The sequence below is a fragment of the Spermophilus citellus genome, assembly GCF_964194105.1.
Source record: "Spermophilus citellus genome assembly, chromosome: 9".
Classification (NCBI taxonomy): domain Eukaryota; kingdom Metazoa; phylum Chordata; class Mammalia; order Rodentia; family Sciuridae; genus Spermophilus; species Spermophilus citellus.
In genome coordinates, this window is record NC_138191.1 from 121,167,667 (window position 1) to 121,295,672 (window position 128,006).

The following is a 128,006-nucleotide window of genomic DNA, read 5'->3' on the forward strand; positions in this document are numbered from 1 at the left end:
CCCACATTCTTAACCCTTATGCTCCTAGCTCCCAATGCACTCAGTTTACTCATACACCAGATATGTACTGAAAGCCTTCTATGTATCAGGAACTGTTCTTCAGTAGTGAAGAAAATGGACACAGCCCTATTCTCTTACATTCAATTCAGGGGCTGGGGTGGAGGAGACACAGAAAATAAATAAATAACTTATTTCCTTGGGATAAGAAAGATGCAATATACAGGGCAATGGGGGGGGGGAACAGGTTGGAAGGTAGAGGAAGATCAGGAGTTCAGCTTTGGACACACTTAGTTTGGAGACAACACGTGAAAATGCAGAATAGGAGTTGATAAGTAAGTCTGAAATCCAGAGCATAAACTTAGGAGGATATATAAATTTGGAAGTCAGAGCATGTAGTAGCACACATATTTAATCCCAGCAACTTGGGAGGCTGAAGTACAAGGATTGCAAGTTCAAGGCCAGCCTGGGCAGCCTAACAAGACCCCATCTCAAAATAAAAGTTTTTAAAAGGACTGGGGATGTAGTTGTGGAAGAGCACATGCCAAGCATGTGTGAGGCTCTGAGTTCCATTCCAACACCACCACACAGAAAGAAAGAAAGAAAGAAAGAAAGAAAGAAAGAAAGAAAGGGAGGGAGGGAGGGAGGGAGAAAGAAAGAAAGAGAGAAGTCAGCACAGATGATATTCAAAACCACAGAACTGGCTGAGGTTCCCCAGGAGAGTAATGAATCCACGTTGAGTTCTGTGGTGCTTAGAGGTAAAGGGGACAGAGGGGACTAACAAGGAATAGCCATTGAAGTAGGAGGGAACCTGGAAGAGTGTGGCATCCTGGCAGTCAGCTGAATATAGTGGTTCAAGGTCAGCTGGGGCAAAGACAATGAGAACTTGAAATTGGCATTGGAGTCAATAAGATAGATCTCATGGGTGATCTTGACACAAGCTGTGTCTGCAGAACTTGGCAAGCCCAAGTGTACAAAGAGAGTTTAAAGAGAAAGGCGGGGAGGAGTCGGAGACAGAGAGCTCTTTTACAACTGACAGCGAAGAAATGGGGGCTCTGAAGGGGAGGAGGAGACGCGGAGGTTGTAAGGTACAGTGAGTTGCAGCGCAGGTGCACGCTGCTGGGAAAGACCTGGTAGACAGGAAACTGGCGCATGACGGGGAAGTGCCACAGGTACACATACTTCTGCCCCTCCTCCTCCTCTCCCTCCACCTCTGCTCTCTTCTCCTCACCCCACTTTCTCATCTTACAATGAGCACCCAGTGGACCTCGCTGTGAGCAGACAGTACACCGACTCCCTGTTTCTGGGAGGACTTACCAGGTTATCTTGATCTTTCTTTGCACAAAAGCAGGGCTCTCTCAGGCCACCAAACAGGATCTTTTCGTTCCCAAATGAGGATGCATTGAACACTGTAGGCCCCAGGGACCGCTCCTTTGCTCCTTTTGCCTATTGTCACCTCCCCCAATATCTTTCACCTTTTCTTTGCTGTGTACCTATGAACCAGCTGAATTGTAAGGGCCTTGAGGACAGGGACTCCACAGGATGCTTCCCTGGGGCCCCTAGGGTACATGATTCATTGCCCTGTAGAGTGTGTCAGGGTCTGTGCTAGGTGTTCCAGATTGACAGTCTCTGCCCTCAGGGAGCTCATGGTCCAGAAAGGAGGTAATCAAATAAGAGCAAATAGATTAAGTGCCATCCTAGGGAAATGTGGGGTGTTCAGAGGCCTGGGAAGGAAGAGGTTAACTCTGATGGGGTGTGGTCAGGGAAGGCTTCAGAGAAGGGTGGCAAGGAGAGGGCACTTGTGAGGTGGCCAGGAGTTCCTAGAGACTAGAGCCAAGAAGGTGTGAAGGGGAGGGGAGCACAAAGCACAGAGGCACACAGTGTGCAGTGACCTGGCCACGGGAGGAGGGCAGGACTTTTCACAGGGTTGTACCTGGTGGGGACACAGCAGGGGCAGTGGGAAAAGACTCTGGGGAGGTGGGCAAGAACTGGCCTGTGGAAGGCCTTGTGTGCCATGCTAAGTTGTCCTTTAACCCCACAGGTGCTGGGTGAAGTGCAAAATCAGGCTCAGAACTTAGGGAGACCCCCGTGGTATGAGTAGAGCCAAGTCTGACTTGCTTTCAGCTCATGATATTAAACAAGTTAATTTATTTAAAAGTCAGGAGATGACATGAAAAGTCCTAAATTCCAGTTTCTGTAGTCATATTGTTGTAGGTCAGCCATTAGCCAGAGCTGAACAGAGCCCTCTGTTATGGACTGACTTGTGTCCCCTAAAAAGTTGTTGAAATCCTAGCCCTCCTGCACCTGTGAGCGTGACCTTATGTGCAAATTAAGTCTTTGCAGATGATCGATCAAAATGAGTTCATGGAGTTGGGCACTAATCCAGTAAGATGGTGTCCTTATAAAAATGGGAAATGTGTGCCCAAAGACAGAGGCACCCAGAGGGAAGACCAGGCCAAGGACTGGTTGGGGCTACCTGAAGCCAAAAGAGAAGCATGGAATAGACCCTCCCTCACAGCTCTCAGGAGCCAGCCTCTGACACCACCATCTCAGACTTGCAGCCCCAGAGCAGTGAGACACTGAATTTGTTCAGGCCACCCAGTTTGTGACAACTTTGCTAATAAAGACCCAGAAAAGTAACTCATCTTCCTCCTCTAGCTTAGATGGGGGCTTTCCTCTACCATTTGCCCCAGTCTCCTCCAGGGCGAAGGCTTCCCCTGGGTCCTCCTGAGGGATTCCAGTTGGCAAGTACCAGGGCTGGGACGGACTGGAGGGAGGGGAGGCCTGAAGACCAATGAGAAGGCTGCTGTGGTCATCCAGTGGAGGGCGGGGACGCTGCCTACTGATGGGTGCAAGGACCCTGTTGCCACAGCTCTTGCTGTCTATTAGCCAGAGAAACCCCGAGCTCCCCAAATAAACCCCGAGTTCCAATGACACATCTGTTTGTTTCCCTCCTGTCTTTCTTCTTGCGGGGCATCCATCCTCCCCCACCTGACATCACAACCACCCCATGTTCCTGGCTTGAATTTCATTCAGTGTAGACTTTCACCCCGCCTGGAAGGGGTGCGATTTCAGCAGCCTCCCCTTAAACTTCCTGTGACAGCTGTAACCTCTCTTCTCACTGAATTGCTAAGATTGTTGATAATGCCAGGCCCTTGGAAGCCTTCCTTGCAAGAGACTGGGAACACGCTTTCCTGCCAGGCCGTGGAAACGTGTGCTGCAGAATGGCCCAGAAATTTAACGAATCTAAAGAAACTGGTAATTCCCCCATTTTTAGGTCCACAAGAGCCCATTCAATAAACAGACTATGAAAATCATCCTCCTAGCTCCATGGAGGAGGAAGAAATGACCCATCTGAAGCCCCAGAAGTCCAGCAGAAGACAATAGCTATACCCCACAGCTGCTTGCATTTTGATTATTTGGAAAAAGCTAGTTGGAGAAGACACTAGGCAGCAATCACCCCAGCTACCTCATTACAAGAAATGTCACCAGCTAAGAAGACAAGATGCTCTGTGCAAGTTGGTATCCTGGGTTAGCTCCTGGAACACAAAAGGACCCCAGGGGGAAAATGAGGGATCCTATTAAAGTCAGCCATTTAGTTAATAGCATGGTACCGATGTTGATGTTGTAGTTTAGATAAACGTACCATGATTATGTAAGGCGTTAATATTAGAGAAAGCTGGCTAAAGGGTGTGTGGGGACTCCATGAACTGTCATGGCAACTCTCTGGAAATGAGATTGAAAATTAAAGCTTAGAACAAATAAAACACATTTCTTTCTTTCTTCTTTTTCTTCTTCTTCTTTTTTTTTTTTTTTAAAGTGGACACAAGGGCTGGGGATGTGGCTCAAGCGGTAGCGCGCTCGCCTGGCATGCGTGCGGCCCGGGTTCGATCCTCAGCACCACATACAAACAAAGATGTTGTGTCCGCCGAGAACTAAAAAATAAATAAATAAATAAATATTAAAATTCTCTCTCTCTCTCTCTCTCTCTCTCCCCCTGTCTCACTCTCTTTAAAAAAAAAATAAAGTGGACACAATACCTTTATTTAACTTAATCATCTCTATGTGGTGCTGAGGAGTGAACCCAGTGCCTCACCAGTGCTAGGTATGCGCTCTACCACAGAGCCACAACCCCAACCCCATAAAACCACATTTTTTTTAAAGAATAAATAGCACTGGAATAGTACTTTTGAATTTGCAAGAGACTGGACTTCAGAATATACACTCAGATGAGCTGTCTCACCTTAAGCCCTAAATGTCATTTTGTGGCCCAAAATGGAACAATTTGACATTTGCTGAGTGTCTGTTCATGGTGTGGTAGGCATACCAAGACCAAGTCATACAGAGTCCTACCCTCAAGGAGCTTACTCTCCAGCGAGGGGGACAGACACCTATAAAGATAACTATAATACCGCTACCACATAATCGTGGGGGTCAGAGAGATTAATCAAGATCTTCAGGGCTGGGGCGGTAGCTCAGAGCACTTGCCTCACATGTGTGAGGCACTGGGTTTGATCCTCAGCACCACATAAAAATAAAATAAAATAAAGGCATTCTGTTCATCTACAACTACCAAAAAAAAAAAAAAAAAAGATCTTGAATTGGAGAGAATTTTTTTTCTTTTTATAGTACTGGAGAATAACTTAGGGGCCCTCTACCACAGAGCTTCATCCCCGCCACCAACACACTTTTTTTTTTTTAATGCAGGGTCTCATTTAATTGCCCAGGCTGGCCTTAAAATTACGATCCTTCTGCCTCAGCTTCCTGAGTCGCTGGGACTACTGACGTGTGCCACCTCACCTGGCAAGGAAAGAATTTCGGTGTAGACAGAAACCCAGGGACTCAAGGCTGAGGGTTGGGTCTATGGCCTGAATGTTGTGTCCCTTCTAAATTCATATGTTGAAGCCTACTCATCTTTAAGGTATATGGTATATGGAGGTAGGGTCTTTGGAAGGTAATGAGGTCATGAGGGTGCAGCTGTAGTTTGTATTTTTTTTTTTTAAAGAGAGAGTGAGAGAGGGGGAGAGAGTGCTGAGGGCCATTGCCAAGTAGGAATGACGCATCGAAATTTCCTTGCCAGCGTACCCCATGTTAAATGGACTTGCCTTGGAATTTCGCTGTTGACATTGCATGTGTGTTTGAGAAAGGTGACCCTGCTCAAGGACGAGGGTGGATCCAGGATTAGGGTGTATCCTGCAGTTTGAGGAAGTATCCCGCTCCTTGGGTTTAGGGCGTTCCCGGTTTAAGACAAATTTAAGGCGTTCCCAGTTTAAGACAATATGGGTTTTAGGGAAGTTGGAGGTTGAAGATTATTGCTGCCGGGATTAGGGTGTTCCTGCTGCTTGTTCCCGTTGAGTTCTCGTGAGATTCAAAGGAGATTGGAAAGAAAGCCTCGTGGAGTAGGTGAATTGGGCGGAGGAGAACTGGGATTGCCCCAGAGCATGTGTGGAGGCCGGTGTGAGTTCGGGAATAAAGAATTCCTGTTTGAATCTACAAGGTGTGTGGTGGCTCGTGATTCTGTGCCAAGCCAAGACATTGGCAAGAGAGAGAGAGAGAGAGAATTTTTAATATTTATTTTTAGTTCTCGGCGGACACAACATCTTTGTTGGTATGTGGTGCTGAGGATCGAACCCGGGCCGCACGCATGCCAGGCGAGCGCGCCACCACTTGAGCCACATCCCCAGCCCCTGTATTTTTTTTTAATCATTAGTAAAAGTGATACATAAAAAAATGAATGGGGTTAATGCACTTATAAAAAATGTAAAAAATGGAGGAGAAGTGGGCGCTCGTTCTCTCTCTCTCTCTCTCTCTCTCTCTCTCTTTCTCCTTTCAGCTGTGAGAGGATAGGAGAAGATGGCCATTTGCAAACCAGGAAGCATGCCCTCACCAGACACTGGGGCTGCTCCTACCTTGATGGACTTCCCAGCCTCCAGGACTGTAAGAAATAATGTTTATTGTTTAAGCCGCCCCATGCCTGTGGTATTCTATTACAGAAGCCTGAACTAAGACAGTTGGTGTCGGCAAAACACTGGGACATATAGGTATGTGGCCTTTGAGGAAGCTGAAACCTCAAGGAGTTTGGGGGTAGCGAGAATGAGGGTAGGGACATAATGGGAAAAATGCAATTTTTTTTTTTTTTTTGGAAAATCTAATCCTCTCCCAGGGCCTCAGGTATACTAGGCAAGTGGTCTGCCACTGAACTACATCCCCAGCTCAGCTGCAGTTTGTTTTTTTGTTTGTTTGTCATTAGTTAAAATAATACATTAAAAAAAAGTAACACATGCTCGTTTTAAGGAGTTGAGAAAATCCAGAATAGTACAAAGGAGAATATCAAATTCAACTGTTCTTTACCCTCCAGAACTAATATTTTGGTGCACTGTCTCCACTATATTTTGTTCCTAGTTGAACTCATAAGTGGACACAGTTGGGTGTCCTTTCTTCGTTTTTTTTTTAGTGCATCACAAACCTTTCTCCATCTTATTTTTTTTTTAAAGAGAGAGAGAATTTTAATATTTATTTTTTAGTTTTCGGCGAACACAACATCTTTGTATGTGGTGCTGAGGATCGAACCCCGGGCCGCACGCATGCCAGGCGAGCGCGCTACCACTTGAGCCACATCCCCAGCCCCAACCTTTCTCCATCTTATTAAAAAAAGAATCCTAGGACCCATGATCTAGCTCAGTGGTAGAGCACTGGCCTAGCATTCACGAGGCCCTGCTCTGGCTTCCATCCCCACCACTGCAAAATACTAATGAATGAAAAAGGCTCGGCACTGGAATGGCAAATACCTGTAGTCTCAGAAGCTCTGGAGGCTGAAGTAGGAGGATCCCAAGTTTGAGCAATTCAGCAAGACACCATCTCAAATGAAAAATAAAAGGGGCAGCTCAGTGGTAAAGCACACCTGGGTTCAATCCCCAGTACCCAACCCCCAGCTTATCCCTATTATCTGCTGCAAAAAGAAAAAGAATGTTAAGGCAGGAAAGGAAGTCAATTCAGCCATCTCCTTTCTAATCCAAGAATCTAGGTCAATGTTTCTGATGGCTCACTGGCAAATTTTTGTCTCAACACCTCTTCTAGCAAGAATCTCATGCATTATGAGATCTACTCTGAGATTCCTCAAAAGACTAGGAATGGAACCACCAGATGACCCAGTTATTCCACTCACTGGTATTTATCCAAAAGAATTAAAATCAGCATACTACAGAGATACAGGCACATCAGTGTTTATAGCAGCATGATTCCCAATGGCCAAGTTATAGATCCAGCCCAGGTGCCCATCAACAGATGAATAGGTAAAGAAAACATAGTATTATATACACAATGGAGTTTTTACTCAGCCATAAAGAAGAACAAAATTATGGCATTTGCTGATAAACGGATGGAAATGGAGGTCATCATGCTAAGGGATGTAGACCAGACGTAGAAAGTTAAGGGTCAAATATTTTCTCTTAATATGCAGAAGCTTGAGCAAAATAAGAGGGTTGGGGAGAAGAAGGGTATCCCATGAATATAGAAGAGAAATCAGTGGAGTAAAGGAATAAGAGAGGGAGGGAAGAGGGCCAGGAAAAGGGAGGAACTACAGGATGAGATTGACCAAGTCATGCTGTGTGTATATATGAATATACCACAGTGAATTTCACCTTTAGGTACATCTATAAAGCACCAATGAAAAAACTATAAATAAACACAAGGAAGACCAATAGAACAGGGAAGGGGAATGGCGGAGGGGGAGGAAAGAAGGAAATACTGGAAACTGAAATGGAGCAAATTATATTCTATGCATGGATAATTATGTAAAAGTGGACCCCAGTATTACATATAACTATAAATGGACTAATAAAAAAAGTAAAAAAACAAAAGAGATCTATTCCGTTGCTAAGTTCAACAATGACAGATTTCATTATTCTGTTCATCTTTTTTTTTTTTTTTGGTAGTACTAGGAATTGAACTTAGGAATTGAATACTAGTGCTTCATCACTGAGTGACACCCCAAGCCCATTTTAATTTTTTAAATTTTGAGATAGGGTCTTGTTAAATTTCCCCGACACCTTGAATTTGCAATTCTCCTGCTTCGGCCTCCCCAATAGCTGGGAATACAGGCATGAGCCATCATGCCTGGCACTTCTGTTCTTTTAGTCCTTCCCTATCACCATCCCTCTTTGAGAAGACAGATCTTCAGATGTATCAAGAATCAAAGCGTTTGGGGCTAGGGATGTAGCACGGTGGTAAGGCATTTGTTAGCATGCACTGGGCCCTGGGTTTGAGCCCCAGTTCTGCAGGGGGAAAAAAAATGAACGAGTTGCCAAGAGCAGGTGGTACCTACCTGTAATCCCAGCAAGCCTGTAATTCCAGTGACTTGGAAGGCTGAGGCAGGAGGATCTGACATGTAGTAGCCCGTAGCCACCGGACCTTGGGCAAATGTCTAAAGTGCTCAAGTCTTCCTCCTGCATCTGCCAAAGAAAACAGAGCACCAATGAAAAAACCATAAATATAATATAAATATAATAAATATAAATAGAGCACAGAGTCGAAACCAGACTGTCAAAGCTGTGCCACTCCCCCACTTGTCCAGCAATCTCATCTCTGCAAGCCAGCCGATGCTAATGTCTGCAGACCTGGGCAGGAGTATATAAGGGAAGCCCTGACACCATCTTACTAAGTGTCAGAGTCACAAACTGTTTTTTTTTTTTTTTTTTTTTTTAATGCATGTTCTCTCCTTCATGATAGCCTAGAACGCCAGGTTTTGAGTAGAGCTGTCTGCTCCCTGGTCTTCCCATTCCTGCTCCCCTGGCACTCACCGGCCCACTGTGAATCACCAGCTCTGGGCACAGGCAGGAAGTTTGCCCTGGGAGGATGCGCCCAGGGAGAGCGCTAGTGCAGATGCCGAAAATAGACTTGGGCCATTTTGGCAAGGGAATTCTGGAGCCCTGGGTACCCAGCAGGTGGTCTGGACAGGGTGCCCAAGTTCCAGTGGGCTCACCTCCTTGGCCCCAGGGAACTCCATATACTTGTGGGGGGCACACTGGAGGAATTCAGGGTGCAGCCTTCTACAGTACAGAGCCTCACGCAAGGACTACATTTGAAATGTGTCAAGAAGGTACAGTCTCTGTGATTCAGTTTCTTTAGGGTGATCAGTTCATTCAGGACTGCCTGAGACTTTAGCACTGAAAGTCCCTCATCCTGGGAAAACCCTTCAGTCTTGGGGGAACAAGGACAGTTGGTCACATTTGCTTCCTTATCTTTACAATCTTCTAAGATTGTCATGAGGATCATATGAATTCATATGCATGGAGTGTTTAGCTGTGTGCTAAACATTCTAGAAGTATGTTAGCTATTATTATTTAAAAGGTTCCGTTCTGCTAGAAAACGCTAAGATTCTACCATCAGAGGCTTCAGATGACAGAGTGGAGACTAGAATCTGCATGAAGGTTTAAGCCTGGAGGGTGACAGTCTAGTGGAGCCATCTAGCTGGGTTGGGAATCCCCGATGTGGGTTGTTGGGAAGATGTTAGTTCACTGAGTATCACAAGGGGTTTGAGGGCCTTACAGGGTGCTCATGAGGAGAAATTCCTTAGGCAGTTGAAAATGTGGTTTTAGCATTCAGCAGAGAGGAGGATCCCAAGAGGAAAATGGAGAATCATCCCATAAAAGGAATCGTTAAAGAAGGCGCAGCCTTGCGTTAGAGGGATGAGGGTTAGAACATGGAGTGTTGGCTCCATGCCACTCACACATTTATAGTGTGCACTTGTCCACAGTTCATTTGATTTGAAAATGCCATTGATTTTAAGTCATACCATTAATTTATGTCCTGCTAAGAAAAGTGCTGTCAATACTTAAGATATGCTATTTACTGATGATGAGGCCAAACTGATTTCAAAAATAGAAAAATGTGGAAAGAAATAAATCTTAGAATTAATTAAGAATTATGCCAGTCAAGTGCAGTTGTTCATGCCTGCAATCCCAATGGCTTGGGAGGCTGAGGCAAGGGGATCACAAGTTCAAAGCCAGCCTAAACCATTTAGTGAGGCCCTAAGCAACTTAGCAAGACCCTGTCTCTAAATAAAAAAATAAAAGGGGCTGGGGATATGGCTCCATGGTTAAGCACTACTGGGTTCAATCCCCATCACACACACACACACACACACACACACACACACACAAAATTATGCCAGGCATTGTGTCAGGCATCAGGGGGCAGGAATGGGATACAGAGAGGGAAAAGACCCTGCCTTCAAAAAGCTTCTTGCCTCCTGGTGGCACACCCACAGATCCCTCCACAGCAATCTCCACAGTACAGGAGCCAGAGCTGTTCTGAAATCAGCTGCTGCTAGTGAAGTATTTATAGGAGTTATTAATACACTCAGAATTGACAGGCACGTCTTTCCTGGGATTTCCGGACCTCCCCCTGCTTTTCCCTAATGCCTGAAATTTCTAGAGACAAAGCCTTTCAAACCATTTTTGAATGAATTGAGATAATGAATTGAAATGCCACATGCTGAGTGTTCAGTTGGTACCACTTCTGTGGAAGGCAATTTGGTACTATCCAAATTACAAATGGGCCTGCCCTTTGACCCTGAAATACCACTTCTAGGAATAAATCTTGCAGATACACTCACTCACGAGGGACATGCCATGTGTATAAGGCCATTCATTATAGCATTGTTTGAAACAGCCAACAGTTGGGAATTAACTAAGAGCGACGGACAGAGCTCTGGCTAACAAGATCATGGAATGTTTCATGTTGTGGACACCAGATCAAGGGCATGAACTGGGGAAAGACAGAGAAAAGACCCCTGACGTGTACCGTTAAGTGAAAACTGCTAAACATGGAACAGTTACAGTAGGCTAGCATTCATTATTTATGGAAGGAGTGGAGGGCAAGAGTACATATCTACACATTAACAAACATGGTGGGGCTGGAGTTGTGGCTCAGTGGTAGAACACTTGCCTGGCATGGGTGAGGTCCTGGGTTCGATCCTCAGCACTGCATATAAATAAATAAAAGATCCATTTAAAAAAAGAAGAAACATGTGGGTACACCAGAAACTGGTAACAATGATTTTGGTGAAAGAGAGATAGGTAAAGAACTTATCAGATAGGGATAGAGAAGGGAAGAGGATTTTTATACTTTACTTTTAAACCATATAAATGGGTTATCTATTCAAAATGTTGAATTGATGGAGTTTTTAAAAATACCACATGGGGGGCTGGAGATGTAGCTCAGTGGTAGTCCGATTTCTTGGCATGTGAGAGGCCCTGGGTTTGATCCTCAGGCCTGCGAAATAATTAACTAGTTCATTGATTGATTAAACTAACTACCCCATAAGGAGGCTGGGGATGTAGCTCAGTGGTAGAACATGCTCTCAGCATGCTCCTGGCCCTAGGTTCAATCCCCAGCACCAAAATATAAAATAGGGTTGGGACTATAGCTCAGAGGTGAAGTCTTGCTTCATGAGGTCCTGGATTCGAGCCTCAGCACTGTGGGGAAAAAAATATGTGTGTGTGTGTGTGTGTGTGTGTGTGTGTGTGTGTAGATGGACACAATACCTTTATTTTATCTATTTTTATGTGTTGTGGAGGATCGAACCTAGTACCTCACACATGCTAGGCAAGCACTCTACCACTGAGCTATAGCCACAGCCCTGTAAAAAAATATTTTTAAAAATAAAACACCTCACGGAAAGAATTACCTAGCAACTACCACTCCTACCAAAGGGTGGAAGTATAATAGTCATTCCTTCATTCAATAATCTCTAGCAGACAAGAAAGTTCTCTATCATTGATGTTTAAGGGTACAGCAGGTACAAGATGCCAGGTGTTATGCTCAGTGCTTTTGTTATCAGAGGAGTTCCCAGAGAGTGCGACCTCGACTCAGGACAAGTCACCAAGGTTCTTGGCCAAAGAGACAGAACAGAATTTCAGTAAGCATCAGTCAGAGACACAGGCAGAAAAGGAAACAGCTTCTCCAGAGGAAGAAACAATAGCCGGTTGGGAGTTAATAACATAGGGACAATGGCGAGGGGCTGGGCTAGAGGAGGAGTCAGGGTGGAATTACACACTTTCACACCAGTTTTTCTAGAGCTGGCACTTTGCCCTCAAGTTTTTATAGGCAAGGGCATAGGTCAAGGGCACAGGTCAAGGGCACAGGTCAAGGTGGGGGGCTTCCAACTAAAGTCATGGGCTGGGTGGCCCAAGGTGCTTGTTTTGCATTTCAAAGATTAATTTCCGGCATTCCAATAGCTCAAGCTTGTGGCCACCTTTCTTTTTCTGTATTCCCAAATTCCTGTCTTAATTTCAGGTACATTAACTCAAACCCTCATTATACACCCCTCACCCCATATTGGAGGGATCTACTATCATGGGAGACAAGCAGAGGATAAGAGGGCTGCGAACATCCAAGTCCCCATCCTGGGCCAGGCCCAGTGCTGGACACCAAGGCAAAGACAGTGTCCCTGCACCCTAGGACCTAATGGTCTAGTGAGGGGCGGGGTGTGTGAAATTGCAGATTCACAGGTTTAGAAAAAAGAAGGCAGGAAGTGAGCATGAGAGCACGGAGCCTGAGGACCAGGGACAAAGGGAAGAAAGAGGCTGAGACAATAAGAAAACCTCTCCCACAACACCCTAGGCCAAGGACAGGCCCCATAAGCAGCAATAGAACTCGGCGCCTATGTGGGAGACCAACCCCGGCAGCCTCAGAACCAACAAAGAACAAAGCCTGCCGTCTCTCTGGGAACAGAGAAGATGTGACAACAGCCCTGCTCGCTTGTTTCATCAGTGTAGACATCCCTTCTGGACTTTGAAGCCTGAAGTGCCCTCCTTTGGCTGTCTACACAGATCAAATAATCTGGATGGCTGCCATATCTCGACTTCACTTTGTGCTAATCCATAGTCACAGCCAGTTTCGTAACAATCCGACCAAACCATCTGAGCAGAAGCAAAAATAGTTCTCATGGGCAAAGACAGACAGTTTCAGGACGGGAATGTTAACTCCTTGCTGCCTCTGCAAGAGGGAGGGGATCTTGAAGTTAGTTTTAGGAAGTCTTCAAAAAGGGAGATTCTGCCCCTCTCCAAAGTGAAGTCTCAACGCTATTTTTTCTCACCTTAGAGTTGAAAGCCCTTTCTATACCAGTGAACGCAGATGAAAATTCATAAAAGCCCACAAAAGAACTACATCCCAGTCCTTTTTATTTTGAGAGAGGATCCCCCTAAATTTCCCAGGCTGGTCTTGAATTTATGATCCTCCTGCCTCAGCCTTCAGAGTAGCTGAGATTATAGGCGTGCACTACCACGCCCTGCTCACAAAGACTTTTCTATTCACCAGATCATTCTAGAGGAATTTTTAACCCATCCCCTTCTGATCCCAAGCAGCAATGAGGATTTCAGGAAATCCTCCTCACAGAGACTGGCAGGACCAGGTATCTAACAACAAACCCAGAAGCCAAGTGGCATTATTTTTTTAGTTTTCGGTGGACACAACATCTTTGTTGGTATGTGGTGCTGAGGATCGAACCCGGGCCGCACGCATGCCAGGCGAGCGCGCCACCGCCCGAGCCACATCCCCAGCCCCAAGTGGCATTATTAATAAGAACAACAACAACAAAAAAGAATTAAAAATCTATATGAGTTCTAACATCTACAGTCCTAGCTGTGGTTTCCATGGAAATAGACATCTGCTCCAGGGAGAAAGAAAAGGTGGGGTGAAATGGTGTAAGTGCTTTAAAATAATCAGTGTTTTGAAAGATTAATTTTTTTCCTGTCACAACATTAGTAGTCAGAAAAGTAAGATTTTCATCTGGCAATTTCTTATATTTTTAAAAATGCATCAAATGGGCGTGACTTTCCTATACAAACTTACAGATCAAGTTTATCTTGAAAGATAAAAGGTTAGTTCAGGGGGTAACAGACCTCTTGGCATTGGAACTCTTGCTCATTTGTGGTGTCTAAGTCATTTTTCAGCAAGGTCTTAGCTTGGCTCCTTTTTTTTTTTTTTTTTTTAAGATTCTGACAGATGGAAGCACCTGGCCGTTCTGAGGCTAAGTTCCTGAAAGAAGCTTTTCTGGGTTCAGAATATGAATCATTCCTGGTCCGAGCTTGCATGCTGGGCAAAAGCCACTTAGACTAGCTGGGGGGAGGCAGACCCCACACAAGGGCGATTGTTGGAGAAAATGCTGCAACCAGCATATTTCAGGCAATAGGGAGTTGCTAATTGTTTGCTTTGTGTGATATTTGCTGCCTGTATGATTCAGTTTTCATTGTCCCCAACACCTATTAATTGTTTTATCTCTGGCACGTCCCTAGTGACTAACTAGTTATGGAGCCTTTTTAAATTAAGACTGTTATTTCCAGAGAGTTGGTCAAATGTGTTTCTTGGTTTGGGAACATTAAGCCCATTAATAAAATGAAGGTGTCCTTTGTTTCATCAGGTCTCAAAGCATATGCCTTGATACACCATCACTAGAGTCTTGGTCAGGGGAGTGGGAGAGGAGATCTGGAACCATGAGCATTTCACTTATTTATTTTTCTCATTTTGTGGGGAAGGGGAGGTCAGTCATTTTAAGATAGTCAGGGTCAAACCAATTTCCTCTGTGCCTCTGCTGTGGTTCTGATCTATCCAGGCCAGAGGAACAGTGACCTTGAGGTTCCTTTTGTTTTCATTCTTAAAAAGAGCACTGCACTGCTCTGACGAGCACGTGCTCCAAGAACAAAAGCAACACTTAGCTGCAGGCTGTGTATCTAGAACTGCTACTGGTCTTCCTTCCCTATCATGGTGAAGGGTTGGCAGAGCAGATGGAGTCTGCATTTGAGCCCAGTGGCTTTGTTAGACCAGAGGAGATCAAATTCCAGAGCCTCACGCTTTCCTGCATGGAGTCCCTGGTCACCAGCTCGAGAGGCTGAGGACACTAGTGAGGACGCACACAGTGAGGGAAGAGCCACGCCCGCGCGTGACCCGTTAGCACTGGGTGGGTTAGAGACTATAATGATGTCATAATACAGGTAGCACGCGGGTATCCAGAAGTAGGACGCTAAAGGGCAGGGGGCTATGCAGGGAAGTGGAGTGACATTGTCCTATCACAAGGACTCAGGCATCTTAGGCGACGGTGCGGGGTGGGGCACCAGAAGGGACGTTGCTCTGTTTAGGTGCTGGCACCGGGAAGAACCAGGGTAAGTGGCTCGAACGAGGAAGAGTCCAGGCAGCCAAGGTTTAAGAGGTAGGGCGGGACCCCCTTACCTCCGCCCCGCCCCACCCTACCCTTTCCCCATAGATGCAAAGCCAGCTCTGACTTTGTCCTGGTCGCCGCGCCAACGCCCTCTTTCGGGGTGAGACCGCGCCCTAGCCGCTGGCTCACACCTGGGGAGACCCCCAAGCACACCCACCTCCGCATTGTCCTCGTGCCCAGTTGGCTTGGACTACACTTCCCGAGGTGCTCCGGGTCCAGAGGGGGCGGAGCCCACTCGGGTAGTGGGGAGGGGTCGGCACGTGCCGCTGCGCTCAGCCAATGCGGAGCCCCGCGGGGAGGTCACGTGCCGCTGTTTGGCGCTTTTGTGCGCGCCCAGGTCTGTTGGTGCTCAGTGTGGCCAGGCGGCTCGGACCGAGCAGGTGGGTGTTGGGTTCTCAATAGGGCCAGTGGTGGCGGGTTGGGGGCAGTTTTGAGAAACGCCGCGGGCGGGAGCGGTCAAGCTGTGGCAGCAACCCGGGGGATGGCGGCGGGCGTGGCCGCGGGCCCCCGAGAGGGGCTGGCGGGCGGGGGTCGCTCCGCTTTGTGTGTGGCTCGGGCGGAGCCCCGGCATTGTCCCCACTCCCTGGGGGCGCGACTGTCGTGGGGAAGGGGCGCGGCCACCTGGGAGAACTCTGGTCGTCAGTCTCGGGGTGCCGTCGAGGAGACAATAGGGGGCGTGGGCCCTCGTCTGCCTCCCCTTTCCCTCGCCTTCTGTATGCGTCTTTTGTGGGGTCCCTATTGTCTGAGGGAGTAGGGCGCGCCCCTGGAGAGCAGCAGCCCTAGGTCCAGGCTGCAGGCGGCTGGGGCCGCGCCCCCTCCCCGCTGTTGCCCTCTCCCATGGTTGGGAGACTCGCCCAGGGTGGCTCGCCAATCCCCGCGGAAGGGGACCGCGAACAGTTCTGGGATACTGCTGTTTGGGTATTGAGGTGACCGGAGGAGATAGGCAGCGGACGGCGGAGCTACCCGGCGGCCAGTTCCCTGTGCCCGCCCCACCCGCCAAGCTGCAGCGGCGGCTTGGCGGTGTTTTTGGCGGGAGTTGAGGGGGGGGCGTCCGCGCGGGGCGAGTTCGGGAGGGGCGGAGTTACCCGGATAGGACCGTTGGCTCCGCCCCTCCCTCCCCTTCCCACGCGCGCGGGCTCCGCAGTGTAGAGAGTTCGCGGAGATTCGAAAAGGCGCGGGGAGGAAGTGGGCGGGGCCAGGGGCCGGAGCTCAGGGCGTGCTTTGATTGGCCGGGGGCAGCCTGCCCTCTCTGCTCGCCCTGGCCAGGGCCACGCCCATCCCGGGTCCGGTGCTGTCTAAAGCTCTGTAGAAACTAGACGTTTTTGCTGTCGCAGATTTCAATTTCTGTGTGTTGGGAATCTGTAATCCTAGGTTTTCAGTACTAGCCCGAGATCTCCAAGAATCGTGATCTTAAAAAAAAAAAAAATCGACAAATGCATGTAGGATTTTTTTTTTTTTTACATAGGCAAGAAATATTAAAACCTAAAGGTTCACAAAACTTAATTTTGCTCACTGTTGGGCAAGAAGCTTAAATCTTAAGAACAATAGGAGTTGAACATAATTGGTTAACGTTAGCTTGGGCGTCATGTTATCCACTATGGCAGACCAGACAAAGCAGGGGTGGGTATTTCATTTGCACAATGAGTTGTAGGCAGTATTAAGATGGCTCCGATCTCACTGTTGAATTGAATCTGGAATATCTTCTCATGGTTTGGGCGAAAAAAATTTAGTTTTTTGGGGGGGGTGGGGAGGGATCCTTCAACCTTGTAACTTACCTTCTTATTTTTATTTTTTTGAATAATCAAGGTCAGCTAACTTAATCTTTTGCAACCAGTGTTTTATTCAGCTTTCCCAATATGTTTCAGTAATTTTCAGAAACCCTGATAATTTTCTTTCTTGGTTAATGATGTACATAATTACACAGTGATTTTTCTGATATCAATTTATGTAGATGTGATTTAAGGTCCCTTTGTATTGATGACATACAGAAATGCAAAGAAATTGATTGCATGCTTTTGAAAATCATTTTCAGGGCTTTCCTTACCAGTGGATTGTGTAGAATACACTGCCAGTCTCTTGTCTTCTATTCATCATGGCTTCTTCTGGTAGGTAATCTATTCAGAAAAGCTGAAATTTTGATGGGTTTATGATTAAAGAATAAGAGGTAGCTTAGGTCTTAAAAGATTTTAATCTGGCACTTGTTTTGGTTTTATTACAAACCCACTTTCTGAATAGGAGAATAATTTAAAAAAATGATTATCACTTGAATGTACTGAGAGCTCATAATTGTTTCATAATTAGAGGATTTGGCTTGGTCCAAAGCAAAATTGTGGAGTTTGCGCAAGTCTTTCTTTTGTTCATTAAAATGATTGTCAAATACTAATTCCTCAAAATGGAGTTTATTAATCCAAAGATGTTGAGCTTTGTTTTTCTGGGAGATGGTATTTAAGTAATTACTTGCCTACAAACACATCTTCGCCAGCCCTAATTCTATTCATTAAATTGGCTTGGTTTTTAGAAATTATGGAACCATTTATTAGAATAGGAGAATCCCTTTTTTCTGAATTATAAATATGATCAACTCCAGATATTCAGGTGAAAGAACTGGAGAAGCGTGCCTCAGGCCAGGCTTTTGAGCTGATTCTCAGCCCTCGGTCAAAAGAATCGGTCCCAGATTTCCCCCTTTCCCCTCCAAAGAAGAAGGATCTTTCCCTGGAGGAAATTCAGAAGAAATTAGAAGCTGCAGAAGAAAGACGCAAGGTAAACATCACAGCTCACAGAAAACAGGATGTTTATTAATGTGAGAGGGGCAAATCAGTTTTGTTTCCATAACGGGAAGAAAACAATTGTAGCTGCACTGTAATTTTAACTGTGAAAATTATATATGTCAATAGTGGAGGAAAATAACAGCCATCATTTATTGGGCTCTTATTATATGCCAGATTCTATGTTTTTCCCCTTTAATACAATGACTCTACAGGGTAGGTATTGTCTCAGATAATGGAGATTAGAAAATAGCCTCAGGAACGCTAAGTCATTTTCTTGAAGTGTTGGGGCCAGAATTCTAGCTTAGTTCTGTTTTATAGGATGCTTATATTACTTGTGCTTCCTCTTTGAAAAATATAACATTTGTTGGCAGATGATTCTTTGTAGTTTTATTTTTTATAGCTATACAGTATAAAAACATTTAAAATTGCTAGTGATGTGGATGTGTTGCTCATCTGGTATTGTGGTAAGCTTTTCTCTTATGTAAGCATATAAAGTAGCCATCTTTTAAAAGAGCTAATCGGAAAAAATCAAATACTAATATAGTTGTAAGAAAAATTAGGAAACAATTTTGGAAATTAAAAGTATTCGTTATGCTATTACTCAGAAGTGACCTCTGTTAATATTTTGGTGTATTCTCATTAGAATTATTCTATTAATTTATTCTAGTTATTTAGTCTTTCCTTTCCCAATAACTAATTGGGGTAAGTAGATTTAATTTTATTAAGGTTGGGGGAATCAAAGGTACAAAAAGGTGAAGGTGACTGGGAATGTGACCCAGTGGTAGAGTATTTGCCTAGCATGTTCAAGACTCTAGCTTCAGTCCCTGGCATTGCAAAGGAAAAAAAGGTGAAGTAGGAATCCACCCTAGCCTAGCTCTGATAGTGTGATACGAAATCAAGCATGCATACACACACATATATGACCCTTTTTAAATAGGTGGAGCCTGTGCCTTGTAACTAACTTTCAGTGCCACATTCTATGTGGATAATGACCCACTATTAGTGCTGGGAATCCGTTCTCCAGGAAGAGTGACAATGTTTACATTGGTGCATCATCTTCTGCCTGCTATTCTATGTAGTTGGAGTTCATGGAGTAGGAGGAAGCTGTGTGACTGGAGGCTGGACCAAGGGAAGATTTTTAAGAATCACCAGACCCTGTGGTCATTAGCTTGTGCTTTATACAATAACCACCTAAATGTAGTGAAACTCCTATCATCATTAGGATATTGCAGAAGCAGATTAACAGAACCAGTGGCATATCTCTGTAGCTATGCCCTGCAAGGCAGTGTTTCCAAACACATCTGAATGTGTATCAGTTAGGGCTAAATGAACTAGTGTTCTTTTGGATAGCCTTTGAAGTTTAATCAAAATCCTTTACAATAAAGTGCCATTCCTAAGGGTATTACTCAAGTCATTTGGATAATATTAAGCAATAAATCTTAATCAGGATTTTCTTACAATGGCGATAGGGTGTGGTGATGCATGCCTATAATCCCAGCAACTCTGGAGGCTGAGGCAGGAGGATAGCTAGTTCAAAGCCAGCCTTGGTAACTTAGTGAGGTCCTGTCTCCAAAAGGTGAGGAGATGCTTGGGATGGGACTCAGTGGCAAAGCACCCCTGAGTTCAGTCCCTAGTTACCAGAAAAGAAACAAGAAATAATTGGACAAGAAATTTCTGAACAAGTATGAGCAATTTTCTAAAACAAATAGAAGTACTAGAAAAAGAAGATGAATGTACAACTATAATGCACCAGTTAAAAAATTACAGGAAAAAATATTTTCACATGATTTTTATGATAAGGATAACATGTCAGAACTTCAGTATTGTTTAAAAAGAGACCCTATTTTCTGCCTCTTCAATCTTATCTGACATAATTTTTATAATTTTAATTAATGCCAAAGACATGTCAGAGAGTCTAGCCTGTTAAACTTTTTTCCAGTCTCATGAAGCTGAGGTCTTGAAGCAGCTTGCTGAGAAACGAGAGCATGAGAAAGAAGTGATTCAGAAAGCAATAGAAGAAAACAACAACTTCAGTAAAATGGCGGAAGAGAAACTGACCCACAAAATGGAAGCTAACAAAGAGAACCGAGAGGCACAAATGGCTGCCAAACTGGAGCGTTTGCGAGAGAAGGTTGGTTTCTTTGTTGAGTGGTTAAGAGCTTGCAGTTTGAGGCACCAAAGAATTGGCATGAATTAATTGTCTTGACTAAAAAATGTTAGGTGTCCTTTGTGTCCTGAATTTGGGAGCATAACATAGTAAATGAGAGAAGTGCTTAGATGGGGCTGGGATATATAATATATTTTATATACACACACACACACAGTGATAGAGGGTTTGTCTAGCACGTGTGAGGGCCCTGGGTTCTATCCCCAGTAATATAAAGAAAAGAATAAAAAGATAAGACATTGAGTAAATTTCCAGCATAATTGGACATTCCTTGGTAGAGCAGTAGAAGGCTTAGCTATTAGGCTTCACACGTGACCCAAGAGATTTAAGATGATGTCCTAGAACCTCGTATTTGTTGAGTTCCACAGGCTGTAATGTTTACTGAGCCTATGGGGTGGGCTGTAGTTTAACTGGACTTTTCATTCAACTGATGATGATTATGCAATTTCTTCACAGGATAAGCACGTTGAAGAAGTGCGGAAGAACAAAGAATCCAAAGACCCTGCTGATGAAACTGAAGCTGACTAATTTGTTCTGAGAACTGACTTTCTCCCCTTCCCCTTCCTAAATATCCAAAGACTGTACTGGCCAGTGTCATTTTATTTTTTCCCTCCTGACAAATATTCTAGAAGCTAATGTAGGACTGTATAGGTAGATCCAGACTGTAAGATGTTGTTTTAGGGGATAAAGGGGAGAAACTGAAAGTGTTTTAATCTTTTTCTAAAGTGTTGGTCTTTTTAATGTAGCTATTTTTATTGTTGCATCTTTTCTACTTCAGTGCACTTGGTGTACTGGGTTAATGGCTAGTACTGTATTGGCTCTGTGAAATGTTTGTGAAGAGTATGTAGTGGCTTCTTTCAAATTGTTAGATGCTGAATATCTGTTCACTTTTCAATCCCAATTCTGTCCCAATCTTACCAGATGCTACTGTACTTGAATGGTTAATAAAACTGCACAGTGCTGTTGGTGGCTGTTGCTTCTTTCTGTTCAGGTAATTATCAAGCTGTAGAGACCCTCCTAGTTTACTGTTCCAGATGGGGTTTTGGGCTGGTGGAAACACCCAGCACGTCTATCACTGCAAGCTCTGCCCTGGGTTTCTTGCTTGGGAGGCAGTTTGCATTGTCTTCTTCTACAATCATCACTTTGTGTTGCTGCCTCAGCCCAGATCAGCTGTGACTATATTCTTTCAGATGTTTATTTGCAAACAAACAGTTTTTTGTTTCTCTATCCCTGTTAAAAAGGCAATTTAAAGGTACAAATGGTGTTTCTAGAGAATAGTTTAGAGGGGATCTTAAGATCTTAGGATATTTGATGGTTGGTTTGCTCAGTATTAGTTGGGGGTGCAATGTAATACTTTCCTTCCATAGAGTGATAAATTGACAGGATACTAATGACACTTTTTGTGCTGCTGGAACAACTCTTGTGAAATGATTAAGGGAACATTAATTATATTCTGGAGTAGTATATGACATGGTTGAGGTTGGAAGATAATTCATCTTCTACTCAGAGGCCATAAATACCATTGTTAGCATACTGCCTCTCAATTCAGGGAAAGCCTCTGGCTGCTGTCTTAGGTTCCTATTTGGGAAATAGCCTTAATTGCAAATGAATATTTGCTTCTTATATCTACAGCAAAAAAATGTTTCCAGGAAGACTACTGAGATGTACTACTCTGTGCTCCTGTAGCTCTGGCTTGATTTTGATTTGGGTTTCACCAAACTTATTTGTGAGAATAATAATGGCCTACCTCCCGTGTTAGAATTGAATGAATGTGGTATGTGTATACAGAAAGAACACACTTAGAACTGTTGAGTATATAGTTAGGCTTATTATAAATAGCAATTACTATTTTCATCCAGAGGCTAATAAATGATCTCAGTTTATACTTTTGAATTGGAAATGATTATGTAATTTTTGTGTGCCTTGACTTTGAGACTAAAATGATAATAGGAAGTTAATATATAGAGAGTTATGGTGGGGCGGGGCTGGGGTTGTGGCTCAGTGGTAGAGGTGTTTGCCTAGCATGCATGAGGTACTGGGTTCAATCCATAGCCCCATATAAAAATAAAAATATTGTATCCACCTAAAGGTAAAACAAAAAGTTTTTAAAAAAGAGGTAGGCCATCTAGAACAGAAACAAGATCAAGTGTATTTTTAATGTGTAACAATAGGTTTTGAGCAGTAATAAGGAAGACAAGGCAAAGGTGAGGCTGGTGTGCAGGGCCTTGGTACTGTTCATCTTTGGATCCTGTCTCTGGCACATAGGATTGATTCTCAAGGTTCACATGGGTGAATCGAGCCTACAGGATCTGCATAAGGCATTAGTTCTGAACAGATGGGAATAGAGTCGAAAGACAGCAGGAATTTGGAATAATAATATCAGGTGTCATACAAATGGCAATAGGATATTCAGGGAAGAGAACATAGAAGAAAGCAAAACCCCATCAAAATGGGCCTGAAGGACAGTCCTTCAGCTAGTTACAGCCAAGCCCATGGTGCCCTGGCTTACTGTCAGAAGGCAGTTCTAAGCTTCAACCTCATGACAGTGATGTCACAGGGAACAGAAAGGGATGTAGCCTACCCCTGGCCTTTTTATTTCACCCCTAACCTTAGTACTTAGTCTTGAGCAGTTTTCCGTTTCCTTTGGGTCAGAAAAGAAGGCTGGGTTAGGTTCCTTATGCTGCACTGTGAGATTCTTCACATTTGACTTAGGGGGAGGCGAGTAATGGCTACCCATGAACTCTGGAGTCTTGTTGTTTTTGTTTTTTCAGGTACTGGGACTCTAACCTGGAGCCTTATATACTATGTGAGTGCTTGTCACTGAGCTGGTGAACTCCCAATGCCCTGGGAATGTCATGTCTTCTCCCAGGCCTGAGTGCCCTTGCTCTCATCCTCAGGAGTCTGCCTGTACGTGGGCACGCCAGCCTTGTGACAGCACTTATCTCAGACTGCCCTTATGAGGCCAGTATAGATTGACTACAACCTCGGCCTGTCACCGTGGAGCAGACTCCATTCCTTTCATCTTGAGCGGAAAACGATGCTTGTCCTTTCCTGATATTTTCGTACTAGGACTATTTTATTCCTCAATCTGGGGATTGAACGCAGGGGCACTATATATTGCTGAGCTAAATCCCTGGCCCTTTTTATTTTTTGAGACACAGCCTCATCAGATTGGTAAGAAGCCTTGAACTTGCAATCCTCCTGCCTCAGCCTCCTGCGTTGCTAAGATTGCAGGTGCATGCCTGTAATAAGGCAGTTCTGAGCAAATGGGAATATAGGATAAAGAGGGCCCAAAGGAGGAATTTGAAGTACTTGAGCTTTGTGATTGCATAGGCTCCATGGAAGAGAGGTTTGAGAGATGTGAAAAAGGTCCTTGAATCAGCATTTAACAAGACCTCAATGCTTTACCTTGGGCCATATGCTAGGGTTGGGAAGATGAGGTGGATTCTGGCATATCTGGTGCTTACAGGTGAAGGTGAGGAAAATTGCAAAACACCTGAGAGTGATGTGGACCATATTCATGGCTTAACCACAAGTGCTCAGTAAAAGCAGTAAGCACAGGGGCCTTGGGCAGTCTGGGAAGCTCAGAAGAAAAGGGGTTTGAGCTAGACCCTTGAAAATTCAAATCCCAAGAAAGCACTTAACATTTTTTTTTTTTTTTAAAAGAGAGAGAGAATTTTTAATTATTTTTTAGTTTTCGGTGGACACAACATCTTTGTTGGTATGTGGTGCTGAGGATCGAACCCGGGCCGCACGCATGCCAGGCGAGCGCGCTACCACTTGAGCCACATCCCCAGCCCTGTACTTAACTCTTAAACACTTAGGAAGCACACCAGTGCAGCATGCATAGAGAGCCAGCACAGTTAATGGCTCATGGCAGGCTCTCTTCCATGCCTTTGTCCTAAGCTGTGGAGGCCCTTTGAAGATTTCAGAACACAGGGGCAATAAGCATTTTAAGGTAGGCAGGTAAATGGATAAGAGCAGATGCTCTCTACGCGGTGGGAAGCTGTTGCAGCACTGCTGAGGCACGAGGGTCTGGGTAGGAAGGCACCTCTGGTCATGCTAGACAAGTACTCTGTCACTGAGCTACATTCCCAATCCTCTGGAGGGACAGATGTGACTGACAGTATATTGAGGAGCTTGGACGTAAGCTGCTGAGCACCAGAATTCAGAGGAGGAGAAATAAGCCACTCACAGCTGACTGGGAAAGACAGTGCCAGCATCAGAGCTACTGTTTATTGAGCAGGTGGTGTTACATAAATGGTCTTCACCGTTCAGAGATGTAAACAGGTTCTGCAGCTTGCCCACCATCCAAAGCTAGTAAGGGAGTCTGAGCCAGCCAGTCTTACTCCAGGCCCTAAACAGGAAGGGGTGCTGATGGAGGGGGAGATCAGGCAGCTTGGCACCCTCTGTATCCCCGAATAATTCCTGACTACCCCAGACCTGCACACCAGACTCAGTCATCAATATAAAGCCCCAAACTGCCAGTACCACCTCCTCAAGAAGGCAGTTGAAGACCATCTCATTATTTTGGCACACCTTGAAGAGAAGTCCTGTCTCCATCCCTAGCACTTTTTATTTTTTTTATATATTTTCATTTTTGGTACTTGAGATTGAACCCAGGGGTTCTCAACCACCGAGCTACATTCCTATCCCTTTTTGTTTTTCATTTTGAGACAGTCTCGCTAAGTTGCTGAGGTTGGCCTCAAACTTGGCATCTTCCTGCCTCAGCCTCTGGAGTATAGGATTATGGGTGTGGCTCCCATGCCCAGCTCTATTATTTTCCAAAGGAGAGTTTTGATTTTCAGCGATGTTTGTTCTTCCCAGGTAAATCTGTCATTTCAGATGAGGGTTTTACCTTACTGCAAATTCAGTTTTTGAATCACTGTTAAATGTGATTCATTTAGAAGTAAGTGATAAAGGACAGGCTTATAGAAGTGATTCCCCCTTTGGGCAGAGGCTAGAGAAGGTACCCTAGAAGTTTCCTTCCAAAATCAAGACTGTGTGGGTTCTCTACCCGGATATTTCGTTATTTTGAGATGGGGTCTCACTTGTTGCCCAGGATAGCCTTGAATTCGTGATTCTCCAATCTCAGCCTCCATAGTGACTTCGATTACAGGCACATGCTACTGCACCCAGCTTCTCTACCTAGTCAGATTGCAGACCCTCTGTGGTAGGGGCCATGTCACATGCTGAGGATTGTGCTGAGCTGAGCCACCAGGGTCCAGAAACATCACTGGTGAGCAAAGTCTCTTGACACCTGCCTCTGCCCAGGTGAAATAGAAGGTCCCAAGAGTCCCTGTGGCTGTCCCTGTCTCTGCCAGTAGAAGTTGGTATTCTTCATTTGAGGGGCACAGGAAAGGTTTTCTGACTGATTTTGTGTATGAAAGCACCTAGATTGTAAAAACGTCTTCATAGGATTTGATGGGTCCAAAACTCAGCAACGGCAGTGGAGAAGCTTTTTTTTTTTTTAATGAGAGAGGAGAGAGAGAGAGAGAGAGAATTTTTAATATTTATTTCTTAGTTCTCGGCGGACACAACATCTTTGTTTGTATGTGGTGCTGAGAGGATCGAACCCGGGCCGCACGCAGGCCAGGCAAGCGCGCTACCACCTGAGCCACATTCCCAGCCCAGTGGAGAAGCTTTTGCTCATAACTGAAAAGACCTAGCCGCCTTCCAGCATGGCCAGGAGTCCTACCTTCCCTGGCCTTGGCCACCAAATCCTACTGAGACAAGTGAGTTGGATCCAAGAGAAGAAGAAACAAACAGGAGCGGCTGGGGCTATGGCTCAGTGGTAGACTGCTTGCCGAGCATGCACGAGGCACTGGGTTCGATCCTCAGCACCACACAAATGTAAAATATATTGTATTCACCTAAAACTTAAGAATAAATATTTAAAAAAAGAAAAAGAAATAAGCAGGAGTGGTCCAACTGTCCTATGACTGCCATCTCAGCAGATAACAAGTGAGAGGAAGACTGGGCCCCTCTATAGGTATAGGGCTTCCAACCTCTGTGGCCCCTGTTTTCCCTCACTGGCAAAAGCCCCAGTACTGACTGAGATAGGGCGTTGGTGAGGACTCTCCATGCTAAGCCTAGCTTCTCTTTTCTGCTGTACAGCTCTGTACTTAAGGGCTGAAGCTCTAATTATTTTCATGATCTAATTGAATTCCCTAAACAACCCACTGAGATTATCATGCCCATTTCACAGGGTGAGAAATGAGGTAACTGGGTCAGATTAGTTGTTTGCTCAAAGTGGTGAATTCAAATCAGACACAGGTTTTTAACCTCCTTGCTATACAGCAGCTGCTTACGTATCACAAATCTGATTCACTAATTATGCAATTAATTGTTTCAGGTGTGTGTCTCCAGCTAGATGCAGGGTCCTCAAGAGCAAGGGATTGCCTGACACATTCATTAAATCTCCCACTCTGAACCTGGCTTATGGGTGAAGGTTATTATATGTGTCAAATAATTGAGTGGTGACTCCCTGGTCCACCTGAGGCCACCTACTTTGTCTTTGTCTTGTGTGGACCCATGGGAGTCAACTCCGTTTTCTAAACAAAGGATGACTCTGCCTTGGTTTGCAGACTGTCCTTGGAGATGCCCAATTCTTAATGGAATCCTAGTTCCAAAGGCACAAGCTGGTGGCCTGCAACCAATTTTGGTCCAAAGGCAAATTGCATTTCTCCCATGCTTTTTCATTTATTAAATCATTTGATGATTTAATGTGAAAATATGACTTCAGGCTTCTCTTGAAAAACCATTACATCTGGCAGCCCTGGGTACAGTCTCACCCAGGTGCCATCAGTGGGCTCTGGGAGGCTGCTGCCCTCTGGAGGCAGGATTTGTGCTCTGCAGTTCTTTCTTCCTCTGGTCCACACACTGCATTTCACTGCCCCTCCCTGCCCCACCTAGTGGGAGGCCTAGGGTTTGCAGATCATCAATCCTCCAGATTTTTTCTTTTCTTTTTTTTAAGTAAAAATCCAATCAGAGTCCACACGGTGGCGCCCGCCTGTAATCCCAGCAGCTGAGGCAGGAGGATCACAAATTTGAGGCCAGCCTAGGCAATTTAGTGAGATCCTATATCAAAAAGTAAAAAGGGGGTGTAACAGCAGTAGAGCATCCCAGGGCTCAATCCACAGTACTAAAAAAAAAGTCCAATCAGTATGAAGATGTACAAGAAAAAGTGACTCTTCCCTCTGAGGTCCCCCAGTTGTCCTCCCTGTATCACCTTCCACAGACACATTGTCAGTCTACAAGCATAGTCACCACTAATTGGCACTTATTGACCAGATCCTAGCTGGGCATCAGGATAACATGGTGTATTTTCAAAATACAGAGACTCAGGACCCTCATCAGGGCTTTGGAGGCAGAATTTCTAAAATTGAAGCCCAGAGTTTTAAAGGCTCAGAGTATTTTCTCTTGCTCAGCAAGGTAGAGACACCTCTATTCATGATATGATGGTCTCAGTTCAGTTGCCACTCTCCAGTTCCCCACAGCCTGGCAGAGATGAATTTGGAGCTCCATGCGCTAATGCCAGGACTCCTGGTGTGCAGATGGTACCCTGAACAGGAGCATCCAGAGGGGAATGCAGGGCCTGAAATTCGGCCAGACCTGAGAGCAGAGGCACATGCCACATCCTCACACCTGCCTCCGACCCCCCAGGAAGAGGCACCACTTTCTAACTTACTAGGTCAACTATCCTACCAAATAGGGGCTGGGGTTGTGGCTCAGCGGTACAGCCGCTCGCCTAGCACGTGCGAGGCCCTGGGTTCGATCCTCAGCACCACAAAAAAATAAATAAAAATATTGTGTCCAACAACAGCTAAAAAATATTAAAAAAAACCTATCCAAACAAATATAGGGAGGCCTGTGCCACAATGGAGGCACAGACAAGGACTTCTTGGCAAGTGCAGGCCCAGGATGACTTCCAGTAGGAAGTAATGTTTGGCCAACTTTATGTGGAATTAGAAACAAAAGAAGGTGCATCTCTACTCCGTGCTTCCCTCTCAGTTCGACTTACCCATTCCCTGCCTCAGGGTTCCCTGTGGTTATCAGGTACCACCCTTCTGGCCACACCAGGGACACTTTTTTTTTTTTTAATTTTTTGGTACTGGGGATTGAACCCAGGGGTGCTGAGCTATATCCCCAGTTCTTGACAGGGTCTACCTTAAGTTGCTGGCCTGGAACTTGCTATCCTCCTGTTTGAGTCTTTCCAGTAGCTGGAATTACAGGCATGCACCACCACACCTGGCCGGAGGACACTTGAAAAGCCATGTACACGAGTGCCTATACAAATATGTAGCAATGAATCCCACCATTATGTACAACTGTAATGCACCAATGAAATATGGAGAAAATTAAATACAAGGAGAAATCACACTGATAAAAAAAAAAAAATCAAGAAGGCCCTGGAGGGCTGGGGATGTGGCTCAAGCGGTAGCGCGCTTGCCTGGCATGCATGTGGCCCGGGTTCGATCCTCAGCACTGCATACAAACAAGGATGTTGTGTCCGCTGAGAACTAAAAAATAAATATTAAAAAACTCTCTCTCTCTCTTTAAAAAAAATTCACTTACTTACTATTGAAACTTTAAAAAAAAAAATGAAGGCCCTGGAGACTGCAGTGGGAGGGGAAGGGTCAGCAATAAGTTAGACCAATATGTCTGGCCTGGGCTTTTGGAGCTGACTGACCAGGTATCCAGAAGTACCCACAGTAGGGAATGGGGGTGTGAGAGCCTCGTGCCTCTGAAAGTCTCCTGAGAGGCTCTGCATAGCTGGAGTCCTTCTCTCAGTGCCCAAGTCAGTGCTGTCCAAGTGCAGTCCAGGATGCCAGTGCAGAATCTGTTATGGGTCCACAATGAGACATTGATAATGAGCATTTAAAAACTTCTGTAGTGGGCTGGGGATGTGGCTCAAGCGGTAGTGCGCTCGCCTGGCATGCGTGTGGCCCGGGTTCCATCCTCAGCACCACATACCAACAAAGATGTTGTGTCCGCCGAGAACTAAAAAATAAATATTAAAAATTCTCTCTCTCTCTCACTCTCTCTTTAAAAAAATAAATAAATAAATAAAATATTGTGTCCAGCTACCACTACAATAATATTTAAAAAAAAAAAAACACATTGTTTTAATTCAGTTTGAAAAACACTTGACCTGGGGTTTTCCAAAACCTCAAATATTTAGGAGACAGCCCTAATTGAAGGGTTTGATTGCATTGCTTGACTTCATTTCCTCAAACTGCTGCATGGAGGTTGTCCCCAGAGAATGGAGTGGGCTGAAGGCCACAGGAGTAGACAGAAGAGCAACACCCTTGGAGGAGACCTGTTAGGCATTGCTCAGTTTGGGGCTGGGGCAGGACTCAGGGGCTCCCCTGTGAGGGCTGTTCTGGGCGCCTGGGCCCAAAGCCTTCATGAGAGGCTTCGAGGGTGTCTGTCCAGAGGCCCGCAGGCCTGTCTGCTGACTCAGCTGGGAGGCCTGTTTGTTTTGAATTTCAAGAAAGTCTGCACCAGCCCATAGGGCTTGGTAGATCCCACCCTTCTATTTAGAGGAGGTACCTGAGGTCAGAGAAGAGATTTGGCCAACATCAGGGTCAGTTAAGTGATGATTTCAATTCCCAGGCAGAAGCAGGGCAGCAGTTTTTGGAATCACAGAGAATGGGATTCAGTCCTGGCTCTCGTGGCTCTGTAGGGGCTGAGGGCATCCTCTGTAACCTGGGGACAATCCCGACAGGCTGGTGCTGGGTGGAATGAAGCACCACCAGGGCCTGGCCCCTCCCTCCCAGTGATCCCTCCCTGGGTTCCATGGGCTTCTCAGCCTGCTATTTCCCCACCTTGGGAGTGGCCGACAGAGGAACATAGGACACAGTCCCTGAGCATCTCTCCTCCCAAGTGGACTTCTCTCCATACTATTCTGCCAGCTCTCTGGCTGTCTTTGTTCTTTCTGGGATGAAAAGTATTTGTAAAATGTCAGGATTGCGCCAGAAGAACTACAAAGTCCCTTTTGGGGAGGAAATGCTGACATTTGGAGGATCTCAATTTCTGTGTCTTTTCTGAGAGGGCCAAACTCCCAGCACGGCTGACCTGGCTGCCCCTGGATGAGGAGGCTGCCTGCTTTGGTGTCACCTCCCTGTGTTTGCTCACACCACATCTATCTTCTCTTTTTCTTTCTTATGACTAAGGATTTTTGAGCTCCACCATTTTCCATATATTATATAAGCATTTTAAATATTTTATTTTGTTGAACCCTTAAATGAATATCTCATTTATAGATGAGGAATCAAGAGAACTAGGTCACATACCCATAGACAGATTGTGGCAGAACCAGTAGTCTGCTCTCTCCAGGCCATTTCCCAGAGGGCCAGATCCTTTTCTGGCCTAAATTCAGGGGGTCAAATATGGCAGGTGCTGGGCTGGGGATGTGGCTCAAGTGGTAGCGCACTCACCTGGCATGCATGCGGCCCGGGTTTGATCCTCAGCACCACATACAAACAAAAACAAAGATGTTGTGTCTGCCAAAAACTAAAAAAAAAAAAAAAAAAAAAAAAAAATTCTCTCTCTCTCTCTCTCTCTCTCTCTCTCTTTTTAAGGAAAAAAAATTTTTAAAAAATATGGCAGGTGCCTGTGTTCACTTCTTCTTTCCTGATTTTTTTTTTTTTTTTTTTTTGTGTGTGTGTGTGTAAGAGAGAGATGCTGTGATTGAACCCAGGGCCTTATGCATGAGAGGCAAGCATTCTACCAACTGAGCTATATCCCCAGCCCATACTGCCTGAGTTTCTAAATGATTAATGACTCAGCCCTCAGAGATGCTCCCACTAGCAGCATCACCTGGGCAGTTAGGGTTTGGAATGATAGCTGGTTCCACCTACTGGTTCTGGTTTTTAATATGCATATCTCTTGCCCCCATTGCCTTTCTCTTTAAATGAGCTAAAAGATATCTTAAGAGACTACCCAAAATAGGTCCCTGCATACAAACATTCATTGAACAAAAACATGGAGCCCTCTTACATGCCAGGCACAGTATTAGGTCCTGGTGATATAGCTGTGGATGAGGCAGGCAAGCCCTCTGCCCTCCTTCATGAGTTTACATTCTGTAGAGAAGATAGATGTGGTGGCCAGGCACGGTGCTACACACCTGTCACACAGTGCTGCACACCTGTCATCCCTGCAACTCGGGAGGTTGAGATAGGAGGACTGTCTTAAAAAATAAAATGGTCTGGATCCCTGGGTTCAGTCTCCAGTAATTTAAAAAAAAAAAAAAAAGACGGTGACTGTTATGGGCAAGAAGAAAAGGAGTGATGTAATAGGTGGTCACTGACAGGGGTGGGACTCTACAGATGAGTGGGCAGGGCCGGTGTGTTCCTGGCAGAGGTGATAACCATTGCAAAGGCCCAAAGGCAGGAGCTGGTAAGTGTGAGGAAAGAGCACACAAAGCCCCTCTGAACGGTGTGTGGTGGTGCACACCTGTAATGCCAGTTACTCAGGAGGCTGAGACAGGAGGATCACGGAACAACTTAAGCCTGTCTCAAAATAAAAATAAGTAAATTAATGAATAAACAGGGCTGGGGATGTAGCTCAGTGGTAGAGTGCCTGCGGGTTTGATTCCCAGTGCCCGCCCCACGTGACTGGGTAGGTGAGCCAGCACATCCCTGCAGGGAGGGGCATGGTCAGGGGCCAGCCCTGCAACCTGTGGGCCAGGGTGAGGGGTTTGTGGTATAGTCTGTGCGTGATGGGGAGCTTTGGGGGCACTTCTAAGACGGAGTGATGTGTGTAAGACATTGAATGAACAGGCACTGGATGAACAGATGAGTGGTTCTGGTTTGCTAACTTGGTGTACGCAGGTAACCCTTTCCCCCATCCTGCAGCCATTGTAGAAGGAAGGGCAGTGTGCTCAGGGGAGCAGGAGTGCAGAAGAGAGATGCTGGCGACCTGGACAGTGGGGTGCCAGTGCGCTAGAGGTGGGCCTCGGGATGGGGATGACTCCTGGGCTTTACCCCTGGGCAGCCAAGTGAGTGGCGGTGCAGTCTAGGCAAATGAACGAGCCAGGAGAAGGAACTAGCGCAGGGGTGAGGCGGAGAGAGGCAATGGTCCATGTGGCCACCATGGCAGCCCTTGCTGTGCCCTCCTGGGATTCATTCTCTCCTGCTTTTTTGTGACAAAATGCCTGAACGTGTTTTCCTGAAGTCCTGACCTGTCTGGCCCTTTCTTAGACCTTTTCCCCTTTCCCATCGTTTCCTTTCTGGAATGGAGAGACCATAGCTAGAAGTCCAGCAGCTACCTTGGGATCTCGAGAGTAAAAATCACATGACAAGATGGCTGGAGCAGGGGACGGACGGAGCCTGGGTCCTTGATGGCATCACTGAGCTCACACACAGCTTGGGGTGCCTACCCCAGCTTCTGTGGCCAGAGGCAGAGTCATCCTTTCACTTGTTTGTGGCTGTGTACGCCTTGCTGATGGATCATGCTCAGCTGGAGATTTTGGAGGTCCAACCTGGGCCTAAGCAAGGGGAGGGGTCACCTGCATACATCAAGTTAACCAAACCAGAACCCAGTTTGTCGGGGGCCGCCCTGGACAGGAGCTCTCTGTACACACCTTGAAGTCCTGAGCAAAGAGGTGCTGGACTGGCCGTGCACCCTGCGGTGCAGGTGGTCTTCACCTCAGCTCCCAAGAAAGCGGCTCTGCAAGTGGGCGTCACCCCATGGAGGTGGATTACCCCACCTGTTTGTTTAATCCTACCCTTTTGCCCTTTTTTGGATAGAATGTTCCATGGATTCGCTCCCCCAGAAAAAAAAGCCGAGCCTCAGGGCTGGGGATGTGGCTCAAGCTGTAGCGTGCACGCATGCCCGGGTTCGATCCTCAGCACCACATACAAAGAAAGATGTTATGTCTGCCAAAAACTAAAAAATAAATATTAAAAAATTCTCTCTCTCTCTCTCTCTCTCTCTCTCTTTCTTTTAAAAAAAGCCAAGCCTCAGAATGTGCCCCCCCTCCACCAGCCTCTTGCTTTTCTCTTGCCCCTTTGTGGGAGCCTGAGGCTGGGAGCTGGGGAAGCTGTCCTGACACCCAGGAAAAGGTATTCCGTATCTGCATGGTCATTTTGCGTCACCTCAAATTCACCCAAGTGACCTCGGTCAGTAGCTCGCACTGGACTTGGGCAACAGACAGTTATTCATTCATTCATTCATGGAATACTCAATTCGGGCTGTAGCTCAGTGGAAGAGCACGTGCTTAGCATGTGTCAGGCCCTGGGTCCAGTCCCCAGCAACAAGAAGAAAATCAAATATTTACAGAGGACCTACTCTGTACCAGACACTATCCTAGAGGCTAAGATTTAGCCCCAAGGAGTTTGTCCTCTGGTGTAATGTAGATGCCAGTCCTTCCTTCTGGGCTTTTGCATTCATTTGGTTTCAAAGGTGGCAGGTTTGAAGTAGGGCAGAGGGAGTGGGTGGGGTGTGGCATGTCCTCATAGAACTTTCTGATCCGCCTTTATGTTAGCAAATCAGAATGGTCAGCATGTTTCTCCAGTGTTTTCCGTGAGCCAAACACGGGCTGCATTCTCTCTGAGGGAGGTGTTGCCCTCATTTCCTGAGAAGCTGAGCCCACAGTCACAGGGCTAATGAGTGGCTGTGCTGGATTTGAACCTAGGGCTTTCTGACCCCACAAACTCTACTGGCAACCCTGACACCTGCACTTCCTGGCTACCTCTTGGCCCTCTTTCCTGAACATCCATTCTTAGTTGACAAACCACTTTCTGATTTCCCCTGTCCCCTGGCTTTGCAGTGGGCCTGTCCCTTGTTTGTCACCATAGTCAGGCACCCTTCATTCATTCATTCATTCATTCATTCATTCAACTCTTTGAGACGTTCTCTCAGTGCTGAGTGGTAGGAACATAGGACAAGTCACTGATCCAGACACACAGCCCAGGAAGGGAACAGGCAGTTAATAGGTGTCACAGTGCTATGGGTGGGGTCATTGGAAGGGCCAATATATGTACAGAAAAGGACACCCAAGTCAGACTGGGACCAGTCAGGGAGGGCTTCCTGGAGGAGTGACACCTGATCTGAGCCCCAAAGGAGAAGCAGGAGTTAGGTTGATTAAAAAGGCAGCAGTGGGGGCTGGGGATGTGGCTCAAGCGGTAGCACGCTCGCCTGGCATGTGTCCAGCCCGGGTTCGATCCTCAGCACCACATACAAACAAAGATGTTGTGTCCGCCGAGAACTAAAAAATAAATATTAAAAATTCTCTCTCTCTCTCTCTCTCTCTCTGTCTCTCACTCTCTCTTTAAAAAAAAAAAAGGCAGCAGTGTTTTGTTGTTGTTGTTTTTTTTAACCTTCATTTTATTTATTTATGGTGCTGAGAACCGAACCCAGTGCCTCGCACAAGCTCTGCCACTGAGCCCTGGCCCAGCCCAGCCCAGCAGTGGGGGTTTTGACATGGGGAGCGACCGGTGGAGGGCTGTGGAGGGCTAGAGGTGAGATGCCTGTGGTGGGAGGCAGCTGGGCTGTGATGGAGCCGGGCAGGGAGACAGGAGCCTGGGAGGTCATGGATGGGGTAGGTCGGCCCTGAGGAGCCACCAATGAAGGGGAGCCGGGTGGCACCTGGGTGGGTTTGTCCCTCGCTCCATGAACCCAGATGGTAAAGCGAATGCCTGAGAGAAGGAAGGAAAACTGCGGGCTCCTCCCACGTCCTGCTGGGCAGGGGGTGGGCGGCTCAGTGATCTCACAGTGGCCAACTCCCCCTACCAGCCGGGCCGCCCCCAGGGCTGGCAAGGTCTTCCCAGCAGTCTCCACCCTAACTCGTGGCTCTGCCCTTGCCTCACACAGTGTGGTCCCCACAGCAGTCAGAGGGACCTTGATGGCCACTTCCTCCGTCACCTTGACTTCAGAGCCCCTGCCTGTGCTGAGCAGAGGTGACGTCCTCCAGGCCTCTGCCCACCCTGCCAGCCTCACGGAGTGCTCCTGGGTGGCACCCCCCACCAGTGCCGCTCACGGGGGTCAGGGCCTGCCCTGCACCAGCCCCTGGACGTGGCTGAGACTTGAGAGACGCCCTCACGCGGACCCTGACACACTTCCACCTTCATTCCCGCAGCGAGGAGCACCTGGCGGTGAGCAGAGCAGGCCTCCGGACACCCCCCAGCCCACCTCCCTGGGCTCCAACCCCTGTGTCCCGTCCTGAAACCATGCCCCACGCTGTCCTGATGTGGGATATTGCCGTCTGCAGGCTGACAGAGCATCGTCAGGGTCCCACCCTGTGCCCTGGAGTTGGCGACAGAAGGCAGGGAGCCACCAGAGCCCAGGCCCCTGTGCGGTGGAGACCAAGGTCGTCTCCAACACCGAGAACGCTGGGTTGGCAGCATCCAGGCCGCTGCTCTCTCCCCTTCAGCGGCAGGGGGAGCCAGAGGAGGGCCGCTCACTGACCCCACAAAGGCCCCTAAGCCATGTGGCTCATAGCCTCTGTGAAATGAGTTTATTCTGAAGCATCAATTTTCCCTAACAAAATATTACAGTCACGGTGGCCTCATGAAATGGGAACAGGCCTTTGGGATGCCTGTAGCTGACATAAAGGTTATTCTCATTGGATTGTAAAATAAATAAGTAAATAAATGAAATGGAAAGCAGATCATGTCCCACTTCCACTAAAAACCCTCCCCTAGGCTCCCCATAGCACCAAAGGAAGTCATCTTAAGATAATTTGAAGAGGGTACTGGGGATTGAACCCAGGGGCACTTAACCACTGAGCCACATCCCCAGCCCTATTTTGTGTCTTATTTAGAGACAGGGTCTCACTGAGTTGCTTAGCAACTCACCTTTGCTGAGGCTGGCTTTGAACCCACAATCCCCCTGCCTTAGCCTCCTGAGCTGCTGGGATTTGGGCTTGAGCCATTGCCTCTGTGCTGGCTTGGAAATCATCCTGACAGTGCCATCAGGCCCCAGGGCCACTGGGCCTCTGTGATCTCTCCACCTTCTACTTTTTCCCTGCCACTCTCAGCTAAGCCTGAGGCCAGGGCCCCACCTCAGGGCCTCTGTCCCTGCTTTTCCACTGATTTTCACATAAATGTTACCTTAGCAGCGGCAGTGCCTTCTCTGAGGACCTTAGCTAAAATAGCCGCCTCCTGCCCCAGCGCCATTTCTTACCCTGCTTGATTTTTCTTGACAGTGTTTATGTGGATTCTTTCCCCCTTGCTAGACAATGTGCTTCAGGGAGAGTGGGGACAGTGTTTATCCTACTAGCAGCTGCATCCCTGGCACTGGGAATAGGGCCCCAGGCACAGGGCGAAGGTGTCAGTGAACACCCATGGAAAGAGATGCCTGGACCCCTGACTGCCCTGTGTGGCTCTAACCAGAGCTGTCCCCCTTCCTCTCCTATTGGCAAGATCTCCGTCTGGGTCAGCTCATTGGTTCTGAATCTCCCACCAGCTCTCAGGGACAGAGTGGAAAATTCCACTTGGAAGCAGGAAGGACAACCACGTTCCCTGGGCTGGGCTAGAGGGACTGAGAGGAAATTTCCACAGCCACAAACTCTGTCTGGCGTCATGAATGGAGTGGCTGAGGAGTCCCGGGAGGGTCAGGGTGCCTCATGGACATCTGTGCCTGCCCCCTCTGCCAGACTTGGAGTGCAGCGTGGTTGCCCATCTGCAGATAGGGTACTCTATCAGAGCTTGGCTCACATTAAGCTTCCCCCTACAGGGGCCTGAGGTGTCCTAGAGCCAAAGGAGGAGGCAGAAGGATCTGTGGCCATCAACAGGTTCCATCTGCTCCTTTTTTCAGATGGAATAACTGAGGCCCCGAGAGGGGAAGCAATTTGACCAAGGTCACACAGGGAATAAACTGGAACTCACGGCACTGCCTGGGTCTGGGGTTCTGGGGCCAGCCCAGCACCCTGAGCTCTATGCCTTAGAACCTCAGCTCCCGAGGCTGCCTTGCCTCCTTTTTTTTTTTTTTTTTTTTTAAAGAGAGAGTGAGAGAGGGGGGGAGAGAGAGAGAGAGAGAGAGAGAGAGAGAGAGAGAGAGAGAGGGGGAGAATTTTTAATATTTATTTTTTAGTTCTCAGCGGACACAACATCTTTGTTGGTATGTGGTGCTGAGGATTGAACCTGGGCCGCACGCATGCCAGGCGAGCGTGCTACCTACCGCTTGAGCCACATCCCCAGCCCTGCCTTGCCTCCTCCTCCTCCTCTGAGCCCTGCAGTTGCCTGCCCTGCCCCCACACTCCTGCTGCTGCCACCAATGTTGCTATACATTAAAACAAACAAAACAAAACAAAACACAAAACAGTGCCCAGGTCACTCCCTATTCCAAATAGATCAGAATGTCCAGGCGTGGCCAGGCAGGGCATTTCCTCAGGATCCTGTGAGGGTTTCATTTGTAGCAGGTTTGGAACCAGCTTTAGCCTTGATGAAGGGTTCTGCCATCTCCTGTCCCTCAGTCCCAGGGCTGCAGGTGACCTGGCGGGGTTTTTCACCCCTAGATTTACTTTCTGGACTCCTGGACTGGAGCCCCAGCACAGACCTTGACTAAGCTCTCCCCTCTCCCTCCTGCTCCTGCCCTTTGCCCAGTCTGGGCCTCGTCCTCTGCATCGATTGCCTCGTCTGACCTGTATCACCATTGCCAGGTAGTTAACAAATATTTACCTCTTTTTTTCCTCTCCTTTTTGAGGTTCTAGGGATTGAACCCAGAGGTGCTTTACCCAGGGTGAACTACATCCCAGTCTTTTTTATTTTATTTTTTTTTGTTTTGTGACAGGGTCTCTCAGCCTTAACAAATATTTACTGTTGATGATGGCAATGACCTATGAACGGTGTGGTCAAGGGAATCCTGGAGGCGGAATAAGAAAAGGGTGGAGTTATATCCCCTGCCCTATTTGTTTGAATTTTTTTATTATTTATCTATTCTAATTTGTTTCACAGGATGGCAGAATGCCATCATATTACACATATAAAGCACAATGTTTCAAGTCACGGATTGCACACAAAGTATTTTCACACCATTCATATCTTCATGCGAGTACTTAGGGTAATGATGTCTAACTCATCCCACCCTCATTCCTACCCCCTTGTCCCCTCCCTTCTCCTCTCTCTGGTTTGTTATTTTAAACTGGTGTCTCACAGAATTCCTGGCCTGGAGCTTGCAATCCTCCTGCCCCACCGAGTGGCTGGGGTCTCAGGCATGTGCCTTGCACCTGGCTCCTTGTCTCACTTCTATTCACAGTATTTAGGTGGGTTCTTCCCCCCTTAGATGTTGTCCTTCAGGAGGGCAGAGTTTGTGTCCATCCTCTTGGCAACAGCATCCCTGACACCTAGAGTGGGGCCTCACGCAGAGCAGGCAGGTGCTCAATAAATACCCTGGAGGAGGATACAGGACCCCGACTCCTGCGAGTGGCCATAACCTCGAGTTGTCGCCATCCGCTCCCCTTGCCCCTTCTCTGTCTCCAGCTCCGTGGTGCTGGTAGCAGAACCTTCTGAAGGAAGGTGGATCCAGAGCCGTCTGAAAAGGGCGCTTCCCGAGGGGGTGCTCCCAGAGCAGGTGAATGGCGGTGCAGAAGCTGAGGCGCGGAAGTCAGGAGAGATCCACCAAGGAGGGCCACTTCCTGTCTGGGAATGCTCCAGGAGGTCCCTGTTGGGAAAGATTCCCAGAAATCCAGAGAAGTGCCCCAGGGGACCACATCAGCCCTTGGAGACCTGCCATATCCCAAGTCAGCAAAGCCTGGATGCAAGCCGGCCAGCCTTTCCCACTGCTTCCCTCTCCCTCAGGCCCTGCTTTCAGCCTGGAGAGAAAAATGGAGGTGGTAATGAAGAAAGTGACCACCGTCCCCCTGCCCCCAGGAATCCCAGAGCAAGCCGGTGAGGCTTTAGACTGACTGGGAGAGGACAACTCTGATGGCAGACTTATTGGCACCGAGAAGATGGGTCTGTGCTTGTGCACCCAAGGGGCGAAAGGGGCCTCCAGAGGAGTTGCAGGGTCCTGGTGAGAAAGATGCTGACGCTGCCAGGGCCCTGCCCAGCGCCATGGTTCAACAACTGCTTCCCAGGTAGTGGCCTAGGAAGCCAGTCTGTGCCGGCATCCGTGGAATTGCTGCCAAATGCCTGTGCAGCCTGCCAAGGTCCTTTATGTCCCAGGCCTGGCTCCTTTAGCTGTGAAATGCTCCTGTGGCAGGCAGCCATGGTGCACGCCTGTAATCCAGTGGCTTGGGAGGCTGAGGCAGGAGGATCGCAAGTTCAAAGCCAGCCTCACAACCTAGCAAGACCCTAAGCAACTCAGCAAGACCTTGTCTCTAAATAAAATATAAAAAGGGCTAGGGATGTGGCTCAGTGGTTAAGCACCCTGGGGTTCAATCCCTGGTACCAAAAAAAAAAAAAAAAAGAAATGTCTCTGTGTAAAGGGCCCTTCCAGACCTTGCCAGTCTGCAGAAAGATCAAGGGACCCTCAGTTCTAAGCTAGAAAATCAAACAGCCCAGCATCTGAAACAAACTCTGGGAGGCCTCAGGAAGCCAGGCTGCAAGACTGAAAAATGATTTTCCATCTTCTCCACGCAATAGGAAAATAAATATTCTAAAACTTGTGATTTAGGGGTGGGTGGGTGTAGCTCAGTGGTAGAGCGCTTGCCTAGCACCCACAAGGAAGGCCCTGAGTACCACTCACACCCAAAAATTGTTGTTTAAGGAAGTTGATTTTAGCAGGGGATGGTGGAGCACACCGGTCACTGCAGCAGCTTGTGAGGCTGAGGCAGGAGGGCTCTCAAGTTCAAGGTCAGCTTCAGCAATTTAGCAAGGCCCTGTCAAATAAAAAAGGGATGAAGGGGGGCTGGGGATGTAGCTCAATGGTAGAGTGCTCCTGGGCTCAACCCATTACTGGAAAAAAAAAATCCCTCAAATTGTTCCCACCCTCAGCTGGAGGCAAGCACTGATTTACTTTCTGTCTTCTAGACTTGCCTTTTCTAAACAGTTCATATAAACAAAGGCGTACAATGTGTGCTCTTTTTGCATCTGGATTATTTTCACTAGGCGTGTTTCTGAGGTTCATTCATGTTGTAGCATGTATCAGTCCTTCGTTCCTTTTTATGACCAAACACCTTTCTATTCTCTGTGCATGCTGTATTTGCTTATTCATTTCTCGGTTGATGGACATTTAGGTTGTTTCTACTTTTGGGCTATTTGGATTAAGGCTCTTATGCAAACTTGTGAACAAGTCTTTGCATGGATATTTGTTTTCAGTACTCTCCAATAGCTTACTGGAAGTGGAATTGTGGGTTGTATGACAACACTGTTTAACTCTTTTTCTTGGGGTGGGGGTACTGGGGATTGAACTCAGGGGCATTTCACCACTGAACCACATCCTCTACCCTTTTTATTTTTTATTTGAGACAGAGTCTTGCTAAATTGCTTAGGGCCTCACTAAGTTGCAGAGGCTGGCCTCAAACTTTCAATCCTCTTGCCACAGACTCCTGAGTCACTTGGAGTGTGCCACTGCTCCCAGCTCTGTTTAACTTTTTTTTTTTAAGTTGTAAATTGACACAATACCTTTGTTTTATCTATCTATCTATCTATCTATCTATCTATCTATCTATCTATCTATCTATTTATGTTGCCAGGATCAAACCCAGTGCCTCGCACATGCTAGGCAAATGCTCTACCACTGAGCTACAACTGCAGCCCCTCTGTTTAACCTTTTGAGAAGCAGAATTGTTTTAGCCATTTGGTTCTTTTGCATTTTGATGTAAATTGTAGAATCAGCTTGTCAAGTTCTATAAAAAAATAAGTCTGTTAGGAGTTTAATAGGGATTGAGTTGAATATATAGATCTATAGGGCTGGGGTCGTGGCTCAGTGGCAGAACGCTTGCACTGGGTTTGATCCTCAGCATCACATACAAGTAAATAGATAAAGGTATTGTGTCTACCTACAACTAAAATATTAAAATATATATATAGATTGATAGATAGATATTCCTTGTAGATTTTGTGTGTAAATCTTGCACTACTTTTGTTAAATGTATTCCTTAGTATTTACTTCTTTTTGATATGATTTTGTACAATCACACCTAATTTTTTTTTTTTTTCAGTACGGGAGATTGAGCGCAGGGGTGCTCTACCACTGAGCCACATCTCCAGCCCTTTTGTAACTTTTATTTTGAGACAGTTTCACTAAGTTGCCCAGGCTGGCCAAACTTTCAATCCCCCTGCCTCAGCCTCCCAAGTACCTGGGATTACAGGCGTGCACCACCACGCCTGGCAATCACACTCATTATTGAAAGAAATAATAGTTATTATGAGTTATAGCATTTAATACTAAACAAAAAAAAGAATAATATCCTGACTCTGCAACATTTGGGAAGAGACTGTGCCAATTAGGGTGTATTCTGATGGGATATTCTGGAGTGATTCAGAGTGACCACTGAGGGGCCTGAGGGGCCTTGTAGCTCAGTGGCCTCTTTCCAGGATGGAGTAGGAGCCTGGCAAGATCGGGAGGCCTGAGTGGCAGCCACCAGGACTAGCTGCCCAGTGTTTGCCCCTCCTCTGTGCACTTCCTTCCAGCTCTTGAAGTCCAGGTGGCCACATGACTGACGTGAACCAATGGCCTGTGAATGGATGTGGTGGACGTTATTGCTCCTGAGCAAAAGCTTTAAGAGCCAGTGGGGGGGCTGGGGATGTGGCTCAAGCGGTAGCACCCTCGCCTGGCATGTGTGCGGCCCGGGTTTGATCCTCAGCACCACATACCAACAAAGATGTTGTGTCCGCCGAGAACTAAAAAATAAATATTAAAAATTCTCTCTCTCTCTCTCCCCCTCCTCTCTCACTCTCTTTAAAAAAAAAAATAAAAAAAAAAAAGAGCCAGTGGGATGGACAACAGAGAAACGAAAAGTTGTGCTGCAACTGTGTACAACAAAACAAATGCATTCTGCTATCATATATACCTAATTAAGATAAATTAATTAATTAAAAAAAAGAGCCAGTGAGAAACTTACATTGTTGGAGCTCAAAGAAGGACACCCACATACATGTCCCCCCCCCCCTTTGCTGAGCAACGTGACCTAAGTGAAGTGAAAAGCTTTTAACGCAAGCTCAGGTCCAGGCCCCTTTATCTGTTCTTACTCCTCTTCCTCAAGGGCAGGGAGAGGACTTCCCTCAAATGCACGTGCATTAGTCTGCGTTCTGTCACTGTGAAAAAACTGCTGAATAAAACAGAGGAAAGATTTACCTTGGCTCACGGTTTTGGAGGTTTTGGTCCATGGGTGGCTGACCCATTGCTCTGGGCCTGAGGTGAGGCAGAGCATCATGGTGGAAGGGTGGGTGGAGGACAGCTGCTCAGGAAGGGGGTGGGTAGCGGGGACAAGAAGTAGTTCCCAAGGACGCACCTCCAAGGACCTCCTCCCTTCAACTAGGTCTCACCTCTTGGTTGCCACCACCTCCCAACAGTCCACTCAGCTCAGCGGTAGAGCACCCCTGGGTTCAATCCCCAGCTGAGGACAGAACACAACAAAAATTGTGATTGAACCCAGGGGCACTTAACCACTGAGCCACACACCCAACTCTTTTTTAATATTTTGTTTAGAGACAGGGTCTCACTGAGTTACTTAGGGCCTTGCTAAATTGCTGAGGCTGCCTTTGAATTTCTGATCCTCCTGCCTCAGCCTCCCAAGCCTGGATTACAGGTGTGCGCCACCAGCTGTTGAGACACTTTCTGCCACCACGGCTGGCTTATGTTGCAACCTTTTAAAATCCCCTTTGACTCAACAGATATGCTAATAGGACTTTATCTTATACATTTTCTGTTCACAAGCAAAATGATGTAGGTGAAAGGTTGTTCACTGCAGTCTTGTTTATAAGCAAAAGACTGGAAACAACTGTCCATAAATAGGAGATTAGTTAAGTAAATTGTGATCTATACATACAGTGGCAGCTATTCAGCGGTAAACAGGAGCTGGGGAACATTTGTATACACGCAAGGGATGATCTCCTACAATGTTAGGAGAAAAAGGAACAAAGGGAGGGAGCAGTACATAGGCTTTGGGAGCTGTACCTCAAACACAGTGGGACTCCAGGTACCAAAGGGAACAGTTGCCTATGGCCCCAGGGCCTGTTGAGACACTCTTTTTTTTTTTTTTTTTTTTTTGGTGGGGGGATTAAACCTAGGGCACTTAGCCACTAAACCACATCCCTAGCTCTTTTTAAAAATGTTTTTTATTTATAGACCCTGTCTCACTAAGTTGTTTAGGGCCTCACTAAGTTGCTGAGGCTGGCTTTGAACTCCTGATCCTTCTGCCTCAGCCTCCTGAGTTGCTATGACAGGTGTATGCCACTGTGCCCAGCTGTTGAGACACTTTCTGTGGCCTGGTTTTCTGGGCCCTAGTCAACAACCACGAGCAGTTTGATTTGATACACTCTCAGATTAGGAAAAACAAAATTCCAATCACTTTGTTATAAAATATTTTATTTCAGTAGTTCGAGAGAGCTACAGTCACGATTTTGGACTATTTAGTCAAATTTCCTCCGGGACTGGGGACGTGGCTCAGTGTTGGAGCACTTGCCTAGCTGGGGCTCTGCTTCCATCCCCAGCATCGCAAGAAAAAAAAAAATTCCTCTCCAGCCTGGGCCTGCTCTAGGCTGGAAGAGAGCTTTCTCCCTCCCTTCTTTCCATCGATCTCCACTGAGCACCTACTGGGTGTCATCAATGTTCTGGTCCTGAGATACAGCAATGACCTAGGTGTGACAATGGCAGAATCCATCCTGGGGTACTGAATGCCCTGACAGGAGAGGAGACTGGGAAAGGCTCTTCAAGGGAGGCTGGTAGAGTGGGGGAGGGGACAAGTGCTTGTTTAGATGGGAGCCAAGGGAAAGCCTCTCTGATAAAGTGACATTTATTTATTTATTAGTATTTATTTTTTAGTTCTCGGCGGACACAACATCTTTGTTGGTATGTGGTGCTGAGGATCGAACCTGGGCTGGACACATGCCAGGCGAGCGCGCTACCCGCTTGAGCCACATCCCCAGCCCATAAAGTGACATTTAAATAGAGATCTGAGGGGAGTAGGAGGCCAGGCATGGAGATGTTTGGAGCCAGGTCTAGCTTCATGGCCGTGTGACTGCTTGGTCGGCTGCACATAGTCCTGTGCTTAGAAGGGTCCCAGGCTTTGCCATGTTGTTACCGCTGTTGACCGGTGACGAGTCCTTGCACGCCGAGGCAAGGTCAGAGTAGAAATTAGAAGTTTATTAAAGGACAGCAGAAAAGACTTCTCCCGGAGGAAGAAGGGGACCCAAGAGGTGGAATCCATGGAAGTGCGGTTGTTTCCCCTTTTTGTAGTTTTGGTGATGGAATGTAGGTGGGAAGGGTTAGGACACAGGTGGGCCAAACCGATTTACCTAACTACACTGACTACCTAACTTTAAATCTGGCTTCATTCCCCCCTCTAATTTGGGAACTCCTTACTGCTGTAAGGAAAGGGGGCGAAGAAGATCTTTCTGGCTTCTTCAGGCTGACAAAAGGGGCGATGTTGGGGCAAGCAGTTTGGAGTCCCCCTTTAAAAATCAGGTCTATCGAGTGGTCCATGATAGAAGTCCAATTGAGAAGTAATAGGCTGGAGGGCCATTTGGGCGATGGGCGGTCTATAAGAGAAACAAGAATTCATTAATATTGGAACCATATTGATGCAGCAATAAATACCACAGCACAGGAATATGCCAATAAGTATGATACCAAAGACAGAGACTAACAATGTTTTCCACCAGGAAGTACCGGAGAACCAGGAGCTAAGATATTGTCTCCATGACAAAGTTGCTGAGGACATGGCTTCTATCTGAGCATGTAAATCTTTAAGGATATTTGTCACATTGCCAGAAATGTCAGGGATGTGAACACAACATTTAACTTTTAGGGTTACAGTTGTCCTTCCCTTAAGATATAGTTTAATTTAATATCATCTGATCTTGCAAAATCCTTTTACTAGTATGACCTGTGTCTAATAGAAATCTTTAATTCTGTTACCTAGGGCTGGATACTCATACTAGTGTAAGGGTCCAGCGAAACGTCGGAGAAGGAGAGACCACACGAGACTAGCTCCATGCAATGGCAAGGGGGATTTATTAGGGATCCGTTCCAGCGCGCTGGGGCTCCGTGCTCACTCAAGAAGGGAGAGCAGCCCAGAGCCCAGAGCAGAGGTCAAGCAGAGCTTAAGTACACTTTTTGGAGAGGGTGGGGGGCTTTGCATACATCAGAACAAATCATCATGAGGCACGGGAAAATTGAACAACAACTCTGATACATGATTAGTCCATTCATTGGCGGGAACAGGCTGGGCAGGGGTGATTGATCACTTCTAAACTGGGTACACATTCAAACTGATTGGTTCGGGCCCTGTGACAAACTGCACAGGGCCCTAGGCTGAATGGCCAGTAGGGCGTTGTCTTAACTATCTCAGGAATCTGGGTGTAACAGAGGAACTTAATAATACCTAATCTTTTACATTTTAATTCAAGTTTTCCAGCTTAGAAACTTTACCCTTTCACTAGCAAACATTAAGCCTACCTGTGTAGGTTAGGAATATCTGTGGGCCTTAAACTAAAAACTACTCTGGCAGTTTCTTTTGATAGTTATCAGGCATTCCTGTCTGAGAATCTCTTTTGTAGCCTCCAGTTTACTTATTTATGGAAGTTTCATTTAACTATTATTATTATTAAAATGTCCAGGAATAGCTGTGTTTTGGCTTTGACTGTCTTTGCTAAGTGTTTAAGATGAAGCAAGTCAAACTGACTTGTTTCAATCTATTGTTAACAGTCAGCTGAGTTATGGGAGTCCTCGGGAACTTCACAGCAGCTTCTCAGTTCTGCTAGTGCCATTTGCACTAGGATGGGTCCAGGCCTTGCTTGACCATGTGGCTTCCCTCGGAAGCATCAGGGATGTCTCCCTTTTCTGATGACCCTCCTCTTCACAGCAAATGCACTGACTGGCTTCCTGTCCTCCACTGGTCTCATTAATCTCCCTGATCAGGAGGTTATGTGGCCTAGAGTTGCAAAGCTCTTTGGAGAAGTCCCCTATTCCCTGATTCAGACTGACTCAGAGGGCAAGAGCCAAATTTTTAATTTTAAAACTTAATCTTAAACATCCAGCAAAATAAGTTAACAGCCTTATATTAAGGGTACTGGGCTTTAATGTCTATCTCTCTATCCTGTAGGTGATAATTTCTTGTCTTAAATTAACCCAGGTTGTGTGTTCTTAAATCAGTACCTCTGCAAAACATTAACAGGCAATCTTTAGACCATCTAAAAGCAAACTACAAAACAAAACTAACTAGGGTAAAAACATATTCAGTTTATGTAATAGCTACCTTGAATTCTGGCAGAGTTATACATTATAATCCCCTGTTTGAGATCCTGGCAATCGTGACAAAAACCAACTTTTGGACACAACTTTAAGTGTACTGAAATCTAGCCTACTTCTTTCATAGTCACTTTCACATGAGATGGGACATAGAGCCTTATCTCAAGTAAGGTGGGGCTCTTCATAAATCTTAAATACTATAGTTCTGAAGCTGATCTTTTGCTTTTTTTAAACATCATTTTACAAAGCCTACATAAATTGTTGCTCAAGTTCACATGAATATTAGCTAACACAACATAATATCACATCTAAAACAAGAATTAAAGAAAGGCTGAAAGCTTTTAACCTTTTGTAGAAAAGTAGCAAAGTACTTTTGTGTTTTGCAATAAAACCTTTACATAGATTAGGCTCTCATTAACTTAAAAATACATTTAAATTGTATCTCAGTGTTAAAAAGTAACATGGAACTTTACATAACTTATTGATAATAAGTACAGTTATAGAACACAAGTGATATAAATAAATTTCCAACATGTTTTTCTTTTAAGCCTAAAATTACCATATAACTTTAGAACACCAGCTTGATATAATGCTCTTTCTAAAGCTTCTACCTTACAGACTTGTACACCTGGAAGATATGAACACCAATTACATTGATGTTTTTATATTAACCAAGTTTAGCTTTTAAAGAAATAACATAGCACAATTCTCTAAAACGACAGCACTTGTTTAACCAGCTGTTTAATGTCTTTAAGATTACTTGCTCAAAAACTTACAGAGACCTTCTTTATATCATTTACTTAAACCCTCTTAATTACTTAATCATATAGACTCTTATCCAGAAATCTAGAACCTTTTAGTTTCTCTTTTTATCTGTTAACCTCCTTCTCTTCACATTTTGGAACAATACTTGTAAATTTTTGAATTTAAGCAGATTTAACATTTTATTAAGGCCTTTTTGAACACCTAGAAAAACTTATAAGCTTAATTTTAAAGACATCTTTACTTTCATCTGTTTACCCAATTTAAATTGAGCCATTTGAATCACGTGAATCAAAGATATTTGGATCCATTTTTAATTTTTCATGAGCGCTCCTCATCTGTCAATTGTCATATCACTGCATGATATATGGACATACACACACACAGACATACCGACATACAACATGCAACACAAGTGTAACACATAACACAAAAGGCCTTGCAGCCTTCTCAGGTGAAATCTCATTGCAATGTTTAAATGCCATACAATTTATTCTTTGGTTTAATCTAGTTTGAGTTCAGGTAAAAGACACCTTTACTTTTTTTTTTCCTTGGGCCTCAGATCTGTCTCCTACTGAGTGCTCCAGGCTTCTTCTATTTGCATATCAATTTAAGTCCTGGCTGAGGTCTGGAAGGAACTGGGAAAACTGGAATTTTGAGCAGAAACTTCATGCCTAAGGCATTTTAACCATAAGTCACAATTTTCAGGTTTGGAAGTTGAAAATATGGTAAAAGTTTAAGATACAATTTACAAAATTTCATCTTTATATCTTCCTACACTAGAAAAACTTGCTCACACAAAACTGAAAATAGGATCTTTCTTGATAATATAAAAGCCACCATCAGAAGAAGTTCCTTCAGGATCATTAAGCTACTTTCTTTGTTCTGAAGTTCCTAAAGTAGTATTAAGTTACATTAAATCACCTGGAAAAAATCCACACACTACCATGTATATCTAAAATTAAGCTTTGAAAATTCCCAAGACTGTTGCTAATTAATGTCATTTCAATAAGCCAGACCAACGTTTTAATTCAACACTTTTTTCCTAAATCTTACACACTGAGAGAAACAGATACCAAATCATAATTTACTATCCTTGCCCAAATCAATGCACTGTAGACCTAGTGAAATCTCCTTAGGCTACCCAGTTCAAAAATTGATGAAAAGATAAAACTGAATGATTGGGAGTTACTTGCCAACTTGGAAGTAGAGTTCTTTTAATTTTCTATCCTAAGTATTTAATTTTCTGGCATGAATTATCTGAAATCAAACTAATCAATTACCTAACCCTAACTTTTAACTGCAAGATTACACAATGCTTCAAACTCATTTAGATACCAGATGTTACAATGAAACATCTTTTAGACACACATTTAGCCTAGATTATCCCCAAGAAACAATCTATAATAACCTTTAAAACAGACCAGATAAGAAAAAAATCTCTCCAGGTTTTGAACTTCCATTTAATTATGACTCCTATCAGTGGCACCTTAGATTTCCCATGAGTGGACCAGATGTTCTCACATAAGGGCAACTATAGGTGTAAAATCAAGGGTCTCAGTGTGACTGACTTTACTGCATTTAGGTGGAGTAATCCTTAAGTGCAGGGAAATTATGAGGAAATTTCCCCAAAGCGAAAATGGCTCTGGCAGCTGCTGGGAATTCCTCAGTTTCCCTTTCACTTGCAAGATTAGCTCCTTTGGATAGATCCAATCCTAGGCAATCTGGCATATCTCCTATCTTTCCAGTAGAGTCAGTTTTTATCTGCCTTAGGTCTTGAAGGGGGAAAGGGGTATGTACTTTGATCGGCCCAAATTTTTCTCTTGATTCTTTTTCCTCAGGGAGTCCAAGATTTTCTCTCTTCATGGCAGATATCATAGCTAAGTCTACTTTACACTGTTGGCATAATTTAGGATTTTCCCTTAGAGCAAAGAAAATCTGAACATATGGCACCTCACACCATTTCCTTTTTTGTCAATTTTATCAAACTGTAAAATTGTATTAAAATTGATATTTCCTCTGGTGGCCAGGTTTGTATTGAGGCCAGGCCAAGAAAATGAGGTGCTTTTTCTTGAGCATCTGAGGTTCAAATTTATCCCAATTTTTCAATACGCAGTCTAGTGGTCCACCTGGCGTATTGGAGAGAGAGAAGCTCCCTTCTGAGTGAGAAGAAAACAGGACTCAGGCGCCCACGCTGCGCCAGAGAAAACTGTTCTCATTAGGGACGTCTCCCTAAGTTTGAGCTTCCTAAACGGTCCAGAAAACCCGTCTCTCACCTTGCTTTTGCCAAGGGGTTTCTGGTCCCCTTTAGCAAAGTGCTAGGGTCTTAGTTTGCCCTGTGCCAGAGACCCTGGGCGGATTCAGACTTAAGGGCCTTACTGCTTATCCTCCCGGCCACTAAAACCCATTGAAAAAGAAAATCGTGCACTTTTTGTTGCCTTTGCTCTGTAGACTAGCAGATTACGGGAGGAGTTGATTCTAAAAATGCTTCTCTTAGCAGCTTAAGGAACACAGCACATTTTAAACATTGGGCGGTAAAACAGACTATTGAAAGTTACCTATGCACCTTAGGGAACCTGGGCAGATCTTGCTAATTATCCCATGCCTTTTTCTCAGTCCTACAGCCTGAATTGCTAACGTTTCTGACCGGCGAAGGAAGGGGAACATCCAGGAGGGATTGGATGCGGGGTTGGGAGTGTTGCATGGCCCATACGGAGGCAAATGTGATTGGGGCTTTCCCTCAGTGCCATTCATCTACTGATCACCCTAGATACCCCTGAGGGCTGTCGGAAGGGGGCTCAAGAGAAAGGAACCTTAAGAATCCTCTGAGAGTAGCCCAGACCGGAATTCCGCAGTTGTTCCAAACTCCTTCCTCCACCTCCACGCATCCGAGGCAGATCGGGATTCGGGACACTGTGTACTCACGCCAATTGCTCTCCGGGCCCAGACAGAAAAGTTGGAAGCGGCTTCCGCAGAACCCAACATGCCTGCTCTGTACCGAACAGGTGATTGAGAGCTGCTTAGGCCGGGAAACCTCTCACCCGAGTCTTGAAGAGTGGCGGCTGCACTAATTGCGTTTAAGTAGCCGTCGGGTGCCCACCTTACCTCCAGAAAGAAAGAGAGAGAAAGATGCACCTCAAACAGACATGGGGTGCGTAGAGAGGCGCTTACCTCGGTGTAGAATCTCGGTATGGGACCTCCAATATGATACCGCTGTTGACCGGTGACGAGTCCTTGCTTCCCGATGTTGAAGAATAACACCAAAGAAGCACGCCGAGGCAAGGTCAGAGTAGAAATTAGAAGTTTATTAAAGGACAGCAGAAACGACTTCTCCCGGAGGAAGAAGGGGACCCAAGAGGTGGAATCCGTGGAAGTGCAGTTGTCTCCCCTTTTTGTAGTTTTGGTGATGGAATGTAGGTGGGAAGGGTTAGGACACAGGTGGGCCAAACGGGCAGGAAGGACTTTTGGGATGGGCTTATCACTTCTCTGGGATGGGCTATCTCCAAATCTGTTGGGGGCTGTTTCTTTGAGGTGGACTTTGGCCTAGGGCCTTTTCAAGGACTTCATTAACATTCCATGAGTTGTCCTGTGTTTTCCCTGAGTCATTCCCAGCATGGCCTCCATTTTAGATTTCACTTGATATTAGACCCGATTTACCTAACTACACTGACTACCTAACTTTAAATCTGGCTTCAATGTTCTGCTATCATTATCTTGAAATTCTTAATTTTTGAACTAGGGTTTGCATTTTTATTGTGTAAAAGAGGTAGTCAGTATTCTCTGGGGCAAAGTGAGTTCTAGGCAGAAGAAAGGTCCTGTGCAAAGGTTCTGAGGTGAGTGGGCAGGTGTTGGCCTCTCTGAGCCTGGACCCAGCCATAGTTGGCTTCTGTTTTTTCCCTTTGCTCTCCCCCTCCTTCTCCTACTGCCCACTGTGGCTCTGGCTTCTCCAGGGCTCACACAGGAAGGAAGGGGTGAGGTTCCAGAGTCAGGGACAGTCTGGATGTGTTCTCCAGAGCTGGATACCAGGAAACCTCACATGCAGACTGGGTGAGTCATTGTCTATCTGTTTGTGTGTGTGTGGTGCTGGGAGTGAACCCAGAGCCTCACACATACTAGCAGGTGCTCTACCACTGAGTTACCACCCCAGCCCGTGATTTATCTTTTAGATAGGAGCCTGGGGCTTGCCAAGAGCCAAGAGTGCTCACGCAGCACTGCCCCAGGGGGTTAACTGCCTTCACTTCTAGTCTGTACCAAGCCAGCAGGGCTAGCTGCTCCGGTCACTTGGAAGAGAGCCCAGAGACAGGAAAGAGGATGATGACTGCAGGCCATCTGGGGTGAGGCTGGAGGCCACCACTGCTGAGGCTAAAATCCAGGGTGGATTCAGGAGGTGTGACCTGGGCACTGTCATGTCTGTCACACTGCAGGGAGTCACCACTAGCCACTTATTTGTGATGACTCCCTGATCCCCGGACATCCTGGGATCCCTCCAGGCAGAGGCCCCAGGGTGCCTGAGGGGACCTTCCTGGGCTACATCTAAGGCCACTCCAGGTTGGCCCAGTCCTGTTAGCCCAGTCCTGGGCTGGGGGAGGCCCACACCCACGGTGCCTGCATGGCCAGGCAGCCACTCCATGCCCAGGCGGCCCCTCCCACCACAGCCCTCTACCCTGTGGCCTCAGGGGGCTACAGAGAGTCCTTCCTCTTTGGGATTCTCAGGCAAGCCTCAGACACAAGCCATGAAGTTCAAAGTTCTTGAAACTCCCCCTCCGACCCCACCCCCTCCAGAGAGAACCTTCTGTCTAAGCCCTGACTCCCGTCCCCACACTGCCCTCAGCACAAAGCCCTACCACTACCTTTAATATCCTCTGCCACCACCAGTGCCTGGGCCTTAGCCCCACAACACATGCTCACGCCTAGACTTACCCGCCTCACACTTCTGCATGGGACATGCTGGGTCCCTTGCTGTGGGCTTGGTGAACTCATCCCAAGACTCATCAGCAGATCTTTTTTTTTTTTTTTTTTTTTTTTAATATTTATTTTTCAGTTCTCGGTGGACACAACATCTTTGTTGGTATGTGGTGCTGAGGCTCGAACCCGGGCCGCACGCATGCCAGGCGAGCGCGCTACCGCTTGAGCCCCAGCCCTCATCAGCAGATCTTAAGGCCATGAAATCCACGTTGGCTGCCCTGTGCCCCTGTCCCTCCAGGCACGGCTGAGAGTTTTGGGCTGGCGCCAGACGCCCTGGGGTTGAACCCTGGCTTTGCGGTGAATACGGGCAAGAATAGTGCTGCCTAACAATGACCTCAGAGTTCTGGGCTACCACCAACTTTCCTTCCTTCGTCCCTTTCTTTATTTTTTTGCTTGTTGCAGAAGTGAGGGGAGTGAGGAATGAAATAATTCTCAGCATTTTTAGGAAGCAGTCGCTGTATGCCAGGCGCTGGGGGCGCTTCACAGGCACCCCCTCCTTTGCTCCTCCTGCCAACCCTAGAATTGGGTTACTGTGACCCTATTATTATTTTTTTGTACCAGGGATTGAGCTCAGGGGCCCTCGACGACTGAGCCACATCCCCAGCCCTATTGTGTATTTTATTTAGAGACGGGGTCTTACTGAGTTGCTTAGCGCCTGGCTGTTGCTGAGGCTGGCTTTGAACTTAGGAATCTCCTGTCTCAGCCTCCCGAGCCACTGGGATTATAGCCATGTGCCATGGTGCCCAGCATGACCCTATGTTTGAATGGAGGAGAGTGATGTTCAGAGAGACAGGTGACTTGCCCGAGGAAGCACAACTGAGCTAAGGTGTGAACCCAGGCAGGACCCCCCACCCCCACCCCACCCAGCCTCACTGCTTTGCTGCCCACAATGAATAGATGAGCTTGTGTTGGGGGAACGAGAAGGTAGTTCTGGGGACAGTTCAGGCACCACACATACACCCCCTCCTACCCTGAGTCTACTGAAGTCCCTCCTGATGGTCCCCACAGCTCAGAGCTGGCTTTTGAGATCTGTTGATTTTGTCAGATACTTGACTTTGGTCCCCAGAAATCCAGGCTGAAGACCTTGCTTCCCCAGAGGCCGAGCCTGGGCCCAGGTGCAGCAGCCAGCTGGGTCCCAGGCTCAAAGGATTTCAGGGGTTGGGGTGTCTAGATTATCAGCTGTAGGTGCCCAGACTGAGCTCAGGAGTGGCCGGGAAGTGAAGGGAGGTGCCTACTGCTGCCCAGGGACCGTTCTCACACTCCCTGGGTTGGAGCAGAGGAGGGCAAAGGAGGACTCCTTGATTCCAGTCCTGAGCAGCAGATAAGAGTGGGCTTGGGTGCAGGCCCCCCACTAGCTAAGGGAGTGGCTTTGAGTGGGCAGCATCCTCCTGAGCCTGTTTCCCCATCCAAGAGTGCAGAGCATCCTTGAAAACCTTCAGGCCGTCTGAGGGCTTTGCATCGGGCCCGGCAGGGAGCAAGTACTCCATAACTCGTTACTGTCCTCACTTTTTTATTTTTTAACTCCTTTTTTTTTTTTTTTTTTTTTTTTGAGACGAGGTCTTGCTGTGTTGCCCAGGCTGGTCTGAACTTCTGGACTCAAGGGATCCTCCTACTGTACCCTCACTTTTATTAATTATTTAACTTTCAAGTAACCACAGCCACATTTCATGGGTAAATGACCTCTCATGCCCGCGCACCTCCTGGCCCACTTCTCAGAGCTCCACTAGCTCTGGAGCTGTGTGACCTGAGATATATGATTTCTCCCCTCTGGGCCTCAGTTTTTCTGTCCATAAAATGGGTGTCATCACTCTTGCCTCAAAGGGATGCATGAGGCTTAAGTTAGTGTAAAAATCACCCTTCTAAGATTCAGTTTCCTAATTTGCAAAATAGGTTAATTATAGTGCTTGCTCATAGGGTTGGCTGGATCAGAAGAGGCACACTGGTGTTTGGAATACTGCTTGTTACATGGCAAGAGCTTCCTAAACTGTTGCTTTAAAAATGAGCCCAGCACAGAGCAGATGTTCTCAAAACGAAAGCTGAGTCCAAGCCATCTTCTGAGACTTTAATTTTTATTCACTAGGATACACTATATTCCATTATATAGAATATTTTCTCCATTATGTCATTATTTTCATATCCTGTACATATCTGTTCTAAATAAGGATTTTCTATGCTACTTGCTGCGCCCCTCCCCTGACTCAGGCAAAGGCAAGGCCCCACTGAGGTGGATGGCACAAGGCGTCCATCCTCTGGAGGAGCGCAGTATGTTTCTGGGAATGGGCTGGTTTGGTTTTGTATTCCTTTAATAAGTATAGTTGCGACTTATTATATGACCATTAAGTATGAAGGAAAAAAACATGACTTTCCCAATTAATGCAACTACTTACTTCTAAAGAATACATCTGTTTGCTCTAAATGCAATGATTCAGCTGTGGAATGTAAATTGTTAATGTTTAATGAAAAACCCCCTGTAGGAAAAACAGTCAAGGAAGTTTTTGAGAAATTAAATTAAATTCTAGAGAAGAATAATTAATGTTAAGAAGACAGAGGGCTGGGGATGTGGCTCAAGCGGTAGCGTGCTCGCCTCGCATGCGTGCGGCCCGGGTTCGATCCTCAGCATCACATACCAACAAAGATGTTGTGTCCACCGAGAACTAAAAAATAAATATTAAAAATTCTCTCTCTCCTCTCTCACTCTCTCTTAAAAAAAAAAAAAAAGAAGACAGATTAGTGCTTAGTACTGGGCAACTTGTTCTTGTTCCTGTGCACAATGGTTTGGTGCTCTTATTCTTGTTTGATTAAAATTAGTAGCCTCTCTTTTCAAGTTAACCACTTGCCATAATCGTGGCGCCGATTCTAGTCAGTAAGTCAAGAAAAAATAGTCAAGGTATAGGCCAATAGTCTGGGACATTTCTAACTATTATTAAAAGCTAACTAAGCAGAAACAGCTCAAAGCAAAACGTGAACCGAAAGTAAAAATGCTTGCTTATGCATAAGCCACGATACATTCTTCTTATCTAATTGTAGCTACGTAATATTTTGTTTCTTTGAATAATGATTCCTGTTTTGTAACCACAAAGTACTGTGAGCCTGCCAAAATGAAAAGTAAATATGATTAACTTCACAAGTAAAGATGGGGATTTAGCACCTTCACTTTTGTGTCTGTGTTGTTTCTCCACCCCCTTTCGCCGACTCCTCATCATCTCCTGAGACACCCTGTTGGAGCTGGACTCACACAGTTACTCTTTCTTTTTCTTTTCTTTTTTTTTTTTTTTTTGGTACTGGGTATTGAACCCAGGGGTGATTTTACCACTTAGCCACATCCCCATCCCTCTTTCATTTTGAGACAGGGTCTCTCCAAGTTGTTCAGGCTGGCCTTGAACTTGCCATCCTCCCACCTCAGCCTCCCAAGTCATTGGATTACAGGCATATTCCACAGGCTTGGCTCTCTATGCTACTTCTTCTATCCACATGGAAAAATGAAGAAAGAGTTAAGTAATTATTTAGGTCTCTCATCTCTCCTCCTTTTTTTCTTTTCTTTTTCAAACAGGTCTTGCTGTTTTGCTGTAACTCCTGAGTGCCAGCAGTCCTCCTACCTCAGCCTCTCAGTATCTGGGGCTGCAGGTGTGTACCATTATCCCTGGCAGATTTAGTTATTGCTTTTTGGTTTGTCTGAACTTGTTGAAGGAGAGATGGGTTTCATGCTATTGCATTATGATTATATAAGTTTTGTTGTAATATAGAGTGAAGTTTACATTCCCCTAGTATTTTGCAGTGGACAAAGAACCTTCATGTCCATTGTATTATTTAATCCTAATGTGCCTGAGTTCGGTGGTTTTGGTTTCAATTGTACAAATTTTAAAACTGAGGCCCAGAGAGAGCAAGACTTGTCTAAGGTACAAGGTGAGCTGGGGTAGTGCCAGCCTGGGGCTGCCATGTACCCGCAAACCACTGCGTCCTCCCAGAGTGGACTCAGAGCTCCTCCAGGGCCGGGCAATGTCTCCTGGAAGGCCTGTCTACCACGCCCCGACCTCGACCTCCAGACAGGGTGAATGAGGGTGTCTCCCCGTTCTGCCTGGCCCAGGTCTTTGCAATCAGTGGCCTTATGATCCAATATTTATTGAAAGTCCACTAGTACAGGGATTCCTCAACCTTCAGGTGCCCGGACTCCTGGTGGGAGATGTGACACTGCGGGTTGTTTTCCTTTGGATTTGTAGCTGGGCATTAAACCCTGGGGTTCATTCCGGGTGGATGTTTTTATACAGGTCCAGACAACAGCACTGCCTGGGCAGATCCAGGAAGCTGCTCAAGGAGAGGGCTCTGGGTGACACCTTGAATGAGAGAGGCGCCCGAGGAGGGGATGCAGCGCCCCCAGCAGAGAAATGAAGGTCACCGCTGGATCCCAGCACCCTAGGAGGGGATGTGTGCTGGGCCAGGGGCTCCAGCGAGGACAATCCAACATTTTCTTGCTACAACTACCCCTGGCCCTCCCCAAGTTGGCCGGGCCCAGGACCTCTGGAGCCACTCTGCCGTACCCAGGAAGTTGACAACGACTTCTGCTCTCGGGATCCGCTTTTGCGCGTTTCTACCACCAGCTCAACAAGTCCCGGGACGTGCTGTGGCGGGTGGGAGCGACCCTTCCGCCTGCGGGGGCGACACGTGCTTGCGCAAGGCCAAGTCCGGCCGCGCGGGCGCGGGGGAGGCGGCCGGCCCCGGTGCCCGCAGCGCCGCCCTCCTGGGCTCCCGGGCCTCCTCCGGGCGGGGCCGCCTCCCGTCGCCCCTTTATCTGCCGCCCTCCGCGGGCCCGCGCCGCCGGCTCCCAGCTCTGCCCGCCGCAGGTGAGGCTGGCCCGCGGGCGCGGCCGAGGGGCTCCGGGCTCTGCGCGGTGGGGCCGACGGGAGGGAGCGGGCGCGGTCGGGGTGCAGGGTGGGGGCGCTCGCTAAAGGAGCCCCCAAGGGAGGGGCGGGAAGGAGGCGCAGAGCCCGGACGCTCCTGCGGGAGGGTGGGAGGCAGCACGGGGAGCCCCTGGGCGGGGAGGGGAGGACGCGCCCGCACGTGACATGTCTCCGAATCCGGGAGCACGCGGGAGGCCTGGGCTGGGAGCTCTTGGGGGGAGAGTGAGGGAGGGACAGCAGAAGGACCGTGAAGCGGTGGCAGGGTCCCGGGAGTGGGCGGGGCTGGCCTGGGAATGAGGAGGACCTGGAAGACCTTAGGCGGGGAGCCGGCCCCACCCTGCAGGGCCTCCCACCGCCCGCCCCCCTCCTGGAGGAGGAATCGACGTGATAATGGGGCAGAAAGGTGTGTGGGTGGTCCCTGTGGGGAACCAGAACTGGGGGGGGGTAGCAGTGCTGGGGCCCAGGAGATGCTCTTGCTCCCAAGGCCCCTGCCCTCCCAGGGATCCGGAGGGCAAGATTTCCCCAAGGTGAAGGAACACGCTCCACCCGCCTCCTCGCAGCAATGACCTCCCACCTGCAGGCTTGAGGAACCCAGAGATTTCCCTGGGGGAGTTCCCCGAGGCCTGTGCAGCTGTTTCAAGCCAAGGCCTGGGAGTTTGATGGATTCTCAGAGCCTGACTGCACTTGCTGGACAGGTAGGACCTCAAGTTGGAGCTCCTATCTGAGTAGGGACCCGGTCTCCCACAGTGGGGCTGGGCTTATATGCCCCTGGGCTCCCTTGGTGAGAGGCTGCTCTTCTGTGGTCCCACTCCTGCTCCCAGAGGGCTCTTGCCGGTCAGCAGTGCAATTCAGGTGCCATTCCTAGGCTCCGTGCTGGCTGGCTGTGGCCAACCTTTCTGGGCTGCCGCCCTGCCCCGGGGTCCCCTCTTCAGAGCAGTGGTGAATATGAATGAATTCCACGAAAGAATTTCTTCAAGAATTACTTATTTCAAGCCAGACGCTATGGCACAGGCATGTAATCCCAGCAAATTGGGAGACTGAGGGAGGAAGATTGCAAGTTCGAAGTCTGCCTGAGCAACTCAGCAACTCAGTGAGACCCTGTCTCAAAATAAAATTTAAAAGGGGCCCGGGACGGAGTGCCCCTGGGCTCAATCCCCAGTACCAGCCCCCCACCCTAATTTGCTTATTTCATTCTGATCATGTTTCTGAGTACAGAGGGAGGCTCAAATCAAAGTATGTTACAAACAAAAGCGGTTTTTGTGCAGGCTTGGAAGCCTTGGCGGGGCTTTTTCTTTAAGCACATTGGACTGAGTTGGGGAATTGGTTTGCAGTGAGGGAGGTGACCCAGTTGCTGAGAAATTTGGAGCACACCGAGAGAGGGGAACATCCAATCTGTGTCCCTCTACTAGGCACCAGGGAGCTGACTATGGTGGAGGAAGGACAAGAGTCCTGGCTTTGAAATATAGGTGCTTGGGCTGGGGATGTGGCTCAAGCTGTAGCGTGCTCGCCTGGCATGCGTGCAGCCCGGGTTCGATCCTCAGCACCACATAACAACAAAGATGTTGTGTCCGCCCAAAACTAAAAAATAAATATTAAAAGTTCTCTCTCTCTCTCTCTCTCTCTCTCTCTCCCCCTCTCACTTTAAAAAAAAAAAAAGAAAGAAAGAAATATAGGTGCTTAACCATCCTGCCTCCTTGACGGTGATGACAGGTTAGCCTCAGGCTCAGAGTTGTGAGAGAGAGGAGGTGTGTGTGGAAGGTCTTGCTAAACCGCAAAGCACTTATAACTTTATTAATGTTAGACCAAATACTAATAGTTCAGGCTCTGTCATAATGTGCCCTCCTCTTTAGGATCCCTGCAGAGGGTTTGCCTCTGAGGGACCCAGTATTAACACTGGCCTGTCCTTCTTATTGTTCTGTTTGTTTATTTATTTACTGGGGAATTAAGCCCAGGGTTGCTTAACCATTGAGCTACATCCCTAGTCCTTTTTATTTTTCATTTTGAGACTGGGTCTCATTAAGTTGCTTAGGGCCTTGCTAAGTTGCTGGCCTTGAACTTGAAATCCTCCTGTCTCAGCATCCCCAATGCTGGGATTACAGGTGTGTGCCACTGTGCCAGCTATTTATCTTTTTTTTTGAGATGGGATTTTGTTGTCTGTGTTGCTCAGGCTGATCTCAAACTCCCAGACTCAAGCAATCATCCCATTTCAGCCTTCCAATAAGTGCCTGGCCTTATTATTATTATTATTATTTAAAAATTTACTTTTTAAATGTTGCCTAAAACAAAAAATTGTGCATATTAGCTGAGTGTTATGAAAAATGTTGATAAATGATTACATGTGTAATGTGTAAAAGCCATAGCCTTAATCCCCCAAAACCAAAGGCCAAATGTTCTTTCTGATATGCAGATGTAACACCCAGTGGTGTGAAAAATTAGAAGTCCACTGGATTAGACAAAGGAGAAAGAAGGGAAGGGAGGGAAGATGAGAATAGGAAAGACGGTGGAATGAATCAGACATAACTTTCCTGTGTTCATTTATTGAATATACGACTAGTGTAACCCCACATCATCATGTACAACCACAAGAATGGGAAGTTACACTCCATGTATGTATATGTCAGAATACATCCTGCTGTCATGTATCACTAAAAAGAACAAATAAAAAAACTAAAAATTTTCAACATGAAAAAAAAATGGCCTTATTATTTTTATCTAATGAGGTTAGACTTTGCCTTCCATGGCAAGATAAAGTTGTCTTTAATAAAAAATGCTGAATAATCAGGGCTCAAAAGCAACAATGAATATTTTGCATGCCAGGAAGGAGGCAAAGAAGTAGAATTATAACCAAATCATACTGATAAGAGATGTTATTTATAAAGTAGGCTTTCACAAGGGCCCAAGGGTTAGCTGATTGTAACTAAGGAAAGAAGCTCAGAAGGAAAGTCACCAGTAAGTTCCAGGCCTGAAATCCCATCTGCACATAAAACCTGAGGATCCTGGTTTCTCCTGAAACTGTCAGAGGTGAGTGGTGGTCGCCCACCCTTGGGGCAGTGGCCCTCTCCAGCTCTCTGGGTCGCCAGCTGAACAGTATCCTGGTAGCAGCAGGGCGGAGGCTGGCATGTAATGAGCATTGAGTGAAATCTGGGAATGGGACTAACTCTGAGCTCTCCTTCTCCAAAGCCTGATTTCTTTTTCTTTGTTTGTTGTTTTTGTACAGGAGATTTATTTATTTACTTATGTATTTATTTATACTAGGGATTTAATCCAGGGGCACCTTAACTACATCCCCAGCTGAACTACATCCCCAGCCCCCCAACTTTAAAAATATTTTTAAAATTTTGAGACAGGGTCTAAGTTGCTGAGGCTGGCTTTGAACTTGAGATCCTCCTGCCTCAGCCTCCCCAGTCCTGGGATTACAGGCATGTGCTAGTGCACTGGGCCCTAAAGCTGGTTTTCTGTAGCACCCCCACAGCCTGTCCTTCCGTTTTGCTCCAGGGCTCTTATGTGAAACTTTGACCTTGGGATGGAGTCCTGGAAGAAATATCTGGGGCAAGTCTTGGCTGAGGAGGGAGGTGAGGAGGGTACCTTGAGCTTAGGAAAGGGCAATGTGAATTGTCTCTCAGACTGACAGAGGATTCCCACTGGGACTCTGGGGATGAGCCCTGAGGTGTATCCAGCCTGGAAGCCTTCCAGATATTCTGCAAGACCTGGCCAGGCCAGGACACGTGCCTCTAGAATTGTCTCCTCAAGCACTTTACCTTGAGTGTCCTGCCCTGGGCTAGGACTGTTGGAACTGCTGAAATTGAGGCCCTTTGCCCTGTGGATGTCACTTCCAAGCCACCTGGAGTGGGCCTGGCAGTGAATGCCAGTTTTTAGGGCTCTGTGGATCCAGTGGGTTACTCTGAATGGTCTTTGCTGAGAACAATTTAATGAGAAAGAAGGTCACTATCTTCACAAGTCTGAACTCCAACCAAATTTTCCTGATCCCTAAATATACCTTCAAGGATAAGGGAGTTGCTTAAGGAGACACAGGGAACTCTCTGACCCCAGATTAGTGGTACAAGCTATTGAAGGCTTAAAGAGGACTGACTTTTTTTTTTTTTTCTTAAGAGAACCTAGAACACATTTCTTAAGTGGGGGATATTTCAAATACTATTACTCTTATTCATAATAATAATATAGCAGTCATATGCTATATTATGCTAAAACTTAGCATATGCTAAAATTTAGTTCTAGTAAATTTAATCTTTGCAGCAATCTATGAAGTAGATAATACTTAAATTTTTTTTTAAATTTTAATTTGTTACATATGACAGCAGAATGCATTACAATTCATATTATACATAAAGAGCACAATTTTTCATATCTCTGGTTGTACATAAAGTAGAGTCACACCATTTGTGTCTTCATACATGTACTTAGGCTAATGATGTCCATCTCATTTCAACATTTTTCTTACCTCCCTTCACCTCCCTCCCCTTTGCCCTATCTAGAGTTCGTCTAATCCTCCCATGCCCCCCGCCCCCGCCCCCACCACATTATGAATCTGCATCCTTAAATCAGAGAAACATTCGGCGTTTGGTTTTTTGGATTGGCTAACTTCTCTCCAACTCCATCCACTTACCTGCAAATGCCATGATTTTATTCTCTTTTAATGCTGAGTAATATTCCATTGTGTATTCGTACCATATTTTCTGTATCCATTCATCTACTGAAGGGCATCTAGGTTGGTTCCACAATTTAGCTATTGTGAATTGTGCTGCTATAAACATTGATGTGGCTGTGTCCCAGTAGTATGCTGTTTTTAAATCCTTTGGGTACAGATCAAGGCATGGGATAGCTGGGTCAAATGGTGGTTCCATTCCAAGTTTTCCAAAGAATCTCCATACTGCTTTCCATATTGGATGCACCAATTTGTAGTCCCACTGGCATTGTATGAGGGCCCTTTTCCCCATATCCTCGTCAACACTTATTGTTTGTATTCTTAATAGCTGCCATTCTGAATGGAGTGAGATGAAATCTTAGAGTAGTTTTGATTTGCATTTCTCTAATTTCTAGAGATGTTGAAGAGGTAGATAATATTGTCATTCCCATGAGAGAGTTAAGGTTCAGGGAAGGTGAGTCACTTGTCTAAGGTCACACAGCTAGAATGCCATAGAATCAGGTGCTAAACCTGGTTGTCCAAATCAGAAGTCTATCTCCTTCCCAAACCTTTAGAATGTTTGCTTTCTCCTTTATTTCTGGTATCCTTCATTTTGATTCCCTCTGAGCAGAGGACAGGAACCAGCCAAGTTTGCCTGGAATCCATCAACCAGGTCCTAGACACCTGGCTCCAACCCAGCTTTGCCCTTCCCTTACTGTGTGGCCTTGGGTTAAGTCACAACTTTTCAGCCCTCGGCTTTTCTGCATCTCACACAGAGGTTAATGGTGAGCTGCCTCCTGCAGCTGACGCCAGGCTAGGTGGTCCCACGCTGCAGCTTGGATTTCACCAGTGTGGGAGCTGTGAAAGGAGGGGAGAGGTGGGGAAGTTGTCCTTAGCCCCACCCTCTGGTGACATCACATAAGACACCTTCAGTCCCTGGAAGCCCCGCCCCAGTGCCCCTTACCTGTGGAAGTGCCCCCTAGTGCTTGGCATCTGGCAACTTTTCCCAGTCCCACAGCCGACGTCATCAGCCACCAGGTTTGAGAGAAACATCTCAGGTACCCAATGCAATTGGAGGGCCTGGCAGGGCATGAGGGGGTGTGCAGGGCTGGGCTGGAGGGCCTGTTCCAGGCAGGGCCTGGCTGCTGAGGGCAGACTGCGCACACGATGCCCTGCTGGTCCCTCCAGACACCTGCTCCCTTCCTCTGGCTCAGGCTTGGCTCCTTCCTCTGCTCCCCCTCTTCCCCCGGATTCAGGGGATGGGAATTAATTCTGAAAACAGATCTGTTGAGATGGGGCAGGGCCTCTGGCTGAGGCCTAAAGAAAATAGGGCAGCAGGAACTTTGTCACCCTAACATGGTGCCTCTGGGTTCTGTCTTTAGGGCATACCACATCTGGGGACATGGGGTTTGTGAGCAAGCGAAATGGGCTTATTAATACCCATCTCACAGGGAGAATTAATTGCAGCAGGGCTGTAGAGGTGAGCATATAGTGAACACGTGACATTTGCGCTGATTTATAATGCAATTACTGGGAAAGGAGTCCTTGGTACATAAGCTGAGAACATGTAGGTTCAACAAGCTAAGTAGACAGATATCTTTGCTGTGGGACTTCTCAGAGCCTTTAATGTGCTGTTATGCCTGGGGAAGTTCCAAGAATGGGATATGGAATTTAGGACTGGACATAGCAGATTATAAGGACCCAGTAACTAGGGCAGTGTCATTCCCTGGTCCTTTCCCCATGGCAGAGTGGAAACCTTGCTGGGATGGTAACTCTGGGAAGGCCCTCCTGTCTCCAGGCTCTGGTTTCCTCGTGTGATGCAAGGAAGCTGCATGAGATGCCTCTGGAGGCCTTTTCTGGCCCCTGAGCTCCTGAGTTAGGAAGCCATGATTGTGGACAAGGGTGCAAGGTGAGGTCAAATGGTTGCAGCTAAAGCCCAGTCTCTTAGGGGAGGAAAAGGTCCTGCACTGGACTCCCAGTTCGCAGGGATGTTCTCATACTCTGGGTGGAAGTGGACCCACGCATTAGCCATCAGCACAACGTGCCCTGTGCCAGGCTCTCTGGGATAGTGCGATAGCTGGCACTGCGGTAGGTAGCTGCCTTAGCTGGCACAACACCAAGAAGACATAGCTTCGATAGCTGGCGCTGTGCGGTGGTGAAGGACTTATTAACTTCTGCCTCCTGCTGGTCTAGGAAAAGCCAGGTGCCAGGGCCAACTCCAGAATCCAGTATGTGTGGGGGAGAGCTTAGGGTTGGGGTCAGGCTGCAGTGGAAGTGAGGGCAGGGCTGGTACACTGCCTCTGGGTAGCTAGCGCCCTGCGTTACCTTGGACTGTGTGAATTACTGGTGGCCTTGGAAGTGATTACCTTGCTGCTAGGGACAGGGAACAAAATGCTTTACCCTGCAGGCACAGTGGCTGGTGCAAAGGTGGTTGCAGTTGAAGTCTGATGAACAATGAGTCCAAAAGAGTCCAAAAAGCTTGTTGGAGGGGATGCAGTTGGTGGCAGGGCATGGTGGGGAATAATTGGGCAGGATTTTTTTTTTTTTTTAATTTTTAATATTTATTTTTAGTTCTCGACGGACACATCTTTGTTTGTATGTGGTGCTGAGAATCGAACCCGGGCCGCACGCATGCCAGGAGATCGCGCTACCGCTTGAGCCACATCCCCAGCCCCCCTTTTTTTTTTTTTTTTTAAATTTTTAATATTTATTTTTAGTTCTCGACGGACACAAGGATTTTCAATAAATAGTTAATAAATGTTGACAAACCTGAATTGAGCAAGGGATACCAGGCAAAACAGTACAGTTGTGAAGTGACTAATGGCACTTGCCACCTCATCTTGCAAAGGCCAGGTTGGCATGGTGGTTAAGGGTCCAGACTGACTTTGACATGTGCCTCTGCACTTCCTGGCTGACTGGGTGGGCAAGGTACTTCATACCTGTGCCTGGATTTCCTGTTCTGGAACATGGGAATAAAGACAGCGTCTCCCCCACAGGGTCAATCATTACTGAATGCTGTCTGGCTCCTGGCTGGTGCTGTGTAAGCATTTGCTTTTGCTATTTTCCTTTCTGTAGCCTCTCCCAGGTCATGGGATTCCCAAGAGCAGGGGTTGGATCCTTTTCCACTGTGCCCTGTCCAGGGTCCATCACCCATCTGAGGCACAGCAGGCTCAGGATCTGATAGGCGAATGAATGAATCGATTGTGTCACCTCTTGTGGGTCAGAGGGAAAGCAGGGAGGGCATTAAGGAGGCCCCAGAGGGGTAACTTGTACTGGCCTTAGAGGATTTCAACTCAGGGAAAGGTAGTCAGTGTGACATTGGGGTTAGGTGGGAAGTGAGGGTTGGAGCAGTTCATAGGGCCTGGAGTGCCAGGATGAAGGGTTAGTTTGATTTATTTGGAATCAGAAATGTGCACAGTGGGAAAACTGGCAGAGGAGCAACTGGAGAGTGGAGGTGGGGCTGAGGGGAAGGGCTGTTTTTATAGGATTGGTTGTTCGCTGGGGACTTTCAGGATAAAAAGTAGCTTTTGGAGTTGGACCTTGAAGGGCATGAAGTGTTATCAGAATGCTACCATGTTGTCCTTTTATTCAGCAAATACTGAGTATCAATCTCTTGCGAAATGCCAGGGGTGCCCAAAATAATCAAACAAACTGTCTGCCTTCATTGAGCGCTGGGCAACAATTTCAGTGTCTGTGAGAAGTGTCGTAACAGCCGCAGGATAGTCTGAAGGACAGAATAAATAGGTTTTGAGGGATGAATAGGAGTTTGCCAAGTAGGCTAGATGGGAAAATGTCTCGGGAATGGCCTGTGCAAAGCTGTAGGCCTGTGAAGCAGCAGCCCTAGGAGAGGCTGTGCCTGGGACTGAAGTGCGCTGTGGTTGAGCAGCAAGGCTGAGAAGGAAGAAGGCACCGGTCAGATAGGGAAATGGAAGATTAGCGGGAGCCCCTGGCAACTCTGAAGGGCTTTAGAGGCAACAGGTCTGTTAACGGGTCACTGTCCCACCAGGTGAACACTGATGGGGGCACAAACTTGGGCTGAGAGCGCCTGCCCCTTCTGGAGTGTTCTGCGTGGTGGGTCTGGACTGGAGGAGGGCAGACACCTGGGCTGCTGTGGGGCTGACATTGACCGTGTGTGCGTCAGAGGCTGTTTCAGGCTCTGGGGGAACAAAGCAGTTCTCTGGCATCTGGAGGTCGGATCTGACTCTCCTCAGGATGGCTCCCTCCTCAAACCCAGCACAGGAACAGGGCTGTGGGAAGAGGGAGGAGAACCTGGGCGTCAGAGTGGGGCTGCTGCTGGCGGGGCGAGCTGCACACCAGGCCCTTGACTCTGCTCTGGCCTCTCTCGCAGCTCCCTGTCCAGGCCCCCAGCCATGGCCATGGCGGTAGCCCAGAAGTTCAGCCACCTCCTGTCCAGCCTGTGGCACATCGGCCAGGAGCCTCTGCAGCCGGAGCCGGTCTTCACGGTAGACCGAGCGGAGGTGCCGCCCCTCTTCTGGAAGCCCTACATCTACGCTGGCTACCGGCCCCTGCACCAGACCTGGCGCTTTTACTTCCGCACGCTGTTCCAGCAGCACAATGAGGCCGTGAACGTGTGGACCCACCTGCTGGCGGCCCTGGCGCTGCTCCTGCGGCTGGCCATCTTTGTGGGGACCGTGGACTTGCTGGGAGACCCGCACGCCCTGCCACTCTTCATCATCGTCCTGGCCTCCTTCACCTACCTGTCCTTCAGCGCCCTGGCCCACCTCCTGCAGGCCAAGTCTGAGTTCTGGCATTACAGCTTCTTCTTCTTGGACTATGTGGGTGTGGCCGTGTACCAGTTTGGCAGTGCCCTGGCGCACTTCTACTATGCCATTGAGCCCGCCTGGCATGCCAAGGTGCAGGCCATCTTCCTGCCTGTGGCTGCCTTTCTGGCCTGGCTCTCCTGCATGGGCTCCTGCTACAACAAGTACATCCAGAAGCCAGGCCTGCTGGGCCGCACTTGCCAGGAGGTGCCCTCGGCCCTGGCCTATGCGTTGGACATCAGCCCGGTGGTGCACCGAATCTTGGTGTCCCCTCACTCTGACACAGACGACCCAGCTCTTCTCTACCACAAGTGCCAGGTGGTGTTTTTTCTGCTGGCTGCCTCTTTCTTTTCTACCTTCGTGCCCGAGCGCTGGTTCCCAGGCAGCTGCCATGTCTTTGGGCAGGGCCACCAGGTTTTCCATGTCTTCTTGGTGTTGTGCACCCTGGCTCAGCTGGAGGCAGTGACGCTGGACTACGAGGCCCGTCGACCCATCTATGAGCCTCTACACACACGCTGTCCCCACAACTTCTCCGCCCTCTTCTTGCTCACTGTGGGCAGCAGTGTCCTCACTGCGTTTCTTCTCAGCCAGCTGGTACGGCGAAAACTCAACGAGAAGACCAAGTGAAGGGAGGGGCAGCCGGTAGGGAGGGGTATGGTGGGGGACAGGGGTTTGGGCTTGGCCCCAGATAGGAACAAGGCCTGGTAAAGTTGTTTGTGTCTGGCCCGCGGTGACTCCCTGCACACACCCCACTGTCAAGGATGGCACTGGCCAACCTTTAGACTTGGGGATTGGCCAGTTGCTGCTGGGTCAATTCTGGATCTGCCCAGTTCCCTGCCTGGGACAGGGCAAAAGATGAAGGTGTGGGCCACCCTGGCTTTCTCTCCACTGCCTCCCACTAGGGGTGAAGGTGGGACTCTGCTGGGGTTGAGACCCTGGATTGGGGCTTGTGGATTGTCTGGGTGGATGGTAAAACTTAGACCAGAGTTACATTTGAGTTGAGAGGCAGGGGAGGCTTCAGTAACCCACCTCTACCCACTTTTTATCAGTAGAGAGGAAAGGGACGGGCTCAAACATGTGCAGGACCTTACTGTCCCTTGAGCCCTAGCCTGGATCAGAGCTCCGGGGAGCCCCAAAAGGTAGAAGACTGTGCCAGGCTCAAGGAGATCCAAGTCACTGCCCCAGACAATGAGCCCCAAGCCTCCTAGCTCTGGCCTGTGTCCCACACAGCAGTTCCCAGATCTCTTATGATTCAGTAATCTATCCAGTGTGTCCTTGGCCTCTTCTCGGAGGCAGGCCACCCACCAAGCCCTGTGGTCAATGCAGGATCACAGAGGATTTAATACCAGAATGAACTGTCAAGGAAGAAGGGAGAAGAGAATAAGTGTTCCCCAGGGTACCCAGGGTCTTGGCTGGGAAGAGCGAATAGGAGTTAGCAGACAGAATAGGGCATTCCAGGCAGAGGGGGAAACCTGAGCAAAGGTCCAGATCTACAGGAGGAGCTCAGTGGGTCTGGAGCCAGGGCTGCTTTGGACTTTTGCTATGTCCTGGATATAAATAAAGTGACTGTGATAACAGCTGCAGCTTTGCTTTTTGTTTCCTATTCTAGGGAGGGAGCTCTGCTCATGATATTTGGGGAGGTTTTCCCTGGTTAAAGTTGGAGCCCCTGAGGGTAGAGGGGAGGAATTCCTGTTTTATCTTTGCCCCGCAGGTTGGGGTCTTATTTTACACAGAGTGGTATATGTAATAGACAGACACACACATGTACATACATATGACTTAATTTGGCAAGGGAGTAGGGAGAGTTTCATTATTAAGTTTGAGGATTACTTAAAAGAATGTGTATAAAATATATATAGTCCCACTTATATATGACCAAGTTTTTAATTTTTGTTTTTTTCCTTCAATCAAGGATTATACGTTAACTTTCATAATACTGCTTTTCTCATAGTACATGAGCAATATGTATATAATCAAGAAAAATTAGAAGAAAACCCCCAAATGAATAAGAAATATACCACTGCTAAAATATTATGGGGGACTATATGTATACGTAAATGTAATATATTGATGAATATTTTGATATATTAAAATATATAATGTTGGGCTGGGGATGTGGCTCAAGCCGTAGAGTGCTCGGCTGGCATGCGTAGGGCCTGGGGTTCCATCCTCAGCACCACATACAAACAAAGATGTTGTGTCTGCCGAAAACTAAAAATAAATATTAAAAATTCTCTCTCTTTAAAAAAAATCTATTTAAAAAAATATATATATAATGTATGAAACATGCATTTTACACACACACACACACACACACTCTGAAGATTATAGTCTGGCATAGGAAGCATTTTGCATTTGTGAAGGGCTTTCAGAATTAAAAAGTACTTTCACAAATGTTACCTCCCTTGTTCCTCTGTAAATTGCTACACACTAAAAGCTTTTTTATTTTCCCCTTTAAGAGGAAGGTCTTGATAAGTTGCCCAGGCTGGCCTCCAACATTTTTTTTTTTTTTTTTTTTTTTGCGGTGCTGGGGATTGAACCCAGGGCCTTGGGCATGCGAGGAAAGCACTCTACCACCTAAGCTATATTCCCAGCCCCTACCCTCCAACTTTTGAGGATCTTCAACCCCCTGAGTAGACGGATTATAGGTGTGCCCAGCTGAAAAGCTGGGGTTTTTTTGTTTTGTTTTTGCTATGTGGGGATTAACCCAGGGTCGCAAGAGTTTACCATTGAGCCACATACGTCACCAGCTCCCCGCAACTAGCTCTTGACTCCAATTTTTTTACTTCACGTTTTCAAAATCCTCTTCTATGGGATTTGGTAGTGATGTTTAGATTTCTGTTTTAATTACGAAAGTCACAAGCTCCTCTGATACTAGCTTTGGAGTCGAGACCTGCTGCTTCCTCAGGGACGAATGACACAGGAAGGCCCCCGAGCCCCGGGGTATTACAGTCACAGTAAAAAGCGCAATTCGGCAACGCCCAAATGCGCGTTCCCGGCCCGCCGTCGCGAACCCATTCACACAGCAGGGCTTCTGGAATACTCCTGAGAAGAGGATCAGAAAGAATCGCCAGCCCAGGCGCCGAACTCGCCCAAGGATGTGCAGCTGATGCCGTTAACGCAGCGGGCGGAGCTTCGGGGGGCGGGGCTTCACGGCGACAGGCTCTTCCGGGGCGGGGCTTGAGTCCAGACGGCCGCGGTGTGGCTCCGCCTCGCGTAGCTCCGCCCCCCGCGTTGGCGCGAGTTCCGAACGTTGGCGGAGGCGGCCTCGGCGGTCTCCAGAGGCGTCCGGCGCGGGTTCCCGGGTTCCAGTTGGCTGGGTCTCCTCAGCTGTCATGAAGCGGAAAGGCCCGGAGGAGAAGGAGGCGTGCGGCGTGTGGCTCGACGCGGCGGCGCTGAAGAGGCGGAAAGTGCAGGTGGGATGAGGGCGTGTTGGGGAGCGGGTAGGCCCTGGAAGCCGTGGAGGTAAAGTCCGGGACCTGGCAAGGAGCAGCTTCGGGGATTCACAGGCCAGAGGGGTTGAGTTCGAAGAAGGCTGAAAATGGGCCCTGGAGAGGGAGGAAGGAAGCAGCTGGCCTTGGAGGGCTTTGAAGACCCCGGGGCTGCGAAGTTTGGAGGAGGGGAGAGGGCGGCGCCAGAGCTTGCGGGGAGGAGTTGGGCTGAGCAGACCCCGCCGGGGCGGTCCTCCTGCGAGACGGTACCTACTAGAGGCTGAAGTACCGGGTGACACCTATGCACATTTGGAAAATGTCAGCTTGACGGTCTGTTTCTACCGAGCTTGCCAGGTCGCAGGACATCCATCTGCCAGGAACCAGTAACTTCGGGGGCGGGGGCGAACAGAAGATTCTGGAGGGGGAACTGGTCTAACCATTTATTGCACACCAGCCGTGCGCCAGATACTGTATTAAGTACTTAATGTGCGTGGTATGTATCATTACTCTCCCTGGGAATGAGGACACAAGCTGTGTAACTAACCCAGGAGAGGCTCAACATCACGCCCAGCCAGATGTCTTTAGTCATTGTAAAGACAACTTGAATTGGATTAGAGGATTCCCAACTAGTGTCTGCTGCAGCAGCATTGCTTGCTAGGTGGGTAGGAGGGGAAAAAAAGAAAGAAAGAAAGAAAAGAAAACAAAACCAAGCATCAGGTGTCAGATATATATTTTTTTCTTCTTTTTAAGAGACAGGGTCTCACTGACTTGCTTAGTGCTTCAAGGTTGCTGAGGCTGGCTTTGAACACAGAATCCTCCTGCCTCAGCCTCCCTACCCACTGGAATTAAGGCTTGTGCTACTTCATCGGACCCTGGCGTCAGTCATGTGTGAGAGTCTTCCCCACTTTTACTCTTCCCCATTTTTACAAGCGCCAGAAAAGAGCACTAAAATGTCCCTTTCACAGAATGTAGAAACCTCTTCTTAGAGTGTCTAAGGCATTTAGGGCAGTAGTTAGTGGACAGTGTTTTGAAAAACCTGCCTCTTCCCACTTGATCCCTGAACAGAACTGTTTGCTATTTTGGGGAAAATAGGGGTGCTTTGTAGTTTGACTAGAAGACTGTAGAGGCCTACATTTGGAGTGAGTTTGCTTCTCTCCTGATCTTACAACTCATAGGCATGACAACATTCACCTTATCACTTAGGCCTTAGTATGAAGGATACTGGATGTTTTTCCTCCTCCTCCCCTCCCCCTCCCTCCTCCCAATACCTTTGTTTTATTTATTTATTTTATAGGGTGCTGAGGATGGAACCCAGTGCCTCACACATGCTAGACAAGAGCTCTACCACTGAGCCATAACCCCAGCTCTTTTCCTTCCTTCCTTCCTTCCTTCCTTCCTTCCTTCCTTCCTTCCTTCCTTCCTTCTAATTAAGAACATAATACAGGGCTGGGGTTGGGGCTCAGCGGTAGAGCACTCGCCTCTCATGTGTGAGACCCTGGGTTCCATCCTCAGCACCACATAAAAATAAATAAGCAAGGGCTGGGGATATGGCTTCAGTGGTAGCGCGCTCGCCTGGCATGCGTGTGGCCCGGGTTCCATCCTAAGCACCACATACAAACAAAGATGTTGTGTCCGCTGAAAAACTAAAAAATAAATATTAAAAAAAAAAATCCTAAGTAAATAAGCAAAATGAAGATATTGTGCCCCCATGTATAACTAAAAAAAAAAAAAGATCATAATACAAGTTTGTAAAGAATAAAAAAATCAAATAGTGTAGAATTGTATTGAATAAAAGGCCTCACTGGTGGTTATTAATGTTTACAATTTAGGGTCTTTTTTTTTCAGGGCCTTTTATGTATTTATATAAGTACACTAGTCCCCTCTTTACTATGGTGGATACATTCCAAGATCCCCGTGGTTGCCTGAAACCTTGGATAGTATTAACTCTTATATATGTTATGTTTTTTTCATATATATATATATATATATATATATATATATATACACACACACACACACACACACACATATATATAAAATAAAGTATATACATATATATAAAGTCTTAGTTTGTAAATTAAGCACAGTAAGAGTTTAACAACAATAATTAATAATAAAATAGAACAATTATAAAAACAGTTGTAATGAAGCATGGGAATGTTTTTCAGAGGCCATAGGGAGGGTAGTATATGCAACATGAATGTGCTGGACAACGAAATGACTCACATTCTGCTAAAGCAGGATGGTGTAGAATTTCATCATCCCACTCAATGACAATTTAAAACTTAAGAATTATTTATTTTTGGAATTTTCATTAATATCTTTGGACCTTGGTTGACTATGGGTAGCTGAAACAGCAGAAAACAAGAACTTGAATAAAAGAGGACTATTATATATACATATATGTTTCCTTTACACATTATATCAGACGTTTTGTTCTGCTGCTACTATTTTACCAAATATATGCTGGAAAACTTCCTTATGAGAAATACAGATATGTATGTAAGTATGTATTTTTGTGGTGCTGGGGATTGAACCCAGGGCCTTTCATATGCTGGGCAAGAACTCTTCCACTGAGCTACAACCCCAGCCTGACAAAAGTTTTAGTATGAGATTATAAATGCTATTTCAATTTATGCAATTTTTAAATTTTGTATTTTAACTATTCTTCCTCTACGTTAAAACATTGAAAAGTAGTTCTAACAGAAGTTTTTCTACACAGTAAAGATAAAATTATTTAGAATATGATTTGTTATTTGCTGTTTTTAGTTGTATATTTCAAGGTCATTATATTTAATTTAAAAATAATTTTTGTATTCCACCTATAATACAATTTAGTTTTTTGTTCTTGAACTAAGTAGCAGAGAAGGAAAAATGGATGTAACTAAGAAAAATAACCAGGCGTGGTTGTATATGCCTGTAATCGCAGTGGTTTAGGAGACTGAGACAGGAGGATTGCAAGTTTAAGGCCAGCCTCAGCAATTTTGTGAGGCCATAATCAACTTGGTGAGACCCTGTCTCAAAAGTTAAAAAGAAACAAAAAGGGCTGGGGATATAGTCCCCCCTGGGTTAATCTCCAGAATCAAAGAAAACAAAAGGAAGAAATGAAAAGAAATATAGAAGCAGGAAGATACTTGAAATCTTGGATGAGTCTTCAGTGGTATCTGGAGCAGCTTTCATGGAACATTGAATGCTACCTGATATTACTAACATTCAATTCATCAGAGATTCTTTGGACCCTGTCTTCAAATGTGTTCAGAATCTTATCATTTCTCACCACTTCTACCACTGCTACCTGAGCTAGAATGACCTTTTGCTAAATTGCTTTGTTGAATTTAAGTCCATCATCCCATAAAAACCAGAATCTTTTTGAAGATCTGTGAGTACCATCTGGCCATGCATGTTCTCTTAGACCCATCTAGTTCGCTTAGCTCTGCTTTACTCTGTTCTAGTCACACTGACCTCTTTGCTGTTCTTCAAGCCAAGTATACCTCAGTTTGGCATCTTTATATATCTCTGCTTAAAATGTATAGGGGCGGGGCTGGAATGTGGCTCAGCGGTGGAGTGCTCACCTAGCACGGGCGGGACCGGGTTCGATTCTCAGCACCACATAAAAATAAAGGCATTGTGTTCTGTCCATCTACCAAAAAAAAAAAAAAAAAGATTCTCTCTCTCTCTCAAAAAAAAAAAAAAAAAAAAGCATAGGGGTTAGCTAATCACATGGCTCTTCATCAGTTTTTCAAATGATAACTTATCAGTGAGTTCTCCCTTAACCACAAAATAGCAATCTTTTCCTTATTTCTACCTACCATACTCCCTCACAACCTTATTCTTGCTTTGTCTTTCACCATAGCACTTTTCCCCCTCAGACATCCAAAATGCTATATATTCAGGTGTTCATTTATTGTATTTTTTATCCTCCTAGAATGAAAAGTTCCATCCGGCAGTCCTTCAAACAGTATCTTTTTATTTATTTATTTTTATTTTTTAGTTGTGGTTGGACACAATACCTTTTATTTATTTATTTTTATGTGGTGCTGAGGATCAAACCCTGGGCCCTACACTTGCTAGGTGAGCGCTCTACCTCTGAGCCCCAACCCCAGCCCTCAAACAGTATCTTGATACTCAATAAATATTTATTGAATGAGTAAATGAATGAATGAACCAATCCATCTGGGCTTTGCTTTCTCTGTTACATAGGATAGTAATTGCTTCTTATTTTGTATCTCACTCTGGTGAGAGGAGAAGTGGGAAGACTGAGCTTTTTAGTGAAAACATGAATTAGGGATCTCCAGGAAAAATGTCAGTTAAAGTGTGTACTTAACAACCTCCCCCTTTTCTGATCTTACTGAAGTGATTTTTAAAAAATAGAGAAGAAATTCTAGCAACTCAGGAGCTGAGGCAGGAGGATTACAAGTTCAAGGCCAGCCTCAGCAATTTAGTGAGACTCTGTCTCAAAAAATAAAAAGGGCTGGGATGTAGCTTACTGGTAGAACACCTTGGGTTCAATGCCCAATACTGCAAAAAGAAAAAAAAACAGTTTTACTAAAACTGAAAAGGATCAATAAAAGTATTGAAGTCCAAGGTATCAGCAGCACTGTTAAGGTCAGTATTGTAAGACTGCTAAGGACTATAAATGTAAATTAAATATTTATCAGTTTTGTAGTGAATTCCTATAATTTTATGTTTTTTTACTCATTTTAATTATAAGTTGGACTTTCTCATGCCAAAAAGCTCAGTGACCTTGATAACAGTGTCTAGTTCTGTACTCTAATCTTCCTTTCCCTCGCTTCCTCAGTGTGGTCAGTCCACACTGCTGCCTTATACTTCTGTTCACTGGTGGCCACTACCTTGTGGGACAGCTACATGTAGCCTGCTTGACTGATTCTGCCAACCTTCATACCCTATGTGGACTGTACACATATGATGACCTCTTCTCAATCATTGTGTGACCTAATGTATGGTGGGGGGACAACAGCCAGCGTCTCATTAAGGGGTCCTTGCTGAGGCTGGCCTTGAACTTGCAGTCCTCCTGCCTCAGCTCCCAAGTTGCTGGGATTTCTTCTCTATTTTTTAAAAATCATTTCAGTAAGATCAGAAAAGGAGGAGGTTGTAGTTAAGTACACACATTAACTGCCATTCTCCAGGATAATCCAAACCACCTTAATCTCAGATGATTATTAAGAAACAAAGCATAAATACTCAGAAATATTTACAGAACGTGAAGTTCTGGATAGATGTAGTCCACATGGGTTCTGGAACTAGACAAAAGACAAAAGGGCTCCAGTGGTTTATTTAAGAGGGTACATCAAAGACAAAGATAAGGGCAGAATCTTACTTCCTGATGTCTTGCAGTCAGCAGGTTGAATGACATCTTGACAGGTCACACCCATCTCAGGTGCTGTGTGGGATCTTTGGCAGAGCTTGAAGTTCCAAGTGCCAGACTTTTCCCCTCAGGAGGCTGCTATGTGCAACAGTCCACACATAGCCCATGGACGGCTCTTGACACTAATGCTTGGCCCACTTGCTTTAAACTACCAATTAAAATTACCTTAAGGACACTTATTTGGGTAACACCCTGGACCCAGTACTGTAAAGGCTTTGGACCACAGGTCCCACCCTGTGCTCACTGATCTGTGTGTGTCTCCAGACATGCCACAGGGATGTAAGGGATAAAACATTTTTCTCCACTTTATGCCTCCTAATCATTGGAGGGGTGCTTGCCATCTTAAAGGAGTGAGTATATTTAATTTATTTACTTAGGCTTTTTAAAATTTATTTTAAGGTTTTTTTCCCCTTCTCACTGTCTTTTAAGGAGTGAGTATATTTTGCATGGCAAGAACATAAATAATTTTCTTAGGATAAGCTGTGACTTCTTATCTCCTTGTTTGTCTGTCTGTTTATCTATCTATCTATCTATTTTGCAGTACTGAGAATTAAACCCTGAGCACTCTGCCACTGAGCTACATCCCCATCCCTTTTTTAAAATTTTGAGACAAGGTCTTGCTAAGTTGCTGAGGTTGACCTCAAACTTGTGATCCTCTTGCCTCAGCCTATCAAATTGCTGGGATTATAGGTGTGCGCCACCACGCCTGGCTAAACTGTTAAGTTTTGCGGTAATTTATTACCCAGCACTAGATAACTAATTTAGATGTTAAGAAAGGCTTCATGAACAGGAAAAAAGAAAAGGAAAAAGAAAGGCTGCATGAATAATAGTTGGAGATTTTAATACCTACTTTTGGTAGTGAGAAGATCAATTATGCAGAGATCAACAAGGAAATAGAAGACCACTATAAACCAAATAGACGTAATAGACTTGAACAGAACAGTCTACTTGACAAGAGAATACACAGTCTTCTTAGTTAAACATGGAACATTCTCCATGAATGCTATCTATAAAACAAATCTCAGTAAATTTAGTTTGAAATTATAAAGTGTATTCTCCCCAATGTAATGAAGCTAGATAACAGTAACAGGAAAAGTGGAAACTTTACAAGTATGTTGAAATTAAACAGCACTTTTCTAAATAACCAGGAGAGTCAAAGAAGAAATCAGAAGGAAAATTAAAGAGTATGTTGAGATAGAGCCGGGCACTGTGGTGCACGCCTGTAGTCCCATTGGCTCAGGAGGCTGAGGCAGGAAGATCACTTTTAGCAATACAGTTTGCTAAAATCAGTAATGAAAGCTGGGACATCATTATTGACCTTACTTATAAGGGAATATTGTAAACAATGGTATTGTAACAAATTAATGTCTTAGATGAAATGGGAAAATTCCTAGAAAGCCATAAACTACTAAAATTAGGAAGAAATGGATAATCTGAATAGACAAATTTAAAAAATGGTAATTTGAAAACTTCCTGCAGTGAAAAGTCTAGGTTCAAATGGCTTCACTGGTGAATTTCACCAGATATTTAAAAAGTTAATATTGTGTCAATCAACTTTTCATCACTGTGAAAAAAATACCTGAGAAAATCAACTTAATGGAGGAAAGATTTATTTCGACTCAGTTTCAGAGGTTTCATGCCATAGTCACTGGGGCCCCATCCCTGTGGGCTTGGGGTACGGTGGAACGTCATGGCAAAGAATATGTGGTGGTGCAAAACTCCCCACTTCATGGTAGCCAGGAAACAGAGCAAGGAGCTGCGTCCCAGTATACTCTTCAAGGATATGTGCTCAATGACCTCCTTCCTCCAGCGAGGCCTGCCTTCTAATGTTTCTGCTACATCCCAATAGCAGCATCATTTGGGGACCAAGTCTTTAGCACATGTCCTTTGGGAATACATTTAAGATCCAAAACATAACAAATACTAATCCTTCATAGACTCTTCCCAAAAAGAGAACAGAGGAGAATATTTCATCATTCATTCTGAGTCTTATATTAACCCTGGTACCAAAACCAGATCACAACATCACAAGAAAATAAAACTGTGGCCCAGCATCCTTATGAACACAGAAAAAAGTACTCAACAAAATACTAGCAAACCAAATCTAGCAACACATGAGGATTATACATCATGAGCAAGAGAAATTTATCCCAGGACTACAAGGTTTATTTAAATTTGAAGATCAACTATTACAATCACCATATTAATAGCATAAAAGATAAAACCATGTAATCATCATGGGCACATAGAAAGCATTTGACTATCTGGGTATGGTAGTGTAAGTCTGTAATTCTAGCTATTCAGGAGGCTCAGTCAGGAGGATCACAAGTTTGAGGCCAGCCTGGGCAAACTTGTGAGACCCTATCTCAAAATAAAAAATATAAAGGGACTGGGAATGTAGCTCAGTGATATTGTACCCCTGGTTTCCATTCCCAGTATGCAAAATAAATAACTAGTGCAGGGCCAATTAGGCATCCTCATGCAAAAGAATGATTTTGAACCCTGCCTCACACCATACACACAAATCAACCCACAATGGATCATAGACCTAAATGTAAGATCTAAAACTGCAAAGCTTGGTAGAAAAAATGGGGGTAGATATTTATGACCTTTAATTAGGCAGTGGTTTATTAGCTATGACACCAGAAATATAACCAACAAAGAAAACAGATTGGAATTCATTAAAATTGACAGCCCAGTTAAAGAGGGAACAAGGAATTTGGATAGTTTCCAAGGAATACGTACAAATGGCCAGTGAAAGATAAAAGATGGAAAAGATATGAAAAGACACTCAAAGAAGACGAAAAGATATGAAAAAAAGATGAAAATCCCAGCAGCTTGGGGGAGGCTGAGGGAGGAGGAAAAGGGGTGGGGAGGTGGCTCAGTGGTTGAGTGTCCCTGAGTTCAATCCCTGGTATCCACCCCACCCCCCAAAAAAGAAGAAAGATACAAAAGACATGAAAAGACACCCCCCCCAAAAAAAAAAAAAAAAAAAAAAAAGAAGAAAGATACAAAATACATGAAAAGATCCTCATCATATTGTTAGGAACATGCAAATGAAAACCATAATGCGATGCCACTTTATACCCACTTGTATGACTTTATTAAAAAAGATATAATAACAAATGTTAGCAGATATGTGGGGAAATTGGAACCTGGTGCATACATAAAATGGCACAGATACTTTGGTAAACAGTTTGGCAGTTCCTCAAAATGTTATATATTGTTGCTGGTGCGTGGTGGCATTGCCTGTATTCCCAGTGATTCAGGAGTCTGAGGCAGGAGGATTGAAAATTCTAGGCCAGCCTCTGCCTCAAAATAGAAAGTAAAAGACTTTGGATGGGGCTGGGGATGTGGCTCAAGCGGTAGCACGCTCGCCTGGCATGCGTGCGGCTCGGGTTCGATCCTCAGCACCACATACAAACAAAGATGTTGTGTCCGCCGAGAACTAAAAAATAATAAATATTAAAAAAAAAAAAAAAAAGACTTTGGATGCAGCTCAGTGGTAAAGTGTCCTTGGGTTTAATACCCAGTACCCCCACCACTCACGAAAGTTAAACATTCTTAACCACATGACCCAACAGTTCTCCTAGAGATAGGAAAATATGTTTCCACAAAAGCTTGTACAAGAATGTTCTTAGTTGGGGGGCTGGGGTTGTGGCTTAGTGGTAGTGTGCTTACCTAGCACGTGGGAGACCCTGGGTTCGATCCTCAGAACCACATAAAAATAAATAAATAAAATAAAGGTATTGTGTACAACTAAAAAATAAATGTTTTTTTTTTTTTTTGTTTTTTTTTAGAATTTTTAATATTTATTTATTTATTTTTAGTTCTCCGCGGACACAACATCTTTGTTGGTATGTGGTGCTGAGGATCGAACCCCGGCCGCACGCATGCCAGGCAAGCGCGCTACCGCTTGAGCCACATCCCCAGCCCCGTGTTTTTATTTTTTTTAAAAAAGATAGTGTGTCCACCTACTAAAAAATAAATGTTTTTTTAAAAAAGAAGGTTCTTAGCAACATTTCTTTTTTTAAAAAATAATTTGTTCTGATTTGTTATAAATAACAGCAGAATGTATTTCTATTCATAGTACACAAATGGAGCACAATTTTTCATTTATCTAGTTGTACACAAGTAGAGTCACACCATTCGTGTCTTCATACATGTCCCTAGGGTAATGATGTCCATCTCATTCCACCATCTTTCCTATCCCCCTACCTTCTTCCTTCCCCTTCCTCCCCTTTGCCATATCTAAATTTCCTCCATCCTCCCATGCTCTTCCCCCACCCCCATTATGGATCAGCAGCCACTTATCAGAGAAAACATTCGACCTTTGTATTTTTGAGTTTAGCTTATTCACTTGGCATGATATTCTCCAACTCCATCCACTTACCTGCAAATGCTATGATTTTATTCTCTTTTAATGCTGAGTAATATTCCATTGTGTATGTGTGCCACAGTTTCTTTATCCATTCATCTATTGAAGGGCATTTAGGTTGGTTCCACAGTTTAGCTGTTGTGAATTGAGCTGCTATAAACATTGATGTGGCTGTGACCCTGTAGAATGCTGTTTTTTTTTTTTTTTTTTTTTTAAGAGAGAGAGAGAGAGAATTTTTAAAATATTTATTGTTTAGTTTTCGGTGGACACAACATCTTTATTTTATTTTATGTGGTGCTAAGGATCGAACCCAGCGCCCCGCGCATGCCAGGCCAGCGCGTTACTGCTTGAGCCACATCCCCAGCCCCTAGTATGCTGTTTTTAAGTCCTTTGGGTATAGACCAAGGAGTGGGATAGCTGGGTCCATTCCAGGTTTTCTAAGGAATCTCCATACTGCTTTCCAGATTGGCTGCACCAATTTGCAGTCCCACCAGCAATGTCTGAGTGTGCCTTTTCCCCCACATCCTCGCCAATACTTATTGTTGCTTGTATTCTTGACTTCACTATTTTTTTTTGGTAGTGCTAGGGATTGAACCTAGGGCCTTGTGCATGTGAGGCAAGCATTCTACCAACTGAGCTATATTCCCAGCTCCATTGTTGCTTGTATTCTTAATAACTGCCATTCTGACTGGAGTGAGATGAAATCTTAGAGTGGTTTTCATTTGTATTTCTGTAATTGCTAGAGTAGCATTTCTCTTAATAGCCAAGTGGAAATAAGCCAAGTGTCCGTTAGCTGAAACATGTTCATCATAGTTTTTTTGGCAATAAAAAGGGATTATTGAAAAATGCTACAATATAGATGGACCTCCATTAGATTCAGTGACAGAGGAAGTTACAAAAATATGAGATATTGTAGGATAAAGTAAAGGTCAATGGAGACAAATCTGTAGAAACAAAAAAAGTAAGTCAGTGGTTTCCTGGCCTGAGGCAGGATGGGAATGAGGAATGACTGCTAAAGGCTACAGGATTTCTTTATGAAAGTAATGAAAAATTTTCTAAAATTAGATTAGGTGATGTTTACACAACTTGGTAAATATACTAAAAAACTTAAATAAATATATAAATATAAATACACACACACACACACCTATTTACTTATTTTTATTTGATGCTGGGGATTGACCCCAGGGTGCTTTGCCACTGAGCTACATCCCTGGCCCTTTTTATTTTTCATTTTGAGACAGGGTATTGCCAAGTTACACAGGTCTTTGCTAAGTTGCTGAGGCTGGATTCTAATTTTTGATCCTTTTGCCTCAGTCCCCCAAGTTGCTGGTATTATAGATGTGTGCTACTGTACTTGGCTTACTTAACTAAATACTTACGTGAGTGAATTTTATAGCATATTAACTATATCTCAATAAAATTATTTAAAAGAGACCTTTAAGCAAAGTTCAGGTATTGTTCGAAAACAGTGTGGGAGGGTGGACATTCCTGGGAGAGTATGAATTGTGCCAGAGAGGCACGAGATACAAGGGATGTTTGTGAAGGAAAATCAAAGGGAGTCTCAAAGACCACCCTCATTTCTGACACCAAAAAGGTTTGCAGGTTCTCAAGCTACTCTCAGGTTTGATAATTTTCTAGAAGGACTCACAGAATATACTGAAAACTGTTATGGTTATAGTTGATCATTAAAGTGATACAGATGAAAATCAGCCAATGTCCGGGGCACATAGGACAGAGTCTAGGAGAATTTCCAAGCCTGAAGCTTCCAATCCCTAGCACTACTTGTTCTCCACAGCCAAGCACTGGACAGCTGACAGTGCTCTCAGCAATAATTTGTGACAGTCCACAGAGTCCTGCTATCTATGGAAGCTCATCTGAGCTTTTGTGTTTTTGAAGTTTTTACTGTGGCTTGGACATATAAGTGTGGTTGACCTACTTGCATGGCTGACCTTAGTTTCTAGCCCCTGTGGAGGTAAAACTGATTCTGCGTACCCAGGATTAAATTTAAAAAGGATATCTATATCTATCTATCTTATCTATCTATCCTATCTATCTATCTATCTATCTATCTATCTATCTATCTATCTATCCTCTCATGATTTTATACATTCCAAGGATTTGGAAATTACCTCTCAGGAGCCAGTTCTCTCTGTAGGTAAGATTTACTACATAGGGAGTGATTCAGTTTGTCTGAGTGTGGGTTATTTATTTGTAGGGGAGTTGAAGGTTAGATCAGGAGGCTAAAGTTGTGCCATATTGTTGGAAATTCATGGAAGCCATTTGACATGAGAGCTGTTTCTAAGGAAATTAATCCAGTGGTAGTTATATAAGATATGTGGTACCCTGAAATGTTGTTTAGAAGAATTTGGAGAATGTTGCTGAAGTTGAGGCAAGAAATTACAAGGGCTTAATTCAGACTAGTAAAAATTACTAATCTTTAGTAGATTACCAGTCTGTATAATTATAAATCTAAAAATGTATGTATCCTCAAGGACCCAAATAGGTTTTTTATATTTTATTTTGAGACAGGGTCTCACTAAGTTGCTTAGGGCCTCAGCAAGTTGCTGGGGCTGGTTTTTTTTTTTTTAATTTTTAGTTGTAGATGGACACAGTACCTTTATTTAGTTTATTTATTTTTATGTGGTGTTGAGGCTCAGTGCCTCACACAAGCTAGGCAAGTACCCTACCACGAGCTACAACCACAGCTCCCTGAGGCTGGTTTTGAACTCATGATCCTCCTGCCTCAGCCTCCCAAGCAGCTGGGTGCCATCGTACCTGACTCGTTCCCCCCCCCCCTCCCCCCCAGAGATACACACGAGAGTTTACTTGTCAGAGCTGACAGATAAAAGCACATCCCTCCAGTTTTTAAATTTTTTTTTAGTTGTTGATGGATTTTTATTTTATTTATTGATATGTGGTGCTGAGAATCAAACCCAGTGCCTCTCACATGCTAGGCAAGCACTCTACCACTGAGCCACGACCCCAGCCCTTAATTAAGCTATGGCTTTGATACAGTTATCTGTGTGTCTCTCCCCACTCCATTTTTTTTTTTTTTTAAATACTGGGGATTTGACACAGGGATGCTTTACCACTGAGCTACGTCTTCAGCTCTTTATTTATTTGTTTGTTCTTTTTGTATTTATTTATTTCAGACATGGTCTTTCTAACTTGCTTGGGCTGGCCTTGAATTTGTAATCCTCCTGCCTCAGCCTTCCATAGCTGAAATTACAGGTGTGCACCATTGCGCCCGTTTAAAGATTCTTTCCTCTTCAGATCTGATTTGTGATCCAGAAGTTGGTACTGAGATTGGTCATAGAGAAAAATAAAAGTTAAAAATGTAACAAGCCGGGCACAGTGCCATACACCTGTAATCTCAGTGTCTTGGGAGACTGGGGTAGAAGAATCACAAATTCAGGGCCAGCCTGGGCAACTTAGTGAGATCCCGTCTTAAAATAAAAAATAATAAGAACTGGGGATGTAGCTCAGTGGTCAAGCACCTCTGGTTCAATTCCCAGTACCAAAAAACAAACAAAGTGACTTGAAATAAATACTTGGGAACTGGGAGAACAGGGATAATGTGGGCTGACTGTATGTAGATACAGTAATATTTCTAGTAACAATGTGACCTCTTCCAGGGAGTATTCAGGAAATTGTTCCAGAGTGGCGGGGGTTCCTCCTCCAGTGCATTTCAGTTGAGACACCTTCTTTTCCTTCTAAATGACCATAGTTCTTATTTATTCATTGGCTTATTAATTTTTCTTCTTTGTTACTGAGAAGACCACTTGTGGCCATTGCTGCATTGGAAGTAGTTACAATAAGAGGAGGATTAAACAGATCTTCAATAAGTAGTGCTTATTAGGGCCAAACTGATGGTAGCTGTGGTAAAATATTGTGCTTCAGTGACCTCTGACATCCTTGTACTACAGTTGTACTCAGTGTATATCCATTGTACTACAGGGACCCATGACATCATCATTTTTTTAACACCTTTATTTATTTATTTTTATGTGGTGCTGAGGATCAAACCCAGTGCCTCATATGTGCTATACAAGTGCTCTACCACTGAGCCACAGCCCCAGCCCCAGCCTGACCCATGACACCCTTTAAGTGAGGAAAATTTTATTGCAGGGAGCAGTCTTTTATGAGACTTAAAGTAATGGTAGTAGGCATAGATATCACATCTCCAATTTAGGAGTTATGATATAGTTAGAAGAAATTTGCTTTTCTCTCCTTTGAATTTTCATTAGGTTTAGATGAGAAAACCAGTGCCAGGTGGTTCTAGAGAAGAAGTGTTATAATTTTCTCTTGTTAGATTACTTGTAATGAAAACATTCACAATTTTCAGTAGGTGTACCTCCCATCCCATCTTTGTTCTGGACCTTATGCATTATATCAATTACTGTGACAGGAGCTCATCTTAACTTTGTTCACAGTATGAGAAAAGCCTTAGCATTTCCTGACAGCTTTGTTGATGCACTGAAAAATGTAGCAAGTAGGTGTATATAAAATGGAAACTGGAACCTATCCTTCTTGTATATCTACCTTGTTCCTAAAATATTTACTGCATCTCATTATGTATATTAAGCAATGTTAAGTCATGAGAATAGGATAAAAAAGTGTGTGAATCAAATGTTAATTCTAAGATTTTGTTAGGGTATAAGTGATGTGTTCAGAAGAGGAAGAGATTGCATATGGCTGTGGGAATTAGGAATGTTTGGGGGTTAGTGGAAATATTGCAGGGTTAGGTGTGAAAAAGGCCCTTCTCTGAGGCACAGAAGGAGGACGGTGGAGGCCATTAGTAGGGACTGCCACATAGCTCTTACAGGATGCATGAAGGGTTTTCAGTACCGGAGAAAAAGGCAGGGACTTCCTTTAGCTCCTGCTAAGCATGGCCAACTTGGTTAAAAAGATTTATTTTTAGATTCTTTGGTGATTGAGGTCTTACTGTTTTCTGATTACCTGTAGTTTTCTGAAGTTTCCTAATGCGACTTAGCATATGTATAGTAATTTAAATATTTTAAGACTATTTTTAGGGCTGGGGATGTGGCTCAAGCTGTAGCGCACTCGCCTGGCGTGCGTGCGGCCGGGGTTCCATCCTCAGCACCACATACAAAGATGTTGTGTCCGCCGAGAACTAAAAAATAAATATTAAAAAAAAAGATTCTCTCTCTCTCTCCCTCTCTCTTTAAAAAAACAAACTATTTTTAACTATAAACTTTACTAGGGAAGAAACTATCTGTTTTGTTTACTATCTTCCCAATATTTAGCATATAAGGGCTTGTGTATTTTTCACATTATTTTATGTATCTAGAATGTGATTCTCATAAAATTTAAACAGCGTGTGCCAGCTTGGTCTTCCTAACATGTTGGATGGTTCCAAGTGTGAGCTTCTCGAGAGAGCAAGGGAGAAGTCATGGTATTTTTATGACCTAGTTTTGAAAATCATGTAGTGTTACTTCTTTAATATTTTATTGGTTAATCACAAAGTTTCTCCCAAGTTCAAGGTGAGGGAATCGAGACTACTGAACTTGATGGGAAGAGTGTAGAGTGTAATGGTCACATTGAAGAACATGTGAAATGGGAGATCTTGTGTAGGCTGTCTTTGAAGAAGATAATCTGTTATAGTTGTTTATAGTTTCCATCAAATTTGGAAATGTTTTGGGGTCCAGTATTGTCACTGATGTTTCTTGGTTCTCTTTAAAAGAGCTTGTCAGACAGCTCTTTTAATAGGTTATGTTTTTCTTTTTCTTTCCCTTCTCAGACACATTTAATCAAACCAGGCACCAAAATGCTAACACTCTTTCCTGGAGAGAGAAAGCCTAGTATTTCCTTTACTCAAAGAAAAAGTCCATCTGTAGAGGTTCGGCAGACCAGCATTGCTTCCTTCTTTACCTCGCAGCCAGGTATGATGACCCATATGGCAACACTTCATTATCCAGGGAGCACAAAGGAAGATGTTCATTGCTCCATGTTGCAGCATTTATGAGATGTGAAACCAAAGTATCAGGTTAAACTTAGCTGACTTATTGTGTTATAAAATAAGAAATGATTGCCTTTTGAAAAGCAGTATATGCATGTTTTTACAAATATATTTTTTCTGATTCTGTTTTCAGTTTAATACAAATATTTGCATTCACTGACACAACAGTGGGGAAAGATGTACTTGAGAGCCATCTTGGAGCAGGTTGCTTATAGAGCAGGGGTTCCTACCAGTTGGAGGGCACTGGGAGGAATCTTCTCTGATTCAGGATTGCTTTGTATAAACCGTCAAAGGGCATGTGCTACCTAAGTTGACTATGGCCTCACTAAGTTGCTGAGGTTGGCTTTGAACTTGCAATCCTCCTCCGTCAGCCTCCCAAGCTGCTGGGATTCTAATATGCCCTATATTAAGCACACCATATGAACAAAAACTGAGCTAGAAAAATAGGCTGTGGTCTGATGTATATATATGTACGTATAGGTCATGGGGGAACATCCATATATTTCAGTAGGGGAATATAAAATCTGTGGTTTAGATTGTTCAGGAAAGAACAGCGAGATTAAAAGCAGCCACAGGCCTGGGGATGTGGCTCAAGCAGTAGCGCGCTCGCCTAGCATGCGTGCGGCCCAGGTTCGATCCTTAGCACCACATACAAAGAAAGATGTTGTGTCTGCCAAAAACTAAAAAATAAATATTAAAGATTCTCTCTCTCTCTCAAAAAAATAAATAAATCTTCTCTGTTAAAAAAAAAAAAAAAAAGCAGCCACAAAGTTATCTGAAGAGTCTAAGTAAGATCCCTGCACTAGGTAATAGTGCCTGGTACTGATTGCAGAAAAAGCCAATTAAATCCTGCTCAAAGCAGTTTTCCTGCATTATAATATCTGTCCACTCCTGTTTTACTAGGAATGACAGATGGTGGCAACCAGAGGAATGTTTCATCTCACATAGAAAGTCACATCAACAAAGAGTCCGAGTCCAAGACAGATACAACCCAGCCAGACCATTTGATCCAGGACTTGAGGGATAATGACATTACACCTCCTTTGGCCACTTCAACCCCTGCAGATATCCAGGAAACTGCACTTTCTCCTCTATCCTTGCAGACTTCTGGCCACCACAGTTTGGGAACCCCATTTTTAACTCTGTTGCCTTTGCCCCAACCTGCCACCCTTGTCTCTGCTGGTGAGAATGATGCTTCACTGGCTTTTTCCTTCACCCAGGACTTGGAAAGTTCTTGTTTGCTGGACCCAAAGGAAGGAAAGAGGGATTCTCTCAGGAAAAGGAAATGGCTTCTTGGATCTAAGAACTATCAGGACCTGGAGAGAGACATCAAAGTACCTGGGGGCAAATGCCATCAGCTCTTGGACAAAGCTAAATTGGAAAGGAAGATGTCTGCCAAAGAAAACAGGCAGGCCCCTGTGTGTCTTCAAACTTCCAGGGAGTCCTGGAGTAGAGAAAAAACAGAATCAGTGAAACAAAGCCCTTGTCTCCTTTCTGGGTTTTCCTGGGAGAGTGAGAAGATTGATAAGGATTCCTTGAGTCAGCTTTTCACTGAAGATTCTCAGGGACAGCGAGTCATTGCCCATGACACTAGAGTGCCTTTCCAAGATTTAACCAGTGCCTGGAATCGGGGCCCAGGGCAGTTTCCCACCAGCTCTCCAGCTCAGTGCCAGGATGGGACCATTCAGTTCAATCTGGAGCCTGACTTGCTCTTTACCCAGGATTCTGAAGGGAATCAAGTTATCAGGCACCAATTCTAAATGTTTATGAGGGTTTGGTTCTAAAAGCACCTTGAAATGGCAGTGTTGTAGAAAAATATAAATGTGGATGAGGGGAGTGTGGATTTAGGTGGGAAAGTATCATGGGATTACTTAAACTATTAGTGTTGAGTAATTTCTTTGTAAATAAAGCGGGTTGAGACAGTATAGACTGGTATCATGCTTTTCCCTCAGGAAGGTAGACTAGAGTTTCCTGAGTGTGATGAGCACTGAGGCGGCACGGGAGGAACTCATCCCTCCATTAAAGAGCCTGTTAGTCAACCTGTATGGAACCATCTCTGCCCTTTCCCATGCTCGATTGGGTCCTTTCTTAAGGGTACGTGTTCTTTTCATTTCTGGCTGTAATCGTACCCATTCAACCTAGGCTTGGAACCATTATTCCTGATATCTTTTTATTGGTTGATTGACTGGGTGTGTGTTTTTTGTGTGCAGTGCTGGGGATCAAACCCAGGACTGCACACACGTTAGACAAGTGCTTTGCCACTGAGCTCTGTTCCTAGTCCATTCCTGATACTATTTTGAGAAAAGGCAAATCTCCCCAACCGGATGCGGGTAGTCTTTTTTGTTATTTTATTTTTGTGGTGGTTATACAGCATATTCAAGTTCTGTACTTTGTTTAAATAGTCCCTCTAAAAAAAAGTGTGATGTATATAACCTAGATGTAGCTGTTGTCACTCTTCTTTCACAAGGTGTAAAACAAGTGGTAATTAAGACATTACCAAATTTTTTTTTGAAAAAGAAACTTTTTAATATATTCTGTCATTGCCCTGAACAGGTCTTATTTGGCCCTTTCTTACCCATAGTCCACAAGGTGGCAGTTTCTCATGTTGCAGGTAGAGTACCTGAGGCTTAAACAACCTCTAGGGGCAAACCTGTAAGTATAAGATGGAACTGCTTTTAAGAGTTTAGGGCAAAATCTCTTCATAAAGGGGAAAGAAACTTCCTAGGGAAGTTTACTTTTACTAAAGTGCAGGACCTTATAAGAAAAAAGAGTAAGCCAGGAGCCTGTTTAAGAAAGTTCATGTACCTTAAAATTAATAGAAATCCTCTACCCTTAAAGGATGCTGGATAATCACAACTCAAGAGATGGACAAAGAAAATGTACTATTTCTCCAAATCCTTCATTTAATATCAGCTAGTGTTTCAACCCAAACACACACAGTATACATACCTAGAGAAAGGGCCCTGAGGGCATCTGAGTCATGCATGCATGATGCAGTTAAGTATGTACCTTGGCCCAATTCAATGGAATACTCAGCCAAGGGCCTGAAAGGATGGTATGCTCTTTCCCCTCCCCATTTCTCTTACCTACTGGACTTATTAGAGTCCGTGGAAGAAAAGTTTTCAGTCGGTGGAAGTGATGAGGCCTCAGGGCCTTGGAGGGTAGATTTGGTTGTACAGTATTATAAAACATGTTTAAGAAAAAATAGCCTAGGCCTCCCAATAGCAGCCCAAGTCTTGGCTGGTCCAGTGGCCTGAACTCTACATCTAGACAGGGAAGGTGTGACTGCTGGGCATTGGTGTAGGTTTATGATGGAGCAGCATAAGATATGCCCTGTGAACATGTACATAAACACTTGTAGCCCCTTCCCCTCAGCCCTGCTCTGCTGCAAGAAAGCTGCTGAGAGTAAGTGACAGCTGGCACAAAGTGTCTGGTGAGACCAGTTATGGGGTCTAATGCAGTGAAGTCAGTCATTCATTTAGGTCCTATTTTCACACAGGGACAAGGAAAAACAAACTTCTTTCATTCCCCTTAAGCTGAGACTCCACCATATACAACTACCTGAAACAAGTGTCTCAGCTCAAATGGAAAACATATAATCCAGCTCTTCTCTTTCAGCCCAAGATCTAGCTTGTCAGCAAGACTGTATTGAGAGGCAGAAACATCTGCGGTGAGGAAGGCAGCTATTGAAGGAATTCCAGGAGCATGAGACTGAGTTTGCAGAGTGGAGTGCCATCAGTTTCCTTTTCTACTGATATCTTCTTCCTTCAAAGCAAACTTCCTCCTTAGGACCTCAGAGATAAGCACAGCAGGGTCTTCCTCCTTCATTAAACTCCGGGTCCTAGAGACACAACAATAGCTTGTATTTAGGGTGAACTTGCTCTGTGTCTGCACACAATATCTCACTGAATCCTCAGAACAATCTTGTGAAGCAGCTGCCATTACAAGTCCCCTCAACTGATGGGAAAATGAAGCACAGAAGGGCATGCTGTTTGTCTACAGTCATTGGTAGTCATTAAACAAGTGATGAATCCACACTTTAAAACCAACCTTGCTAGTTCCCAATCTCACTTAATTAGAAGGCTGTACTACTTCTGGAAATACCTATACATAAGGTATAGGCAAAACAAAGGACCACTGGCCTCTGGTAGCTACACTTCGGCTTCCACTATATGACCCCTATCTTTCCTTAGTAGCTTGTCCCAAGAGTCTACTGGGGAAGGAACTGATGACTCTTGGCCATTCTGACTTTTTAGTTCTGAGGAAAAGTTGTGTTGAAGATTGCCTATTAGGGCTGGGGATGTGGCTCAAGCGGTAGCGCGCTTGCCTGGCATGTGTGCGGCCTGGGTTCGATCCTCAGCACCACATACAAAGATGTTGTGTCCACCAAAAACTAAAAAATAAATATTAAAATTCTCTTTCTCTTTAAAAAAAAAAAAAGATTGCCTACTACCTTGTGCTCCCCCCAGGGGAGCTGAGAGAGAGACTTTTATGAGATTCAGAATCATAGAAAAAAATTCACATTTCATAAGGAACTCTTGGCACCAGACTAAGATAGACTCAAATTACCTGCTATATCATGTAGTGATGCCCATATATTTTTTAAAAAAATATTTATTATTTTGTTTTAGTTGTAGGTGGACACAATATCTTTATTTCATTTTTATGTGGTGCTGAGGTTTGAACCAAGTGCCTCACGCATGCTAGGTGAGCATTCTACCACTGAACCACAACCCCAGCCTCACCCATACATTCTCATGAAGGTGTTCTACTGGTCTTTAGGCAATATATAGAAGGGGCAAAATTCACCATTAAACCTTAAAAGTAAATGACTGGTTTATCATAATTCTGAACTCTTGTGGTCAGGGCTACTTTCTTTCTCATTCTTAGTCATCAATCTAGCTTCTTCTATTACAAGGAGAAAAAAATCCCAGGACATAAGTGGGAGGAGGGACTTGGCAATAAGGATCCGGTGTGCTCCAAGCAGCTCAGACCATACCTGGAGACACTGGAAGGGCTTTTTTTCAAGGGGGCTGGAGGTGGCCTCCCCAGACTCCAGCATATTCCCACAGAAACAAGAGCTCCACTCCTTGGAGATTCTGCTTTGGTAAATTTATGGTGTATTTTTAACAAACCTGAGCAATTACAGGTTTAGAAACTACCTGTGAATCTCAAAAGCCTTGTACTTGCAAGGGCTTTTGCATTATGGACCACTGTCTTTTAAAGCAGAAATCCTTGACTTTTAGAAATTCTCCTTGCACCAAGATGTCTATAGTTTTACTGTGTCATATAACCCCTAAGTCTGATGTTGAGACCCGGAAACACTGCTACTTAGCAATATGAAAACTAAATGATGAGGCCACCTAGAGACAGAAGTTGGATTAGATGAGCTTCTCTGTAAAATTCTCACTAGTCTAACATTTGGTTGGGGGCAACTTAACCCAAAATGTGAAGTGTTGCTCCTTCCTCAAACTGGGGTCCCAGCACTAGCAACCATGTAGTTAGCAGGCTTTATGAACCAGTGACATAATGGCTACTACCGAGGACTTGTGTAAGTGTGCTGCATCCAATCACCACAGGCGACTTAAATAGGAAACTAGGTCTCCCTGTCAACTACTTACAGATCTTGGCTCTGTTTTATCCGGTGAAAGTCCTTCAGGATACCCATCATGTCTGCAAAGCTGCTGGCCTTGGACAGAGAGATGCAGTCATCCTCTTCAGACGAGCTGCAGGTAGCTTTGTGTTCTGGTTTACAACATTCAGGGCTGGCAGAACAAAGCAGGGGGACTGATGGAAGCTCAGGGACCTCTACCTCAGTCTCCTCGGTGATGTCACTAATGACAAAGGAAGTTGTAGAGTGGAATGAGGATCCAAAACAAGGTAAGGGAGAAGAGACATTTGAACTTCCTGGAGATAAGAAATCTGGCGTTAATGAAGCCGAAGCTGAAAGAGAAAACAACAGGCATGGATGGACATTGGGGCTACAACACAGCAGTGATCTCTTCTCCCCACAAGCACTGCCTATAGAACCTATTTATTTCTTGGGCTGACACTATGGCATTCTGGGAGAGTACAGGATGGTATATATAGCTAGTGATGGGTCCCTCACTATCCTTCCCACTTAGGGGTTCAGAAAAATGGGGAAGCATGGGGCTCTTCAGTGTTCCAGAAGGGCAGAAAAATCTATCCCATAAAAGCCTCAGTTTCATGGTGGGCTACAGGGTGACAGCCCTGGCTTAAATTTATGCAACAGTGACAGAGGCAAGTCCCATATTTGTTATTTCTCTCACCGGGACACTGCTTTTGATTCTGTGCCTTTGAATCTTATTATCTGTGAACTAAAACTATTCTGGGCAAAAACTAGAATGGTGAGGGCCTTCTAGTTTCCCAAATCTTTTTTTCTTTTTTTAATATTTATTTATTTATTTATTTAGGTGTAGATGGACACAACACAATGCTTTTATTTTTTTATGTGGTGCTGAGGATCGAACCTGGGTCCCGCTCGTGCTAGGCGAGCACTTTGCCGCTGAGCCACAATCCCAGCCTTTCTAAATCTTAATAGACAGAATTTCCTCAGTTTCTAAGAAATATTCTCTGATTTTTTTTCATAAGCTAGTTCTGCTTATCTTGGATGACCAAAAAACAAAACCAAAAACAGCCATGAAATAGAAATGGGAAATTTAAGTGCAGTCATAACTGATAAAGTTTAGCACCTATGACTGAGTCATTAAGAATCCTGGGCGAGATCCACCTGTTGCTTGTCCATGCCTCTGCTCAAGGCTGGCTCCCACCCATTTCCATTTGTTCTGCCTTAACTACAGACAGAAAGCTGGAGAGGTGACCTCTGGTAGAAAGGACAAGGAAAGAGGATAGGTGCTTAAAGGGGATACATCTTGTGGTGGTGGTGAATGCTTACTATATTGAAAAGCAGAGTGTGTGATCTTAAAGACATCTGGAAGAGGGCACTGATTTTTGTGGCTAAGGGAGGAAATCTGCCTGAGGTCATAGGATGAACAAAAGTTTTGTTCCTAACCAAACCATTTATCCCAAAGTGACTGGTGGAAATCAACCAAAGGCCAACAGACTAGTTAGGCCTCAGGACAACCCCAGGGCCTTTGGCTTAAGCCACCATTTTCCTGCCCAAAGCCAGGGGGAAAAGGACAGCCTATTATATTATAGCTCTGAATCAGGGGCTCCTACCTGCATCAGCTGCTACTATCTTGGCAATCTGGCTGCGCAGGTGGCTCAGCTCATCCTGCAGCTCAGTGGTGCGGCTTAGGGCTGGCAGGGCTGGTTTCTTCAGGGCCAGGAGCCTCTCCTCAGACCCACGCAGGTTGGGCACAGAGGCATTGCGCTGCATGACAATCAGAGGACTGGGCTTCCAGGTATGCCTCAGGGGCCGTGTATCACTCCTGGACCAGAGAAAGATAAAATATGTCCATCACAGACAGATGGCCACTGCATCCCTTCTAAAATTCCTTCATCTCCTAAGTTCTGCTCCCCTCTGAGCCCACAGCTCTCATTCCTGTTGCCTCCCAACCCCCAGCCTCTTACAAGCCCCTCCTTGCTTTTTGCCACTTTTGGGAAGAAGCTCCCCACTCCTAGCTGCTGCCTTAGCTACCTGACCCGGGCATATGTCTCCTCTTCATCTGCAGCAATCCAGGCAACGTCTGCCAGAGTAGGGACTGGGGGCACATCTCTCATGCACAGGTCAGAGATGTTGGGCAGGGTCTGTGGGGAAGCAAAATTCACCAACATTTACTGACACCATGATGAGCCAATCAGAGATGGCAAAATGCACAGGGTAGGATGGGAGGCATCTAAGCCAGAATTAAGTGTCGGGAAGACTTCCTAGGGTGGTGGAAGGGGGTTCTTGGTTGCAAACAGCTTGAGTAAGGAGTTCAGAAGCAAGTTTCTTTAGGGTCTTCATTGGGACTAGTCTCAGTTATTTTTTCTTTCTGTTTTTGGTACTGGGGGATTGAAACCTAGGGTACTTTATCACTAAGTTACAAGCCCAGTTCTTTTATTTTTTAATACAGGGTCTTGCAAGTTGCCCAGGCTGCCTTGGAGTTTGTGATCCTTCTGCCTCAGTCTCCAGAGCCACTGGGATTAGGCCTGAATTAGCTTTTAGTAGAGGTGGCTACTGTTTAAAATTATATTGCCCTATAGGTTTAATAATACTGATGTAGGACTTGGGTTGTGGCTCAGTGGTAGAGAACTTGCCTAGCACATGGGAGGCATGGGTCTGATCCCCAGAATCACATAAAACTAAATAAATAAAGGTATTTAAAAGAAAAAAAAAAGAATACTAGAGCTGGGCATGGTGGCACATGCCTTTAATCCCAGTGGTTTAGGAGGCTGAGGCAGGAGGATCAAGAGTTCAAAGCCAGCCTCAGCAAAAACGAGGCGTTAAGCAACTCAGTGATACTCTGTCTCTAAATAAAATACAAAATAGGGCTGGGGATGTGGCTCAATGGTCCAGTGCCCCTGAGTTCAATTCCCCGTACCTCAACCCCCCCAAAGAAAAGAATACTGATGTAAATTCATCAACTTGTTATATTGATGGTAGATTTCCCCTGGTTAGCTCTGTATACCTTATAGCTAATTTAGTTTATTTTTTATGTGTGATGGTTGTGGTTTTCTTTGATGCTAGGTGAATCTATAGTCAGTTGGGATCTACATTATTATGGCATTGGTTTGTTTTTAGTTTGCCTTTATTTTTATGTGGTGCTGAGGATTGAACCTGGGTCCCGCCCGTGCTAGGCAAGCGCTCTACCGCAGAGCCACAATCCCAGCCCCTGTTTTTAGTTTTTTTGTGGTGCTGGAGATGTAACCCAGAGCGTCATGTATGCGAGGCAAGTGCTCTATCAGTGAGCCCCAGCCCTACCACTGTTTTAAGCAAACCTGATAACTGAATATTTAAATTAAAAAAAATTAACTGTACAAAAGCAACCATAAAGGAATTTTTAAAATCTTTTTTTTAATATTATAGATGGACACGATACCTTTTTGTATTTACTTACTTTTATGTGGTGCTGAGGACTGAATCCAGGCCCTTACATGTGCTAGCTAGGCAAGTGCTCTACACTGAGCCCAACCCCAACCCCATAAGGGGATTTCTTAACCCCTCAACCCAAATGAACAATCACCAAGGAAAAGAGTGGCTGAGTAAATGGTAATGTGTTAAATGAAAAAACAGGAATCAATCTCATGCTGACTATGATTAAAACAAAATCTGGGTGTGGTGGTATACAACTATAATCCCGGCAACTTGGGAAGCTGAGGTAAGAGGATCACAAATTTGAAGCCAACCTTAGTAAATTGTAACACACCTAAGATAATAAAATAATAGCACATACCTATATGTGAATTAAATGCAAATATTTCTGCTACACTTTGTTTGGTAGGTGGATCAGGAGCTGATAGCTTCTGTTTTTAGATAAGGAACCTGGCATTCACAGGAGTTAAGTGATACCCCAGGGTCAAAGCAGGACTTTCACTGACCCAGGAGCTACTGCTAAGATGGGCCACTTCAGGAAGGCGTCCATTTGCTTTCCTGGATTAGCTCTGAATGTTCCATTGTTCTTGACAACTAAATCAATTAACACAGTTAAGTACTTTGCACAGTGTCTGACACAAAGGATGTGCCCAGTAAATGTCAGCTAGTATTACTAATACTGTTCACATATACTCCTGCACTGAGAAAGCCTATGTCCTTGATTGTCTCTGCCCAGTAGCATTTGGCCAATGGACTGGAATGTACAGTCAAGTGTGGAGACAAATCATGGAGTCAGTAACACTCCCTAGGTGTATTCCCTGTTTCTGATACTTCTAAGGCAGCCAGAACTACGTCCTGCCCACATCCTTTAGGTAATTCTGAATAGCTGGTAATATGGGTCATGGGACAACCCCTCATCCACACATATTTCCAACCCCATTCCTGGCTCAAATAGACATCACTTCTAACTCTAGAACTAGTTCCTACACAGTTAGCATCATTTTTGTTCTGCCTGGGCTCACATTCTTTCATGTATATATTTCTGTCTCTTCTGTGTGGGCAGAAAGCAGTACTACTTTTATGTCCCAGCTTCCCAAACTCACACACCTTAACCACGTAGCCCTGAGCTAGTCCCTAATCATGAGTTCCTAGAGGAAGACCGCTAAGGCTAATACTATGTAGCGTTGGACTGCAGAAGGGGGTCTCAGAGACCTGGGCCAGGTAGGAACCTCTGCTAAAGAGCGGGTGTTAACAGCTCCCTAGACACAGAGGTAAGACTGAAGGAGCCCAGTAAAAAAGTGGTCACATTTGGCCAGAAAGAGGATGGGGACAACAGCCTCAGAGAACTACTAAAAATAGTGCCCGAGTAGCCAACCCAGGGCTCATGAGAAAAGCAGAGTTCCAAAGACAGCACTCTGTCCCATGTGGGGACTTGCCAGGTTGTGGGCAAACACCTCAGAGCACAGACATAACCTGTCTGGAGATTTGATTCAGCAAATGCCTTTGGCCTGCTCTGATAAAACTGAACTATTGGAAATCCAAGTCAGCAGAGACAACAAAGATGCAGTGAAAGATTATTAATTAATTAATTTATTTTTATTTATTTATTTTTTTTAAAGAGAGTGAGAGAGGAGAGAGAGAGAATTTTTTTAATATTTGTTTTTTAGTTCTCAGCGGACACAACATCTTTGTTGGTATGTGCTGCTGAGGATCGAACCCGGGCCGCATGCATGCCAGGTGAGCGCGCTACCGCCTGAGCCACATCCCCAGCCCCAAAAGATTATTAATTTATGAGCAAATGTAAAGTCTTGAGCATTGTGGTAACAGATTTGTGTCCAATCATAGTGACCAGGATCTACTATAAGCACTTAGTAAATATTTCCTGAACAACTGAAAAAGGGACCAGGAAACCAAGTGGCACCAACCTCCCACGAGGTCTGAGCCTCTACTTTCCTTGCCCTTCTAGCACTCACCTCAAACGATGCCCGGGGACATGGTTTCAGGGGTAGGTTGGTCCCAATTCTTCTCACTACACTTCGAGCAGCCCCATGTGGCTTGTTTTGCCAGATTGGAATAGTCTAGAGCAGAGAGACAAGCAGCTATGACCTCAGAAACAACAAATCCACCTATTGTCTCTGCCCTCTCCTCTTTAGCAGGGAGACTTGAATTCCCAACTCTAAGGGACAGGGCACCCTCTGGCAGAAAGTCAAGTTCAATTATGAGTGAGTGCAGGTTCTCCAATTGCCAGCCTTCACTTTGGCCAGCATTCAAAGGGACACCTGCTGCTGCTAAGAAAGTTGGGAGGTCCCAGGGAAGGGGCTAGGAATAGCTGGGTGTAGGGACCATCTAGGTTTCCCTCCCTTCCCTCTTCACAGAAAGGCAGAAACATATTGACTCCTGAAGTGTCCCCAAGATTATAATAGGTTCTTCCCTGGGGGAGGAGGGAGGAGGGCAGTCTTGCTCCAGTTCTAAGCATCCAGGGGAAAGGAAGAATGAATTAGAGTCTCAGGGCCTCAGTACCTCAGCAGGTCCAGGGCTCAAGTTTCCCCACCTTACCCATGCCCTGGAACACCCCTTACCACATTAGCTTCCATTCCCGACATTTCAGCCAGCTCCTGCACTTGAAGGACAAGGTAGCCACAGGGCAGCTCGGGGAGGCAGGACGTGTGACTCCTTCATATCAGGCCATCTCAAGGAACCACAGATTTCCCTTCCTGTGAAATAACCCCCACAGAGGGGACTCAATGGACACCACCAAAGTCCCACAATACCAGGCCCTGCAGAGCCATGACTAAAACCAAGACCTCTGAAGCTTCACAAGGGAGAAAACCAGCCTAAGAGGCTGCCCTCAGCTAACACTGGCTTCTCCAAAACCATACTGTTTTAATGGTTGTGTTTCAAATTTGCTGGGTGAGCTTGGCTAACCCAGGGAGACTTCCTGGACCCTAACGTTTCCTGAGGCAAAACTTCAAAATATGTTAATTGAATTCTCTGGTAGCTATGAAGCTCCTAGAAGAGTCTAAGTGAAAATACCATGGAAGCTCTGCACTGATTCTTGAAGATGAGATGCAAAAGCAAAGCATGGAAAAGCACTGCAGGCCCCCACAAGGGGGCAGGAAAGGAGACTCAAAAGCAGCTGGCAGAAATGTCTCAGCCAGCTCAGGCCAGTCTCAGTCTACTGAGTTACAGGGAAGAGAGACTTTTTTTTTTTTTTTTGCAGAAGGGGTGTGTGTTGGGGGGTGGGGTTGCTGGAGAATCAAACCCAGGGCCTTGTGCACAATACTAGTCTCCCACTGAGCTGTACCACTAGTTCAAAGACCCAAAATCTCCCTACCTAGCTTTGCAGCTATAGGCAAGTCATTTAACCTTTCAGAATGTTGGCTTCTCCATCTGTTAAAATAAGAAAAGCTATCACTCCAGGCCCTTAAAGATCAGTGAAATTGGTGGGTGGGTGGGGGTGGGGGCAAGGAATTTTAAGGTGCTTAGTGAACTTTAAAACAAAACAGGTGGGGTCACTCCTGATTGCACTCTCCACAGCTACCTATGCATGCAGCAGATGGGGAGAGTGAGCACATGCATTAATACCCATTAGTGCCAGGCCCTGAGCTGTAGGGGTTGTGGAAGGAGTAAGACACAATTGTAATCCCAAGGCACTCACAGTTCAGCAGAGAAACAGGACCTGAACTCATTACCCTAAGGAAGCCTGAGGATCATTACTTGGCAGGCACACTAGGCAGATGACCTGGCAAGTTCTGTGCCCTGGCCCCCAGGCCCCATGGTGAATTCAGAGAGGGTAGAAAAGGGAAGAAAACACGGAAAACAAGTTCCACACAGGAAGGGGAGGGATATGTAAAGAGGGGGCAGAGTACCATAAAGCTGCAAAGGTATCTGGGTACAAATTAGGAGGGGTGAGAAGTCATGGGGGGGGGGGGGAGCCCTGGGCCAATTCTGAATGGGACAGAATGGAGTGACAACAGCTCTCTCCAGAGAGAACTCCTTTAGAGAGTTTCTCTCATATCTCAGGAGACAGTGTAACAACTTTATGATATACGTGGAGAAAGGAAGCTGGAGAGAGGAAGTGACTTGTCTAGGGTCACTCAGTGGTCATGCAGTAGGAAGTGCATTAAGTCTTTTCAAGCTTTGCTGCCTCTGTGCCAGGCTCTGTACTCAATGTCAATGCAACCCACAAGTTCATTTAGCAGTGCCTCTAGATCTCCCACTTCAGTCACTACAGCCACTCCCTCTCCACCTTGCCTCCAAGATTTGGCTGGGCCTAACCCTCACTGCCAGCCGGAGGCATCTTTCCAAATCAGTGTTTAAAGCTGGCCTGCTACAGCCAACAGGACTAGACTCCTCTCATGGCCTGCAGGGTCCCCGTAAGAGCCACCCCCATCTTCCCCGGCCCTCTCTAGGCCAAGTTCCCTGCCGGTGACAAGGCCTGTCTGGTCTGGCTGGACATTAACAGCCACACCTCCTGTTTCTCCCTTGCCTTCAGCCCTCTGGCCACGCTGTCCTGCTGCCAGACTCCAAACAGCCACCTCTGAGCTCCGAGTCACACTACTGCCTCTGCTGGAAACACTCTGGCCAAATTCCTAGTCCCTCCTGGGAGCTCTGCTCAAGCATCCCTCCACCCCGACGGCTTCGGTCCTCTCCCGATAACCCGCAGCGCCCTGCCTCCTTCGGAGGCCGCTCAAAACAGAAACTGTAACCAACGCTTGGCCCGGAGGCCAGGAGCTCCCGGGGCGCAGCTCGCCGCCTGCCAGGCCCCAGAAAGCGCTTAAACATTCCAGGAATTCAGGGGACAGCGGAGGCCAATACCAACTTTGCTGGAAACCCCGCCCACGTGTCACTGCTGGAGAAGGCTCCTGCCCCGAGCGCCAGCCCGGTAGGTCTGAGCACCTCGGCGCTGCCACGGCCGTTTCCGTGGCGGCCGTCCGGACGTTTGCGCGGCCTCCCCCGGGAGGCTGGGAGCTGCTCCAGAGCGGGGCCTGGTCTCGACGGCACTGGGCCCGGCGCCCCGGCGGGGCGCTCAGCAAACTTTGCCCAGCGCAGCAGCGGGCGGAGACCTGCGAGGACAGCCCCCACGGTTCCCGCGAGGGACCTCGTCAGGACGCGTCCCCAACCCGGGCCAAGGTCGGCCAAGTCCTCGTCGCCTGCCCAGCGACCGTTGGACCCGCAGGCCAGGGGCCGGAGTGCGCGGGAGCGAGGAGGCGGCAGGGCAGCGCAGCCTGGACCAGAAGCCTCAGGTCCAGCTCGGTCCCTGTTTGGGGGTGACTCGTAAAGCAACCACCCCTCGGAGAATCAGTTTCCCCAGCCACAGGAGGCGGACAACGGCGGCTCCCGCGAGAACTCGTGCGGGAACAGCGGCCGCCGGCTGCGCTCGGCGCCCGGCACCAGGGCCCTGCCTGCCGCGGGGCGGAAGGACCGCGCCCCCGCCTCCCGGGCGGCCCCCGGGGTATTTCTCACCTCAGACTCCGGCTACAGGACTCTCTCACCTCACGGCCCCTCCTACCGCAGCAGCCGGCCCAGCCTCGACCGCCCTCACTTCCGCCGGCCCGCCTCCCGGAAGCTGTCCTCTGCAGCTGCGCACCGAACGGCGGCCCCGTGCGCCCTGGGGAGGCCGGTCCGGCTCGGGGCGGGGCGAGCCAGACTCGGGGGGCGGGGCGGCAGAGAGAAGACACGCCCTCTCTCGATGACAGGCTCGGGCCCTGGTCGCCGCGCCTGGGAAATGCGGGCTGGCTGCGCTTGGAGACCCCTGAGACTTGATTCGCCACGTCCCACCGCTGGTCCTTTTCCTTGCTGCTCTCCACGTTTAGTTCCATCCGACTTCGGGAAGCTGAGATCTGTGTTGCTGCTAAGATCCTAAGACATGCAGGGTCTGCTGTGCACAGCCCTACTGCAAATTTCAGAATCCTAAGCCTGGCATTCCAGCCTCAGGGTCGGGTGCTTACTGTCTGCTGTTTCACCCTGTTCACTTTACGTGCTTCCCAGGCAGGGCCCTCTACAGTCTTTCTCCCGCAGAATGGGCAGAACGGTATTTTTGGCCTTTGACTCCTGCCCTCCAATGCTCTGCAGCTATCTCCTGTTTTATTCTCCTCCCCACCTCACCGCGCGCGCGCGCACACACACACACACACACACACACACACACACACACACTGTATTTATTCAGTTTGATTAAATGGGTAGATTGAAGGCACTGGAAGAGAGACCCATAGTTCTCTCAAGCTGCGAGCCCACTCCCTCTCTGTACACAAACCCTCAGTGTCCTGGTCTCCAAGGCACCCAGTTCCTAGGACACATTTCCTCCTCTGCCATCAGCACATGACTTTGCCTAGTTCCCAGTCTACAGTTTCTTGGTCCTAAAGCCTGCAACCTCAATCTGCCAGGGACAGGGCTGACTCCGTGAGCAAACAGCGTGTAGTCACAATGGGCCATGTCCAGAAAGACGCCATACTTGGGTTATTGCTCTGCTGTTGCCTTCTTGAAAGTAGGTGTGCATCAATTAGTAGCAGGGATACACTCTTAAGAAATGCGTCATTAGGTGATATCGTCATTGTGTGACTGTCATAGAGTATGCTTACGCAAACCTGGTTGGTATAGCCTACTACACACCTAGGCAATATGGCGTAACTTATTGCTTCAGGTCACAAACCTGTACGGCATGTCGCTATACTGAATTCTGTAGGCAACTGTATCACAATGTAAGAATTAATACATCTAAATATCCACAGAAAACGTACATAAGAATACTAGATAACAATTTTTCAGCTCTACTATAATCTTAGGGAACCATCATCATATATGTGGCCCATCATTGATCAAAACATCATTTTGCAGCACCTGACCCTGATTTTCTGGGTCATGTCATCGCACTTTCATTTTGCTCTGAGTCCTCACAAGTTATACAAATGGTCTTGGTCAGAGACCTAAAGATCAGGTCACCCATCCTGATCCTGACCATATTCAAATGATGAAGGCTGATTTCCAAGGATGGTAAATTGTGCTTTCATCATTACTTCCCCCTCGTAGGCAATCACGCGTCATGTAAATCACTCTCCCAGTCCTGGGGATAGATGCTCCCCTGGCAGCGAGGAGCATGGAGCCTCCTTAGCCACCTCCCCAAGTCCATGACTGACTGATACAAGGTGAAAAAGGTTGTTGTGACTCTGCAGCGTGGTTTGTGTCCCAGAGCCCTTCTCTGTGGGCCAGGTCAAGGCTGATCTGAACAGATCCCTGCTCAGAATTTATCCTTTCCCTGTTTGGCTTCTACCCTTCTTTTACAGGTCATTCCTAAAGTGCAATTCCCCCCAAACCACCTAATTCCTGTCTCAGGCTCTGCTTCTGAGACAGTGGGTTTAACGTCAGAATCTTTCTCAACACAGAGCACCAGATTCTCAAAATAGAAAGTTCCACCAGTGATCTATCACAAACTTATTTTAGGCAAGTCACTCAGGCCCTCTGGTGACAGACAAGATAGTCCCAAAAGGCATTCCTGCCTGCTCCCTTACCCATCTGCCAAGCCAATCCCAGCAGGGAAGCAGCCAGACCTCGCCAGGACAGAACTGAACAACCTGCTCAAAGGAAAAACACGGGGAGCCACCCTAGCCTCTCCTATTTTATTACAGGACATGGTGGGGACCCGGGAAGGAAGAGGCAAAGGGGTAACAAGAGGGTGGCAAAGGCCCTCCCCAGCTGGGGATGGGCAAAGGCAGCCGATGAGGATTCAGGAAACCGAAGCCATCAGCCCCTGGATGGGACCAGGATTGTTGTGTGGAGAGGGCCCTCTGGGAGCAGCAGGAGGGGAAGAGCTTGCTGGGTGGGGAGGCCAGGTCTCTGCTGAGGCCAGCAGGCTCCGGGATGGGTCTGGCAAGATGGTGGAGGCACTGGTGCCTCCTCCCCCTGTGAGGGGCATGGAAGGACAGAGAACCTGGCTGCATTCAGCGGCTCCCGCTATTTATTCTGAGTTTGGTCTGAAGATCAGAGGGGATGAGTCATGATTTAAAAGGCATTCTTTTCCACTCAGAGGAAACAGGCAGGGAGAGAAGCAGGGTGCAATGTCAAAGCACCCCCAAATCAAGACACAGGATTTGGAGTCATATATGGGTTTGCTGTCTCAGTTCCAGCACTGAGTGACCATGGGGCAGATCACTTCACTTCCCTGAGACTTGAACGTCTTCATCTGCAAAATGGGAAATAGCTGTCCACTTCACATTTTTGTTGTAAAGACTAAGTGGGAAATACTGCCTCGGAGAGAAGGCTCTGGGCAATGGCTGCTGTTGTCATACTTGGTGCAAAATGGAGGCTCCCAGGGCGTGCTCCCGGGGCAGGCAGGCAGGGCAGGGAGTGTCTGAGGAAGTCTGCCCCCTGCTTCCTCTGTCAGGATGAGCTGAGGGGTGAGGGGACCAGGAAGAGAATGGGGCATGGGGAATGGGCTGATTTCAAGGCCTTAATGAAGGTAGTCCCAGGGCCTCCTGGGTGGAGGGCAGGGTGGAGTGGGGTATTCTGATCCTCTAGGATGTTTTTAAAAAGCTGGAGGAGGAGGAGGAGGAGGCATATTTCTTCCCATGCATGCAACTGCAAAGACATCAAGCTGGGTCCATCTAGGATTTCAGATCCAGCCGTCATGGGGCGGCTGCTGGGGGAGGCCACTGCCCCCTTCTTCCTCCTCAGCACAGGGGTCATAAAAAAATACCTATAAAATGTGAGAAAGTTCACATAAAAACACTTTTCTGCATGTATAAAAAAGACTGGCTGTAGTCAGTGGCTCAGGAAATGGACCAAGGCCTCGAGAGTGGCCAAGGAGAGTTGGTGGCCACCCAGTGGTAGATGAGCTGGTCTGAGGTACCCCTAGTGGCCTGGACAGCGCTGGCTCTGGGACAGGCTGCTCTTTGGCTGGGCTATCTTCTATGGAGTCAGGGTCTGTGGGGAAAGAAGTGTGATGGGGACTGGCTCCAGCAGTCCTGCTGTGACCCTGTGCTAGGCAGGTGGTGGGAATGCCCTGCCCTGGGCCTCAGGGACTCCTCAGGGGCCCCCTGCTAAAGCAGGAGCCTGCTTCACAGTAAATTCCCCAATTTCCTAATTAGGTTCTGGAGACCTATTGTTAGGTCTGTGTGTGGCTGGGGAGCAGCAGCACCACAGGGTGGCTTCCCTTAGTAGGAGGCCCTGCACACAGGCTCCAGCAGGCTGTTTCCAGCTGAGGCTGACCCCAGCTGGGGACATCACACACAGGAGAGCAGCCGGGGTGTGGCAGGAAGGCAGGCTCTGCAGACAGCAATGCTACAAGGCAGCCTGGTCCCCAGCCACGGTCCTGGGTGCTTCCTTTGGGAGGAGGGCAAGAAGCAGGAGAGGAGGTCCCCGTCTTTCTGGCCCACTTCGCCCCGCTGGACTATGTGACTGGGTGAGGGAGGTCCAGGTAGGTCACCTGGGCCAGTGTTGGGGGATCCCAGGTGGCATCTGGAGCCAGGTGGGTAGGGAAGGGCTAATGGTGGTACCAGAGATCACAGCTCATTCACCCTGTCAGCTCGGGCCCCCTCTTATCTACCCGTGTCATTGAGGCAAAGCTAGGTGGCTGCCCTCAGTTGACTTCAAAGCCACAAAGCAGCCTAGGAGTGGAGTGGGCGTGGGGAGGGTCTCAAGTCTGAAGTGGGCCAGGGTCCACTCTGGCCCAGGGGCCTGCGGGGCCTGTTTACCAGGTCCCGTCCAGCCTGGCTTCCCACCAGCCCAGCAGGCAACTAGGGATGGAGGTGGGGCAGGCCGCGCCTGAGTCCCTCCTTCAAGAACTGCATGTAGGTGGCCGTGGACGGGTCTTCAAAGGTGGAGGAGAAGCTGAAGACATTGTTCTCCACGTCCTCAGGCTTCATGGAGGTGATGTCCAGGAAGTAGTTGGCATTGATGTGGTGGACCTGGGAGAAGGACCGTGTGAGGAGAGCTGGGGAGGCCCGGGCTCTGCTGGCCTGAGTGTCTCTGGAGAAGCAGCGGCTCTCCAGCCTCCGCCACGGGCTCCTAGGCCCCAGGGCAGTGCTCCTCCCCACCCCGTCCACTAGGGCAACTCCTGGCACCTGCCCATGTCATCTTTTCCATTAGCCCCCTGCCATCTGCCCCCAAATAGCCTCTCTTTCCTCTGCTCCTATTACCCCTGAGCCCCACAGTCCTTTCTGTCCAAATGCCCAGCATCCTCTGGACTGCTTCCCACCTGCCTCTTGCTCTAACTAGTGAGCACAGTGCGGGCAGGGCGGTTTCTTTACCTTTCTGCAAGGTGCCTGGTCCAAGCGGGTGCCCAGAAAGTGAATGAACAAGTGGGCAGGAGGACCCACCAACTGACTGACCAACCGACTGACCGACCAGCCAACCAACCAGCCAGTGGGTGAGTAAGCGAGTGCATGCCAGGCAGCGCACTGTCTGCTCATCCTGGTGACCCCAGGACCTGGTCCACAGTAGGCTCCGCATGGTGGAAGCCAGGAGGGGTGGGCTGCCTGGCTGTCCCTAGGCCTTTCCTCCTGGGCCCCTGACACCTTCAGCCTTCTGCCCACTGCCCTGTCCTTCTTGCCAGGCTCTCACGGACTCCTCCTCCACACCAGCCCCTGCCCTGGAACTACCCCAACCCAGGATCTGGGTGCAGCTGATCACCCTCCTACAGCAAGCAGAGTCACATGCCAGCCAGCCTTGGGACTAGAGGACAAAAGTGGCTTCCAGTAGGGGAGCTAGAGATTCAGAGGCTCACAGGTAAACCTACTTTCAAAACCAACTACTCTTCCTAACTGTCTGCAACTTTTGCCAAATCTCTGAAAATTTCTGAGCCTCTGGAAATGTTTGAGCCTCACTCTCCTTGTCTGTAAAACAGGCATTGAAAGCAAAGCACGTGGCGCACGCCTGTAATCCAGTGACTCGGGAGGCTGAAACAGGAGGATCACAAGTTTGAGGCCAGCCTGGAACACTTAAGGAGACCTTGTCTCAAAATAAAATTTAAAAAACAGCTGAGATGTAGCTGGTGGAAGGGCACTTGCCTCGCATGCTCAAGACCCTGGTTTAATCCCAGCCCTGGAAAGCAAAGCAACCAGGATACTGGCGACCATCTATTTCCAAAGTGTAGCGAGGACGTGGGTGAGGCCATATGAGGGGCCCTTAGGGAGAAGTAGGGTCTGGAACCCTGGCTCGGTCAGGGCCCTCCCTGGTGCTCTTGGCCACAGGGCCCTGCTCCTCCTACCCCACCACCCCAGGCCGGCTATAGTGGCAGGAGGAGCGTCTTCCCTCCAGGACATGCTTTTGTCCACTCAACTGGTCTGTTTCATTTGGGGATGTACTGACCCCCTTCCTGGACTATGCTCACTGCCATGCAGTCCCCAAAGGGCTACTGAGGTCCCACTCTTGCAAAGCACCTGCACTGTGATTCCTGGTTGTGCATGGTGGGGCTCACACTAGCTAAGAGACCAGTGTGAGGCTTTGCGGCCTGAGGTGGTGGCAGACACGAGGACCCTGCACAGGCATGTCCCCTGCCTACTGCTCCCGGGTCCCTGGTACCTACCACAGTGCCGTTGGGCAGGCAGATCATCATCTCCACCGGGAAGTTGTACTTCTCCAGGTGCAGTCCAGCCAGCTGCCTGTGGGACGGGTTCTCCTGGTTGCTCTGTGGGTGGGGACAGTCGCAGGCTCTTGCTATCTGGGCCTCCAGCACTGTCCCAGGGTCCCGTAGGCCATTCCCTCCACTCACCTGCAGGTCTTCGAGCTCCTTCACCAGGGACCAGGTGCTGATGAAGCTCTCATTGAGGAGTGCAAGGATGGGCGAACTTTCCAGGACGGTCTCCCGGAGAGTCCGCCCTGAACCTGTTCAGATAGAGGTCAAGGCCAGAAGGGTGAGGAGCCCCCAGGTCTTACTGGGGTTTTCCATCAGCAATGATCTTGCTTTGGGCAAGCCTCATAGACTGCAGAATGGTCTCTGCATCCACTTGAAATAACAGATTCAATAGGTAAGTACTGAATAAGTGGTAGTTGGGATTAACGTCAATAACACTGACACCTGGGCTGAGATTTGGGGTAGGTTCTACTGGGCCCAGGGATAGAGACAGTGACACCTCCCTAAATTCACAGAACTCTATGTGCCCCCGGGCCTTTGCACAGACTGTTCTGCCCAGAACCTTCTTCCTCTTGTAACAATCTTCCTTTTGTAACTCTTCCTCATCCTTCAAAGTTTCAGCTTAATGTCACTTTCTCCAGTAATTCTTCCTTGACCCCTCCACCCATGCTCTCGTGCCAGTATGGCCCCTGCCTGGTACAACACTCTCTATACTTGTGCTTCCTCATTCCACATCTGCCCCTGCACTACACTGTAGGCCTCCAGCACCTGGCCTGCCACTTGGTATACCAGGTGCCCAGGATGTCCGCTGAGTGACCAGGTGTGGGCAGGGCACGTTACTCCTCTTTGAACCCACTGACTCCCGCAAGTCTCAGGTGAGTTTCCTAAATGAAAAACACAGCCCAGCCTCGGGCACCACTGTCCCTCAGTGTGGATGTCACTTTACAGCATGTGGCACCTCCACATCCCTTTTCACAACCCTGGGAGGTGAGTACGTTATCCCACTTTTGCTGTGGAGAAATCTGAGGCTCAGGAGGAAAAGTTACGTAGTCAAGGTCACCACGCTGAAAATGACTGAGTCTGAACCCAGTGTGCAGGGACCCTTCCTCTGCCTCAGGGCTCAGCACAGAAACCCTCCAGTGCTCACCCAGAGCCCCCGCCCCGTGTGCAGCCCGACTCCCGCAGGGTTCCATCAGGACAGCTGTTGCCTCAGCTTCCTGTCCCACAAAGTATGAGGCCCCTGCTTCTCCCCTTGGAGCTGCCCAGGGCTCCCTCACCTCAGCAGGACTGGTCATCCAGGGCCCCCCAAAGAAGGATTGAGTGCACCAGCTTGTTCTCAGCCTTGGCTCGGTCAAAGGCCTCGGTGAACGGCAGGTAGGTGACCTACGGTCAGACCCAGACAGTGAAGCTGCTGTGCTAGTCGGGGGCCTGTTCTGGGGCCGGGTGTACAGGGTCTGTGTGCGTGTGTACCGGTACGCGTTCGTGCTTGTGTATGAGTGTTTATGTGCGTGCATGTGTGCAGGTTCACGTGTCTGAGGGTGTGGAGGGGTACTGCTGGGGTGGGATGCCCCTCCTGGCAGGGGGGGCCACATGGCCCTGGGTGACAGAGCCTCAACAGCTTGCCCTGTACACGTCCCCCCTCCACACTCCCAGCTCAGCCACACAGCCTGCCCTGGGCTTCACCCTAGCCCAACCTCACCTTCTTGAAGGGGTACATGGCCACCTCCAGATGCCGGGCGGCCTCCTCCCAGCTCAGCTCCTGCTGCCACCTGATCTCCTCAAACACAAATTGGAGGGGCTCCCCTGAGGGCTGGCGGCTGTCAATCACGTTGCCATCCTCATCCAGGATCACCGAGGGCACTGAGGGGCCCATGGCTTCAAGCTCCATCTGGACCAGAGGTCAGTGATGAGGGATGGCTCAGAGCAGGGCCCTGAAAGACCTTCAGGGACACTCAATTCATCATAGAGGAGGGAGATGGAGGCCCAGGGAAGGCAGGCCCCGCAGGATGACCTGGTGAGGGCCACCTGGGCTCACCTGGGGTACGTAGCCAATGTCCACCTCCATGCTGCTGCCCTCGCTGGCCCCGTACAGCCACTCCATGTCCACATTCAAAGACCTGGGGTGGCCAGGCAGAGCGGCATCTCAGATGTAGATCACCTACACAGTAGACTTCGTCTGCTCACCATGAGCTGCCCACTTTGCAAATGAGGACACTCAGGCTTTACAGGGTGAATCCAGGGTCTCAGAGAGACTGGGATTCTGACCAAGAGCCTGGGCCCTTTCCTCTCCCCAGGCTGCCCCTTCCCAACCACAGCCATGGGGCCCACCCTGGGAAGCACACCTCATGTACTGCCCATGACCTTTAAGGGCAGAAAGATGGCCAATGCCTCACTGCAGGCCCGAGCGGGTCAGGAGTGTAAAACAGGCACCACGGGCCCCTTCAGTAGGCAGCAGGCAGTCTGATAAGTGTGATCTTCAGATCTGCCACATGGGGGCGCCCCAAGGCTGACAACCAAGCACTTCTGCAGTAGGTGAAGCCCACAGGTGAGCTGGGTGCTCTCAGAGGGGTTGGCCTTCTTGTGGCCTAGTTTAGACAAGGACAGGAGCAGCTGGCCCTGGGCTGGATGTCTGTCCTCTTCTGTCTCATCCAGTCCAGGACCCCCCCACCCCCAACAACCCGGGGTTGGAGGCAGAGGTGCCTGGCAGCCTCCTCCCTGGCCGAACTGAACCACAGAGGGCTGGCGCTCCTTGCTGGGAGAGGGAGGGGCAGCTGTGTTTCCTCTTCATCCCCCTCCCTGTCCCTAGGGCCCAGTGTGTCCCTGCCCTACCTCTCTGGTGGGGGAAAGAAGCCCCTCCCACTGCTAGGGAGGCTATCCCAACCATCCCCTTGTTCCTGTCCCATGAGTGCAAGTGGCCAGGAGTGAGCCTCCCATCTGGCAGATGAGGAAACAGGTTCACAGAGGGCCAGGGCCAGCCACACAGCCCACTGCTGCCATAGCTAAGGCTGAACTAGGGGACTTCCTGGCTCCCAGCCTGGGACTTGACCCTGTCTAAGAGGTCATTCAGGCCTGCTAAGTCTTGGGACTTATCAGGGAGGAAAGTCTTGCCTAGGCCTTCCTAGGTCCCCTGTTCTGCTGATGGGTGGCTGATCCTGGGCAGATGAGGCAGGCAGGCAGCTGGCTCAGCCAGTGCTGTCCCAGAACCCTCCAAGGCTCTGCGGCAATAGGGCTGAGGCTCAGGCTCTTGCATGTGCTGTTCCCTCTGTCTGGACTCTCTTCCCCCAGGTCTCTGCTTAGATGTCACTTCCTCTGGGAAGCCTCCTTGGACCCCCAACAGGGGCCCTGCCCTTCCCCTGGGTGGCCTGAGCAGCCACTGAGAGGTGGCTCTGGGGAACAAGGGAAGGGGCAGAGAGTGAGGGATGTCTCTGACTGTTTTGCTTTTGAGCTTCTGGAGTTGGGGAAGGATAGACTGTAGCCAGGTGCTGAGGCTGGGCCAGCCCCAGCTCCCACCTGTGATTGGGCACGAAGAGCCGGAAGTCACGGACATGGGTGGCATCTTTCGAGAGGATGATGTGGCCAGTGAACTGGCCTGGGGAGAACCAGAAGGGGAAGTCTGGAGGCTCGCTGAGCTGGAACTCGGCATGGATCCTGTGGGGAACAGACTCTGCTAAGCCAATGCTCCCCTATCTTCTCCCCCAAATCCTGGGAGCCTTGGCCAGACTCCTGTGGGAGAGAAGGCTGGACAGGGGGAGGAGAGTGCGTGGGGTAGGAGGAGGACAAGGCCCTAAAGATACTGCCATCCTCCAAGGCCCAATTTCAGAAAGAAGCACCTTGACCTTCCTCTGAGCTCCCACGGATTTTCAAGGGTATGGGTGACAATGTCCTGACCTCTGTGTGGACAACACAATCACAGCCACCAGTTCCAGGCTAAGCAAGTTCTGGACATTTCTCTCCAAATTCTCATGTGCCCTATGAGGAAGCCACTACTATGCTGACCCACAGCGAGGAAACTGAGGCTCAGAGAGCCTGAGACCATAAGCATGAAGTAGTGGAGTTGGGGACCTAGGCTAGGCCCTCCCCTGCTGGCCCTATACCTTGTGCAATGGCCTCAAGTCCCAGGCCAGCTGCAGGGATGCTCACCGGAACATCACAGTGTAGTAGGAATCACTGATGGCAGTCAGACAGGCCACAGCCCCCTGAGGGGCAAAGCGGGTCTTCACGAAGGGCCGTGGGTGGAACATGCTCAGGAGCCGGTGGATGATGACCTGGGGGACAGCAGTGGAGACCCTGAGCTGGCTTGCTGGGCCCTGTTAGCCTGGAGTGTTGGGTGAGAGTACACCCTGGATCTGAAGGCCCAGGGACCTTGGGGGAGTGGGGGGGTGCAGAGTGCAGGTGGCAGGGCCTGTCTCACCACAGCCCTCACCTCCTTGCCCTTGGGCGGTGGCGGGTAGAAGCGGTTGTTGGACAGGTAGCCAGTGAAGACGCTCAGCTCACTGGGGACGATCCACCAGGGCTCCCCCAGCTCCTGGCCACGAGGGGGCAGGAAGGGCTGGAAGTGGCGGGCTGCGAACACTGCGCTGGGCACCGAGGCGGCTGTCCAGCTGCGGAGGCCGGACAGGGCGAGGCGAGAGACCTGGAGTAAAGACCTTCAGGTGAAGCAGAGGCTCTAGGGCCCCCTGACCCATGTGCAGGTGGAGGTCTCCCTGGATCCCGGAGCATGAGCTTGGCCCTGTCCTGCCAGAGAGGCTCATTTCACCTCCCAGGCCACAGGGGGAGCAGTGCCCAGCAGCCACCTGGGGGACAGCCCAGGCCAGAGCAGTGTGGGGGGCTGCCCAGGCCTGGAACCCAGTGGCGGAGCTCAGGGCCTCACGCAGGCGGTGTCCCCATCCTTTGCATGGGCCAGCAGACCGACCCAGGTTGCCCTGCCCTCTCTCCGGCCTTCCTTTCCACTCCTGATCCCCAAGCCCCGCCCCCCGGCCTGGGTCCCACTCATGAGGTCAGAGTTGGGTTTGGTGCTGAGTGTGATGACGGAGGCAGGCGGCCCTCTTTTGATAAACTCTCTAATCAAGAGCAGGAGGAGGCTACGGGGATGAAGAAGGAAGGCCATCCCGGAGAGGGCCCTGCCTCAATGGTGGCCTGCCCCACCCTGGCTGGGGACCGGGCAAAGGCCTGCCCTAAGCCCAGCTCCTCCACCTGGTGAGCTCGTTGCGGAGGGACGTAGGGTCAAGAGCCACGGGGCTGCCTGCTGGTCACCCGCAGCTCAGAAGCAGGACCCTGAGCAGCAGGACCTGGTAAAAGCTCCACCGTCCTTTGCTCCTCTTGTCTTTAGGGGGTACAGACAGGAATCACGTCCCCTGAGACTTCAGCCACCAGGACAGTGAGTGGCTGACATGCTCAGGGAAGCTCAGCCACCGGGGAGCTGCCTCTCTGATGAGCAGTGGGTCTCCTCTCTGTCCCCTCCAGAAGCCAGCTCCATGGGCGGCAGAGGGAAGAGGCCCCGGGGCTCCCAGAGCTGGATTTAATAAGAAGGTTCCCAAAGCAGGGCCAGCTGTGCAAGGCTGGGCTGAGTGTGCCCACTGCTGGCCTCGCTCAGCCTGGCCAACCCTGAGGGCAGATGCCAAAGAGCGGGCACTGGGTTTGTGAGCTGTGCTAGGAAGAGCCAGGGCTAGAAGTGCCACTTCTGTTCTGTTTTCCATGTGAGAGCAGGTGCCTGTCCCCCATTGTCACCACTCTGGGGAACTTATCTGCCGGACTGCCAGTCCTACCTCCACCCCAGATCCCCCGTGGAAGGTCCAACCTGATCTCCAGCCACTTCCTGGACTTTCAGGACATCCCTGGGCACCTCAACTTCAATGTGTCCAAAATCTCCACTCTGATAGTTCTTGCCTGGGCAAGTGGCCCACCACACACTGGTCCCCAGCCAGCAGCCTGAGTCACCGAGTCCTCCCCCTCATACTTCATCAGAAGCCACACCCTGCCCTTTCTTCCTTCCCACTGTCCTCCGGCTGCCCTTGCTCTCCCCATCCAGGAAGTGGGCTGTTCGACCCTCCCTGTGCCACCCACGTGCCCAGCTGGGACAGGTGAATTTGATGAGGGCTCTCCTATTCCAGGATGGGCTGGGTGTTCTGCTCCTCAGAGTGAAGGCCAAGCAGGCAGCGAGGCCCTTGGCAGCCCCTCCGGGCACCATGACTGGGATGCCCTGCATGCGCCTCAGGTCCAGCCACTCGGGCCCTCTGGCCTCAGCTGATTGGCCTGGCACTTTCTGCCTTCAACTCCTGTTCATGCTAAGATGACATTTCAGCTAAGCAGGCAAAACCTGGGCAGAGAGAACTGCATGTGAGAAGGCTCTCGGCTGAAAGAAAGGCCACGATTTGGAAGGAGGGAGGGAGGGAGGGAGGGAAAGAGGCAGGGAGGGAGGGAGTCAGGGAGTCAGGGAGGGAGGGAGGGAGGGCATGCTAGACTGCAGAATGGCGAGAGGAGCCGGTGGGAGAAGGAGGGGGCAGGCAGGCAGGGTGGCGGTGGCTTTGGCCCATGTGCTAGCATCTGCCACCTCCTACCTTCTCCTCCTCAGGGGCCCACCTTTCCCTACAGCCCTGCTAGGGACTGAACCCAGGTCTAGTTCATGGGTGATCAACAGAGAACAGGCCTGATGCCCATTAAGAGACCTGGGGAAAGATGGCTGTGCAGAGGGTCACCATGGTCAGCGGGCAGCTACATCACCAAGGCTCCTCTGCACTGACCATGAACACTCCTGCCCACATGGTCGCCTCTGCCCAGCGTCACTCCTCCCAGAGAGCCATCCCAGACTCCCCCACCTGGGGTGGGGGCTCACGCTTCTCTCTCCTACTCCTCAACCAGAGTGCCGGGACAACGTGACACTCCAGGACCCTCGGGGCCTGGCACAATGGGAGCTGACAGGAAGAAGAAAGGAGGACAGAGTTCCTCAGGAGGGAGCCCGCACAGGTGGTCCTGCTGTCTGTCATCCTACTCGTGGGCCACCAGTGTCCCGACTCACCCCTAGGAACCCATCTTTGCTCTTGGTCATGGTCTCCGGGAGCAGAGGCTGGAATCGGGCTTCTATGGTGAGCGTCTCCTCCGTGGGGTCAGGGATCAGCTCCTCCTCCTCGTAGCTGGCGGCAGGTGTTGACCCTGTGAGACACAGATGGCTGGAGAGGTCCTACCCTTAAGGCTTCAGGGCCCCACTTCTTTCAGGATGCCCCCCAGCTGGTGGCAAGGGGAGTAAGACTCAGAGCAGGGATAACAGTTAACCACCACCAGAGGCGGAGAACCACGGATTACCAGCTCCATTTTACAAAGGAGAAAGTGGAGGCTCAGAGAGGCCAAACCACTTCCCCAGAATTGCAAAGCCAAGGTGGCCGGGGAGTCAGGATTCAAACCAGGTCTATTTTACCCTCAACCTGTGATTGATTACTCATGACCCTCTTCTGTGTCTTGGGGGACTGTGAGGGACTCAGTCAAGAAAATCAGAGTAAAGAACAAAGGCAAGAAATTGAATCTGGCTGTGGCTGGTGTCATGGCAAGAGCACTGGAAACAGTGGGCAGACACTCTTCTCCCTGCTTGTCTGGGTGAACTGGTTGCCCTCTGTATAAGGAGGGCTGGCCTGACTGGGACCGGGCTTGATCCTCAGATCTTCCGCTCAGACACCTGCCAAGTTTGCCATCCTTTGGTGCAGAGGCAGCGATGACGAGGGCTTAAGGGAGAAAGGAGGCTGATTTCAGGAGGGGGTGTCACTGGCCCGGGACATGAAGCAGGGTGGGGCTGTCCTGGCTGCTCTCCTAGGGTAGGTTCAAGGTACAGAGAAGATGCCTGGCATTTGGTGACTTCTGTGACCTGCAGGCAGGCTGAATAGATGCATCAAAAGCAGCTCTCAACCAGAGGCCATCAGAATCACCCAGAAGCCTCTTCAAAGCAGGTGCCTGGAACTCACCTTGGACCTACTGAGTCAGAACCTTAAGGTGCTAGAGTCAGTAAACTGCCCTCTTAATTAGCACTTCCAGCTGCTCCAGATGCAAATCCCTGTTCTAAAGAATCACCGTCATTGGGCTGGGGATGCAGTGAGGTGCTAGGCACTTGGAGACAGAGGGGCTGGGGGAGAATCACTGTCATTTCTGTATTTGTGAATCAATGCGGTAAAACTTTCTAAATAAAAGTCTGGAAACTTGAGAGGAAAAGAGCAGTAAGAAAGTGCAGGGTCGTCACCTGCCTTCCTTTCTCAGTCATTTTTAATTTTTTTTTTTAGTTGTTGATAGATCTTTATTTATTTTTATGTGGTGCTGAGAATCGAACCCAGTGCCTCACACATGCAAGGCAAGTGTGCTGCCACTGAGCCACAGTCCCAGCCCCTCAATCATTTTAGGTATTACAAATAATGGCTAAGAATAACACTCAAGTTAGCTGGACATGGTGGTGCAGTCCTGGGTATTCAGAAGGCTGAGGCAGAAGGGTCATTTGAGTTCAGGCTTTGGGGCCAGCCTAGGCAACACAGCGAGATCCCATCTCTTAAAACTAAACAGGTCTGGGGTGTAGCTTAGTGGTATAGTGCATGCTAGTCTTGTACAAGGTTCTGGGTTCAATCCCCAGCACAGCAATAAAACACCACACCCTCAGCATTTTATAGCCCCCCCCTTTATTTATTTATTTATTTAATATTTATTTTTTAGTTCTCGGTGGACACAACATCTTTGTTGGTATGTGGTGCTGAGGATCGAACCCGGGCCGCACGCATGCCAGGCGAGCGCGCTACCGCTTGAGCCATATCCCCAGCCCTATAGCCCCCCCTTTTAAATAAAAAGTTTTATTTCCTGAATTATAACACTTGCTCATTATGGACAATTTATAAGAATTGTAAGGTATAAAGCAGAAAATTACATACACTTTTAAGTCTACCAGCTACAGAGAACTGTTTGCCTCTATTCCTTGCTTGGAGTTCAAATGTTTATTCATGTATTTATTCTTTGATTTCCCAAAACATCATCTATTTTTGCGCTCATAGCCTAGAGGCAATGAAGGGATTCTTTTCCACTGATAGAAATTTATGCAGAAAAATAAAATAAAAAGTGCCCCCAAGCCCAGAAAGCTTTGCTAACATATCATTATAAGGGAACTGTGGCTCTCTGGCTGTAAAAAGGGACAAGCAGGTGACTATGCAGAGGCTCAGAGGAGCACATGCAGACTAAGAGGTAAAGGCCGAGTCAGAAAGGATGGCCTTTGACCTGCTGGCCCACATTCATGGCAGAACTGCCTGCCCCTGAGTGACACTCATACAAAGCCATCACAGCAAATTTGCATTTTCATCGGACCTTCCTCCTCTAGCAGTGACCACAGGTCACCCACCACTCATTCCTGAGACACAGCAAGCTATGATAAGGCTCTAGTACTCCTACCCCTGAGAGCAGCTGGCATCTGTGTCCTGCTCTCAGTAGATGAGAACAACTGGGTAACAACTGGATGCTTAAGATCATAAGTTCAAGAAATGTCACAAGAGTTTGGAGGGAAATGCACACAGAGCTTGGGATAGTGGTGGAGCTGTGAGACAAACATTTTTTAATTCATTAGAATGTGTTAGCCTCTCTAGCTCAGTGGTAGCGCACTTGCCTAGTGAATGCGAGGCCCTGGGTTCCATCTTCAGCACCACTGGGGGATAAAAAGGGTTTCAGCTCCTCATCTTTAAAAAATTAGCCACTAATTGCGTCTAGACAAAGATGGATAGCAAGGTGCTCTAACAGCACCAGGGCAGAGAGTTAGGCCAGTAGTCATTGCTCCTGTCTATCGACTGCTGCATAAGTGTCACTTGGCATACATCTCTGATCATTAAACCTGCGAGCCGGTGGTGCAGGACCCCAGAGCCAGATGACCTGGTTCTAACCCAGCTCTTCCCTCTTCTAGCTTGGGCAAGTGGGTGAACCGTTAGTGCTCTCCCAAACTACAGACTTCAGGGTCATGAGCGTCCACTCTCCAGGCTATTGTGAGGTTTAAAAAGAAAACCGCAGGAAGTGCAAAAGTGACAAGTGGCAGATGAGGCGGTCAACGAATGCTAATCAGTACTATTATTAACAAATGTGAGGACAACAGGTTGGGGTGCTACAGCAGCCAGAGCCAGAGCTAAGGGGTGCCAGAGCCCCAGAGACCACAATGTTCTTCTGCTCCAGGTGCTGCTACCGTGAGTGGCCCTCCACCCAGTCCCCAGACTCTCTGGTACCTGTCAGCTTTTCAGCAATGGGTTTGAACTCCTCGGGGCTGATGTACATATCCCCGTCAGTGTCCAGGGAGGAAAAGAGAAAGAGGCCTTCTGTCCCCAGGGCTTTCAGTGCTGACTCCTGCTGGGGAGGAAGGCACTGGGCTGAGCCCCAGTTAGATGTCCCATCTCCCTACTCCCAAACAGGAACTGCTTCCTGATGCAGCAGCTCCAGCCACCTCTTCCAGAGTTCTGGCCATACTTCCCAGTCCATTTGTTCAAATGTCACCTCTGAACTGCCCAGAGTCCCCTGCTCCCTTTCCAGATCCTCTGGTCCCTGCTTCACTCTGTGCCTTTATCGGCTGTCCACCAAGCCCCTCTCCATCTGCCTCCATCCCACCTTTCTGACCCCCTCCATCTGGTTCTGTCCTGCTCCACCCAGTTCTTGCCACAGTCCTCTCCTGCCTCCCCTTCCCACATCCCTGTGCTCCCCAGTCCCTTTCCAGGTTTCTTCCGTAGCAGCTCCACTCTGCCTTTGTCTGTGGTCACTGTCCAGGGCGCTCCTCTCCACTGCCCGCTCCAGCCTCAACCCCTGGCTCACCCTGGCCAGTCTCTCCATGTCCCCACAGTCCTTCCAAGTCGGCTGAGCCCGGACCCCCGTCCCTCCCGTCCCTCCCGTCCCTCCGCGGCCCACGGCCGCCGTCCTGCCCGCGCCCTCCCTCCATCCCCGCGCCCTCCCTCCATCCCCGCGCCGGTCCCATCCCTCCCCCCGGGCGCAGCGCCCGCGTCCCCGGCCGACCTGGCGCGTGGCCGCCTGGGCCTCGGCAAGGAGGGCGCAGGCCCGTGCGGCGGCGGCGGCGACGACGGCGGCCAGCAGGGCTCCGAGCAGCGCCAGGGCGCGGGCGCGGCGACGCGGCGGCTCCGGCGGCGCGGCGGGGCCGGGGCTGGGCGGCCCGCGCTCTCCCGGCCAGGCTCGGCCCATGGCGGCGGCTGGCGGCGGCCCCCGCGCCTTCTAACGGGCCGCGCGGGCGGGGCCCGGTCGGGGGCGGGGCCGAGACCGGAGGGGGCGGGGCCCGGTCGGGGAGGGGCGGGGCCTAGACCGGAGGGGCGGGGCTGGGCTAAACGCCCGCCCCTGCCTGCGGCCCCGCCCCCCCTCTCGAACCCAGAGCCGGCGGGGGGGGGGGGTCCGTTTTGCCCGCGCTGCCCCTAGGTTTGTACAGGGACAGAGAAAGGGCTGGGACCCGGTGGGAGAATCCCAGGAGTCCTGCAGCTCCGTTGGACCACCAGGGCCTCCGGTCGACCTTATCTCTGCGGACAGGCAGGAGGGAGGCCAGCGAAGGACAGGTCTGTTGACCCGCAGCTGGTGGATGTGCAGACTGCAGCCCTGGGCGGGTGGTGACCCTGTGAGTTACCGGGCACCTCTCCACTGCGGGACCTGGGTGGCCCAGAGTGACTTTTCTGGAGAATGCTTGGCATGCTTGGAGGAGGGCCTTGGGAAAGGAGGCCAGGGGAGTTGGAGGAAATATTTTCCTGGCTGTCAATGCCCAGAAGCCCTGGTTCCTGCCAGGCTCTGTTCCATTATATTCAGGCCCCGGGAGGCAGTGGGTGGCTCAGTCACTAGGCCAGGGGTGGGAACAGCATGCCTTGGAGATCACTAGGAATTCCAGTCCCGGTGAGCCTGTCAGGTCTGGGAAGCCAGACGGTTCTAATGGATTCCAAGCCCCTTCTATGTACTGCACCTGAGTCCAAATCTCTTGCCATCCTGCCTCCCAGGCAACCCAGGGAATGGCCCACATGACTGAGCTGGGGTCGATGGACATGCCAGTCACCGCATGTGGGAAGAGCAGAGGCAGAGGGAGGTCCACAGGCATGAAGTAACCATGGCTACTTCTGTCCTTCTGTGATAACCAGTCCTGACTGTCAAGCAGGCAGGGCCCGGCGTTCCCAGCCCCCCACCCTCCACTCTCACCCTCACCCCCCACTCTCACCCCCACCCCCCTACCCCACAGGGCCTGGCACAGGACAGGTACTCCACACTGTCTGTGGGATGGGTGGCTTCCAGGGACCTTCCAGGGCTGCAAGCCTAACCTGTCCTTCCCTGTGTTCTGGCTCCATGTCCTCACAGGGGCCCTCTGAGAGCTTGGCTTCTGGTGTTGGCTTCCCAAGGATTCCAACTATGCCACTTCCAACTCCTTATTACTAATGTTTGGGGACACCCTGCATATTGCAGATGCTGTTAGAAAACCAAATTCTATTTCATCAGGAAGAAAAAGGAACAGCACAAAACAGGTTAGGAGGGGGAGGGAGATCAATGAGTTAACTCCCCTGGAAAATAAATGAGGGAAGTTTTATTTTACATTTCCTTTTTGTTAAAGACACAAATACCCGCATTGATCTCTGCTGCCTGGAGCTGAAGGGAGGGGTTTCTGGGGCTTGCAGGAGTGTGTGTGTGTGTGTGTGTGTGTGTGTGTGTTGTCTCAAAGTTCAGGAGGCACAGAGGGGGACGGGTTTAAGACTTGGTTCAGGTCAGTGGGCCTTTGAGAAAAGGGTGGATCTCTGGCTGACTCTGGGGAGGTAGCAGCTCTGGGCACTGGCAGTGGGGCAAGGCCTGCTGCCGCACTCCTCCCCCCCCCCACACACACACATAAACCCTCCCAGCAGAGCTTGCCTCAGAGTCCAGGTCCTTACTGGAGCAGGAGAGCGGTTACCGTGGAACTCATTCGATCTTCCACCAACACATATTTATTAAGGGTCTGCTCCAGTCTCTTCTGGGATCAGGGTTCCATCAGAGAACAAAACAGCCTCTGCCCCTCCAGACATGTCAGAGGGCACTGTGACCCCTGTCCTGTCCTGTCGTGTGCCCCGAGAGGGAGGCATGCAGAGGTGGGGACTCCTGACTGACTCAGAAGAGACTGCACAGAGCAGAGGTCCAGCGGGCTGGAGACCCAGAGGTGGCCAGTCACAGCATGTGGGAAGAGCAGAGGCAGAGGGAGGTCCACAGGCATGAAGTGCCCATGGCGCTGCAAGGACATGGGCCATGGATTCGAGCAGAGGGCCCTGGGGCAGTTGAAGGGAGAAGAGCCCAGAGAGACAGGCTTGGGCTCTGGCTACCTTGACAAAAGTCTGGACTTTATCCTGGAGACAATGCAGAGTCCCCAGAAGAGAGGGACATTCAGCCACGGGATGTGCTGCAGACTGCTGGGCGTGGCCTCTCCTCCCACTGTCCTGCTTCTGCCTGGAGGTGAGGAAGTTCTGGTCCCCACACTCCTTGCTGCAGTGAACACTCCCGGCCACTCCACCCACCCGGGGAAGAGGGAGGCCCTGACCTGGCTGTACCGTATTAAGGAGGTGTGGGGTCCTGCCTCTCTCTAGTGCCTGCTCTCTCTGTGTCTGTCTGTCTGTCTGTCTGTCTCTCTCTCTCTCACATACACACACACACACACACACACACACACACACACCCTGCCTACCCTACCCTTCTACTTTCTTGCTACCTGGGGGGACTCACTAGGCAGGAATAAGCATTTCTCCTGCAGGGGGCGCTGCTGCAGGAGAAATTGAGCTCCCCCAGGGTCAGTGAACCCCGAAGAGGGCCTTTTGACTTTCTTTTTTTGTTTCTCTTCTATAGTTTGGGTCTCTGGAGAGACAGGTGATTCCCCCTAACCCCAACCTCTAACATCTTGGTGCCTAATGATAAGACCAGCCTTGGAATCCGGCTGTGGTGGTGCAGGTCTGTAATCCTAGCAGCTCAGGAGGCTGAGACAGGAGGCTTGAAAGTCCAAGGCCAGCCTCAGCAACCTAGTGAGGCCCTAAGCGGCTTAGGGAGACCCTGTTTCAAAATAAAACATAAAAAATGGCTGGGGTTGTGGCTCAGTGGTAAAACACTTGCCTTGCATGTGTGAGGCCCTGGGTTCGATCCTCAGTACCACATAAAAATAAATAAATAAAACAAAGGTATTGTGTCCAACTACAACTAAAAAATAAATATTAAAAAAAAAAACATAAAAATGGCTGAGAATGTGGCTCAGTGGATAAATGCCCCTGGGTTCAATCCTTAGTTCCTCCCACCCACCCCCACCAAAAACAAAAACAAACAAATAAACAAAAAAAGACCAGCATTTGGGAGCAAAGTGTCACTCTGGGAAAGGGAGGTTGCTGGGGCCGTGGCAGAAATAGCTTTAGCATGCCTGGATTGGGTGGTCCTCACAATAACTGAGAGCCTACTATGTGCCAGGAGCTATTCTAGGCCCCAAGAACACAGTAGGGATGAAGTTGGGAAGACAGGCTCCTCTCTTAGAGCTGAGTGTCCTGTCAGGAGGAGGGAGGTGAGAAGCATGCCAACAAGACAACTTCAGATATTGGTTAGTGTGAGGGAGTAAGGGCACTGTGGTTCAGAAGGACACAGACGGGGGGGGGGTGGACAACTTTGGCTAGGAGATGACATTTTCATTGCAACCTGAATGCAAAGAACCAGCCAGCTATGTGAAGAATGGAGGGAGGGGCATCCTCCATGGAGAGAAGAGGCAGCAGCAAGTGCAAAGGCCCTGAGACAGACAAAGGTGTGGTGTGTTCAGGAAGCTGGAAGAAGGCAGCATGAACCGTGGGAGAGTAACGGGGAAAAGACTCAGTGACAGAGGTTGGGGCATCCGGAATCTTGCAGGCACGATGACAAATTTCATTTTACATGTGATGCTAAACCCTTGTGGGGTTTTAAGCAGCAGGTGTGTGGGGAGGCAATGTGTCACATTTTTTTTAAGAACTCTAGTAGCCCCAAAGAATACCACCCTAAGTTTCCATTGGCGCATAATAAACAAAATGTGGCATACCTATCTATACAATGGGTCTTATTTGGCATTTCAGAGGAAGGAGGCACACCTGCGGTTGGCACGGTTAAACCTCGACGGCATTATGCTGAGTGGAAGAAGCCAACGCGAAGACACAGGCTATAAGACTGGGCCCTGTGAGGTGCCCAGCCCAGGCCGAGAGTGGTTGCCAGGGGCTGGAGGGGGACGGGCAGAGGGAGGGGGGGGAGAGACTACCGATGGGTACAAGGCTTCTTTCTGAGGCCATAACATGTTCTGAAATTCCATACTGGTGATGCCTGCCCAATGCTGAGGGTATGGGTATGTTTATAAAACTGTATCAATTACATACTTCAAACGGGTGCAGTTTTTTGGCATATAAATGATGTCCTGAGGAAGCCGGTTTGGTCCTTTTTTGGCTTGTTTTTGAGTTGTAGATGGACACAATACCTTTACTTTATTTATTTATTTTTAGGTGGTGCCAAGAATCAAACCCAGATAGGTAAGCGCTCTACCACTGAGCTTCACCCCCAGCCCCTGTGTGGCTTTTCTAAGGCACCTGTGGTGTCTGGGCAGAGAGTAAACATAGGGAGCCAAAGGGGAGAGGGATATGGGAAGCTGGTGACGTCCCCCAGGCGGAGAGGACCTGGGCTTGCTGGGCCGGGCATTGCAAGAGGCTGGGAATGCGCCAGAGCTGGGGCTTGCTGGTGGGTTAGAGGTGGACGGTGAGGGAAACCAACACCAGCCTTGGCCTTGAACTCAGATGGCTAGAGCCTGGAGGGGCTGGGGCTGCGGGAAGCTGCTGCCCATCTGCCAGCCCGCGGCTCTCGGCGGCGGGAGGGTGGGGAGCATCGAGGTGTGGGAGGCCTTTCGTGTGCATCTGGAGCTATAAAGTATGCGGAAGGTGGGGCATGTCTGTCAATTTGGGAGTTGACCGGTTACAAATGACATTTAGAGCCACAAGGAGCAGTGAAGTGGCCCCAGGAGGGAGAGGAGCAGCAGCCTTTGGACCGTGTGCTCGGCCACTGTGTTGAACGGCCACGTCTGGCTTCATGGGCTCGGAGCGAGGCACTGATGAGCTGGAAGGCGGACGAGGTTGAGGGGTCCAGACAGGCTTGGCTCTGTACTGTCCAAGCAAGGAGGGAGATCTGTGTCCCGGGGTCAGGGAAGTCGGCTGGGACCCCATCCTCCCTGGCTGGGGACATAGTTTAATTCGGGGGGAGGAATCCACGCTGGGACCTCAGCTGTGGAGCGGAGACTCTGGCTTAGCTAGCCTGGTGCCCACCGGCTGCCTGGGGTCTTTGAGGGAGAATAATGCCCAGGCCCCATCCCCGGTTAGTTGGGGACATGAGGAACATTTTCACAGGCTCCTCCTTCAAGGATGAGAAGCAGCTGACAGGAGCGAGCACCAGATGTTTTTGGGTGAGATTTTTGGAGTCCTGGACATCGAATCCCTAAATCCAAAAGAAATTTTCCTTTTTGTAAAAATACCCTCTTCTCCATCCTGTCGCTCGCCCAGGACTGGAGTGGGAGTGGGGAGACTTCAAAATGGAAAGTCGGCAGAGTTCCACACACGCTACCCAAAACGAGGTTGATATTTGGGGACCTTCTCATGGTCAAGGTCGGGCCCAGCAGATGGTACTGGGTTCCCTGTCCCAGATTCTGCTCCCTGTGACCTGTCTGTTTTGAGCAGTGTCCAGGGCCAAGGCAAGAACGGGGCTGGGGTGAGGGGTCCTCCTGCTTCTTCTGGACTGATGGGTGGGAGCTGGGATGTAGGACACTCAGTCCTGAAAGCTGGGAGGTCCAAACTGGGCTGAGCCGGTCACTGGTCATCTGAATGAGGGAGTTGTGCCTCCGGCTGCATCTGAGATGCTTGATTTTATGAATGCTAATTTAGGTTGTGTGCCCTGGAGTTTTAACCATGAATGGGGAGGGAAGGATGTCCACACAGGAAAGCTTGAGGCTCCTCATTCCACAGGAGACACATTGTTATAAACAATCTCTTACTAGTAAGGACAGAAAACTCAGTGGAATTTTTTTAAAACATTAAGAAAAATTTTAATTGACAGGTAGCAATTATATATATTTATAGGAGTACAATGTGGCATTTTAACACATGTATACAATTGTATCCATCACAGAGGTGACTGGCATATGGGTCACTTCAGACACTAATCATTTCTTGTGGTTGTTTTTTTTTTTTTGTGTGTGTGTGTGTGAATCAGTGACGCAGGAGGGACGAGGAGAGGGAGAACCAGCATGGGATAACCCTTGCTGCAGAGGGCAGGGGAGAGGGTCTGTGGAATTGTGGTCTTGGACCAGTGCCTAGGTCAAGCAAAAGTGGAACAAGCCAGTGGCACGTGCCTTAATCCCAGCAGCTCTGGAGGCTGAGGCAGGAGGATCATGAGTTCATAGTCAGCCTCAGCAATTCAGAGAGGCCCTAACCAACTTAGCAAGCGCCGGGGTTCAATCCCAGATACCAAAAAAAAAGGGGGACAAGATTTCTAAACCCCACCATGTGCTTAAGAGTCGTCCCCGTCATTGGCACGGCCTCTGTCGTCCTCTGTTTCATCACCCTCCCTCAGCTCTGGCTGGTCGTCCCCATCTTCCTGTCTCATCATCGGTGGCCCCTCCTCAGCAGAGCCATCGGCAGCCCTGGGCTCCGTCTTCCCCTCGGCTCTTTGTCCCAGCTGCCTGTTTCCTCTGTTCCTTTTTTCCATGGAGAACCCACTTCTCCTTTCACCCGGGTCAGCTCCTCCTCAGTGGTTGACGGTCGTCTCCTTTTGACTTTCCAGACTTGGAAGAAGACCCGCGCTGTCCACTCTTAGAACCGAGGCCACTCTCGCCCCGTGAGAAGGCACCTCGCCCTAGTAGAGGAGGGGAACACGCTCCGGGTCACGGGGAATCCTGTCCTGGTCATGCCATTGACTGTCACAGGCCAAGTCAAAGGAGGGGCAGAGGGGACGGCAAAGGGTGTGCGGCTGCTGACCCGCATGTCCCCGTGCAGACCATCCCGCGCCTGCTTTGGTTCTCGGCAGCCGGCCTGCAGGGAAGCAGAGCCCTTGTGCACAGAGCAGGCTGCAGTCCTGTCTACCTGGAGAGGGTCGCCGCAGTGCCAGATTTCTTGACCACAGGTCTGAGATGCCCCATGACCCCCGGGAGCTCCGGCTTGTTGGTAGCATGGCTAGCCAGCGTGCTTGGTGACAAGGTTCCTCACCAAGCCAAAAAAAAAAAAAAAAAAGTAGCTGAAGAATCAAAATAATAACTCACAGGAGGGGGACGGAGGCAGTCCCGTCCTGCGTCTCCTGCTCCCAGGCCACGTGTGAAGGAGCCAACCGCGGCTCGGGGGCAGAGAGGCTGCCCTAGATGCCCAGTGCCCTCTGCATCGGTTATTTTGAAATATTTGGTTCATTGTTGTCAAGCACCGTTCTCCTCCTGTGCTGCAAAACACTGAGACTTATTCCTCACGTCCAACTGCTCCCCTGTCCCATGGCCACCCTCCCTCCACGTCCCACACTCCCAGGGAACTACTGGGAACCGCTCTTCTGCTCTCAGCTTCTATGAGGTCAACTTTGAAGCTTCTGTCACTGGAGTCCTTGGGTGAAGGCCCCAACCTGATAGTCCCCAACAGACCAGGTTCAGCCACCCATCCCAATATGCCACAGGCACAGGCTGTGGTGAAGGTTGGGAGGAGCTTAAATCAGCGCAGTCACAGTGGGGAGAACAGACATAGGGGTTCAATGACTAAAACGTTGAGGTTTTTTTTTTTTTTTTTTTGTACAGGAATTGAACCCAGGGGTGCTTAACCCCTGAGCTGCATCCCCAACCTTTTTTTATATTTTATTTAAAGACAGAGTCTTCCTAAGCTGCTTAGGGCCTCGCTAAGTTCCTGTTGAGGCTGGCTGTGCACTTTTGATCCTCCTGCCTCAGCCTCCAAACTGCTGGGATTACCCACGTGCGCTACCACGCCCGGCTTAACCTTGAGGTTTTGTAGAAAGGCAAGGGTTACGGCTTGGGTCTGGAGTGTCCCCCACAGGCTCATGCATTGAAGGCTTGGTCCCCAGGGCAGCGGGGTTCAGAGGAGGGGCTTCTAAGAAATGATGGGCTCCGAGCTGGTCAGCGGATGACTCCATTCGATGGACTAATAATTTGAATGGACTCTTAGGAGGGGGTGGCACCCAGCTGGAGGAAGTAGGTGCCTGGGGACATGCCCTGGGGGACTTTATCTTATTCCTGGCACCTCCCCCCCTTTCTCTCTGCTTTCTGGCTGTCACGGGTGGACTGGCTCCTTCCACCTTCATGTCCTGCCTCACCTCAAGCCCAGAGCCGGGGAAGCCACTGGCCGTGGACTGAAACCATGAGACAAAATCAAACTTCCCTCCCTTGGGGTTGTTCTTGGCCAGTATTTTGGTCACAGGGAAGAAAAACCGATGAACACTCGGGGGGGGGGGGGCGCTTCGAAGGTGCTGCTGGTGGACAAGTCACCCTGGTCAGGCCACCATCTGCTTGGCCATTAGCTCAGGACCGACTCTGCAAGGTGACCCTGGAGATGTCCCCATGTCCCCATGTCCCCATCTGGTCCCCATGGGAGGATCACTCCTGCCTGGCGGGGACAGCCTCAGTTCCTGTCATGGGGTCATGCTCCCCTTTAGGGGGTGATCTCATCACAGGGAGATCCCTCTGCTCTTCCTGGAGTTCAGGGCCACTGCAGGTTCAGGGACGACTGGAGACCTTGACGTACTGCCCCAAGGGTCTGGCAGTTGACTGTCCCGGCAGATCTTGAAAATGTCCTCGTCACTCTTATCTCAGTGTCCTCAGTCTTGAAGGGGGACGGGATGGGCTGGGTGAGTTCAGGGCTGGTACCTGCTATTCCACTCTTAGGTCACTAACATGCCTGGGCCGTGCTGAGCGGCACCGACCCAAGGTTAAGGTCATAAGGGAGACAGAGGCCACAGGAGGGCAGAGACGCCAGGCTTCCTCCTGCCTTCAGTCCCCCGTGGGCATCCGCAGGCCTGAGAGTCGCTGCTGTTAGGAAAAGCTGCTCTAATTCTCTGTAATGCTCGCCCAGATGAGAACATGTGGTATTTGTCTTTCTGTGCCCGACTTATTTCATTTAACAGAACATCCTCCTGTTCCATCCTTGTTTCTGTAAAGGACAGAATTTTCTTTTTTTAAATGGCTGAATAATATCAACACACACACATACACACACACACACACTCACAATTCAGTGGAATTTTTATAATTCAAATACCAAGAAGGGATTTTTTTTTGTACTGGGATTTAGACTCAGGGGCACGCAACCCCTGAGCCATATCCCCAGCCCTATTTTGTCTTTTATTTAGAGACAAGGTCTCACTGAGTTGCTTAGCATCTCACTATTGTTGAGGCTGGCTTCAAACTTGTAATCCTCCTGCCTCAGCCTCCCGAGTCACTGAGATTACAGGTGTGTGCCACTGTGCCTGGCCCAAGAAGGGAATTTTGAAATTTTGTGCCTGAAATTAATCAGTGGTGAAGAGGTGCCCTAGGGCTTGCTCTGGGGTGGCAGATCTTGGCAGGGAGCTTTCTGGGTATTGAAAACATTCTAGAACTTGGTCATGGCGGTGGGTCTATGGGCTTGGACACTTACCAGCATCTTTGAGATGGACATTTGAGGGGAGTATATGTTCTATCTTACTGTATCCATTTGCCTTAATTAAAAAAAAAAAAAACTTTTTAAAGTTCACTTAAAAGCTCAAGCAGAGGGCAGCGGGTGTGGCTCAGGGGTAGAGGGCTTGCCTGGCCTCCAGGGCCGGGTTCTACCCAGAGTGCTACAAACCAAACCAAAAACTCAAGGAGAAACAGGACTGGCTTGAATCCCCAGAACCATGGAAAAGTGAAAGTGGAACCAAGATGTTCAGGCTCAGGGAGCTGCAGGGGGGCTTCCTCCTGGGCAGCACTGAGCCGCTGGAAGCCAAGCTGGAGGGAAGAGGAGGGCCCACTGTGTCCCGAGCACCAGAGGTCAGGAGGAGGCTCAGGTGTCCCTCAGGGGAGGGACCCAGCTGCCCAGGGGACCTAAGGAGGAGAAGCAAGGTCACAGAGAGCAGGGGTGTGGTTTCCTGCAGAAGCCGGGTTGGTGACACCAGAGAGCCGTGGTGGGTGGTGGCAGTCAGGGCCACCCAGCCCCTTGGTGGTCAGGTGAGGGCATCGTGGGTCAGGTTTGGGGTTCTGGAGGGTCGTTTTGCTGGGACCAGCCGCAGAGGGAAGGGGTTTGCACTTTCTGACCCAGGTCTGGCGCGGGTTCTTCAAGTCGTCCCGAGGCTGCTCTGGAAGCCTGGGACCAGGCTAACTGGACACTGGAGGTGAAAGGGACATACTAGGAGGGAGGGGACAGCCCAGGAGGCAGCTAGGGCTGTAGCAGCCCCCTGGCCAAGAGTGAGGGAAAAGTGGTGAGGAAGACTTTGGATGTTTGTTAGTTTTTTTTTTTTTAACTTCAATTGCAGGTTTCACTGTGAATTAAGAGAAGTGGTTTTTGAGGGGCAGACGGTGTGGCTGGAGGGGTGCCCGCTGTCCACAGGTGCGGTTTTCTTCTTACCTGGTTCAGTGCGGGCGACCCAGGAGCTCCCCAGGGATCTGGAGGCTGGAGTGAGGGGCTGGGGACAGGCCTGGTGAGGGCTTTCCCTGGGCGGGCAGGAGGTGGCTGAGGGTGACCCAGGGCTGGTTCCCCCAGAGCTGCCGACTCAGCAGGTCTCAGGTGGGACCCAAGAGAGTGGTCTCTGCAGG

At 47.9% G+C, this 128,006-nt stretch overlaps 5 protein-coding genes and 2 long non-coding RNA genes across 13 annotated transcripts in view; 5 read left to right on the forward strand and 2 right to left on the reverse strand.

The window, feature by feature from the left end:
* The first annotated feature begins 15,522 nt into the window (after nucleotides 1-15,522).
* STMN1 (stathmin 1) lies at nucleotides 15,523-21,090 on the forward strand. Its single transcript, XM_081305241.1, has 5 exons — nucleotides 15,523-15,594; nucleotides 17,247-17,319; nucleotides 17,802-17,974; nucleotides 19,922-20,113; nucleotides 20,606-21,090. The coding sequence occupies exons 2-5, from the start codon at nucleotides 17,307-17,309 to the stop codon at nucleotides 20,675-20,677; spliced, it is 450 nt and encodes a 149-aa protein (XP_081161367.1). The 5' UTR covers nucleotides 15,523-15,594; nucleotides 17,247-17,306; the 3' UTR covers nucleotides 20,678-21,090.
* A 35,587-nt stretch (nucleotides 21,091-56,677) lies between these two features.
* PAQR7 (progestin and adipoQ receptor family member 7) lies at nucleotides 56,678-68,075 on the forward strand. Its single transcript, XM_081308566.1, has 2 exons — nucleotides 56,678-57,018; nucleotides 66,066-68,075. The coding sequence occupies exon 2, from the start codon at nucleotides 66,088-66,090 to the stop codon at nucleotides 67,123-67,125; it is 1,038 nt and encodes a 345-aa protein (XP_081164692.1). The 5' UTR covers nucleotides 56,678-57,018; nucleotides 66,066-66,087; the 3' UTR covers nucleotides 67,126-68,075.
* Nucleotides 68,076-69,601: 1,526 nt separating this feature from the next.
* AUNIP (aurora kinase A and ninein interacting protein) lies at nucleotides 69,602-88,355 on the forward strand. The gene is made up of 3 exons (XM_081306778.1): nucleotides 69,602-69,914; nucleotides 85,458-85,599; nucleotides 86,580-88,355. The coding sequence occupies exons 1-3, from the start codon at nucleotides 69,834-69,836 to the stop codon at nucleotides 87,434-87,436; spliced, it is 1,080 nt and encodes a 359-aa protein (XP_081162904.1). The 5' UTR covers nucleotides 69,602-69,833; the 3' UTR covers nucleotides 87,437-88,355.
* A 201-nt stretch (nucleotides 88,356-88,556) lies between these two features.
* MTFR1L (mitochondrial fission regulator 1 like) lies at nucleotides 88,557-100,314 on the reverse strand. 5 transcript variants are annotated; one of them, XM_081306782.1, is made up of 7 exons: nucleotides 100,170-100,314; nucleotides 97,254-97,388; nucleotides 96,648-96,752; nucleotides 93,298-93,407; nucleotides 92,877-93,088; nucleotides 91,298-91,619; nucleotides 88,557-89,517 (listed from the first exon to the last, which is right to left on the reverse strand). In XM_081306782.1, exons 2-7 carry the CDS (start codon nucleotides 97,275-97,277, stop codon nucleotides 89,412-89,414), a joined length of 879 nt encoding a protein of 292 aa, XP_081162908.1. In that variant the 5' UTR covers nucleotides 97,278-97,388; nucleotides 100,170-100,314; the 3' UTR covers nucleotides 88,557-89,411. The 5 variants fall into 5 exon arrangements, with proteins under 5 accessions (XP_081162908.1, XP_081162909.1, XP_081162905.1 ...); XM_081306783.1 differs by having other exon boundaries at nucleotides 91,298-91,583; nucleotides 100,141-100,295; XM_081306779.1 differs by having other exon boundaries at nucleotides 100,141-100,294.
* A 1,953-nt stretch (nucleotides 100,315-102,267) lies between these two features.
* SELENON (selenoprotein N) lies at nucleotides 102,268-117,468 on the reverse strand. Of its 2 annotated transcripts, XM_081307272.1 has the most exons (12): nucleotides 117,242-117,468; nucleotides 116,467-116,584; nucleotides 113,262-113,395; nucleotides 110,670-110,879; nucleotides 110,387-110,511; nucleotides 109,757-109,894; nucleotides 108,282-108,363; nucleotides 107,946-108,134; nucleotides 107,524-107,629; nucleotides 106,385-106,497; nucleotides 106,199-106,300; nucleotides 102,271-104,579 (listed from the first exon to the last, which is right to left on the reverse strand). In XM_081307272.1, the coding sequence occupies exons 1-12, from the start codon at nucleotides 117,422-117,424 to the stop codon at nucleotides 104,409-104,411; spliced, it is 1,671 nt and encodes a 556-aa protein (XP_081163398.1). In that variant the 5' UTR covers nucleotides 117,425-117,468; the 3' UTR covers nucleotides 102,271-104,408. The 2 variants fall into 2 exon arrangements, with proteins under 2 accessions (XP_081163399.1, XP_081163398.1); XM_081307273.1 differs by lacking the exons at nucleotides 113,262-113,395; nucleotides 116,467-116,584; nucleotides 117,242-117,468 and adding an exon at nucleotides 113,062-113,255 and having other exon boundaries at nucleotides 102,268-104,579.
* Nucleotides 117,469-117,632: 164 nt separating this feature from the next.
* LOC308656721 lies at nucleotides 117,633-121,418 on the forward strand. Its single transcript, XR_014023787.1, has 3 exons — nucleotides 117,633-117,786; nucleotides 118,568-118,731; nucleotides 121,303-121,418. It is a non-coding gene; the product is annotated as an uncharacterized lncRNA (long non-coding RNA).
* A 5,800-nt stretch (nucleotides 121,419-127,218) lies between these two features.
* LOC308657364 overlaps nucleotides 127,219-128,006 on the forward strand; it is a 4,927-nt gene continuing 4,139 nt past the window's right edge. Inside the window, exons 1-2 of one of the 2 annotated variants that reach the window (XR_014023909.1) lie at nucleotides 127,219-127,355; nucleotides 127,727-127,800. This is a non-coding gene — a long non-coding RNA (uncharacterized lncRNA). Of the gene's footprint in view, nucleotides 127,422-127,726; nucleotides 127,801-128,006 lie in introns of both variants that reach the window. The other variant, XR_014023910.1, reaches the window with a different exon arrangement.

What these genes read in the sequence shown, in the direction of transcription:
- STMN1 (XM_081305241.1), top strand. An exon ending in CTGCAGAAGAAAGACGCAAG is followed by an intron (nt 17,975 to 19,921) that starts GTAAACATCACA and finishes ACTTTTTTCCAG; the next exon opens with TCTCATGAAGCTGAGGTCTT. An exon ending in TGGAGCGTTTGCGAGAGAAG is followed by an intron (nt 20,114 to 20,605) that starts GTTGGTTTCTTT and finishes ATTTCTTCACAG; the next exon opens with GATAAGCACGTTGAAGAAGT.
- PAQR7 (XM_081308566.1), top strand. Translation starts at nt 66,088, where the DNA reads ATGGCCATGGCGGTAGCCCAGAAGTTCAGCCACCTCCTGTCCAGCCTG.
- AUNIP (XM_081306778.1), top strand. Translation starts at nt 69,834, where the DNA reads ATGAAGCGGAAAGGCCCGGAGGAGAAGGAGGCGTGCGGCGTGTGGCTC. An exon ending in TGAAGAGGCGGAAAGTGCAG is followed by an intron (nt 69,915 to 85,457) that starts GTGGGATGAGGG and finishes TTCCCTTCTCAG; the next exon opens with ACACATTTAATCAAACCAGG. An exon ending in CTTCTTTACCTCGCAGCCAG is followed by an intron (nt 85,600 to 86,579) that starts GTATGATGACCC and finishes CTGTTTTACTAG; the next exon opens with GAATGACAGATGGTGGCAAC.
- MTFR1L (XM_081306782.1), bottom strand. Translation starts at nt 97,277, where the DNA reads ATGTCGGGAATGGAAGCTAATGTG. An exon ending in GATAGTAGCAGCTGATGCAG is followed by an intron (nt 91,620 to 92,876) that starts GTAGGAGCCCCT and finishes TTTCTCTTTCAG; the next exon opens with CTTCGGCTTCATTAACGCCA. An exon ending in ATAAAACAGAGCCAAGATCT is followed by an intron (nt 89,518 to 91,297) that starts GTAAGTAGTTGA and finishes TTGTGTCTCTAG; the next exon opens with GACCCGGAGTTTAATGAAGG.